Source organism: Pelmatolapia mariae, linkage group LG8 (genome assembly GCF_036321145.2).
Source record: "Pelmatolapia mariae isolate MD_Pm_ZW linkage group LG8, Pm_UMD_F_2, whole genome shotgun sequence".
Lineage (NCBI taxonomy): Eukaryota > Metazoa > Chordata > Actinopteri > Cichliformes > Cichlidae > Pelmatolapia > Pelmatolapia mariae.
In genome coordinates this window covers 4,789,863-4,907,612 of record NC_086234.1, presented here as the reverse complement: position 1 = coordinate 4,907,612, position 117,750 = coordinate 4,789,863, and the positions used below count along the sequence as shown (strand labels likewise).

Below are 117,750 nucleotides of genomic sequence, written 5' to 3'. Positions count from 1 at the left end.
AGCGGGTAAACCCCTTACAAGAATGGAGATTCACTTGAAGCTGCTGATGCTTACTTACAGGCAACGGAGACAGGATGGGTGGATATATAAGTCAGTGAGGCAGCATTGTGCTGGCTGCATGAATATCCAGCGGTTAGCATCGCAGAGGGGCAAACTGTGGGGCTGCGTCAGTAAAGCTTAAGTCTGACCTTTCTCAGGTATGTGCAGGGGGAGTGAAAATGACTCAGGAGCAGAGGCCTGGCTAAGGGTGAAGCCTTTTCAAAATTTAGAGCAGGGGTGTCAAACTCATCTTAGCCCAGCAGCCACATGCAGCCCAGTTTGATCTCAAGCGATCCAGGCCAGTAAAACCACTGACAAATTTCCCCTTTCTTTAAGTGTGAAGAAGCAGATTTTGAGCGCATTCACCTGGGCTGTGCGCAAGATTTTAAAAAGCTGAAACCATAAGAGTTAAGCAGGTCTCCACACCCCACTCTATTAAAAACAACCACAAAAGGTAATATTTAAAAAAATAATGCAAAAATAAAAATATATACAAGTTATTCCACATTCATTGAGTACAGTGTAATTACATGTGCGTTACAATTTGCAAATCACCTTGGAAAATACCTTCACATTTGGAGTTTTTGTAAGTATACAGCTTCAGTATTTTACATTTTTGTGGTTCAAACAACTTGAAAAACTTACCTTTTCATGCATTTTCATTTCTGTGTAGTCAGGCGAACATCACCGCATTTTACTGAAAAACTGCAGTTGTTAATGAATTCAGAGTGGGACCAGTGGGATCATTTGGCAGCTGGTTCTGGCCCCTGGGCCACATGTTTAACCACTGCACTGTATGAACTTTGTAAGCATCCTTTTCCCCTCTTTTTTTAATTCAAATGTCACCATTTACATGTAAAAAAAATGCATCTTTTGAGGAGGTATTTGAGGTTTTTTCGCATTGCCAAGGCTTTTCATTCTTCAGCTGCTGAATTGATATATGGCTATCTTCTACGCCTCTTGCACGGCACTGAATTTAAATATGAATTTCTATTCAAGCCAGTAAATTAATAATCTGGCTCCGAATGTGAGGCAGACCTTAGCCAACATCAGTGCTCGACCTCGCTGTTGTTGGTGAAAGAGAAATATTTGGAATATTGTGTGCTCATTGATGGTCATGTGGTCAAAACTTCAGGGACACACATGTTTCATTTATCTACACACCTATGAGATGCGTCTGTTATTCAGAAACCAAATACATCTACAGCATGAGGGTGAAAATTAACTCCCTAAAGACCAAAACTATGGGCCTGGCCCAGAAAATCCTTTAATAAAAAAGTGCACCTGTCCAAATGTAATTAAAAAAAAAGAAGCTGCAATCCTGAGCCACAGTGCAAGACCTCCTTTACCCTTCTCCCTTGAAAATTTGACATAATATCACCAGGCATTTTTTTTTTTGTTACATTTTTTTCTTGTAACAAATGAAAAGGTGCAATTTCAGCTGAGCAATCACTGAGTTTGCTGTCATCACATAGAGACATACATTAAACATTAGAATGAATACAGCAGTACTTGATGTCTTTATGACTCAAAAAACCTGTCTACATCTAGAAACACTTTGACTCTTAAGTAGTAGTGGAAAGGATGAAGAGTGGAAAGGTGGCTGGTCCAGATGACATACCTGTGTAGGTATGGGGATGTCTAGGAGGGAGGGCAGTGGACATTTTAACCAGATTGTTTAACACAATCTTGGCGTGTGAGAGGATGTTTGAGGAATGGAGGATGAGTGTACTGGTACTGATTTTTAAAAACAAGGGCGATGTGCAGAGCTGTAGGACCTGCAGAGGGATGAAGTTGATGAACCATACCATGAAGATACAGGAAAGAGTTGTTAAAGCTAAGTTAAGAAGAGAGGTGATGATGGAGAAGTATAGAGAAGGTCTGAAGGAGCTTCACTGGGTGAATGAGTGAGAGACAGGTGTAACAGTGCAGTTGCTGGAAGCAAGGGTAGTGATGGTGGATAAGTTTAAATACCTGAGGTCAACCATTTAAAGCACAAGGGAGGTGAGGAGGAGAGTGCAGGCAGGGTGGGGTAGGTGGAGATGGGTGTTAGGGGTGATTTGTGCCAGAAGGAGCAAGAGTGAAAGGGAATGTTTACAACATGGTAGCGAGACAAGCAGCGATGCATAGTTTGGAGACGGTGGCACTGACAAAAACACTGGAGGCCGAGCTGATGTTAAGATTTTCTTTGGGAGTGAGCAGGATGGACAAGATTAGTAATGAGTACATCAGAGGGACAGCTCAGGTCGAGCAGTTTGGACATGTGCAGAGGATGGAGAGTGAATATAGTGGAGAAAGGATGTTGAAGATGGAGCTGCCAGGCAGGAGGAGAAGAGAAGTTAATGGATGTTGTGAAGGAAGATATGAAGAAAGGTCACAGAAGACGATGGTAGGGATAGGGTGGGATGTAAGCAGAGGATCTGCTGTGGTGATTCCTAAAGGAAATACCTGGAAGAAGAAGAAGAGGTCCTGTTCTGAGCCCTGTGTTGGATGTTTGACAGCCTGGATATATTACAGGGCAGTCAAATTTCTTGAAATCATCCACCAAATTTTAAACAGGACCTTACGTGGACTTCACTGCACTATGAAAACACTTTATTATTCACATGACATGCTCACATTTTCCAGCTGCATTATCATTGTTTTTGTCTTTTTCACCTTTTCAGTTTTCTCAATTCTTCCTTTTCTTTGTCTTTTCTGCAACCTTTCCACCTTCATTTCAGCTCATCCTTCCACCCAGCCTCACATACGCACTTTTAGATTATGTACAGTGGCACAAGAAGTTCATGTTTTATTTATTATTATTTATCACATCCTGTATTTGTGCAGGAGATTTTTTCTAAAGATATGCCAACAAGAGGGCAGCAGAGATTCTAACAACTCTAAACTTAAACAATCAGATAAATACAGTGTTAACATCATTTCAACAGGGTTAAAACAGATAAACAAATAAAAAAAACTTCAGTGAAACTTTATGATCAGATCAATAAATAAACTCGTATGTGTGAGTGCTGTACTGATTTTAAATCAGTCTAAGGTTTACATATAGACGTAGTGACTGCATACAGAGAACAGTGGTGGTCTACCAGATTGCTATAGCCAGTAATAAAACATACAAGTGCATAAAGTCCAGTTTGATTTAAATGGGTCACATAAATAAACCTGTTTAATAAAAATATGTTCCTCAAAATAATGCATTAGTAAGTGGGCTGGTTCTTGTAGAGCAATTTTCTACTCTACTCGAGTTCTTAAAGTGATTTATACAACTGACCACATTCACCCATTAACACAAGCTTTTCTCATTTACATTCACACTCAGGGGTTCACTTGCATCAGTATTACATCCAAGGATACTTTGGTACAGGGATACAGGAATCAAACCATGAGCTCTACGTCCTGAGCTACAGTCACCCACCAAAAAAAACCAACAACATTTTCATAAAGTACAAGTTACAGTAATTCAATAAAGGAAGAACAGCTGAAGAAATGAAGTGTTTCTTCACGTGGTGATAGAAACAGGAAACCTGATAGGAGGCTGTCACAAAATGTTTTTGTTTTGACATTTAAATGGTTTGGGTCTCTGTCTATCTGCATTTAACACCAACTTAGGGAGAGTTATCTGAGAATTAACACCATTAGTCTTCAGGATACTGTCATCATAATGCTGTGATACTGAGGAGGATGTTTCAGTTAATCCTCTGGAAAGTTCATCTTCTTTACCTCATTTTAAACATCGGTGGTTCATCTGATGTGTTGGCCTCATAGGAACATGTAAATGTAGTTATATGGAAACAACACTAGATGGAGCTGAGACATCACACACATCATCTGACTGATGCTGGAACCTGTAAAACTGTCACTCAGATATTCACTATGCACAAATGTGCTACTTTTAATTTGCTTTTATAATCAGCATCCAAGCATATAATGCCTTACTGCATGCATGGCAAGTCTTAAACATGTGTAGGGGGGATGAAATTCAGTTCTGTTACATTTTTATGTCATTAAAACTGCATCTACATTTACTTACAGCAGTTTGCAGTTACAGTTAACCACAGGAAAAATTATAAGTGCGTTCAGCTACAAAACAGTGTGATATAATCCTTTGCTTAAATCTGTTTCTAAGTATTTATTGAGCTAAAATATATTAAATTCCCACATTTTTCTCCTTTAAACGCCTCTTTAGGTAGATTAAATCTGTATAATCACTTTTCTCAGACCGCTGAGCAAAATTGTTTAATATCTGCAGCATATTCTTCATTAAAAGGATATTTTCAACTATAATACTAATGAACAGAAAAATGCTGCACCAAAATCCATCTCACACCCAGAGGAGCAGTCAAAGACTCCTCACAGAAAGTCCAATTTCATCAGCAGTACTCTTTTTTCTGCTGAATTTTAATTTGTAAATTGTAATTAGATCCTTTTCAATTTAATTTTAGAACAGCTTCCACAATTTTTTCCAGCAGTTACAGAGACGTTTCCCTTTGGGGGAAGATATGAAAGTTTTTCTTGTTCTTATTCTCAATGATATTTTTAGTTTTCTCAGTGTCTGTGGATTCAGTCTGAAGGTAATACAGGTATGAGACAGCAGACCGCTCAATCTGTGCAAAGATGAACATTATGCACATGCTCATCTCAATACTGATAACACATCCATTCCTAAAAAAGTCACAAAAGAGTAGGAAAAATGCTAAAACTTTACTTGGAGATGCAACACTATATTTGATGACGATGTGTCTCTTTTACTTTATTTAATATGAATTATGAGTTCGCTGAACAACTTCAGTGTTTAGTGTCGACTGTATATAAAAGATGGAGATAGCTTGCTTGACTTAACATAACTGAAGTGTATACAACACACCACACTCCATTAATTTATCAGATAATTCCATTAAAATGTTCAGACATGGTCACCATGGTCACCAACAGCATAAGCACAGTCAAAAGTTCCAGTTTGGGGGCAACAGTTAGCGTAGGGTGGGCTTAGAAAGCACAGATCAGCTATAGCTAACTGCTAATGAATGCAACCACATTCCTAACTTTAAACCTTACCACTATCCATGTGGGTGAGTTAAAAAAAGCCATTACAGCTATAAAGTTGTTATGAGGGGGAAAACTATCCATGGAGGCCAAAACTGCTTTTTGCACAAGGCTGTAAACATGTTTATTTCTGGTGTAAATTTGGACACAGGAGTCTATGGGGACTGACTCACTTTTAGAGCAAGCCTCAAGTGGCCATTAGAGGAACTGCAGTTTTTGGCTCTTAAAGGTTGAATTTACATTACACTGGAGTTGTTTTTAAATGCACACACAGAACCAATCAAAAGCCATTCCTAATTAAATTATAATGAGCTCATACATGACCTCCTTCAGTAATGTCAGTCACTAAAACAACTTGGTCACATGAGGGTTAAAGAAATTAACTTATACATCGGTGTAAGTGTGGTCCATATTTTTGACTTATTAGCAGGCGAAGTCCAAAAGCATCAGGAGTAAGGTGATTATACACAATAGGAAGCATTTTAATATTGGTCTAAGCTGAAGTCATTCACTGGAAAATGAGCTTAACAAAGTTATATTGTTTACATCTGGACTGCGGGTGCTTTTCCTAACTGTGTTATGAACTTACCTCTCATGCATATAAATGCACCACTGAGAGCCAGCCAGCTGTCATGACAGCTGGCTCTAATGGGACAAAGCTCCCAGGGTCATCTGGGTAACGTACACTTTTGTTTTCCTTTAAGATGCAAGATGACTAAACTCTTCACATTCCAATACGGCAAACAGTGTCTGACATCATTTATCCAGCCTTTCACTGGAGCCATATGTGATATGATTTCACACAAATTCCAACATCTGTGGAGACTTTCGAGACTCCATTTCAGTTGGTATTAAACTTCTCAAAGTCTGATTGATTTCTGGCTGCACAGAATTACCTATTGACCCGCAATGAGATCGGCACGGTTTTAAATACAGAAAGTGGCAGACATGCAGAGCTATCGATTGTCCTCCAGTTCTTTTGTTGTGAAAGGTTGAGACAGATTCCCACTTGTGCTTATTTGAAATTGAATATGTGAAATTATAATAAGCAAAGGTATAAATCATAGTTTTGTTTCAGGAGAAATGAAAAAAATAACAAGAATAAAAGAATTTGGGGGTAAATTGTGGAACGATACATTTAACGAGGTTTCAAGTTTCAAGTGTAACAACTGCCGCGGCTACCTCTACAAAACGCCTCGTGTAGATGAGTTAGTGAAGCAAACTGATCAGCTGCCTCATCGTGTCTTGTGATACAACATACACCCTCTTTATTGCACGTAAAGAGGGCCCTAATACTCCTTTGTAATTATCGGTTTACCTCCTCTGCCTCTCAGAAAGACAAAGGTGAAACCAAAAGTCTCTGCTCTGATGTTCTGTCTATGTGCTTTTTGGTCCCAGCAGTTCTCTCCTCTCCTCCGTGAAGGCCTGATTCACACAGTTTTCTGATGTTGAGCTCTGGGGAGCATTGATGAGGGCTCTCATCTGAAGTGTTATTAACTGCTGATTTCTGTAACTGTGCTGAACTGTTGGTCCTCTTTTCCTGAAGCGGTCCTCGTGAGAATCATAGAGTTTGATGCCGTTTTGTACTTGAAGAAATTATCGCATTCAATTTTCTGGATGGACCTACCGTGAAGTCTTTCAGTAAAGATGCACTGGTGCTTGTCTTTATTTTGCTGAGTGGCTCTTGCCATAACACTGATTACTTTAGAAGTAGAACAGGGCTGTTTGCTGACTAATGGTCTAATTAAGAAGTCAAGAAATCCTGCCAGCGAATTTTTGACAAGGCTCACTTGTTAGATGGAAATATTCCAGGTGATGGATGATCTTGTGAGCCTTTGCCAGTTGGGGCGATCGTGGCTCAAGAGTTGGCAGTTTGTCTTGTAATTGGAAGATTGCTGGTTCAAGCCCCGGCTCGGACAGTCTCGGTCATTGTGTCCTTGGGCAAGACACTTCACCTACCACCTACTGGTGATGGCCAGAGGGGCCGATGGCGCGATATGGCAGCCTCGCTTCTGTCAGTCTGCCCCAGGGCAGCTGTGGCTACAACTGTAGCTTGCCTCCACCAGTGTGTGAATGAATAGTAGAATTGTAAAGTGCTTTGAGGGTCTCGAAAAGCGCTATATAAATGCAATCCCTTATTATAGTTAAGTACAAAACCTCATCAAGTCAAACAGGGTAAATGTTGGTTTGCTAAACACTTTTATGCTTCCAGATCCAACGAATTCTTTCAGGTATGATGGTTTAATTTTATTTAAAAACAGGAAAAGCCACACACGAGTTTGCCCAAACTCATCTTGTTTTCTTTGCAGTCAAAATTTGCAGCAGCTTTTATGTCCTTTCGAACCGGCTTAATGGATGTTTGCCTTTTTATGCTCCTCAGCTGGTTTGCCGTGCATGCTGCCTACCTGACCACAGTGCATGACCACCATTTTTTGGAATGAGGATTTGGCTTTTTGGGCTTTTTCCTGTGTCTGTTTGGAGTCTTCCTACTATGAAAGCTTTACGCTGTATTTTTAATAAAAAAAAAAAAGCAATGTAATTTTAGTACAAATATGCACACTGTTGTATAGAAATACCTAAAAACCACTTGAGGCTGTCTCCATAAGCCTGCCAATCCCCATAGACTACCATGTTAGAATGTCAAACTTTACAGCACAAATAAACTCTCAGGCACCAAGTATCCTGTAGACCTTGACTATCTTGAGTTTCTATATCAAGAGCCTGAGGGTTCTGTGTGGCCCTGGCCAGAGTCTGAGAGACTCAGACCTACTGAAGAGCAGTGGGTCAAACTATGACACAGCTCTCTCACTGGCTAATGAATCCTGACAGTTAACAAACCCCCTGATAATCCGCATTTCTAAAATATACTATGACCAAGATTTGCAAAATGGACTTAACAGACTTGAAGTCAGAAAGCTGTTTTCTCAAAGACTTCCACTTGTATTGCTTGCTTCAAAAAACCAACATGACAGGAGATAAAAATACTAAAATATGCAGACAAAAATAGTGTGAATAATAAACTGAAAACAGTGTGGTGTCCCTAATTCTACCAACTGTCCAAAAGGTCTATTACTCCAATATAAGTGAGTTAAATTATATTATTTTTGTTGTAATGGTACTAACTAGCAAGCACCGCTGTGTGTGTGATGTTCTTTCTTTAGCCTATATTGCTAACATTAGTTAATAATTTAGTACTCCACCCTCAAAAAGCAACAACCTGCTATTGAGCAAAATCGTAGTCAAGGTTTGAAAACAGGATTTCAGAAACCAATGTATGACGTCACAGTGGCCACGTCCATATTTTGTATACAGTCTATAGTGGTAATGTACTCATGTCTCATATTTCACAGAATTTAATTTGTTTTCCAGTATTTATGCCTTAAACTGTAAATTTGTGCACATGTAAGAAAAAGGCCACAACTTGTTTACTACAACACTTTGATGCTTCTCCACATAAACAAACAGTCATTATGTAATCATGACAAGAAGTAATGAGAATAGGAAATTGAATCATGCTGACTGTAGTTTTATCGGGAACTGCAAATATGAGTAACTCTCCCAAAGCTAGAAGCCCTGAGTGGAAGAGTGAATCCATGAGATGACAGAGTAATCGTCCCCCCAAAAGCCGCTCCGCAGGCGACAACTAACCTTCCTGTTCTCTTTAAGTGTTTGCATTCAATTAAGCAATAGTGCATCATGGTGAACACTGTTAAAGTCGATTTCTGTGTTCCTTTCTTTGTGTTTTAGTGCACACACAAAGACCCCTCCCTTCTCATACCCAGGAAATGGTGAATGTTCACTTGGGCAGAAGGATCTTATTTAAAAGCCAGATCTGGGCTGTGCTCCCCTTCGAGACTCACACACAAAGCTTAAGAGGATCACACGATACTCAGGATGTGTTGTCTTTCTTTGCTTTCGTCTCGGGGGACTGTGGAGACAAATGCCTGTGTGATCCGGAGTCTCCATCGCGGGTAATGGTATCTTTTTTTTTTACAGGCTTGTTTTCTGTAGAAAAAGTGGTCTATAAATAAATCTCTTCAATTTTTCATTCAGTCAAATGCAACACACAGTTTATTATCGCTTGACATTTTTTTCAAGTATGAAAATAACAATATTGAAAATAAATAACAATAAATAATAATTTGAATGACATTGTGATTTTTCATTGACCACCGTATACGTACCACAAAACGATGAAGATTTTCTTCGCATGGCTTCTGTATTTCTTATTCCTGCTGATGTAAAACTTTTATTTTGAAAATTCCTAGCACAATTGCATGACGACTACACATTTCTTTAGTTTAATTTGAAATTTCTCCACCACAAAAGGCTGGAATCAAGCTGAAAGCAGCTGCTCTGTTACAAGTGATGATCAGCATCATGTAAAACTCAATTACTTAAAATAATTTGACTTTTTTTTTTTTATCACAACCAGAGCTCACACAAAACTTACAAGGGGTAAAAAAAAAAAATCATAATATTAGGGTGACAAAAAGAAAAGGTTCATATACAATTTTCTCATAAAAATGCACAGGTGCTAGGCATACTGGTATCATAGGAATGTGGACTGTGAATTGCTGATCACATGGAAAATGTGCCCATATGATTTACAGTGTGTGGTTTGTGTTTTTGGTTTCTATTCGTGGATTTTAAAGCCCCCTCCCATCACACTCACCTCTGATATTTATATATTTACAGGTCATCAGTAAATACAGTTACTGCAAGTGTTCAAGTCAATCGAACGCCACAGAAAGTCACGAGGTGTGAATGAGAATAAACACCACCCTGAATGGAGGAACCCTTTGCTTGCTGGTCGAGAGGCGATCTATTAAGTCTCTTTGATCAGCTGAAGAGTTTTGTTCCAAAAAGTCCGTCGGGGGAGGCATGGGTCTGACTAAACTTGTAAAACTTGATCATTTCATTTGCTTTCCATAGAGATTATTCATTTTTAAAAAAACTAACTGACTGATACTTTTAACTTGGTTTGCTTTCAAATGGTCGACACTTTGAGCATAGCACTATTTAAACTGTTTTAGCACAGTGGACATCTAAAAGCTGCTTTGCAACCCTCTTTCTGTCCCAGCTTTCTTGTTATTTCCGACTCAGTTAAAATCATATCTGTGGTCATTTATGTCTGTTGCTGCCACTGCCAAGCACAACACAGCGTACTCCCTGTCCCAAGCCCAGATAAATGTGATGGGTTGCGTCAGAAAGGGCATAAAATGATGGGCAAATCAAATACGTGACTCATAAGGAGTCGGGGTTCGGGCTGGATAAATGACCACCCCTGATGCTGTTGGCTAACAGGGTGCCGGTGGAAACTGTACTTATCATTAGCAGAATCCAGCATGAAAAGGATTAGAAATAAGTACATCAGATTGAGTGGTTTGGATGGGAACTTAGTGAGGCAAGGCTGAGGCAGTCTGGACAGGGCAGCTGCCAGGCAGGAGGAACAACACAGACCGCAGCAAAGATTCACGGGTGTTGTGAGGGGGGTCATGTGACAGAGGTGGATCCTACAGAAAGAGTGAGATGGAAGCTGATGATCCACTAAAGAAGAAGAAGAAGCTTGTACATTTGATTATCTTGTATTTCTTATATGCATTTGTAGTATAGGCTTGTTTAATATTGTGTGTATTTAAAGTGCTTGTAGCTAAATCCAGTATAAGGCATCTTTTCTCATATGAGTTCAATCCTTTTGTGCCTGGTCCCTGACAAGTAAAAAATATAACAACTAACTAACTTACAAGACTTAAAAGAACTGCTGAACACGTGGTCCACTCATTCTCACTGCACAGTTTTTATACTTTGTGAAAGTCTCTGCACTAAAAGGACCACTAAGGCAGAATCTTTCCATCCGAAGAACTGATTGGTTGCAAAGTGGCTTGCAGATTCACAGCGACTACATGCAGGCTGAAGGAGTGAAACTGTGGGCTCTGAGAGGTTTAACCAACAGGATGTGTAAAAGAAAAACCATGCGGGCTGCCGCAGAGACTTTAATCACTTCGTGACCTGAACTAAAACTTAATTTGATTTAAAGCGCCACAAAATTAAATGTATTGTGTGTCCAAGTAATGTGAAACATGCTGTCACTCACACTGGTCCTGTGGTTTCTACATCTCTAAAAAACTCTTTTTACGCAACTTTCAGGTCATAGTTTTGGGTTTTAAATATTCTGATTCTTTTGTTTTTCTTTCTTTTGTTTCTTTCAGCTGTAAACAAACAGAGTTGGTGAACACAGTGAAGCATTTAGTAGCTGCTTCTCTTATGCTTAGACTTATGTTTTTCTAGTGCCAGAGAGAAAATATAAATAATTTCACAGGTATTATACTAATTCTTTCTCAATTAAATAATTAAACATTTGATCTTTTGAAAGTGGGTTAATTTAAAAAAAAAAAAAAGAAGAAGCCTAGCTTAAATGTTCAAATGTCTTTCTTATATCTAGAATTTAATGTATGTTGCCACATTAACTTTCTGTTGTTAATATTGTTTTTCTGCCCACAAAGGTTTATTCTTTCTAGGTAAATTTAGTTTGGATAAGATGATGAGAATATGTGAGAAACATGCATGGTTACTGTGTGTGTGTATAGAAAACAAAATATGCCATGTGTGCACTTTCTGAGTACACATGTATCCAAACTGGTCTGGCTTCAAGATGGTCCAGAGCCAGTGTGCCAGGAGTAAAATCACAGCCAAAGAGACACCCAAGAGTCCCAATGAGTCTGAAGCTGAACCAGATCTACATCTTAGCCAAATTCAGGTCATCACACGTGATTCAGAGATGGTCTGAATGCAGCCAACTTCTCAGGCCAAAGTAGGTCAAATCGGCACAAAAAAACCTCTACCAATTATTACTGAGGCAGATCTGCAGGCGCAGAGACAGGAACCATAAATTATCAGTAAGATAAATTAGAAGAAAGGCTACACGTCTCTGTAGCTGAATAGAAACCATTGTTACAGGTTACAATAAAAGAAAATTCCAACTAACTGTTGTGTCAGCATTTGATAACCACACACAGTCATAGCAGACAATCACCTTGAGATGTTTGAGTGATGATTCTTATTCAGTTTTTTTTTTTTTGATTTTCCTCTGTTTGGGGCCAGATTGAAATGGTCTGTAGGGACGTTATGACCATTTTTTGCCCCAATGTGAGCTAGAGCCAGGAAGTGATTAGCCTTACTTGGCACAGCAGCTGTAGTCAAAGGGGCAAAGGCTAGCTATATATAGAAATATGCACTTATGAAGCTGAATGGAATTCGCTTATCCAACAGATTTTTATCACATGCCATTTCAGTCCAGGGTTTTATTATAGGGGGAGCTGAAGACTGGACAGCTAACCCTGCAATTAATTTAGTTAGATTAAATCCTACATATATAGCGCCAGTTCACAGAAACAGTCATCTCAAGGTTCTTTTCACTGAGCGTGAAGTGCTCTATTGGGATAATGCGGTGCTCAGAGGTCTTTAAGATATGATGGGGCCTGATCATCCAGGACTTTGTATGTGAGGAGGAGGATTTTAAATTCAATTAGTGGACATACCTCCATCACCTCAACCACAGCCACCATAAACCGCCCTAATTATCATGTATCGACCCGCCTGTTTAATCTGTACATCAATAGAAGCATAAACATGATAGCTTGTGCTTTAAGCGAGAGTTATGCCATGTAATTATTCTGCAGCAAAAGGCTATTTCCTCCACTTTCACTCTTTGTGCTCGACTAAGAAGTCACCTGAGCTCAGAAAGGAGACAAATGATGTGAGACTAACCGACAGCAACCTTAAACCTCAGGTAGCTGAGCTACTATAGCCACTAAAGTGACTAAGTAGGGTCATTTATGACCCCATTAGATTTTATACCAGAATAAATTGTTTGTTTTTTTTAGATTAGATCTTTATAATATTATACTATGGTTCCTTTATCTATGACAAATATTCTTAAGTGTTAAGAGGTAAGAAATTATGGGAGTTAACCTGAATCTTCTCCATCAGTTGAGCTGTTTTCATTGCCTCGTTGGGCTTCTGCAGCACTAAATCACGCTGCTCTTAGTCTGTTACTGTCACAATGCAGCGATTAAAGGTGGAAAATGTAAATAGAAGACAAACACTGCCATCCCAATGGGCCACTTCTTGCAGAAAACAATTAAAGTTGTCACAGAAATATACACGGAGGGTCATAAATGTTCCCAGTGGGTCACTTGGAGGTTACTCAAAGCCGTAAAAGCTGTAAATGTGTCTGCTTTTTCTGGAACAAAACTCTTCAGGTAGGAATTATGGAATGTGTTTAACCTTCCTGGAAAGTCGATGGAAGCAACACGAGCGCACCGAGCTGAGAACAGAGGAAGAAAGCACAACATCAAATAAACAAACACCAGAACCAGACAGCTGCTTGAGAGAAAAATAAAAACCTGAAAATAAAATCTCAGGATAAGTAACGACTTAGTCACTGGCCCCTGCTAGCACATGACTCTGCTGAGATGGAATCCAGCTCGGTGCAGTCCAGGAGCATAAATCCTCAATCATGATGGCGATGTTAACAAAAACAAAGTGCCAGCGGGGAAACGACAGACAATTAAACAAGTGCTGTACATTCAAACTCCAGTACACACTCATCAGCTTGGTCACGTGCATCTTTTTGATCCACTAACCTCCCATTTTCACAAACACTGCAATGTCCTCTCCCGCCTGTACCCATCCATTTTCTCCTGAAAGTCTGTGTAATGTCCCTCCTGAGGTTTAGGAGACTGATGCAGCCTCTCTCTAGATCTCTAGCCGCAGAAAGTGTTTTAGTGTTACTCCAGTGATGTGGCAGAAAACGATGACAATGACAGCTGGAGGTTTCTCCCAAAGCGCGAGCATGTAGGACGAAGCTGGTTTCCTCTTTCATAGCGACGTGGACTGCTTGATGCTGTGAAAGCTGACCCGTGAAGGTGAAGTGGGGATGGACATGGCCTGGGTCATCCTGGCTCGGATCGAGTGCTGCTCCTGCCATCGGTGGAAGCGCTTCCTCACGGCTGAGCGCACCTGTCAACAACAACACCGACAACAATAAGCTCGAGGAATTAAAGAAAACAAAGAATGATTATCTGTCAGCTGACTGGTCCTTCGGCTGAGCTGATTTAATTCATTTATGCTCGCGCTGTTTACTGAGACGCTGCCTCATGGGTGGCTCCACCTGACTTCTGCAGAATCAGCTGACTTTATTTTTATTTTACCTTCATACTGTGAATATTTTCAGAGTGATAGGCCATTTTTCTACCTTTTAATTCACCCTTAATTTTTTTCAGCACTTTTGACAGACTTGAAAGAAAGTGGTTTCAGGATTCAGGGGTATGCAATGGGACTGCAGCACTTTCAACAAGGTAACCGACCTCTGTGGGAGGAGTCTAAATACATGCACACACAGTACTGTGCAAAAGTCATCAGCTACCCCCTGTTTCTTTATATTCTGTTTGCTTTTTTGATTTTCTTTTTTTACTCATTTCCAGTCTATGTACCTGACCCTTTTCACAGGAATGTCTTTTTGTTTGTTAAGCCACTTAAATTTGATACAAATTATTTAAGGATAAAAAGCACCACTGTTGTGTCTGCACATAATAGACAACTTAGCATAGAACCAATTTAAAATTGTCAAGAGAAAGAAGTGGAGGAGAAAAGAAAAAGAAAAAGTGACAAGCCTAAGAAAAAAACAAGAGACTATCCACAGCAGACGACCAGTATCTACAAGTCAGAGCCTTAAGAAATATAAAAAAGACCTGATAAGATCTGGACTGAAAATGAGTGGTGACAGGAATTATTGAGGGAGATTTTTGGCTAAAGTCATTGCCAGTATATACAGAAGAGATCAGGAGAGAGGTGCAACAACAGAGGTACAGCTGAGTGTCTACAGCCATCTGTAAAACACAATGGAGACTTTGTCATGGTTTGGGGCTGTATTTCAGCCAGTGGTGTTGGAGATCTTCTCAAAATTGATGAAATTATGAATGCAGAAAAATAAAATCAGACTTTGATACATCATACAACACAATATGGAAAGCTTCTGATAGGCAGCAGCTTCATTCTCCAAAAAACAATGATCCCAGACATGCTGTCATTCAAAAAAGAACTAATAATTTGCATATTTGAATTTTAATTTGTGTAATATTTGCTACATCAGACATTTTTTTTTTGCATTTTTTGCTCAAGAATGTATCAGTTTATTTTATTTTATTTTATTTTATTTTTTGGGAGGGAGGGGGGGGGGGGGTTAGACTATAATAACTCATTTATCAAATCATATGTAGTACACTTGGCTCTAAGGAGCTAAAGCATACCTGGATGGAAAAGCCCAGAGCCCGGACCTCAACATTATTAAAGCAGCGAACAGCAAACATCCAAAGAAGAGCTCTGTATGTCCTTCAGACGTCCTTGAGAGTCATTTCTCAAGACTACTTAAAGAAATTAGCTGACTTAGGGCGAGAGGCAGGGTACACCCTGCACAGGTCGCCAGTCTGTCACAGGGCTAGAATAACACAACTTTTTTTGCATAATATAGGCATCTATAGGCATGTGTTTCCATGTATGTTTATATATGTGTCATTGTTACACATATTTCATATTTTCCCAAAATATTAAAAAAACTGTTTGACAGTACTGTACATATACATATAGCAGTCTCTGCATTGTACAGTCACATTTATGGCCCTCAGCTCATATGTTTCATATACTATATGGTGACAACTTGCTATAAATTATTTTAATGATGATTAAAATGGGACCCTTCACCCTCATCAATCCAAAAATCAGTCGCCCCATGTGTCCCATTTCTGTCCACCTCCATAATCACAATTCTTATCTTTTGCTAATCTAAAATGTGAACCACAGAGCATTACTTTAGACTTTACAGGGCAGACTGTCAGATAACTGACCACCATTGTGTTTCACTCGTGTCACGTGGCCCAAAGTAGGATAATTTAATCCTCTACAGATGTTTTTGCTCCAAATGTTTTCCGTTTCTCCTGTATGTGACTGTGGGCATCCTTTGTTCATCTCTTTCATTTTTCCCCACTGCTTTTCCCTGCTACCCTCAGCCTGTAACAAAACACTAAATCAATACCCTCTGTAGGCTGCACATGCTGGTTAAGCTCCTCATTGCAGCTACAACACAGTTCATGATGAGACAGTCGTTCATCATTCAGTCGGCTATCACAGTGTGGGACGGTACCAAAGGGCAAGCAGTCAGCTGATATTACATCTACAAGCGAGTCGAGGAATAACTCGTTAGGTAATGATTGTTCTGTCAAATGACGCCGGGCTCTGAAGCTAAATCAGGTTATGATCCTGCAGGTTTACCTTTATGCCTAGTTTGTGGCTCAGGTGGCACGGCTATGGTCTCTTCAGCAATAAAGGTATTGATTGAGACTTTGGAGAGCATAATAGAGCAGTCCATCTAAACACTGCGACGTACCAAATTGCCCCTCTCGAGCTAAAATCATTAGCCATTTCTCAGGTGGCTTTCTGCTGTGAAGGATGAGATTCTGCATAAACACAAATTTTATGAGATTTTCTAAATGTCTTTGCTATTTTGGAAGCAGGAGTAGGCTTTTTAAACTACAAACTCCGTGCTGAAAAAATAAAGCCAAAACTGCAGTTCCTCTAGCGGCCACTTGAGACTGTCTTCAAATGAATCAGTCCCCATAGATTGCCATGTAAAAACATTTATAACAGAAAAAAACATGATTACAGTCTCATACAAAAATACACTTTGGCCTCTTTGGATAGTTTCTTCCTTAATTAAAACAACTTTAGAGCTTAAAGTGGGCAAGCATGGCACAGTGGGCGTAGCCACCTCGACATCACCCATTGGTTTTGAATGCTGACACTGGCATTATTATTTTTTCCAAGTGACCTTATTTACAAGGTGGCACGTGATGTATTTGCTGAATTTTGGGGGTTTTGGAAGTTCTCTTTCAAACTGCAGTCTCTTGGTTTTCAGAGAAAAGTAGTTACGCGAGTAACTGGCGGAAACACGCCACAGGAAACCTAAATAGCATTCATAAGCCATATGTGTGCTGGCATGCAGTATGAAAAAGACTTTAAAAATACTAAAATTTCATCAAAGGTCCATAGGCTGTCACATGTCTAATCTGCATCACTGAACTCGACCTCTCCATCGGGTTTGTGCTTTTGTTGCCTTGTGGAGCATAAAAGCAAGAAATGATCTGGCTTGATGTGTGATAAATATAGTCCAAGAAGACTGGGCTTCAGTTTTGGTGAGCGAAACTGAAATATTTAGTCTGTGTGTCACATCTGTACAGTTTCAAGATGCAAATATGGTCACTTCTGTCTCCAAAAAAACCCAAAGCGCTAACACCGAGGCTTCATAATCTGGAGTCTAAACTAAACTAATGGGTGTGGACTTCCTGTCATTTTGGGGCACCAGTCACATTGTGATGATGGTCTTTGCTGTGAAAGCTATCAGTCAAATCTGATAAAAATTACACCCACACACGCATTTCACTTTTCATATTACAGGAGCTGCAATTTTTTTTTCATTAACCTGTAATTTTTTTCTCTTGCTTTTTTAATAAATGATCATTTAGTTCACAAAATGCCAGAAAAAAAAGTCTGAAGTGTTCAACCTTTTGCTTCAATAAGCAAACACGGAAATTTACAACAAAACCAGAGAAAATCCGAGTTGCATTCTCTGACAGAAGAGACTACAGTTGGCTTTTCAATTAACCGTAGCTCCATATTGATTACAGGAGTGAACGGCCTAAAAGCCATCTATTGAGTCCAAGGCCAGGAATTAAATCACTCAACCTGCAATCAAACAACAAGTGCTCTGCCACCTGAGCCACAGCCACCAATTTATTAATGCCTCTCAGTGTGGGTAATTTAAGGTGATCTGCTCACAGTGAGGACAAAAACAGAATGAAGTGGCTTAAAATAGTTCAGCATGACACAAAAAATATTCAGTTTCAAGTTGGGCTGAGGACACAAAGGCAAAATCAAAAGCTGATAATGCAACGCTGGCTATCCTCTCTCTCATAAAGAAGAGGAAGAGGTTGTGCCACAAACTGCTTTGAGTGTACCTAAAGATTTCAATATTTTAATACTCATTTGTTGGGCAGCTCTCTTCTTATTATTTGCTTTTAAATTTTGAACTGTACACATTGGTGTTATCACCCAGTTATTATTATAGTATTGCAATAAAGAAACAAAATACCAGTTTTAATTTTTTAAAGCAACATCTGATTGAAAACTAAATTGGTTACAAAATGGTTTTCTACTCCACATGCACAGAATAGAATTACCAAAGCCTGTTTAAAAAAATAAATAAATTAAACAACACTTCTCATCAGCTGTCTTCCCCAAAGACCAGTGGGCTGAGAAAGCGATCGGGATCCTTGAAGCTCGACTGAGAATGCTTTGTCTGCTCTGTTTTATTCTAGGCAAACAAACAAACAAACAAACAAACAAACAAACAAACAAACAAACAAACAAACAAACAAACAAACAAACAAACATTTCCCTTTACCAGAACAACCAACTATAATGTCGAGCCTACAATAAGGTTACATCTTTGATTCTTTTTTCAGACAAGAGAGAAACTGCCAATGGTTGTTCAGTCTAAAAATGTTTTTCAGGTAATATCTACAGTTATCCACCCAACATCTCTCCCCCTCTGCAGAACTCAGCTCCATGTAGCTGCCAAAATAGTATTACATATTACATGCTACCAAAAACCCACTGAGGTCGTCCGGCAGTCACATTAGCTCTAAAACATGCAGTAGTTCGAACACAGAAGATCTGCCAAGTTTGGGCGTGAAGCCTCGCTGTCTGCTCCTTGAACTTTGCCTCGATGTCCATGTTGGACTTTAGATTAAGAAAGTCGAGAACAAAACCCCACACGAGCAACTTAAACTGCCAGCCTCTCCCCGAGTCTTTTACTTGCTGAGCTAACTGATCCTGACAGTAATTCAGCCACACCATGGATTTATAATGCTGACATTGGGGCACAGGGGGCGATGCTTGTGACAGTGCAGACAAGAAAGTTTGTCTGATCAAGTGCAGGTGTGCTTGAAACGTTACAGCTCTCATGATGCAATAAATAGGTAAAGTCGGAGTCGTGCAGCGCATGAGCTGCTGATGTTTTTCAGCAAAAAACATCCCAGACATATTTGTAATCTACCAAACAAGGTCCAGTAATACTGTGTGTGGAGTGAACATTGTGTAGCCATCTATTTACACCCATTTAGTAAAGACATAAAGATTTCTTCATTGCAGTGATCTGACAGATATTTGCTGCTGAACCTCTTTTGTAAATGAAAACAAGGTCAGCATCTGTCAAAACTAATATACAGCGACCAGTTTTGACCTGGGCGTTAACGTGTCTGTTTTAGGCATAGCTGCTGGGATGTTGCTGTTTGAACTACTTGCGTTTTGCTTTTTTTATTTTTTATTTTAGAAACAGTATTTAGATCTATTACAGTCAATACAGCTAATCTGTACAGATGTTCTTTATTCCCATAGGAATCATCTAGCGCCTCTTTAAGCCAGTTTCATCATAAGTTCACCTTCAAAACATCAAGCCACAGCTGGACTTTGTGTTTAACGCTCACGCACTGAAATAAACAGTGAACATCAGCAGGTTAGCATGCTGGTGTTAGCAGTAAGGCACCACTGTGCTGATCTGCAAAGCACCACATAGCTGCTAGCAGGGCTGCACACTCTAAATATAGTCTTTCTTGATTTGACAGATCTGCATCAGCCTAAAGCTCACCGGCCTCAGCTGCAGCATCTGTTTCACTTCTGCTATCTATTTTATTCTGCTTGTACCGTGTAAAAGAAACAGAGAAACAACTGCCAGCACGCTCGTAAGCCGCGAGGAAACATCTGCAGATGGTGCAAAGAGGCAATGAGGACTGTTCTCGTAGAAAGGAAGGGACAGGAAAGAAGCAACACTTTATACATTTGTTACTACTTACTGCTTAAAATGTGCAAAGACTTAAATGCCTTAAATGTGATTTTTTCTATGGCGCAGATACCAATAAAAATGCTAAAACTATGACTAATATTAATATTAAAAAATGAGCGTATCAAACATAAAGTAGCATTCCTCTGTGCTTGCATATTAATACTGGAGTTCTATTTTCAGAGGGTTTCACCCCTGATTTCGCCATGAAACCAAATTAGGGCTGACACTGTCATAAAGTGTAGCGAGTGATGTCACTTATGTCGGCACATGACAAGTCTTAATTGTGCCCTGAATATAAGTGCTTCGAGCTTTATCACTCTGTTCCCTGCAAAAAAACACACACAGCAACATGCAGCCACCGAAACGGCGAGTGGAGCCGCCTGAAGACGGGGAGATATAAATAAGTGTCTAAAGCAAAAGGGGGTGGGGGCTTTAAAATGTTAAATCAATAAGGCGGTGTGATTCTGCTTACCTCGCTGTTTAGGAAGCAGTAAAATACTGACACAAAGAAGCCCTGTGTGAGAGGAAGGGAGAGATAAAGAGAGGACAAAACATGAACAAAGAGGAAGCCATCCAAAACATCAGCGCTGTGATCCTGGATTAATCACATATACACAGCAGCTTATCACACACATTCATTTAATCATTTCCCAGTCCCATCATTACAATTACTGAGTCTTTATCCCCCCCCCCCCCCCCCCCAAAAAAAAACCACCCACACAAATGTCATTATACTCTGATTGTCTCTGAAAGGCTCCACTGTTTAAACAAATTGTACCTGGAAGGATTCCAAGAAGGAGTTGAAGTAGATGAAGACGATTTGAGAGATCTCATCTTCCCCTGGGTTGACAAAAAACAGCATATAGGTGATTCCCAGGAGGGGGAGAAGGACGAGCGTGGCCTTCACGGCTTTCCTGCAGGCGAAGAAACCACAGATCAGACAACCATGACGGACAGGCTCAGCTCACTGTGTGTTAAAGGCTCTTTTTGGATCCTTTTACCTGACTGAGGATTAAGTGTAAAACGTGACTAAGATCCAGGGCCTCTATGCTTCAGGTACAGCAGAGCACATTCAGTTCGTGGCTTTTTCACAATAGCATGGCTCATTTACACACAAGGTGTCCTTTACCGTCCAGTGGGATTACTGAGAAGAATAAGTCACTCTCAACTAGACATTCAGCGTGCAGGGTTTTATTGTGAAGGGGCATGTTTTAACCCAAACCATTCACTCAAACCTACCCTTACCCAGTTTTTGCTGTCTAAACCTCACAAAATACTATTTAGTACTTTAAACCAACCAGATTTTTAGTGGCTAAATATTTAGGCTTTTGCACCAAACCTAACCAAGTCAGTTTTAGTGGCAAAACCAAACCAAATCCTTCTTAGTGCCCAAACCAAGCCAAACATAATCACTTTATTTTTAGTTGTTTTCTTCCCAAATCTTGTCACAGTGAAAGTGAAAACAAGTGAAAAAAAAAATCAAACAAATCAGCAAATAAAAGAAAGCAAAGGAAAGAGACACAGATGATCCAAAAGGACATGAAAGAAGATTTCCTGAATGGAAAACCTGCAAATTAAGCCATCAACCTTCCAACTTCCTAATGCGTCTCTAAAACTGGCTAATATAGTTGGCAGACTTGCCAAGGAACACATTTTCTGTAACAGGTAGAAGCAAAAGCAAGTGGTATTAAAAAAAATATCACACCCTACAATGAGGAAGTGTTTTCACAGCAGGTAACGTTCAGTTCACCTGTACTGGATTGTCTCTGATGTTGTAGAGGCTCGCAGTTTGGTCATCAGGATTCGCACGATGTTGAAGAGGAAAATAAAATTGATCTGTGGAGAAATCAAACACATCACGCTCAGTTTGGTTTTGAAAGTAAGCATAGTACTGATTATGTAGGAAATTTTATCTGACGGTTGGTATCTGAACTTTTTTCTGACTGGGTATATGATGTATGGTGGGTAAATACTGGAACAACTGTCTGTATATTTTGTGATAGTTTCATCCTTGATGTTTTTCTTTTTTTAATGATATGGACTAATCTCATCTGAAATAAATAAAGGTACTGTAAATCAATGTGAACCTCTTTATGAAGGCTTTACAGTGCGTGTCAGTGTCAGAGAAAGGTTATTTTGTTTTCATCTGCTCCTCATTGATGTGCTCCTCATATTGCTTAACCCCTTTCACCTTTCGTTTTCCTTTAAATGGCTTTTAAAATGATCTTATACCTCATTTTCTGACATTATTGACTACTGCTCACTGAGGTTCAAGGTTTCTTCATTAGCACTCAGGGCATACTTGTTGTGCAGTAGATAGAGTCAGAACTACAGAAGTGTTGCATTAATATAGATTGAAAAGACCTCAAAGGTAATAAAGTAAAAAAACCAAACACATTAAAACATTACATTTAAAAATTAGTCAGGGAAGGTGAACCAAAGGAATGTGAGTTGTTCTTTGCAAAGCAAACACAGGACTCACCTATAAGATTATAAGGCATTTTTTTGGTGAATTTATGTTTTGCATAGATGGGGAAAACACAAGGATGATCCAGTAAAAGCCAGTGCAGTGACAGAGAATAGGTCCCACATGCAAATCATGTTTCCTTCAAAACATACAGTATGTGTTGTTGCAATTCACTTGTGTTTCGGCATACTGCTCAAACTGCCAACTCTGGGGCTGACAAATGGCCATTTGAGGCTGGCTCCAAGAGCAAGTCGGTCCCCATAGACTTGTGTATTAAAATGCCCAACTTTACTGCAGAAATAAACATGTTTACAGCCTGGCTTTGCCTGCTAGGCTTCACCTCAGTTAATTGGGGTCACTCAACTGGACCACATGACTGTATTTCTGTCAAGATCAGTAGAGTCAAAATATGATTGCTATTCCATCTGCGGTAATTTATATCCAGCTGTGTTGCATGGATCACGTTCCACAAACATGTGTGGAAGGCCTAAGGCAGGGACAGCGGTGGTACAGAGCAGGCAACAATGACGTCGATGAGACTGATGTAGTCAGGCATGGTGTGAAGAGGAGGGACCTGATAGAACATGGGTTGCAAAGCTTCTTGCAGAAGCAGCAACAGCCATATGCATGCTAAAGAAGCTTAAATATCTCGATTAATATGAGATTTACCAAAAGGATGTGGAGAAGGGTATTAGATGTGCCAGCTGCTTAATGAGGCCCATTCCCAGTTTGTAGTACCATAATCAGTTATCTGTCCAATAATATGGCAGTTATGATCACAAGTCTGTACCTGTGTCATTACCTGTGCAGTTTATGAATACAGCTCTGCTAATGCTAACATCTCATCCAAGCAAGGTCTGAAGTTGAAGCTTTAAAATGTGCAGACACCAGCGTGACACGACATGCTGGCTACATCAACTTTTTATATGTGGAGAGTTTGTGGACTTTAGGCCAGTTTTCAATTCCTGATTAAATATTGCAGTTTGTTACGTTTTACATTTAAAAGTTATACACAAACACTTAGTGCCATTGAAAGAATGGTAGCTGGGCAGGGCAGTGCATTAACACAGATTAATATGTCCAGTTGCAAATGTATTTGCATATACTTGTTGAGGTCATGTACTTTGGTACATTTTTTGATGCACCTTCACTAGTACTTTCTTTTTAGCTACTGAATATCAAGCACTGATGATGACAAAGTGCTTCTAGAAGAAAACCAAATATTTTGAAGTCCCCATCTAAGTGAATGGGTAAAGGGGCATATGTTTAGCTTTAAAGATCACCGGGCTGTTGTAAGGATGTGAATTGTTGGACCCAAATGCAGAATGCAGGTGACAAAAAAATTTAATAAAAGATGAGTTTTAAAAGCTGAGGAGAAGTTCATGACAATAATGTCCAAAATGGAGTTTATTATATAACCACGAGTGGCATCGAATAACCCAAGACTGCACACAAAGCTGCACAAACTAACCCTTGAACAGTAAAACAGTCAGCACTAAGCACTGAAAACTCACATAATAAAACAGGAACTAAAGTGTAAAATTACTAGAATGATAATGAAAACAGAACATGAATCAAACCTCACCCTCACAATAATCAGAAACTTAGAGGGCTAGAAAAGCAATAAAACTAAATCCTGTACAAACCCAAACACAGAAATATTAAAGAATCCAAAGCTTAACTCAAGAAAACACTCGGATTATGAGATGAAAGTAAAGAATCACCAATAAGAGCCAATAAAAAGCGTTTCAGAAGTTTGGCGTCTTTGCACCAAAACAAGGTTTAAAAAGCTTTTTCCCTCCTGAAAAACATACTATGCACGGGCACAGGTCAACGGCCGCCTTTGGCAGATGAGACTTCGCCCAGATTCCCAGATTTCCTTCTTATTTAATTTCTCCTTATCATCCATCCATCCATCCATCCATCCATCCATCCATCCATCCATCCATCCACTTCTGCTTATCCACTTCAAGATCATGTGGGAAGCTGGAGTCTTGTTGGGTGATGTAGATCTTTGTCATTAACACATGATACGGCTACATAATGTACCCACTAACTACATACTAATTAAACTCCATCCATCACAGCTGTGAAATACTAAACGTTAAAACACACTGACAGTTATTTTTTTAGATTTCAATCACTTTTAGCTGATGATAGTTTTAGTGTTTCAATATGCGGCTTCTGCTGCTTTTACACACAAGTAAAATGATTTCTTCTTCCACCCTTTATGGCAGCAAGATGGAGATGACTCAAAATAAACAGAGTGTGCGTGTTGATGGTGTTGAAGTACACGTCAGTCAGCGTTAACAGCTTCTGTACGACAAGGAGCTCTATGTCGATAAGGCACTAAGCTATTTAAGGCTTTAGTTAAACAGGAGGCTTTACTGGCACAGAGAGAAATCTAACATAATGCCTACATTTTCCTTTAATCTTGCTTAAAAAATGTTCATTGTGTATCTAAAGTGCTTCTTGAGATTATTTTTCCACCGTGTGACGAATGACAAAATCAATAGCTTGTGAAATAAGTGTGAAATATGTCACGTGGGAGTAAAAATAGACATAGGAATACTTTCCAGGGCCGGTTTGACCTGACCTTGGCTCGAACAGATGTATGGCAGCCTCTCAGGGACCCTGCACTCTATTGCTCTAACTAAGCTCATGCAATTTTTAATAACATCCCAGATTCCTTCATTAAGGCAGGACATTACTTTATAGCTGATATTAAGAGCCGCTAGTGACGATGCCTGGAGAGTTCACCGACGCAACACCCTCAGAGAACAGACCACGAATTTCCTGGTGACCACATGATGACCCTGTCGGATTAAGTGCTGGGCACAGAGATAAAAGCCTGCAAGAACATGCCATTGTAAGCAAGACCGGAGAAATTTCGGAGAAACTAGCAGAGAGATATTAGAGCAGACAGATATGTGCTCCAGGGGCGAGCAAAGCAGGAGCGAATGCAGTAAAGAGGCTCTTGAAGAGATGATGTTTCCTTTTTTTCAAAGAAGAGAGGATAAGGGTGTGCTGTTTTGGATGTTGGGTGGGGAGGTCACTCGACCAGTCGAGAGCCAGCAGGGACAAAAAAGTCAAAACTGAGCAAAGACATGATCAAATAGTGACAGTGTGTGAAGACGTGGACTGTAGAGGGGGAGGAAGTAATCTGATCCTTCAGTTAAACAAGACCTATTCTGCTTCTCCTAATATTATCTCATATATATCCTGTTCGAGTGGACTTTCATATCCAACAGGGCCAAAATGTTAAGTTTCAAATAAGGAGGTTTGAGAATGGACAACTCATCTCTGTGAGCTCATAGCTCAGGTTTCAGAATACTTGAAACCAAAAATGGGCAAAAAACGACCCAAACCATCTCAGTCCGGCTTGCAGCATCCTACAAGGAACGCTAAACAATCCCACTGCCCAAAAACAACCCAGTAAAGGCAACATGATGTTTAAAACCTGTACTTCTATTTAACTTGACTCTAGCTCATATGTGTTACGTTTTGTCTTTAAACGCTACACTCTCAAGAGTTATAGATGTTGAAAAATGATTTAACCTTTAAAACATCTGCATTTGTACATAAGGTTTGATAACTTTTACTTCATTCAGTGGTGCAAATATTTAAGTGAACTGTTGTTTTTTAATTAGTAAATGTTCAGTCTACTAAACGCTTATTGTAAAGCTCTATCATGTCTTCCAAAGACAGTGTTGGGAAGGTTACTTTTAAAATGTATTCCACTACAGATTACAGAATACATGCCTCAAAATGTATTCTGTAATGTATTCTGTTACGTTACTCAATGAGAGTAACGTATTCTGAATACTTTGTATTACTTAATATATTATCATGCTTTTTACAACTACATGAATGTGATTTATTACTATTACTGAAGGTTATTCGCCATACCAATACCAACTAGATTTTAAATCTTAATATAATATGAGTAACAGTAGGTGGACATTAGGTAAGGCTGCACTTTTTGCAGCGATCTCGTATAGAAAACTATTCGGCGCGTATATAAAACAGGTCTGTGGCTCCGAACCGTAGTAAAGGGACCTCTGGCTAATACGTCGGGTTCCGTGTTGGGCTCGTAGCCAAAGACTAGCTTTACTTTGTCAACTTTGGGTCAACTTTGCCAGCGAGAGACAGAGAGAGGCGTTGAAAGGCTGCTGCAATGGAATTATTGTTTCGGAGGAAAACACGAACACAGTGTACAGTCGAGTCTTAATAGCTTACTTACAACTGGGCTCGTCAGGCACTCTTTTTGGCTGCAGTGGTTATTATTATATTTACATGCTTGTCTGCCCGCCCCAACAAAGTTTTGCTTCAGAGGGGCAGCCAATCAGAAGAAAGCTGGCTTGATTCAGGATTGGAATGAGTGCAGATTTTGTTCGAACATTCGAGGCATACATTAAGTGCAAAGGGTACACTGATCCTCTCCTAGAAATCTGGAGCTCTGCTCAAGCCTCCAGCAACATTTACATGCCTGTCGACCTGGGACCTCCCCCGTTATTCATGTCCAGATAATCCCAAGTAAGGGAATTTCATTCCATCACTCAGAGTACTAGATACTTCAGAGATTAACTTGGCCAGTCAAAACTCCCTCTCTCTTCTTCTACAGAAGTACCGATAACCAGTTTGAGCTGGATCTGTCTTTTGAATCCGATCTCTATTCTAATACTTTGTATATTCAAATGACATCAATACATGCAGATGAAAAACAATGCATTTATATTATGACATATCTGTAAAGGTGATTGTGGTAGAGTAAAAGTGCAACATGTTCCTCTGTGTAAAGTTACAAAATAGAAAAAGCGTACTCCTCTGATTCTTACATTTAAGCACAGCACTGGATGGATTCTACTTATTTACATTGCACCAGGGGACTGAGGACAGTATTTTGGATGCTCGGGCAGGAGAGGGTTAGTCCAGACGAGAGCTGAGCAAAGCTCACACGAGTGCCGAGCTATTCTGTAAAATCTAGAGGACCTTTCACATGAGCCCCGCCGAAGGGCTCAGAATCACAAGGGACTGCTGGCAGGGCGAGGGCGAGTCACAAAAACATATATCCGAATGCTGAAGGAGAAGTCTTTCTTGGAGCTGACATACAGTTTAGAATGAAGATTAATCTCAACTGTGATTTGACGGCAAACTGGATGCAGATGAGAGATATTTTCAGTTCAAGTGACAAGACAGATTTACAATAGCTGATTCGTGATGAAAGGCACCCACCCCAGGGGGTGGAAATGGCCTAGTGTAAGAGATAATTCCTTCAAGACTGAACATATATTTGGACTTTATTCATGTTTTTATGCCCGAAGTCCAAAATGAGTCCCAGAGGTTGTCAAGTCGCAGAGATTTAAACGTTAATCTTGATAGAACTAGCATCGGGTCGGCTCATTTATCATTGAAATATGTGTTAAACTTTCCAACTTTTCATGCCTGTCAGGCATTTTAAAGACATAATGAGGACTAATTGTTCCTGCAAATTATGTCGAGCAGGTTCTGAAGCACATGCTACTACTGAAGGGCAAAAAAAGAGACTCTTACCACTAAAACCAGAATCATGGGACCTTGATAGATGTAGTCGGTGTACACGCCAGCTCGCTTCCCAAACCAGCACCTGAAATGTCAGCAAAAGCAATCAGTCATGGTTTGTTCTAACGGGCAGGTCCATTTATATTGTCACTCATCTCCTCCCCTTCGGTATGTGTTGGCATTAACTTCCCAATGTGTGCTCAAGGGGTTTAAACATGTGTTTTCCAGTCAGTGATTCACCCAAAATATGAGTTATAGCCAGATTATTTTAGCCAGAGGTGGGAAATACTCTCAGGACTTTAACCCTTCAAAACAAGTAACATTTAAGGGCTTCTGCCTTAATATAAATGAAAACATCTGCCAGCCTCGTGAGAACAGAAGAAAGGATCTTATGTAATTTTCTTGAAATGAATCGAGAAGGAATAAGGCAGCTGGTGGCAGCTGGCCCCTGCAGTTTACATCAAATCGTACTCAAACAGGATTAAACCGAGCATTTGTTGGGGACTATTTTTATCTGTGTAATAATACAAACAGCACTCTTCCACTACCTGTGCCACACCCTTGTTTGTACAGTCTCTACTCTTAATATACTGATATTCATGCGTAAACAAATATATATATAGTAAGTCTGTGTTCATTGATGAATTACAAAAAATGCTCCTTGAGCACAAACTGACTCATTAAAAATAAAAGAACCACAGAATGACTCTGTTTCGATAATTAACCCTCTGATGTCTCAGTTCTCACTGATAATGAGTTTTAAATAAAAGTTCAGCAAATTTGTTGCATTCAAGAAAGGAAAAGCACAATATTACACAAAAATAAAAAACTGTATCCCCCACCCCGCCCCTACCACGAAAAATCCTATGTCTCTATCTGAGGGGTTAGGGGTTGTGTTTCATCATCGGCAAAGATTTAGGCCTAAGAGTTAAATCAATGATAATCTTTTTCTGGAGGATTTCAATCAGTTTGTAGTGGAATGGATTAACTTAGCGTCTTGCTGTATTTCTTTTGAATTTTGTGTGTTTGCTCTCCATCATCTCTGCAGCCGCCTGTTTGTATTTGTTCCCTTTCTCCTCGTACCGTCGACATGGTTTTGTATCTGTGTATATCATTGGCCTTCATTTGATTTGTTGTTGATTTGTTGTTTTCTTTTCACGGAGCAGTTTCATTCGTTCACGTGTCATATTTTGCTTTGTGTTGTCGGGGTTTGTTTAGCTGATTGCTGCCTCGTGTATCTGTGAGGTTTGCGTTCCCTCGTTCAGCTGTCAGGTCTTTGTTTGCAGCCTGGGTTTTTTTTTTGTTGTCATTTTTTTGGTTGTTGCTTTCCTCATGCTTTGCTTATTTGGATCGTGTGTTTTGTTGCTCAGCTGAGCCCTGTACTGTATGACGCAGGTTGATATACTGAAGATATCTTCAAACTGTGCAGGTTAGTCTCAACTTAACAACTGCAAAGCAGTCTAAGCGCTCACACAATGGCATTTATCAACTATAAGACCACAAGTCAAAAACTAAAAGAAGGAAAGAAAAGCTTGCAAAATGACTTTTAAAGGCTTAGAGTTAGACTTGAATTACAATGATGACTTCCATTAAATTCATGTGTTGCTGGATCTTTTCATGGAGTATAATAGATAGTATAACTTTAGCCTTCTTCTTCTGTAATTCTTGTGGTGAAAGGGTTGGTTCTTAAATTGTATAGTACTTTTGAGTATTCAAAGTGCTTTATACAACATGTCTCATTCACGCTAGCGCTTCTTTTCTACAGCTAAGTGCTGTTTATCTAATACTCACACTCCGATGAATGCATCAAGGCCAGTCCTGGGTTCTCTGCAAGGATACTTGCAGACTAGATTGAACCACTAAACTGCTGATTGGCAGATCAGGAAGCTGGTTGCTCCTGAGGTGTTCAACAAGTGAATTAGACCTAGCTAAAAGGTCACAGATATCCAGTTCTCTGATTCAAGCGTTCTTTTATAGCCTTCTATAGTCTTCTATATATGCTTGTCAGAGAAATCCAAAAGGTTTAAAATATCTCCATGCAAAATGCTTTGTAGTATCTTCTCTGAGTAGTGAGTAGTTATGCAGCATGATGCTGTAACCTAGTAAGAAGTGAACAAGCTCTGTAACCCTGAAAACTTCTGGTTAAGGTTAGAGTGAACTGTATCTTTAGCCTTTAGTTCTCTGTTTCAGTTTGTGTTTTTTACATTAGTTTTCTGTTTAAAGCAATCTTGTAGAGTTTTTTGTAACCTTTCTAGTCTTGGATCATTCTGTGTCAAGTTTATGTGTGCTTCTGTGTGAAAACACTTCCTGCTTTATTTTGGTAGTCTCTTGACCTCTGTCTTTTCGTTACCATTGATTAGCTTCACCTGTTTCTTGGTCCCCAGCTGTTTCCACTCCTCATTAGCGCACAGCGCGTTCCTCTGTGTGTATATGTATCTCGTCTTTCATTTAGACCTTGTTGCGTTGTAATGTGCTGTGCTGCCTGGATGTTATTACTTTGTATCTTGGACTTTGTTTTGCTTCTGTTTTGGATTCACGTTGGAGTTTTTATCATCCAAATAAACAGCTTGTCTTTCGTTTCATCAAGAGTGCCTCTGAAATCTGCGTTCATTCTTCACAGTCAGTTTCAAGACATCAGCTAGACCGGAGATGTCAACAACCTTCAGCCTAACTGCATCATTTACTGGGAAGTGCTAAGTAACACTAATATGGTGCCAAGCAAGCTAACGAGGTCCTTGGAAACCAAATATCACTTCTGAGGGAAACACTGCTTTCTGTAAAACATAGAAATGGTGTGAATATTTGACTGTTCAATCACACCCACAGTCTTGCACTGGTCAGTGGGATAAAACTTTATTCAGTTTAAATGAGCTGTGTAAATGAGCTGTCTGTGCAGTCTTAATGTTTCGATAGGCAACTCACTGTCAGGAAAATCTCATTAATGCACTTGCGTATACTTTTTACTTGTCTTTGTGTATGTTTCCCTCTGCAGACACTTTCTCTGCTGCTGATGGGAGCTGGAACCAAATTTCTTGAATGTGTCATCAGACTTGGCCATTAAAGCTGATTCTGATGCATTCACTGCTCTAGCGATTTCTATTTTTCTGGCAGCAGGATGGTTTGTGTGGGGGGACTGAATCAAAATAAACTACAGCGTATGCTCGTGGTAATGAAGGAATATGTCACTCACAGTTTTTAATAGTTTCTGGACCACAGCAGAGCTCAGAAGCACAGGGGAGTCAGATTTAGGACTTTGGAGAATCTGGTTTTGGCCTTTTAATTGCATTTGATGACAATTAGAGAAATCTAGCGTATCAACCGACTTTTCCAATTATTCAGCGCCCGTTTCTAAATTGCCGAATCAATTTTCACCTCACTAATAGGTGTGAAAAGAGAGCAAGCACTCCCAATGAAATGCTGGCAGGGCTAGAGTGTAATTAAGAATATTGTACAATGCAAATGTGATTACGGCTGATTATTAATAGACATTCATCTCCCTAATGTAACGCTTTGCCCTTGTCCTTTTATTACCCGGATAGAATAAAAAGTTCCTTGTTGAATATCTTGAAAAGAGGCTTACTTCTCATTGTCGTAGTAGAGCTTCCCGATGGCCCATGCCACGATTATCGGGAATGGTATACCTGTAAGGCAAAAAAACACAAAATGACAGGTGGTTCTTTCATCTTTCTCTGCTATTCAAATCACAAAATATCACTCCAGGGATTTCATGCTGGAATATGAAATCCTTTTCTTTTTTTTTTAAAGCACAGCACCAGTGACTGCCAAGCTCTGTCAGGAGCAATTGTTGTCTGTGTGCCGTGATCCACAGATGCAAGCCAAGACTTGTCACCATCTGAATGTTTCTTTGTGAATGAATAAAAAGCTGGACTCTGGCTGACGATAATGCGGCGTGATCTCGTGATTTACTAACTTATAGAAGCTTAATAAAGCAGAAAAAAACAGCCATCACTCACTTTTAAATGATACTAACAGGAGCATCAAGACCCTACGAGCCAACGAGTCACACATTTAAGTCAAATCTCTGGAATATTTCCACGCTGCGGGAAATTTACTGTCATCAGCAGGAAATTCTCCCCTCACAGCTCCAGATTACTTGATAAATTACATTTTTCTTGCTGTTTTCTCCTCTTGTCCACCTAACTTGTGGAAAGCAATAATGTGTTCCTGAAGCCAGTGATCCAACATATAGTAAAGCACAGAAAATCTGACCTTATTTATTTTGATGAAATGTGCTGCGGTCTCTCCTTCACACCGAGCCTTCACATCATCCCCGGAGGGAAATGTAATCCAGCTAGACAATACACCTAATCTCAACAACTCAAAGTTTAGTTTGACAGTGTGAAACAGGCTGTCAGTGAACTCCACACCAAGGCATTTTCCAGCTGCCGCACAAAATCCTGGGATCTCCATCAAGTCAACTGCCTCCTGCTGTTTGATAAAATAGCATCTGATGTTCAGGTACTTCTTTTGAGATGAAACTCACAGCTCTGAAATTCATAGTTGGACTCTGAGATATCTCTTTGATAATCTTAAGGTTTTAGTCACACGGGCCTACAGGCTGGTCAGCGACTCCCCGGCAACTACAGCTTTTTTTCTAGTGACCGGCAGGTTGGCAGGGAGTTTCGATATATTTGTAGGCCTGTGTGACTGGGCCTACACACTCCCATTAGTCAAAGTGAATCTAACCCTTCAGCATTTAGTGTCCTTAGCTTGACATTTTGGGAATTCTTTCTGAGAGATTAGTAGGAAAATTAAACCTACTTTCTTGACTTTAAGTTTTAAATTAGGACCAGAAGAGGTTAGTTTAATGCTGGAAAAACAACTTTACTGTTGCCTCACAGCAACAAGGTCCTGGGTTTGAATCTACAATTTGTCCAAGGCCTTTGTGTGTAGGGTACTCTATCATCCGCCCACAGTTCAGACATGCAGTTATTGTGGATAGGTTAATTGGTGATTCTAACTGAATGGTTGTGTCTTTCTGTGTGTTAGCTCTGACAGTGGAAGAATAAGCTAGATGAACCTTTAGAGGTTATATAGGCTGATAAATCTGGGTCAAACCAAGCTAGCCACCATCTTTTATCTGTATTGTTATGATGTTGGTGTAGCCCAGTTAGAAAAAAAGAGCAGTAGAAAGTAATTTTTGGGTGTATGATGTAAACGATTTAGTCATTTCTTTTTTTTTTGGTTAAAGGAAGATGTGGACAAATCAGATGATTTGTTATTGTGTAACTTGGCCAATCAGCAATGAGCTCCCAGCGACCATTGCTGTTGACCTTTATCACATGACTTTCCATAGTTGCCTTTTCATTCCTGTTGATACAATGCCATGTGCTTGGCAAACTAATGTTACCGAAGCCGAATCGCTAGGAGTTGCAACGGAGTCTGTTGCAGTTTTTTTGGTTGTTCCGAATTTCACCCTGTTTAACGTCAGGTTTTTTGTTATCTGGTCAAAGGATGACTCGACAGACAAACGCAGTCTGAAGCAAGCCTCCATCGAGGAGCAGTGATTCCACAGTTCCAGTTAACTGGAACCCAAAAGTGAACAGGATTTGCTGAGGTTTTACTGAAGCCAGAGCTTCGTTCCCATTGAAGCTTCAGATACCTGCAGGACTGCAAACTTTCTTCCTTCACCGGCGTGTGGTAGGACAACAGTTAAACAAACTGAGCGGCCCCAACCATCCATCAGTTATCCAACATTATTCATTCATACATTTGACTCAGAGAAAGCTGTATGCGCGCACTTTTATTTAGTTTGTTATTTTGGGGGGAACTATTTTGTATTTGATTTTACTGTTTCAAGTACATTTATTTGCAGCTGCTGTGTGTCAAATATAACAATTTGTGCACTGTTTACCCTGGTGTGGTCCTTCCTTATTGATGTTTATACCTTGGGCTCCTGCCAACCCTAGATTATCTGATACTGGCCTAGTGGGAATTTGGTTATTCTTGCTAATAAACCATAAGTAGGGTTACATCAGGTTTCTTTCAGTCATTTGCTGTTTTATTTTGAACTGCTACAATTTTGTTAGTTACATTTGTATTAAGCCTTCCTATCACTTCATTAAGAAGTGTTTCATGTTCCACATAATCAGATTTATCTAAACTGCTGTTATTAAACCAATAGGTTCGCTTTTTGAAAAAAATCCCCTGCATCTTTCTCAAAGTATGCATGAGAGTGGCTTCAATCCAGTACTGATGTACTGCTAATAAAACGCCACTTGATGGTGCATGAATTTATTAGTTTTTTTAGAGTTTCATCATATTTGCATCCTGCCGTGCGTCAGCTGGTGTCAGATATTTGGTTGTTTTTCTCTTGCTTTGTCTGTTTATACATATTTTAATATGCCTGAACTCATAAAAAAGCTGTTTTCATATTTTTGTGTGCGTCAGAGGACTGGAGTATGACACTGAGCCTGCAATGCAGCCCTTTAAAACTGGATTTTACACTACTATCACCTTTTAAGCCATTTACAAGCTGCTGCACCGTCCTTATTTATTGTAACTTGTTTTTAGTCAGTGATGATTAGGCTTAGTTTGGTAAGTAGATAAGATTTGTTAAAAAGCTCTTAGATTTGTCATTAAGTGGTTATCTGAGCAAAGAAAAAAAGACTCTTAATGGTCCAAAAATCTACTGAACTGATCTGGCAACTATGAGCCAATCTCATCAGAGGCTCTGCAAGAGAATTTTGGTAAATGTTTCCCATTTTCCCCAAAATGTCCTTGTTAAATATTAACTGATAACTGTAGTGTTTTTTTAATGCAGATAATTCAAGATAAAAGCAGTAAGGCTGCTTACACCAGCCGATGCAGATGAACATCCACTTGCGGAGCTTGTCGGTGGAGTAGGTGAGGACGATGGCGGTGTGGAGGTAGCAGCCCTCTCCAAACATCCAAAAGAAGTTGGTGGAGTGGAAATAGTTGAAGGAGGCGGTCACAAGGCGACACCATATCTGCAAAATAAAAACAATTATCTGCATTTAAGCAGACTTAAATGTGTAGTTACTGAATTAAATTCAGCCAAGACAAACTGATAATACTACTGCTGCTAAAAAACTGCCATATCCACAAGCTTTTATCCATGGCTTCGTACTTGCTCTTGTTCTAGTCTTACTTCCACCTGACAAATTAAAGGGAAAAATGTAAATATTTCTACATTCTGAGAACAATTTAAACGAATCAAGCTTAAACTTATTATGGAAGACATACTTTTATACCTTAATGCATTAATTTGTTTCTTTTTTGTTATGTCAAATAAATAATTTAATTCAGTAAACAAAAATATTTCAATCTAACTATAACATATAGACTTTATATCCATTATTTACATGGTCGAGCCTGGTTCTGCCAGAGGCTTCTTCCTGTTAAAAGGGAGTTTTTCCTTCCTAGTGTCACCAAGTGCTTGTTCACAGGGTCGTTTGATTGTTGTTGGTGGGGTTTTCTCTCTAATATCGTAGGATCTTTACCCTACAATATAACAGGTGACTGTTGTAGTGCTTGTTGTTGGTGATGTATCAGTGAGATTGGACTCAACTGAATTGAATAAAAAGAGTAAAAACAACATTTTCCTACACAGGCTGACACACAGAGGTCTACTGGCATTTGTTAGGAACTAGTTTCACACCTGGATTAATACATATGTTCTTCTTCCATCAGCAGGACTGTTTATGGGATTAAGTCAAACTAAGCTACAGAGTTCTGGCGCTGAAGGAACAGTTCACCCAGTAAATATATTTGGCTCATCAGTGTGTTTTGTTTTTAAGGCATTAAAAATACTGTTAAACATCTCCTTTACTTTAAAACCAAAGTTTAGGTTTTTTTTGTATTAAAGCTCACATAAATGGGCTCATACCACGTTGCTCTCGTGCACCTCGGGGCTCATGGTCATTTGGACGATGAACCAGGTGGCGTTCCTCAGGATGAAGGCGGTTATGAGGTTCCAGTGGATGATGTTTCTCAGGCAGCGGATGCTCCTGTGAGAACAGAAGGAGGGAAAACTCAACTGCTGATGCTGCTTTTCCAACATTTCTCTTGTTGTTAGGTCACGAGCTTAATTTAATTCTGAGAGGAAAGATAAAAAAAAATATATGTAGTTTAAAAGCAAACGTGAGCAAAGCTGGCAGGAAATATCTGATTTAATTATCTCCTCCTGCTGAGTTTGAGTCTATTTTTGACAGTTACAGTGTAACTCCAACATTACAAATTATAATATCGGAAACACAGAAAATGAAGCTGATAGATAAGAATAACAAGCTGATGTAGCCTCAAAAGGAACATTTCCCATCAATCCTTACTTATATAATAAGAAGTAAGACTTAATTCCCGCTCTACTCTTTTGTTTGTGTAATGCCCTGAAAGCCTGATGTTTTTTTCTTTTTTTAAATGCGGTAAATAAATTCACCTGGGGATACAATTAAAATCTCCCCAAGTGCCTCAGAGCGAGCGCTTGAAAATAGAAACATACGACCGCACGTACTGAGCAAACCATCCTCGCTCGCTGCAGTGACGGCCGCGTTAGCTGTCACCAGCTGACGGCATTATCAGCTGGCGAAGGCCGCTTCCTCTTCTGCCGAGCACGAGTGACGTGATTTATTTTTCAGCATGCATTAATTCTTAATAGGTGTCACTTTCACTGGCTTTGTGCTGACTGAGCAGATGCATGAGCAGCATTTTCCAGCAGCATTGTATTTACTTATTTATTATATTGCACATTGTACAAATTGTATCATGTTTTTTATTTCTCTCCGAAGACACTCTACCCCATTAGTAACATAGCAGGCTTCAAAAAGCTCCAACACTGTTTGGATTAATTACAATGTCATTTTAAATAAGGTTTTAAAAGCAGCCTTGAGATGATAAAAATCAAATAACTTTGTGTTTTTTAAATCCCGTTGCTCCACAAATGAGAAGATAATTTCCCCACATCATGTTATAATGTTGCCACCACGCCAGGAGCACAGCAAGCACCTCACTGCCCTCGGCATACTGCCTGTGGGGGCAGTGTGGCCTGATGGGACCTAATTAAGAGAATGGCTACATGCTTCTGCAAACAAGTCTTTGTTAAAGGCGCAGTAAATTTGTTTTTCTTTTCTTCTAATCTCACAATGACACTTTCTTTTAAAAATGTTATTATTTTATATTACGATCATACTTGAACTGGGTTTTCATTCATGTGATACTGAACATACAGAAGGTCCAGAATCATACGACAACTGCAGACACAAATTTGTAGCTTTGCATCTGTACACCACCACAATAGATTTTAAATCAAACAACCAAGATGTGATTCAAGTTCTGTTTAGAAATTACTGCCATTTTTATACACAGTCCCATATTTTAGACAGTAATTGATCAGTCGGCTGATAAGCAGCTACATGTCTGAGTCTTGTTCCCGTTGTTATTTTGTAAGAAATTAAGCAGATGAATGAGCTCGAGTTGATTCCAAGTCTTGAACCAAGTAACTCTTAGTATGAAGGACAAAAAGGTTTGAAGTTAAGGAGCCATCATTAGCCTGAGATAACAAAATAAACCTATTAGAGACAGAGCAGAAACCTTAGGACCTGCCAAATCAACAAGCCTGGTGCATTCTTAAAAATGAGGAATGCACTGGTCAGCAACACCAAAAGGCCCGAAAGGCCACAGATGACACCGGAAGTGCATTTAGACAGAACTATCTGACTGAACATCTAATCAAGTCCAAAATATGGGGGAAGTAGATATATCATTGTTAAAGACTACAATCAAGAGACACCTTCATGAATGTAAATACAGAGGTTTCAGAACAAGGTGCAAACCACCGGTTACACTGAAGATCAGGAAGGTCAGATTAGACTTTGAGGGAAAACATCTAGAAGAGCCTGAACAGTTCTAGAAAAATAAATATAAAAAAAAATCAGTGGATAAATGAAAACAAGGTGAAGAATGATGGGAAAAAAATGAGGAGGTGTTTCTGGACTTTTAGGTTCTCCTTCATTAAGACTTCTTTGTTCTTAGCTTGATTATTACATTTATATGTATATTTTAGCTCGTTTGATCTCTCAGTGTTTCCCTCCGTTCATTCAGTTTACTCGCATTCAGCTTTACTTTGCTAATCACATTCTCCCATGTATTGTCTCTGGTTTTACCTCCTGTCTGTTGTTTACCTTGATCATATTCAGCTGTGTTTAGTTTCCCTCCTGTTTCATGTGTATTTATAGCCTGTGTTTTTAGTTGTGTCACGCTGTGTTTCAGCCCTGTGAAGTTCCTAGGGTGTTCCCCGCTGGTTTCTTCTGTGTTTTTGGACGTCGGCCACAGTAAAGATTCACTTTTTGTTTTCTTCTAGTCTGACTCTGCAGTTTGCATTTCCATGCATTTCACGACACGAGGAGAGAAACAGTTCCTAATCTGAAGCACACCACATCATGGAGGGCATCGTATGGGCGTGCACGGCTGCCAGCAGAACTGGGTCACTAGTATTTATTGATGATATGACTGCTGGTAGAAGCAGTGGGATGAATTGTGAAGTATACAGGGCTGTACTCTCTGCTTAGATCAGACAACCCTTCAGTGTGCAAATGGATAATGATCCAAAGCAAACTGCAAAAGCAACCCAAGAATTTCGCAAGGAAAAGAAATGGGACATTCTTCAACGGACACATCAGTTACCTGATCTCAGCCAATCAGAGCAGAAGACACAGAGGGACGAGAACCCACAAACAAGCAGCAACTGAAGGTAGCTGCAGGCAAAGCATCTCAAGGCAGGAAACAGCATTTTATCACAGGCTGGACTTCAGACAGTCAGACACTGCAAAGGATTCACATTCAAGAATTTAAAACACACCTTATATTTAAAATGATGTTAGTTTGTCCAATTGATTTTGAGTATCTCAATATAAAAAGCCAGTGACAGTGCTACTAATATGAAGTTATAACCAGTCAACACTACAAAGGAATTGGCTCCTGGACCAATCACAGTGTCCTCCTTTTCTGTTGACAGGAAATGGTCTCTAAAATCAGAGGGTGCCAGTTTGAGTTGCTGTCATGGTAGCTGTCCTAACATGATTTTTTAAAGCTTTGTTTAACGTTCTTTCTCCATTTATAGATAAAAGGATTAAATAAAACATTTATCGTACACATTTTTTGTCCCGGACATTATGTCATTGACGTTCTGTTGCTGATGTCGGCCCAATTTTCATTTTGGAACTACTTTTCCGCCAAGACTAGGCGTTGAGAAAAGATGGTCATCTGGCAGGTACTCAACGTCAAAATGTTTGCCGGGTAGTTTTCCCAAATCCTGCAAACAGGGGGAGAGACTGACAGACGACAAGAACGTAACCCTCTTGGCAGATGTAATAATCCATTTGACACACCAGGAAAAATAAAGATTCTCCAGAGGAAACGATGTTCAGTCTTCTGCTGAAAATAGAAATGTGGTCTCAGCTCAGATGGTGCTGGATTAATGCTCAGCATGGCCACTGTGTTCCCAGTAATTTTGCTGCAGACACTGTTTGGTATGCAGGAAGGACTTAGGTAAGATCACGATGACATTTTAGAAGATTTGCTGACTTTACCGCTGCTGTGCCCCTCTCTTAAATGAGGACAGTTTGGATTTCTGGCTTTCTCTGAGAGTTTCTTCCAGATATATTTGGAGCACAAAACTTAACTTTGCTTCTCAGTGTTCGCAGTTCACAGTTTTGACAGTGTGAACAGTAAGAAGATGGATCCCCGGTAATCCAAGTGGCCCGGGTGGCCTATTTTTTTTTTTTTAATCTGAATTATTGCACAGTAAGCTTTTCACTGTAAGTATTACGCCATGTAGCACACTCACAGTCTCCAGTGAGGAGCTCCACTGCTGGGCTAAGATTCACTGCAGTCAGATCAACTCGAGGAGTCGGTGTTATAGATTTGTCCGCGCATGTAGGGAAAACGTGCGAATCCTGAGGTGCATTTCAATAAGAAACACCCGGTTTAAGATGCTGTTACATGCACCACCAGTGACAGCTATAACTCTTAGAAACCCGATACAACATTTAGGAGGCTGAATGAGTTCCACTTTCTGATTCTGGGTCAGTTTTGGATGAATAACTGAACTGAAATGACAGTTTTTACAGCTGAGTATTTATAGGCATCAACCAAAGTGGGGCAGCAGCTGCTCAGCAGGTAGAGCTGTATGTTCACTCGTCGCAGGGATGGTTATTTACTGACTTCTCTCAAATGGTCCTTGAGCAAGACACGTGTCATGTTTGTTGAGACTCAAATGAACAGATGCATTTTTATATAAACAAGTCAGCCGGCTACAATCAGGGAACTGAATGTTTTCTGTTGAAGAGGTGCCATATGCTGTATGATAACAGGGGTTTTACTGCCAGGGATCAGTGCGTAAATGTGTCCAGGAAGGGGAGAAATGGAGGTGTTCTTTGTCACGTAAAAGGAAATGAATTATGAGGAGGTACAAACTGCTGTAACTTCAGGATTTTGGCATCCAGCTGCTGCTTTCTGATGGAGAATCTGAAAGCCAACTTCTCTTCCTCCTGACTTTTATTGCCAGCGCAGGACTTTTAATTCTCTGCGTACCTTTGCCTTTGAAGCATAAACACAAATTACATTTTCTATTTGCTGTTAGGTTAGGTGCAAAACATAATGACTGCTCTCCTGCAGGCCTTTTATTTGTTTTCCAACTTACTCCCCAGTTTTTGCTCCAGATTAAAGAACATTATGATTACAGTATAGATCTCATAAGTCTTCACTTCAAAGTTAAATTTAGGTCAGATGTTCACAATAAGCAGCAACTTCAAAGGCTGTAAAATGAACGCAACATCAAAGTATGCAAACTGCAGTTCCTCTAATGGCCACTTGAGGCCTGCTCCAACGAGCACTTTTGCTCTTTAGTTATGAATTATTAGGGAATGTGGTCGTTTCGACTGATAGGTCAATACCTCTGTACAACTTTACCACCTGATGGTACTACAGCGAATGAAATATTAAAATGACTGTATTTTTTTTTTACCATTTGCTCTTCATATATTATCACATTTTTTCCAAATTAGGTGCAAAAGTGTGTTTTGTGCCACAAAATATTCCACTGCCGCACTCGTCCGTCTGCATAGTGACCAGCTGCACAACCTGATACTTGGATGTGCTGGTCAGCACCAAAAATTTTGGAATGATTGCCAATTAAGCAGCGTTTCTTCCAATTTCCTGTCACCGCTTTGTCCCATTCACGCTGCTTGTTAAGTTTAAAGTTGGACAACCCACAGCTGCTTTTGACATTTCTACTTCAGAAACACTCCTCAGTAACACTAGCCTCTTCTTATTTTCCAGTCACTGGAGCAGATATTTGAGAAACAGTGAGGTTATCGGACCTACAGAAACAACAGGAACAAATACTCCATCCACCTTAATCACAGTAACACCAACAGTACGCTCTGCAAGTTTGTAGCACATGATAAATGATGGAAAGGAACGACTGAGTGTTTAGGAGGAAGATTACCCTAAATCTTTGCTACATGCTCTTAAGATTTATTAGACTTTGTTGTTTTTTGGCTCTTTTGTTTTGCTTGCTTTCATTTAAAATGGTTTGATTTGTGGTCTACTAAAGCTTGTGTAGCGTCACACTACTTAAACTGCTTGTGTCTTTGATAAAAACGAGACCAGGCACTATCTGTTATCTGTTAAAGACAGAGGCCTTCAGGTGGTGGTGGTTAATTGAACACATTAATTGATACTTCTTCATGCTGCTGGCGTTCTTCGGTTAGGGTTCAAAGCGACAGATGACCTCATTTAAAACTGCAGTCAACTAATTATCCCGAGGTCCATTTAAGCGTACCTGAAGGCACCTCGCTTTCAGGTACACAAAAAAAGTGCATATATTTTAATTGGATAGAAATATTCCATCGTTCAGATTACTTAGTAATGACTTCAGCCTGATCCTTGTTTGTCAGCTAAAAATAAACAAAACAAACAAACAAACTGTGTATGTTTTAAGTGATTGGTGGAACTACTCAGGTAATCATAAGGCAGTAACTCAATGCATTTAGATGAGCAGACATGGTCACGACCAGAGATGGGCAGTAGCGTTACTGTTACTTGTAACGCGTTACTGTAATCCGATTACTTTTTTCAAGTAACCAGTAAAGTAAGGGATTACTATTGCAAAAACGGTAATTAGATTACTGTTACTTTCCCGTAAGAACGCTGCGTTACTGCGTTACTAAAACCGTGATTTTTTTGCGAGAATGTCTCATGACAACGACGTAAGCGACTGCGACGTTAGTGGCAACAGCTGTGTGCAGATCAACAATGGATAATATATCGAGTGCGGGAGAGAGTATGAGCGTGCAGCGTTTAAAGCGTGGAAGTACTGACCTTACTTTAAGTTTGATTCCGTAAAAAGTGACAAAAACATTAGTGTCCGCTGCTCACTGCGTGGGAAGAAAACTTCTTTTTACAGTGAAAAAAACCGCTAAACTTCCAAGCAAGCACCGAGTGCGCTGCGACGTAATGAGAAATTCACAGAGAAACTCGTGGATTCTTCAACTGACCGCTGCTTTACAGGTGAAAATAGAGCAACAGGACCGCTAGTCTTTGATTTTATTTATTTTCTGCTGTGTTTTACTTGCATCTATTTGAAAGAGTGAGTGTAAACACAAAAAAAATATTTTATTTTATGTGCTGGAATGTGCAGAAAATAGGTTTAATTGTTAAACAAATTTCTTCCAGTCAGAGAATGTTGCATATAATTTAATTTTTGCTTGATGCATAAAGTTAAAAGATTAAAACTAATAAAACAAGTTTTAAAAAGAGACTTTTCCATTTGATTACATTTTGTATGATGGATTATGCAGAAAAAGTATAAGTGGGCTGAAAGATCTATCGCTTTATTACCTATTCAGGTTGTAAATCATGTTTTTAAAAAGTAACTAAGTAACTAAGTAATTAATTACTTTTGAAAATAAGTAATCAGTAAAGTAACGGGATTACTTTTTTGGGGAAGTAATCAGTAATTAGTTACTGATTACTTTTTTCAAGTAACTTGACCAACACTGGTCACGACGACCCGCTGAAGGCTAAATTAAGCATCAGAGCTGGGAATAACGGTTATTTAAGTGACCCTGAACGTGGCATGGGCTGGTCTGAGTGTTCCTACATGCAACACTGCAAGCTTGAATTTGAATGTTGCTGCTGACCACAGGCATCATTTTAAGACCACAGTGTAACCAGCAGGATAACACAACATGTCACAAACCTCAAATCATCTCAAACTGGTTTCTTGAACAGGACAATGGGTTTACTGTATTCAAACGGCCTCCACAATCACCAGTCTCAGTGGAATAGATCACGGCTGGGCTGTGGTGGAACATGAGATTCTCATCATGGATTTGCAGCAACTGACAAAAGGGAGTCTAACCTGGTACGAACAAGGTTTATCTAATAACAAACTGTTTCTCACTCGCTATGTGTTAATAGACCTCTCTGCATTGAATCAGACATGTTATTAATCTCTGGCTCTCTTCCACAGCATGTCTTTTATCCTGTCTTCCTTCTCTCACCCCAACCAATCACAGCAGATGGCCCCGCCCGTCCCTGAGCCTGGTTCTGCTGGAGGTTCCTTCCTGTTAAAAGGGAGTTTTTCCTTCCCACTGTCGCCAAAGTGCTTGCTCATAGGGGGTCATATGATTGTTGGGTTTTTCTCTGTATGTATGATTGTAGGGTCTACCTTACAATATAAAGAGCCTTGAGGCGTCTGTTGTAGTGACTTGGCGCTGTATAAATAACACTGAATTGTACTGAATTGAAAATTGTTCTTAATAAATTAAATATGCAAAGTTGGAATAATCAGGCTCATCAGGTGCTCAGAGACCTCCTGGTTCTTCTGAAAGCTCTGGGCTCAGTAACATCTACTGGAAATTGAAAGGTGCCATTATGTAAATCCTCATTTCGGGACACACAGTTTCCTGTTTGGTGTTTTTAAATTAGGATCAGTCATGAATAATGTGCAGCCTTGTTAAATGGGGCCTTATTATGCTGCGGCTTGCGTCCTGTGCTGTCCCGCTGATCTATATTTTTGCTGTGCTCTGAGTTTAGTGTTTGTTAATGTGTATATTTATTCCACGGATTATGTTACTTATTGACTCCTGCGTTGTAAAAGCTCAGCTAGGGATGGGCACTGCAGATGCTGTGGTGTGTAGCATAGTTCATGCCACATGCTCGACCTCATTAAGCAGAATAACTAAAATTCCTTCTTTTGTCTTACGAACAGCTCAAAATCCAAAGATAATCACTTATTAACAGACATTAGTAATCAAACAGTTTACTGTGCGGATTATTGGACTACACCCACTTATACCCACCCATGGCTTGTTTTTAAACTGAATATAATACATGATTTTTATCTTTTTAAAAAACACTGATTTTCAAATGCAGGAAGCTTAGATCTAAACAGTCTTTCACTTAGGACTGAACAAATTCCAGAAGTCTAAAATGTCAAACAAAGACAAATCAAATCACTCATGGAGGGTAATGCACGGGGAGCATAACTAAACATAACAGACACTTTTGAGAAAGCCTGAAGTGGAAGATGGGATAATCAAAGAGGGCTGATTAGGGAAGGACCAGCAGGAGGGTAATGAGACAAGTGAAGAGAATGACAGGGACTAGAAGGACAGAGCATATTTCTCCCATGCTGGCTTCTCTTCATTGGCTCCCTGTTAGATCAAGAAGCTAATTTAAAATCCTGCTACTCACATACACGGTCTTAATCAGGCCCCATCTTATCTTAATGACCTCAAAGTACCACATGACAACAATAAAGCACTTTAAAGTGCTGGTTTACGTCTGGTTCTTTGGAGCCTCCAGATTTCAGGCCCCTCTTCTCTGGAACCAGCTCCCAGTTTGGATTCAGGAGACAAACACCCTGTCTTCTTTTGACATTGGGCTTAAAACCTTCCTTTTTGATAAAGCATATAGTTAGGGCTGGACCAAGTGGCCCTGAATCCTCCCTTAGTTATGTTGCAATAGGCTGCTGGCTGTGTTTATACAGCTCTCTGCATTTAATCATCAGGCATTATTAATATCTGGCTCTTTTTCACAGCGTGTCTTTGGTCCTCTCTTTCGGTTGTGCACATGGCCGCTGTTCCCTGAGCTTGGTTCTGCCTAAGCTTCCTTCCTGTTAAAAGAGATTTTTTCCTTCCCACTGTCGCCGAGTGCCTGCTCACAGGGGGCTGTCTGATTGTTGTTGTTTTCTCTCTAATCTTGATGGGTCCTTACCTTACAATATAAAGCGCCTTGAAGTGACTGTTACTGATATTTGAGGATTTATAAATAAAACTGATGGGAGACAAACAGGAAGCAGAAATAAAAACCTTATCAAAGTAAAACAAGAAGTAACCGAAGGCAAATGAAATAGACCTGGGTACTAACACTTAACGAGTATGAGATAAGAAAACGGCCCAAAACAAAGTGAACATGGGGACAGAGATGAAGGAATCCTGGAGGACAAACAGAGACAGCGAGAAATTAAACCAACACATGAACTGAAATACATGATGCAAAACTGAGACTGATCGCTAGAATAACCATCAAAAACCCAGTGATGTCACAGGAAATGAAGCCTAAGATCAACTAAAAGAGAAAAATCCAAACAATAATCTAAATTTCAAACCGTTGCGAATAACAGTAAAAACTCAGCAGAAGCTCGAATTCATATTTTCACCAAGAATTCAAAACTGAAAGCCAGCACAAACCCGAGGAATGTGCCATTCTGATAAATAACAGGAGATTATGAATGCAGCTCTTGGAAACAGTCAGAACTTATTAAACTTCATGTCCGTGGCATAAATCTGCATTATTGTTAGATTAAGCGGGAGACTCGTGAGCTTCTGTGGAAAGAATCCCTTCAAACTGTCTTTTATAGTAAGATTATCAAGAAATACGCCAAACTTTTTACAAACTGCTCATTGCACTATTTTATAATGAACGTTGCGCCCCGCTCTTCCCTGCGCTCCTCTCCTTCCTTCCAGATCCACACCAGTGCACAGGAGCCTCGGCGTTTCCCTCCATCAGACTGCTTTCCCTTAAATGGTTCTCAATTTCATTACAAAGTCAAGAAGGTAAGTAATAAATGCCAAACTCCTTCTCCTGCCATTTTTAGCTGCCTGACACTTCTTCCTCCCCCTCTCTCTATTCATGCCACTGTGGCCCACAAACACAGGTTGTGCATAAATGCTATCCTGTAGAGCTTCTACTTATTATGTCTCTCTGTGCCCTTTCACGCTTTTCTCACTCCCCGGGGGTGTCTCGGGGATCGATAACACCGAGGGTGCTAAGACCTTTCTCTCGTTAATGCACGGCTTATTTCGGTTTGCCAGAGAAACCCTTTTCCGCCTCCACCGATTGTCCCGGCAGGCCTCCGTGAGACTGTTTTCTCCCGGTTTTGAGATGGGTCTATTATTCCCAATTGTGGGGTGAAATGTGCCCTAGTTTTTGCGGGCGTCTAAACCCTTTTTACATCTGCGGGATTGAGATAGGGGAGGTTTCATCCCATGACCAAATGGGTTTTTGAATAAGAACGAGAGACGCTTTGAACCTACTGGGATCTGGAAAATACTGACGTCTCTGTCACATCGGGGATTATCAGTGGACTGGTGGCAGCGAGACCAACACTTACCTCAAACACAAGAAGAGGAAGAAGGCTATGAGCAGCGCCACCATGGAGATGCAGTGACCCAGGAAGTTTATGATCACGGCTATTTGGTAGTGCATCTTGCTTTTTTTCTGCAGAAGAAGAAGAGAAACACAGGATGAGTCTTTTGATTCACAGAAATAGTTCTTATTTTTTTCTCTCAGGATAAGACAGGACACTTCAAAGGGCGAAAAATCCTCTTTTATTTTTTCGATTTTTGACGGATAACTCCCGCTGTGATCTTAAACAGGAGTGGGTGTTAGCATTCCCAACAGGGCTGTCAAGGCTCAATTTAAATCTGAATGCAAAGCTGTTCATAATTAATTGTTAAACTGTCTATTTCTGGCAATAAATGAACCCCAAAAACAATGGTAAATATTCAAATATGGAATAATATCTCTAAATATCCTACAGCTGTGGATGGATTTAGACAAAATTGAGTCTAAACGAACACAAACATGTAACAGGTCTCACTGTGCTACAGCAGCAAAACAGCCACAAAAAATGAACAAAACTGCAAAGTTTATTATGCCGTTTGCATTTTTTCTTTGTGGCCGTTTTGTGCAGATATTTGTGCAGCTTTTTGCAGCTTTTTCTTGTCATTTTGTGTCTATAACTTTGTGGTATGTTTGCATCTTTTTGAAGTGGTTTTGTATCGATTTTGTATCTCTTTATGGCTTTTCTTTTTCACATTTCTTAAACTAACTTTTTTATGTTTGTGAGTTTTTTTGTGCAAGTTTTGCAAATCGTTGTGAATTCTTGGACTCTCTTCAGCCTTTGTGCAATAACTCTTTTTTCCTGTCATTTTCTTTATTGTTGTTTTGTCTCTCTTTTGTCTGTTTTCTGTTCATTTGCAGTCTTTTTCGATCATTTTGTGGTACTTGTGGAGTATTTTTATGTAACTTTTGGATCTCTTTGTGGAAGGTTTACTCATCACTTTCAGCCCATATTTCACAACATTTGAGAATCCTTCTGCAGTCTTTCTATTTTTCTTTTAAACTGTGCTTTTCCTATCTTAGGCACTTTGTTTGGTGGTACTTTTGTGCCGGTTTCCAATTACTTTGTGTAGTTTCCAGGTCATTTTTGTACATTTAGTTTTTCTTCTTCTAAAATCTTATTTTTTGATCTTGTCACTTTTGGCTTTTTTTGGTGTCTTTGTGGAAGTTTGTAGTTGCCATTCAGTATGTTCTTGGGTAGTTTTACCCTTTATATTAATTTTGCTTGGCTTTTTAGAAATTTATCTATTTGTTGCTGATTTATGCATTTTTAAATTGCAACTATTTATGTTTGTGTCTCTCATGTCATTTTGAATAACCTTAAAATAATTTTACATTTCTTTGCTGACATTTTATATATTTTGGGGGTATTTCTGTCTTTTTGGGAGGCTTTTTGTGTGTTCTTGTGGATTATTTAACACATCCTTGTGATACTTTAGCATAGTTTTGTCTATATTTTCTTTTATTTTCTGGTTGTTTTTGTGTCTCTGTGTAGTTCTTTAGACCTTTATTCTTTTGGTGTCTTTTGCAGGCATTTTGTGTCATCCCTAATCTTGTGTTTCCATCTTCTGGCACTCTGGCTCATACATTTGCATTCAATTTATGTAATTTCAGGGTACTTGTGTGTCTCTTAGTGGAAGTGTTACATATCTTTGGTGCCATTTTGGGGGGAGTTTTGAATTTCTTTTGCATTTAGTAAATGTTATTTGCTGTTCAGAGTCTCTTCGTGGTATTATTTTCACCTCGCAGTCATTTTGTAGATTTCTTTGGTGCGTTTTTGACTCTCAGCAGTTCATTTTATCCACATTTGTGTTCATTTGGTGCCTCTCTGGCACTGGTGATCTCACTGTGGCTTTATTATTTTTCTTTTGCACCTCTCCTTTTGGCATTTCTGCATCTCTTTGTTGTTCTTTTGTTGCTGTTTTATGTCTCCTCATTGCAGTGATTGTGCATATACTTTCTGGAGCCAACTTTCCAACAGGAGATGTAAACAGAGGATGCGGTCCAGGGACTAGTAATCCCTGAGCCTTGCAGGAGGGCCAACCAGATTTCATGGGGGCTTGTGCCACCCCTCTGGATCCACTCCTGGTTTGGAAACAGGAATACTGGGAAGCATTTGATTTTGCACACGCTCACATATGCAGAATCCACATGAGGCCTTCTGATAAGATTTCACGTAAACACAGACCCATCTTCCTGCAAATCGGTGCCTAAGCCCACTGTCTGTGCCTCAGAAATCCATTGTGATCAGATTTCCCCCACTCTACCAACAGTAATCTGTGCTGTAAGTGGATTTATGTAACCTACTGGTGTCTACGCCGAGATTAAGCGTGGGCATGTTTAATCCCCGCCTCATCCACACTGAAAAACGTCATGCGTCCCATTCACTATATTTTAGTCCAACAGCTCTAATCTTCAACTTCTAAATCTGTACTGGACAAATGTTGTTGTGACTAAAAACTCCAGCCAGCCAGACATCTCTCTTCTTCTTTATTGGAAATTGCTCTATTGGTTTTTGTAAGATGTTTTTATGATAGATCCTTGAAGGGATATTTCTAGGACTGGGTGACAAGACTCATGATCCATGCGAAGAAGTCATATGAGTTCTTTTTCTGACCGGCCACCTCTGTGGTTAAAGGTTGGCATATTTTAAGGAACAAATAAGAATTGTTTGGAGTTTGGGAAAGCTCGAGGCTCTGGTCGCTCATGAGACAGAGACAATCATTTAAAAGACAATTGGCTCTACTGATGCCATTTATCCCGCTATCAAAAGGGTTTCCTTTATCCACACTGAAAAAACAGATTCTTTGCCCTCGTGGACATGAAGCAATAATTTTGAGTAAAACGCAGATGAACTTTATAAAAAAGAAGTTTTTTTTAATCATTAAGGAAAATAAGTTGGTATAAACTAATTGTATACAAGTCAAGTAAATTTCATTTGACCAAATTCCATTAAATTTAACATTTAACATTATATTTATGCAAAGAAAGTACATGGAAAAGTCAGCTTTTTGGGAATAAATATTTTTTGAGTGAATGACATATTTTATTTCTATTTGAAGGTTTTTTAAAATCATTTTTATGCAAAAAGGAGTTAAAAATAAATTCATCCAACAAGATTAATTTTTGAAAACATATTTTAGGTACTTGTGGCTGATGGCTGGTTGCTAGCAGACCTTCCAGGCTTCGGCTGCCTCGTTATCTCTCTAATATTATTCAGCACCTTGTCATAGGTCTAAGTCAAAAGGATCGTACGCTCTTATTGGCAGTCGCTTCAATAAACCTGTCTTGAAGTTGAGGCTTTGTGTTGCCGGCGGTTACTTCACTCATTGTCACATGGATTTAATATTTTATCTGGTCGCCACATATCAGGTCCTTTATGAAGGGAAATTTTCTTTGTGCCAATAAAACTAGAAAAACTAAAGACTAGTATCACTCAGTTTCACTGCAGTCAAAGTTACACCGTGAATGCCTTTGTTAGTCATTAGTTATCTCATTAGTACACACGACTACAGTCCACACACAGTGTCCTCACTACAGATCGAACCCTGCTACATTTTTTCAGTCAGCTTTTTACCTTCAAACAGAAGCTGTTCAGTCTCACGGATTAAACCAGGTTACAGAACTGTTGTTTCTTTGTGTGCAGCTGTTAAACAGAGTCTGAAACAATGCCATTTAGACTGAGTTACCAATTACTTCCTTTGGTAAATCTCAGTAAATATAAGGCAACAAATCCTTCGTTTTTGAAATTTTATACATTCAGCCTCATCAGATCCTAAGAAACTAAACATGTGACTGTGTGGGACACTTAGGCTGAAATGCACTCCTGAGTATTCCTTTTTTAATATTCTCAAAAATGAGATTTCAGCTGCTGTTCAGTCTGTTAAGGTTTATTAGCACACCTGTTTGACTCGCGTGTTTGTTTATATAAACTAGATCCAATCAAAATGCCGGACACTGTCTCAGTATGTGGGACAGGGGGACAAAAAGTGCAGCGATTCTGTTCCAGTTTTATTTGTATAGCTCAGTATCACATGTAAAGGCTCACAGGACTTCCAAGGGCATAAAAACATATTAAAAACAGAACAAAATAACCAAAAATTAAGTGTCGTGAAATGCAAAAGAGGACCCAGATGCAAGAAAAAGTCAAATAAAAGTGAGCCTTTCAGTGGCTAAACTACACAAAGTCCAAAGACCTGGAAACCTGGAAACCAAAGCCTCCAAACAAAAGCAGCTGAAAATGTGAAACAAAGGGAAATCAAAAAGCAAGCGAGGCTACGAGAAAACAGGAGGCTGTGAGGAGACGACTCATAGTGGTGGGGTGTACTGCAAAGCTAGATTTTTGTCTTTATTTTTGGTATGATAGATCACTACAGTAAAAATTCAAAATTTTCACATAATGTCCACATCTGTGTGATTAGCCTGTGGGACTCAGAGTAACCTTTGATATTTAAATGGATCCAGTTTACTAAAGTCTAATATGCAGCTGTCATGTTAAAAATAAACAGCAGCCCCGAGAGTGCTCCAAGAGGGAAAATAAAAAATATAAGATTTTGATGTTTTACTTTTCCTCCGATAATGCCTCTGACTAAAGTAGGCACCAGTCTATTCTGTGTGTGAAATGATGAATACGAGTGAAATAAGAGTGAAATCATGTGTAAAATTCCCCCTTTTATGCGAGCGCTCACATTAAAGTGCTCACGGTGGAAGAAAACAAATGCAGCAATAATAGAAGCAGAAAAATCCTGATACGATATTGATGATGAAAACGAGCATGTGCTCTGTGTCTACCTGATTATGAACTGTGGCTGAATCAGTTAGAGTGCCTGCACGGCGCAGCAGTGCTATGAAAAGCGTCACTGCATGCTCTAATTATAGAATGCAATGCAATTAGGTATCATTACTAATAAAAACACCAGTTAAAATCTAAGATATGTCAAAAATCCCTCCCTCACAGCAGGATGTCGGGCGCACCGGTTAAAGGACTGTAGACTTTTTGTTTCCCATCGTTTAAAGGGAACATTTTAAAGGTCATATGACAGAAGGAATGATGAGTAATTACCGACAGGAGCAGTTAGCGGCAAGAAAAGAATATGTGTGGAATTTTCTGCTTTAATTACTCATAAAATGTGATCTGATCTTTATCCAAATCACAAGTAAAGACACACACACACACAAAATTTTTGAGCATGACATTAAACATTCACAGTTCTGATGGAAAAAAGTTGTTGAATCCTTGGATTAAATATCTTAATTTAATAACTCTGGCATCAATTATCTCTGACAAGTGTTGCCAGTAGACCTGCACAATGTCCTGGACGAGTTTTGAACCACTTGTCCTCAGAGAACCGCTTCAGCTCAGCCAGATTCTCAGGATGTGAACAGCTCTTTGAGGTCAGCTCATGGTATTGCTGTTGTGTTAAAGGATGATTTTGGATTATATAAGCCTATTGTGGCTTTTTGTGTACTGCCAACTTCGCACTTTTCACCTCCTTTTCAGGGAAATGACGAGGTCACAAAAAGCAAACGTGCTAAGCACGCCGGAGCTCACTAATGCAGCTAATGCAACGTGTCAAATATCTGCATTTCGCTTTGGGTGCAGAGGATGTTTAAAACGATTCGTGTAAAGATTACTTTTAGGAAAGCTGCAAGGAGCTTTGCACTAATCAGAGTGTTATAAACAGATTTGTGTGATGGATCGTTTCCCCCTAAACAAAGTTTGAGGATGCCAAGTTAGCATGACCCACAGAGACACAGCAGACGCATCAGTGGGATGTATAGCCTTGGTTTGGTCTGGACTGCTCCAAAAGTTGGATTTTCTTTGGTAATTTTGGAGTCAGTGTAGAGTTGGGCAGTGAACTCCATACTGGTGAACTAACCATGTGATCACTAATTACCGATGGTGTCAACAGCAGGTGGAGCAGGGAATGGAGAGAATGCAAACAGTGTGACTCAAACACAACTACACTACAACAGTGCACTACATAGCCAGCTCAGCATAGCCAGGTTTTCTTTGAATTAGCTGGTTGAATAAATCCTAAATCCACAATCAGGCTCTTCAAGAGGCATTGGATACATAATTTCAATGTGCTACAAAAAATGGGTCAACAGGTATAAGAAAGCTATAAAAAGTGAAAATCTAATGTTGGTACTGCAAATAAAGCCAAAAAGTAATCTGGCAAAAAAAAAAAAAACTACTTAAATGTTCAGTATGTTCAGGTTTGACTCTGATGAAGGCGATGTGAAAATCATTTCAGTTTAAATTAATGTTACCAGTGACAGAGAGACAAATTACTGACTGTCAGTTTTCATTTTTCTAATCTGTGTTCTATTAACTACAACTACAACTGCAACAACCACAGAAACATTTATGCATTTTCTGCATCCCCACTGAATAAAAGTCATAACTAGAGTGGGGCAAATCAATTTTAATATAAATCTAATAATACTGTAATATCAATTAAAAGCATTAAAGGTAAAACAAACTAAAAATCTCCAAACTATTGGCAATAACTAACAGTCCCTGAGATCGTTGTCCACATTGACATTAAGTAGATGTAGTCCAGTGGTGTCAGTGTTGAGAACCAGGACACTGTGTTTCAAAATAATTTGTTAATAATTTGCAAATGAATTTCACCCTCCATGAATCAGCCAAAATCATGATGCCACCACCGCCGTGCTTCACCATGTACATGACGGGTTCACGATGTATGAAGGACCTTCTTACACTGCGTCAGGGCGCTGCGTTCTCCCCATAGAGCTCATCTCTAGCTGCACTAGCCCACGTAACATCTCCCCAGGCAGCAGCGTGATAGAAGTGTTCAGACTCCAGCAGGCAGTTGTGATATTTATGTCTACAGTCACCTCATGTTAACCAGGTCCTGTGAATCATTTAAGGCTTTAGTAACTTTTAAAGTCAACTTCTATGAAGAGTAACTGCTGGACTAAATCTCTAATGGTACTTTTTGGGTTTATGCAAATCTCCTCAGAGCTCTTTTTTCAGGAAGATGCGTCAAACTCAAAAGCCCTGAGTATTTTTACAAATCAGAGGAAGCTTTTAACCACACCTCCAACGTGCTTTCATTTATCTGACTGAGGTTTGTTGACTCCAGTTAGCTTTTGTTAAAGCTGTCATCCTCGGGCTCCACGCACTATTCAATGATGTGTTCAGTGTGAATGAGCAAAATACAAAGATCTCTTCCAAAGGTCTAACCGCATATAACCAAAGAGTGCATTGATTTCCACTGCATGCAGTGTATGGACATGTGTGTATAGATATAAAAAAACGTGTGTGAATCAGTTCTGCAACAGGCACTTCTGTAGAGCAGGCTAACACTTCTGGGTATAAATCAAGAAAATGGGAGGTTTTTCAAATGGATACGAGAGAACCGAGTTGAGCCTGAAAGGAGAGGAGGGGGTGGATGGCAAGAAGATAATATAAGACCCACCCACCACCACCAGTAGCCTCGGGTCTCACAAAATGTGTGGGCCATAAAACCAAACCTGACTCACTCTCCTTATGAGAAACAACAAAGACACTTATATTTGAGAAAATAACCTCGAGGAAGACCCAAAAGGAAATGAGGATTCTTCTTTTCCTCAAACAAACTTTCTAATAAGCCTTTGATCCACTCAGTTTCTTCTCCCAGTGGAACCGCTGAATATCCGGTTCAATACAGACTGAACTTTAAAGGGAAGCTACTTCACGTCCCCGCTCTCTCCTCTGATGTCAATCACAGCGCTGCTGATACCTGGTGGAAGAAAAACTGAGACACATATTTTTAAAAGGTGAGACGCTCTATATCCATCTCCTGAAGGGATCGATGGATCAGTCAGTCTGTGGAAAAAAAAGGCAGTAAATGAAGGGTCTCGCTCCAAACTGTGTTTTCTCATCCTCACAGATCTATAAAGTACAAATGACTAACTGCCAGCCTAATTACACGAAAGCATGTCTTCACAACTCTGCTTTCAAAAAAACAAAAAGCTGTGTGTCTGCTGGTTTTTATTCTGTTTTTGTGTATTTTAATAAGTAGGATATTATGTTTGAGGGTCTTCACTCATGGCAACCAAGAAAATGGGGATTTTGTGAGGCTGTGTTAATTAAGAATTAACATATATATTTTAATTCATTAAAATTATTACAATTAATACTTTTAAAAGCAAAACTTAAGGTAAAGTTGAGAAATTTCCACAGGTGAATATTAATCTGAGAGGTAGATTTTTCAAATCTCAACACTTCCCGGTGACACCGAGTCCAGTCTGGGACTTTTAGACTGAAAGCTGCCTCCCCAGACATTTTTGTCCTGCTTATTGGAATAAGTATCAGATTTGTGCCGAGGACGTGAGAGGCTGTACTGGTTCATACGTAAGCTGCCATCCACACAATGAGCCTCATTTACTAACTTACAAACAGATTTAGAGGTGCCTGCGTATGAACAAATGAAGACCTGGCTGTTTTAGTGAATTTAAACAAATCTTTAAAATGAATACTACTATTTATTATTAGAATTATTATTGTCCTTTGGTCATTAATTTGGTTTTTCAGATACTTTAATTCCCAAAATGCTCAGAATTACAAACACGGTATGGAAAGGTGTCGGCTTGAACCTTTTAATTTAAAGATATCTGTATATTTATCTCACCTTATCTTAAATGTTTTAACATCTTAAAAACATTTTCCCTCTGTTGGAAACTCTTTGGAGAGCTCCACTTTCTCTGATTTCTTCTTTGGACACAATTGTTTTGGTTTCTTCAGTCGGACTTTGTCCTGCTTTCGTGCTTTAGAGGTGCAGGCTTCTCTCTCACAACATCCTCACATCTTTCTCTACTTCACCTGGACTTCAACTATTTCCTTATATACAGAAGTAGGGATGTTATGCAGATTGCACAAGCTTACACATGGCGGTAAGAAGAAAATGTTTTATAAATCCAACAGTAATATTGCTCATGTTGTTTGTTCTGCAAGGTAAGAATATTTTGAGCAGTTTCTTTTCCAGGCATGGTCTTACTTATTTACTAAATGACATTCTGCACATATTCCAAAAATAAGACAGAGTCTATGTCAGTCACAACAGCTTAAGATTCAGTCTGCAAACGTTTCCAAATGCTAAAAAGGGTACATTAAAATAAGAGGTGATGCAGTGGCAAAGTAAGCGTGTCTCTGTTTCATGTAGCACTGACAACCTGCAGAGAGTGAGGTAATATTTTAAATTTCAACAAACTAAAACTGTTTCGTTTTCATTTGAATCGCTCACACACATCGTGTCCGGCGGACAGCCCTGCTCTCGGCAGCTTTTAATCTAACATTGACTTGAGATCGGAAAGGTTGCCTCGGGGTCAAAGCAGGCACAACTTTGATGTTGAGAAAGCGCCTTTCAATCAACACTGAATCAATATTTCCAATTATTGTACCTGCTGCTAATTTTCCCAACTGAATATTTCAGTACAGACTTTTTCACTCCCCTAAACTGTTGCCGACGTCTTTGATTCTTTCAGTGATGATAATCTTATGGCGCTCTGCTCATTAAAAGTCGTTTCCCTGGATAGAAAAACAGGCGGGTATATTTAAGAGGAAGAATGGAGATGGTACTTTTTGCTGCTCCCTTATTTCCCGAGTGGTCACCACAACAGATGGATCCACATGCTGACTTAGCACAGATTTGACACCAAACGCCCTTCCTGATGCAAACCTCCCAATTAGCTGAGCTTGTGATGCACTGAAGCTGGGTTTGTGTCTGCTCCCAGTTTCAAACTGGGGATCTTTCACATGTAAGGCGAATGTGTTAATGGAGCCCCTATTTCAGAGTAAGAATGGCATTATAGAAATCCCTCCAAGGCTAAACAAGTCCGTCTAGACGCCCTCCTCCTTGGCAACACTTTCCAGTTCCTCCTGGGTGATCCTGAGGCATTTACAGGGCCGATTGCATATATAATCTCAGCGAGATGTTCAGGGTCCACCTCTGGGTCTTCTATGAGCTAGACAGGCCTGTAAACCTCCAACTGAAGGCAGCCGGGTGGATCGTGATTAGAAGTCTGAATTACCTCGCTTTTTTAAATGCAAAGGAGCATTTCTGCTATCAGCCCCTCCAGATGTGTGAGGAACGCGAAGCCAGAAATACCTCAGAAATTAGTTCTCCACTACATCATCAAAAAACATGTAAGATTAATGCTTCAAATCTGGGCTCACTCTCACAAAAGAGATCTTACTCACTCTGAGGAGTTTCACTTCTCGGTTAAATAAAGGTTAATAAATAACTAACTGCAAATTCAGAGATATTCCAAAGATATTTTGAATTTACTTTTGTACACCGGGAGGAAAAAGTGACTCGTCGCCTGTCTCTATATTCATTCTATTCTCCTCACCCTTTCTCTTAGGGTGAGATTGAGCAAAATAAACGATCAAATAACCACCGAATCAAGCCGACTAAATTAGGCGGGCACCTCCTGGCTGCTCTGAGCGCTCACTAGAGCAGCAGATGTATATTAATCCACAGCTGACACTATTCCATAACATTTCATTGTGATGGAGTTATGATTTCTAAGCACTACGGCACTGATAAAAAAAGAAGAATCATAGATTTTAAGCCAATTTAAGGTTTAAAATCTTCTGTAGTAGCAGTGGGATTGGGATTGAGAGAGTGAGATGACAGCACTGAGAGCAGAGCCGGCATTGTTTTGGTGTTTTAAAAGAGCATTGGTCTTATCCCATAATGCAGGATTAGGATTTAGACTCCAACTTTTTGTCAGTTATCAGGTTGACTGCTCTCAGCCAGACTAGCTTCTGGTTAGTTAGGACTATCAGTGCTTTTCTCTCCTGCTGCTCCGCCCGTCCATCCTCTCAGAAAGATGTGATAATGGCAGAGAAGATAGAGGAGCACGCACATAAATGCAGTAGCCACTTTCATGGTGCGCTGAAACAGAAGAGGACTCACACAATTATGCAAATAAAGTCAATAAGACATTATAAATGCTTGTTTGCGATCCCCTCCATCACATTTAAACGGACTGGGTGTTAGATTTTCGCATGGAAAGCGGATGTGTCTTTCAGGTCTGAAAAGTGAAGCTAATGAATAAGTGCCTTCTTTTTAATGGCCACCAGGGGAACATTGGTGTGGCTGCAGAATGATTTCTGTGGGAAAACGATCCTCTGCTCCCTCGCTATATGACTTCAGTAATGCTTTCCTGATTTACTTCATGGACTTGATCGCTTAATAGGACAAAGGCTGATAAATCAAGTTAACGTCACAGTGGATACATCTATCTTTTGCGCTCTGTATGGCGGAAATAAAGTGAAGGCACAAAAAATAAGTATGTGAAGTGAATAAAAGCATGTGAAGCCAAACAGCAGCGAAACCCACAAACGAACAAACACAACCTTCTGTTGACTTTGGAACTAAAAGCTGAATCTTACCATCTACCTTTGCTCCAGGTGGTGTTTTAAAGCAACAATGCCAATGGTCACCTAGTGTGCATTTGTCTGCCTAGCGTGTATCTGTAATTTCAGGGGTCTAGTGCAGTACTTGACCCCCTGAAATGATACTTGAAATGTGTATTTGTTCCTGCTCGATTTGGGTCAGCATGTTCTGCATTTTTATCAGGACCATTCAGTCCTTAGGGGGAAAAAAGAGCACTTACAACACTCGAAACACTGCACGAGGACGCAGCGAGTACGAACAAAACAAAATGAGTAGAAAAAGTGGAAGAAAATAACGTGAATGGGTAAAAATGTAGAGCACAGCAGGACCATAACAGCAGCGTGCTGACTGGCTGTTTTCTCGGCTTTCACGAGTCGCTCACATCACCGGAGGACAATGCTGTTTAGAAAAATCACTGTTGTTTCTTTTGAGGAATTTTTCTTTTCTTTTAAATGAAACCCGTGTTTCAGAAGAGAAAAAGCTGCAGGTCGATAAGCTGATTTAAAGCTTCCACCTACATTTGAAACCAGCGACGCCTCAATAACTTGGGGCAAGGTGACATTAAAGGCACGCTGCAGTGCAAAAATCAAAACAAGTAGATTCCTTAAAGAGATGCTCTGGGGCAATCTGCCGTATTTTCAGTGATGTTTCGCTCTTTTGTCTGCAGGCAAACAAACCCCAAAGTCACATTTACTATAAATATTCCAGTAAGCCTCGAGCAAAGCGACGTCTTCCACCACTAACCTTGCCTTTGTCTGTTTCTGATTACCATGCAGTAGGCTCCACACTTTTAGGATCCTCCCTAAAGGCCACATTAATCAAGACACGTGCAGACAGCTGACTCTTACCTCCTCGTGAAGGATGGCCTTACACATGGAGTAGTTCCCCTTCAACGCCCATGTCCCATTTGCAAGACATCTCCTATAAACATTATCTGTAAAGAGAGCAAGAGAAGAAGAAAAACCAGATGAGGGGACTCTGTTTGATTTATCACTTTTTTTTTTTGCCTTTTGCTTTTTGGCCTCGTGTCCCTAGATGGGAATTTGTGCTGGATTCGTAGTGGCACTGTGACCTTTTTCTGCTTTTGAGACTAATAGGGAGAGATATCATTAGAGAAAGTCTCACAAGCTGTGATTTTTCACACGTTTGCTGTCGGAACAGTCTACCACCCTTCTGCCTAAGCACTGTTATTATTCTTTAAATTGAGACCCACGATTTAGCCGCAAATGACGTACGCTTCACGTCCATTCTGTTGTTTCAGACGCTGGAGCTGAGGACAGAACTGTACTCCTGAATTACAGTTTTAATACTATTTAAAACTTTAAAATAGGTAAAAATGGAGATGCAGCTTCTGGAAAATCACTTATTGAAATACGAATTCATGGAGAAAAAATAGACACAAAGCACTCCCGGGGGGGTAAGTTGTAACAAGCAGATTCAAACACAGTGGAAGACGGGCCAGCAGCAGCAGTTGGGCTCTAGGGAGCTTCTCAGTTTATTGAGAAGGGTCTACCACGGTTAGCCAATCAGCGAATTCCACTGCCTGTTCTACTCTGGCAGATATTCAGAAAATAAAGTACTTTCCAGTTCCTTCCCTGTTTCCTGTCTCCTATGTGGATCCGTCTTTGATAAGTGTCCTACAGAGCCCTGCAGACTTGTGTATCCCAAGCCAATTAGCCCATCCTACAGTCACGAGAAAGGCACTGAAGGGTGCAGGTGCTCGCCGTCTCCCACTGCTCTCAGAGTCAAACGAGCTGCATGTGGAGAACTCCTGATACAATGTCAGCACAGACACGTCAACAGTCTATGTGTTATGATATAAATCCAGCATTTCTAAAATATACAAAGCATCCGTGTGCCCTAAAATAAAGTGACTATTAATAATGTACAAAATAAAATAGCTTTCCTTTGGTCTAATGTTTGCAAACACAACTTTTAATTGAGGATTATGGAGTAAATAATAATGATACTATTCACACACATGTAAAATTAAATGGGTCAGAGATAATAAATAAATAAATACATAAGGAGGATCATACTTTTCACTCAAGGCATTTGAGATTAAATAGGTCAAAGGTCATAGTGGATATAGTCATAAATACTCAAGAATTGCACACACACACACGGAGGTCGAGGATATTTAAGTGGTTGTTTTTTCTTTGTGGTGGGAATAAAAATCTGCAATAATGTGACAAGCTCAGTAAATAATAATTTAGACAATTATCTCTGAAGTGATGCGTAAGAAAAACTGAAGAATTTAATGAGCGACCCATCTGCTCCCCAAGGTGTTCAGGCCAAAGGAGTGCGAAGGTGCAGGTGACAGCAGGTATGACAGAGGTGACTGTGAGATCATTATGCAAACTTTAAGCCCTGAAATGCTTTAAATAAAGTGAATAAAGTTTAATCTGTTTAAGTTTACAGGTTTAGCTGAAAGCCCAAACTGTGCAGTCCTATCGGCTACGTGTCACTTCAGAAATGTTCGGTTTGTTTTATCGCGTTGCTGAATCATCTCTGCCTCCTGCTTTAATCCAGCTGCTCCTGGACACAAACAATTACACATCCACAACGCAATGTTTGGATTTAGTCAGAAACAGAAGAGAGGCGCTGATTATGGACTAAGATGGTTGAGTCAACAGCACCCAGACTTCTGTTTGTCATGGTCCTGCACTGGTCATCTGTTGTGCTTTAACATCTCTCTAAATCTCTCGAGCTGGATTCATCTGAGCTCCATCTGCAGGTGGAGTCCCAGTCTCTCACATTTGGCTCACTCTCCCCAAATAAACATCCTGACCAAGTCTCACTATCACCTCCTGAAACATTTCATGAACAGCTCAGCGTCCGATTCTGTCAGGACTGACTCTCCTTCCTTCTCTCTCAGAGTTATCCTCCCATGTTGATGGCTCTGTTCCCTGCACCCTCCCTGTTCATCATTTACTTTGTTTTTGCTCAGTCTGTACAATAAAGCCAGTTGAAAGGAAATCACTCTCTTTTGGGTCTCACTTCAGGATCCGCTCACTGGTAACACCTTTTAAGGCCTTGAAACTTTTAGGTTCTTGAACATGTTTCACCTTTTATTCAGAAGTTCTTCAGCTCAGGCCAATAAAGGCTGATTGAGAAGCTGCCTTTGACTCAACCACTCCAGACTAACATGACTGGGACGACCGAGAGTCCACACAGAGAGCCCGACTGTAATGACTGTCAGAGGTTCGGCTCGTCTACATTTCGATGTTGAAATGACACGAGCACACTGCACAGCTGAGTCTCATAGAAAAAAATGTGAGACAGTTATGAAAAAATAATCTGTTTGTTTGTGTTCAAGGACACCAGCTGTCACGTTTCTTGCAAAAGCACGACTCTGAAAGTAAAGTAGTTAAACAAGGAGCATGTTTTGTGTCTGCAGCAGATATACGGTGTCCAAACTCATCAGCCAGGACAACATGGCATATGAACACATGAAAGCTGGTTTTAATGACAATTATTAACCCATCCGTTCAATTTCTTAACTGCTGCGGGGCCGAAGACTGTCCCAGCTGTTGTAGGGCAAAAGGTGGGGTCCACCCTGGACAGGACACCAACCAATTGCAGGGCTAACACTTCAGAAGCAGTTTTCAGTTCAGTTTTCAGTTTTATTTGTCATATGCAAGTTAGCACAGCATCAACATTGCAATGAAATGTATTTGACGAGCAGAAGACAGTCACTCAGCAGTATAGTACAGTAAAAATAGTAAAAAAACACAATATTTATAAAACACAGCAAAAAATATAGTAAAAAATGTTAACAGACTAAGTATATATATAAATATATGTGCACACTTGTATAAATAGAAAAAGAAATCTTAAATGAGATAAAGTGTTAGGAGTGAGCAGCAGTAGAAACTGAACAGTACAAAGTTTGAGTGTCAGTACAGGACTGCACGGAGTAAGGGTTTTTATTTTTATTTAGATACTAATAAAAATGAAGTGACCAGTGCAGAGTTTAGTATGTATCTGTGAAACTGTAGGACAGCGTCTGCGTGCATCCTGTGGAGTGGAGTGTGTGTGTTTAAATATTGTGGTTGAGGTGTCGTACGGCTAGGTGGTAAAAACTGTTTTTAAGTCTTGTAGTCCGAGCAGACAGACTCCTGTAACGTCTGCCAGATGGTAACAAGGAGAACAGCTGGTGTGCTGGGTGGCTGTGGTCCTTGATGATGCTGTGTGCTTTTGGGTACCCAGAGAGAACACAAAATACACAATAACATGTTAAAAAATAATAACAATGAAGTGTAAACATGTTCGATGTGCAAGACTTGAATGCGTTTCTCTGGAGTGAGCATCAAACTGATGCCAGAATCCAAATTCAGATGTTTTCACCCCTTTAAAGGGGAAACGTGTTGATTTTGCACAGACACAAGTCTGTATGAGATAAATAAAAGTGTTCAGGGACACAAACAAAGGGGAAATAAGGGCAGCGTGGTGGTGTAGTGGGTAGCACTGCTGCCTCACAGCATGATGCTGGGTTTGAATCTCTCTTGCTCTATGACTGCTGGGGTAAGGCCCCAGACCCCCACAATCCTGAAGTGGATGTAACTGGATGGATGGAAGTAAAACAGAAAAAAGCACAAAATAAGTGCATTAGATTAATTTAGAGTATCTGTCACAGATAAAGGAAACAATCTAGAAATGAGAAGCACAAAGAGTGTCACTCAGTCTTGGTCACTTGAGGGTAAAAATCAAAAGCGAGTCCCAAATAATGATTTCTTCACATTGCCGGATAATACAAAGTGAATGGTGTGTGTGTGTGTGTGTGTGTGTGTGTGTGGAGGGGGTGTTGATATGGAGGCACTGACAAATGATGAGTAAAATTACATTTTTCCACTCAGGCCCGCCGTGTCATAGCACAGGACACGGCAAATCTGGAACAAATTTCACATTTGTCATTTCACATTTATTATCTCTAAAGATGACAGAAATTAAATCCGTCAAGTGGGACATCGTGGAACTGAAAGACCTCAAACGAGGCCATTTCAAGTTGAAGGGAGACTCTTTTTAGAGTGGGTGTTTGACATGCGTGGCTACCTGCAAGTGAGCTGCAGGAGCTTGCTGCGAGTGTGTGAATCAAATGTTGAAATGTACGCTTGTGGTTCAGTTAATCTGATGATTATCGTGGTTGAAATGAAGTTAGATATGCTGCCTGCCACGTAATCATGTTAGCGCGGTGTGACGATTACGAGACAGAGACCGCAGCTCGATCTTCAGGTCAGACTTTCCGTCGGGCGATAATTGGCAGTGAAGTCACGTATGCACGTGTCACTTCTCCCATTTCAAAACATTTTCCAGACTTTTATGGACAGGTCTGACCCCGATCTCGGAGCGGGTCGCTTCCACGGGTCATTGGACACCTTTTTCAGTGACAGTCGACTTTTTGTTGTTCAGACTGAATGTCAGAAAGCTGTCAACATCCATAAACAATGGAACTTTTCTGCTTTCCTCTAAATCTTTCCACTAAGATCACACATTACATCTACACTACAGTGAAAAAGCACTCGCCTCTTTCCTGATTTCTCCGTTTTTTGCATATTTGTCACACTTTTAGATTTCAGATCATCACACAAATCTAAATATCAGACAAAGATAACCCAAGTTTAAATGATGATTTCATTCATTAAGGCCCTTTTATTACCTGGCCTTATGTGAAAAACTAATCGCCACCATGTTATCATGAAATTAACTGTGATTAATGTTTTGCAATGTTGAGTTTAATTTCAATCATTACATGCAGACTTGATAACTGCTACACCTGTTGAATCAAGAAATCGCTTAAATTGAACCTCTCTGACAAAGTGAAAAGTTCTCAAAAAGCAGCACATCACTGACATCTGTCAGTCTTGAAAGAGTTACAAAGCCATCTCTAAGGCTTTGAGACTCCATGGTGAGAGCCATTATCCACAAACAGAGAAAACCTGGAACAGCGATGAATATTCCCAGGAGTGGCCAGACTACTAAATTACTCCAGGAGTCCATTGATGACTCACCCGGGAGGTCAGAAAAGAACTCAGAACAATACCTAAGACATACCATTTGTCAGATAATTCAATTTAAAATGCTCGAAAAGGCACTGATGCCAAAAACACAGTGCAGAGATCCAGTCGGGTGATCAAAGGTGAACTAGTAGACACCGATCGGGTACAGCTGCTGCCATTTTACCGGGACGCAGCGCCCAAAGGCAGACATTAACGGAAATCATTAACGGCATAAAAGATGGACGTAGCTCCCATGGCATCATTTCTTGGTTGGTGAGCTCTCGTTACAAAGCCCAGAGGCAAACACTTTTATTGGACGCTGCATGCTCATTGGAGATGGAGGTCTCCTTTGTTTCAGACTAATAATGATGATAAGTTCCCAAATGGACTTCATGACTTATTCAATATGACCTGAAACTAGTGACTGAGCCTATGAAGGCATCAAGACAGTGTTTACAGAGGTCGGGACCCCTGTAAAGACACAGGCCCCTCGTAACATCTGCACACCAGGCGATTCTTATACAACTCGCCTTTTTGTTCAGGTTTAAGATTAGCAGGGTGATCCGTCAAGCCTTCAGCTCCATTAACACCTCTGCAGATTACGGAGCGGGTTAGTTTGAAGTGTTATGAGTGATCAGTTATGTTAGACTGGCGCAGAGAAACATGCGGCATCCATGCACACTGTTAGGTTAGTTTAAGGGATTGAATTTAAGCTGATGATGCTTTTTAGCTTCACATGCCAAATTCCACCTTTATTCTCGCTTTAGGCTGAAAAGCAGCCATGATAGCATCATCATATAACATCTGCTTATACACAGCAGGATACAGCTGGCCAAGTTTATTATCTTATTCAGATATTCTGTGCTGTCATATATTATATTTTATTGAAATATCCTATTTAATTGAAGCTACAGAGGAGCTTTTGTGATAAAGTACATCTTATTTAATCTTTCTTACTGGAACTTATGAAACAAATCACATTGTATTTATTTAATATTTAGTTATTTGAGCTAATTCATCTTCCTTTGCTCTGCTACACTAGATTTTACTACTGAAATACTAAATCCCACTTTTAGCAGAGCAGGGATGAAGAAAACTACAGGTAGGCACACCTCTCAATTTGATCCACACCCATATGACTACAAGCCACTAACCTGCTTTCCCAGCAAGCCTCAAGTGGCCATTAGAGGAACTGCAGTCTTAAGCACATAAGCATAAGCTTTATTTTTCACCCCCTCTATCAGCTCCGTCCTCCAGATAAGCTAAAAAGATGAAAGATGAAGGCAAACAGAAATAACAAACATCAAACGCGTTCCCGTCAGTGTGTATGCGGACACCTGAGATGGAGGCTGATAATCCTAAATGCATGTTTTAATAATCATAAATGTCCGGGGAGGGGAAGAGATAAAATCGGATTGGGTTGCCTGAGGGCAATAATGTGCAATGAGCTGGTTAAAAATAGGATGTTGACAGTGTAAAGGGACTGTCATCCCCAATCAAGATTACCTAGCTTGTGATATTCCCTAAACCCCAAATGCAATATCCTAGAGAGCTTTCAAATCTGTCTGTGGACGATTACGTCAATGTCAAAAGTTAAGACCGACAAAGTTGCCTAATGGACTGACCATGCACATAATTCATAGTTTTTATATTTTTAAGTAAGCCTTTATTGAGATGTGGACACATAAACAACAGGTTATCAGTGTTTTTATTCCTGTAAAAATCAGTTTTTTGCTTTTTTTGCATGTTTTCACTGCACAGCCAAACAAAATCTTCTCATTAAAGACACATTTTCTTTTATAACAAAGCTTCTTTACATGGCACTGCATGAGTGCACAACTTTCCTCCGGGGTACTTGGTCACACATAATCTGAATTTATTAAAGTCAAAGCAATAAAGTCACTTTATGAAAAAAACAATGCACATTAACAAAACAAAGATTTACAAAGCAAGTGTGTAAAAGCAGAAAGAAAAACCGACCACACTGAGACATCACCTTCATGCAGAGCCAAGAGATTAAAGGTAGAAATGGTGGAGCTTTCAAATTAAGCAGCATGACCTTGAAATGAATTCTTTCTGGCAGTGGACCACAGAGTGATTTATGACTGCTAAACCTCAGTAACACGGGAGGCATTTCTTATGTAATAAGGGAATTAAGTAGCTCGGGATAATTTCTTGGCATCGCTCGACAAGTTGCATGAGAAGAGGTGAGGGGAGCTTTATGGCGGAGGCACATTAAGGTGGATTTAATGCCCGGCACTGTTATTATCTGGTACGTTTATAGGAAAATTTGTGTTGTTTGAGCAGTGCGCAAGTGCGAGAAGCTGAAATACACAACTGGCAAATATTTCCCCATCACACAGAATGAATAAACTCTTTGATTTGTTTTTGAATGTTTCTCTGACACGTGCCACTCGAGACGAAGGAGACAGTTAATGCCTCAAAACCTGGAATAGTTTTGGTTTACGAATATTAAAAATAAGAAAAAGGACCAAATTTGGATTTTTGTGAAATAAACAGCAGCACAGCAGAATCACAAGACTGTTTACTTCACCCCTGATGACATCATGCTGACCTTTTTGTTTTTAACTTGTAGAAAGAAATTATGTTTGCAGACTTTTTTTTGGATTTTGAAGTGCATAAAGTTCAATATATGTATATAGACACCTTCTCTGCAGCTGCTCCTCCATTCACAATATTTGCATTGATTGAACTTTCCTGACAAAACCCTCTCATAGATTTGTGTCTCCTCGCAGTCTCACACTGAGGCTGCATGTTAAGCAAATGTGCACGAGCCACTGGCTCATTATGTGCGTATGTTATAGAGACGTTTTTTTTAAAATTATCCTATTATGGTAGTGTTTTTGTGTGCGTGTTGGTAATAATAATACATTAAACTTGAATTACATATACAATAGAGGGAGGTTTGTTTTCGCTCTTTGTAAGCAAGAACTGGAGTTGAGGACTGATTTAAGAATGTATGTCTGAATTTTTGTGCACATCTTGCACTTTTTTATGTTTGCTGTGTTATGTGGATGAATAAAGTAGGTTAAAAACGTTATGATGGATGTGTTTGTGAATTCTGGACAGAACTAAGTTAGTTGCTTATTCTGCTTTTTCTACATTCATTGTATCCATATCATAGCTAGCGTGTGGATTTCAGTGCTGTGATGAGTTTGTGGATTGAGTCCTTCGTGAAACTGTGATGGTATAAAACTGAGTGCATGTGGTGCAGAAGTATCACCTGCAGATAAAAGTTTTTTGAAATCATATTTTGGGGCAAAGCCACCAAAAATCTGAAGCAATAAAAAATAATCATACTACATGGTGACTATCAAAATAAAAGTCGTAGTTCTCTCCCAATTAATTTAAATGAGGGCTTGATTTTGTAAAGAGAAACAAAAATGCCCGGAGGCGGTGCCAAGATGGTTGCCAAGTCCTCCAGTGTGCTCACCGCTGTTCTTCTCCTGTTTGCAGCCAAACATTTATTAAAATGTTTTTTCCTGACTAAAGCTTCCATTGGAGGACAATAATGCAATTTGAGGGCTTCACATCCATTCTTCCTTTTCTTTCTGCTCTCCTGACTTTATTTCAGTTCCTCAGTCGCTGTCACAGGAGCAGCTGACTCAGCAGAAAATGCATCTTTTACTGCACCTGCAAACTTCTTCCAAACCTAATCAAGTAGCTGAGCTCTAGGCTCTAGGCTATCTAGGCACTGAAAAAAGAAGGAAATCAATCAAAGCAAAGTGCAAAACACACAGGACACAAATGGATATGAACTACGTCCGTGAGTGTGACTTCTACCATCCGCCGTCTCTCTGATCTCCTAACACAGGCTCTGCAGTTACTAGTGAATCACAGCACTGACACAAAAAGACACCTTGGACATAACGGGGAGGCGCAGGTGGCATTTTATTATGTGACAGGAAGACAAAGTTTTGGATCGCCACACCTCCCTCTCCTGAGACCACCTCCAGTTTCTGGGAGGACACTGTGGTGTTCCCAAGCCACCCCAGAGACATGACCTCTCCAGCAGGTCCAGATCCAGCCCCAGGGTCTCCTTCTGGTCAGACATGCCTCACCTGGGAGGCGCCCAGGAAGCGTCTTGATTAGACGTCTAAACCACCTCAGCTGGCTCCTTTCTATGTGGAGGAGCAGCGGCTCTACTCTGAGCTCTCCCTGAATGACTGAGCTCCTTATCCTAACTCTAAGGATGAGCTTTTTCGCTTTTATCTGCAGGAAATTAACCAGAATAGTAAATAAAAGAAGCCAAACATTAAGCCGGGAGGGGGGTTTGCAAGTTGTTTTCACATTGTCACTTATTGATCATTCCCACTTTAATGTTTAATTTAAAAGGCTTATTGAAACACACACAGCATGTCAGGCACTACATCACAGAGGGATTACTGGTGATGTATCTGATATACTGCTAAACTACCATAAAAATAGACCACATATATATACACACACACAGACACACACACACTACTATTTTATGACAAAGAAGAAGTATTTCTATGCATCTGTGTCATTATTTCTGACATAGTTTGCTGTCAGTGTGCATGAGCGAGTTCAAAAGCCGAAGCAAATGAAGGAGGATTTAACGCCCACGCTACACAGAGGCAGCAGTATTGTTGTTGGTTGTTTCCAGCAGACGCACTAAGCCTGTTTCCTTATGGGCTCAGATATGTGAGAGGAAAATGTTTCACTCCTCAAAGCTGCTAACCGGGCTGTGACCGCAGTGAGAAAACACACATGCCAGAACCTCTAAAGCTCACTAATTAACACATTTCAGCTCTTTTATTTGGCCTTACTTCAGCTTTAAGGCAAAAATGAGAATTTGTGTTTGGTATCAGAGACAAAAATCAAAACCTGAGCCATGTGATTTTCTTAAATGCTTGTGAAAACAGCGCAGAGAGAGAGATAAAAATGTTTGCTGGCTTCACAAAATGCTGCAGAATTTTACATTAAAAGTCAAAACTGAAACAGGAAAGGTTTCCTCGTCGCTTCAAGCGCTGAAGCCTGACTGAGCGATGCTTTGCGTCAGGTGACTCCTGTAAGTCATTAGCTATTTCCTAATTGAGGATTCACTTTAAAATGGACAAGCGTCCGGTAAACTCACAGCGGAATTCCGCAACCCAAAATCCATATTAACCCAACAGGAAGGAATTGGCTGCGTTTTTATTTATGGATTCATTGATCTCATTGACATCCCTCGCCTGCTACGGAGTGTAGTGAAAGCACAAAGGTCACAGTGTCACTGGGAGCCTAATGAGCTCGAGCTTTATTGGTGTATTTTTTCACTTTGACAGATTGAGGCTGGCTGTTTCCTCCTGTTTACAGTCTCTGTGCTAAGCCAGAGCTAATTATTCCCTGATTTCAGCCTCGCGCTCAACAAACAGAGGTGAGATTCATACCGAGCTTTCATCGAATTCTTCAGAACGTGAATGAGTGGATTTTCCAAAATGTTAAACTACTGTTACAACACAGGGATTGTTTCCACGAAGAAAATGTGCTTGTGTGGTAACGTCAAGACGGAGCCCAGTTCTTGTGGCTTCTTGGACAGATCTTTTTCTCACTTCATTAAATTTGCAGTCTGCCACACACATACTGTGCAGTCAGGGCGTTCACTTGAGATTAAGATGCAAACCCAAACTAGACTAAAAGCAGTAAAACAGTAGTTTGCTTTTAAAATGCAGTTGTTGTCAATGTGTTCAACACTGTGAGTGTGTGAGGAGACCTTGATACATGATGAGGTTGTCTTCTTTGCACCGTAAAACTTATAACTGGGGCTTAAAGAAAAAAACCCTTCCAACATTCGTGTCCATTCGCGGCCCTGATGCTGATGTATTATATGAAAAATGATGCTGGAGAGGAGGTTAAAGGTTGTTTTGTGTTAAGTACGGGTTTTGCAAAATAGCGAACTACTGCTTTGTAAACTTAAGTAAAAGTTATAACCTTTGTTATTAAGTAGAAAAGTATTAGCTTCTTGGGAAGCAAGGCAGCAGCCACCCTCTAAAGTTTGAGGGGCTCGGTGCTACAGAAGGTAGCAGGTAATTTTCAAATGCAACGTTTCTAACAGCTCAACAGAAACCACCAAACACCTGGCTCGTTGCCATTCTGGCACAGGATCTGTAAAGTTGATTTATTTTCCAGGGAGAAAAAAAATGTAAATGTGTGAACTTCACTACACTCTCAGACATTCAGAAATGTGACAGGAGAGGAAGAGAAGAGATCGTGTTCAAAGGTAAGGACGGCTCAGCAAGTGACATTTCATAAACACTGTAATAAATCCAACAGCTATATTACAAAATCAGTATTATGGTAATGTTTACAGCAATGCACTATGTTGGCAGGCTGCTTGCTGAAGGTCGGTTCAAGGGCAGCAAAGCAGATGATGCTCTTTATGTGTCACTTTTTTAGCTTTCAACTAGTTCAGCATTGGACAGCAGCCATGAGAGCTCATGTAACATCTGCTTGTATAGGCAAGACACAGATACCTTGCATTAAGTGCTTAAGCAGCAGAATTTCACTTAGCAGAGTGCAGAAATCTTGGACGATCAAATTCAGTGCTCCAAAAGACATGAGCAGTAAAAAAAAATGGTCCAGAGGTACAGCTCAATGCATGAATGTGACAAAGTGGCGCATTCATATGGCTCAAAATTACACATTAGTTGCCTCAAGGCGTTTTATATTTTAAGGTAAAGACCCTACAATAAGAAAGAAAACCCCAACAATCAAAATGAGTAAGAAATTGGCGATAGTGGGAAGTTAAATCTCCCTTTTAACAGGAAGAACGAGACAGGAGAAAATGAAATCCAATACTGCAGTTCCTCTAGTGGCCACTTGAAGCTGAGTCCCAAAGTGAGCCAGTCCTTATAGGTTGCCAGGTTAAAATATCAAACTTGTTATGGGCAGCATATGGTATCCGTGCTCACTGTTACGTTATTTCAAGGGATTGAATTTAAGCAGATGATGCTCTTTAGCTTCACTTGCCAAATTTCACCTTTATGCTAGCTTTGTACTGGCCACGGGTTGGAAAGCAGCCACTGCAGATCACGTAACATCTGCTTATACATTGTAGGATGCAGTTAGCCAAATCCAGAACGAGCAGTAAATGTCAGGTAAGCTGATCAGAGCCTGTCAAAAAGAGGAAAACAAAAATCAATCTGGTAGTTAGTCTCATTGTTCCCTCCGTACTGCTACACTGGATCATGGGATTCCTTCACCTGCCAAATCCTGCTTTAACCTTACACACTTACAACTCCTTAAATGTTGCCCCTGATAAACACCCCCACATTATAATAAAACCCAAATAAAGCAAACAGTAAATTTAATAAAAGCTAAACTGAATTGCTCCCTTCAAACTCAATTAAAAATAAAATTAAAAAACAAAAACTAGTGAAAAACACTAAAGATAATATGAGACCCTTGTTGTTCCTCTCATTTCTTTTACGGCGGTCACATTACTGAGACTGCTGCAGCACCACTCTATTAACATTCTCCTGCAGTCTTCAAAGGGTTGGGAGCCATCGACAGCATCGTAAAATGCCTTTCGCACGGGTCACGAGCTCAAGGTCCCCAAAATAACTGCTGACTTCACACAGAGGCCTCAGCCAAACTGGAGATTTGCCAGCAGTTATAATAACAGCGGACAGGTTTGTCTCTGGAGCATCTTAGAAAGCTCACAGTCGATTTGAGTGCTTGAAGAGATGTAAAGTGCATCGTACATATCAGCTCTGTCTTTTCTCAGTGACCTCCTATTGTTGTTTGCGAATGGGAGTTAAAAACAGTGATTTGGGTTGAGCCAGGTGCTAAATCCTCCCAGTGGAAACAGGAGCTTTAGGTATCCCTCCAAGCCCGGGGGCCAAATGATCCTCTTTTCATCTTATTTCCATACACCGCAGGCCAAACAAACACGCAGCTCGGTAACAAACACCCAGAGCGTGCCCTCTCTGCGGGTGAAAACGCATAACAGAGCAGAAATGTTGGTGTAATTGCACACCCCTACACAGGCAAATATGCTGACCCAAATTTAGTCACACTGGCTTAGCAGATCAATGGCTGCAGCTAAGAAGCATCTTCCTCCTCTGTGCATTTGGAGAAGGGGTCTAATTAAAGCGAGCATCAGCAGGGTAGAAAAGAACATATTATTTGCATTAATTGAGAGCAAACTACTGTGTTTTCTGTGCTGCTGTAGAGCAAAACAAACTGCAAAAATCTCAGAAGTAATACGATGCCCGTGCTGGTGTGCACGCAGCTCAGAGCCTCCGCAGCTGCAGTAAGATATTACCATGTTATTATTCATATTAAATCTTTGTTTAATCAGGTAGTCTGAGATCACATTTTCAGAGCGCAGAGAAGACGAAAGCATAATGATCAGACAAAGAAACCATCATCAAACAACATTAATGCAAGGTCGTAATAAAAAAAACAGTTAAGAGTGGCATAAAAAACATCAAATAAAAAAGGGAAAAACAAGGTGTGAAGGACTCTACTTTGCAGGGAATCTGAAGAACAGCTCTGCCAAGGTTTTTACGTACATAAGCAGCATCCAAGGTTAAGCAGACACTTGATGTGAGGCAGATTGGAAACTGAAAGCTAAAACTTTAGAAATGAATTGCTTAAGATCTTTTTTTTAAGCTGTTAGTGTTAAAGCGGAAAGTGCTGTGACGTGCAGCAGAAAGGTTTTATACTTGAAAAAGAACAAACAGCCTTTGATTATGTGCAAGACTTTAAAAACTTTTGTTTTTCAGCCTAATGTTGAATATGAATCACAAATAACAGTTTGCTTTATATGACTCAGTACTGAGGAGATACCGTGGTTTTAATGGGGGAGCTGTCGCTGGCACCGTGTACTTGGTCTTGTCTGCCTTTAAAACAAGTCTGTGATTAAGAAGAGATAATTAGAGGTCAGACTGAAGAAGAGTCAAAGCCTGTGTATAAATGTGTTGTTCACAAAAATGGACTTTAAGGAATGAACGGGGAGAATGATGGTGCTTTAGTTTTGTTTAAAAAGAGAAAGGGGCCGAGTATAGAACCCTGTGGCACCCCACTGCTGAGTGGGCTTCGCTCAGCTGTTATGTTTATATTTAGGTTTTCTTCAAAAAAACAAATTACAGAGAAGGTATTTTTTTAAATTACTGAAGAATTGTAATAAGGTGATATAGAACTATTTCCTGCTGCCATTGTTTGGATTGACAACACAACACAACACATAGGGATATAGGGAAAGATATACATGGAATCTAAATATCACTCTATTATTGTAGCACCTTGAGGTGACTGCTATTTAGTGCTATATAAATAAAATATCCTAGAATTTTTAGGTACTTTACAGTTTATAACCCTTTAAATATCTAACAATTTGAATACATGTATAATATTCCTAAAAAAGTATATATTTATTTGAAAACCAAAAAATTAAATACTTTATTCGACTGAAATTTATCATTTAACATTTAGAATAATTGTACTAAAAAATGAATGAATGCTACCCATATTCTATATTCACATGCATAAAAATAAATAAACTCAAAATTATGTCAAGTATCACTAAATGGGCATCATCAGGGTAAATATTAAAAGCCTGCACTTTGTACTCATTTTTACTGCACTGCAAACTGTTATGATTCAATGTTATGAGTTTTTGTGATTTATGCGTGACTCCTCCCACCAGAGGATGGCTGTAGGTTTTCCCTTTTCTCTCTCTCAGGGGTGGACACCTGGGTGTGCCTGCTGAGTCGTTGGGTGGAGTTTGTTCCTGTCCTGGGATTGGATAGTTGGTTGATCACCCCCAGTACTTAACCTCCAGCAGACGGCCACCTCGCCCTCTCCTTGACTCCTCCACCACCAACAAATTGTCCATGTTTTTGAGCTTTTTGTGTGTAAAACCCGAGCTGTAGTGTTTTGGAATGTGTGAGCCGTCAGTTACTGAGATACCCTGTGTGAGTTAAGAGCGCCTTTGTATATAGTTGTTTAAACATTGCTTGTAATTTTGGTATTCACTGTATATAGTGAGCACTGCAGCAGATTAAGTAGGAGTGAGAAGCCCTTTTTTTGTTGACCCTTTTTCTCGTGTTTTTGGATAGGAGCATGGGTTAGAAAATTGTCTTTTATTTGCTTTTGTTTTAATAGGGAAGCTTAGAGAACATTAGAAACCTTTTTGTTTGTTGTTCTGGGCACAGCTCACGTCCGAAGTCAAATAAATTGCTGCTTAGCCTTTCTTGGGAGTGGTTGGAGTGGGGAGTTGCACCTTCATGTTTCTCTCTCATGTGACACCCTGACAGGACAGCTGTCTGTTAAGATATCATTTTTACATTAAATAAAGGAATGATACTTTTGGGTGTGGGAATAGCTCAGCAGGCAACCCGTATGCTGAAAGGTACAGGGAGGATCCCAAAACAAAAATAGACACTTAGGTGTTAAAAGCCATCTGCAAACTATGCATCATAATTACAACCCCTCACGCACAACCATGTGTTGGAATAAAAGGTGGAGGATGTGACTGTGTTTAGTCACTAGTTATATTTACTCATATATTCCCAGTTTGCACACACAGTACAAGAGTGTGTAACAAGCTTGTTATTTATAAACTTCCTCAAAGTATTGCAGAAAATGAATCACCACAAATATTTAGATTTATTTTAAAAAATCTATTCCTGCTTTACTTAAATGTTCTTTCACTTACATCATTTTAAGGGTCGAATTGTTACAATGAAAAAAGTCACAAGACGAAGATGAATTCATTACCAAAAGTGATTTTTCTGCTTATAAAACAGCTAAAAGCTATGCCTGCTTACACATTATTGCATATGTCACACAGTAATAACACACAAACCTATTTCCATACTTATATAAGGCCAAACAATGCTTTTACTTCAGGCAGAGCATTTTTACAGTGAGGTTTTTGTGGTTTTTGTACTTTTAAATGGATCATAATACACCCTCCTCCTCTAGTAAAAGAGGAACTAATCCTGAGTCTCTCCACCAAAACAAATCTCTCCCCAAACAACTCATAAATCCAGAAGTGAGACCGTTTCTGAAACAAACACACAGCAGCTACATCGATTAAACTTTCCACAATCTCCCAACACGCCTACTCTGAAATAATCCACACAGTATTCAGGTGAGCAGCTGTACCTGAAAACACGCTGGAAAAAGTCTGCCGCCACCTCATTTTTATCATAAATAAAACACATTCGAGTTGGCCAAAATGGAAAATTACAGACTGTCTGTTATTGAAGGGAACCGATGCCAGTTTTCACGCTGGCTGTGTATTCTGGCTCAGAGGAACGAATCACCTCGAGGGTTTTCAGAGGACTGCACAGGCTGCTTTGAAACAAGCTCTGCAGAAAGAAGAATAATTTACTTTCCATGTCTAAGACCACGTGAGAGTAAAGAAAACATGTATGCACATCACGTCCCTTTTGTCTTTTCTATCTTTGATGTCACCCCCCCCTCCCCACACACACACACGTATGCATTCATAAATTAAAATTTAAATTTAATTCAGCTCAAGCCCATTCAACAAAAAGATGCTTTTCTTGTGAGTGAGCAGGAGGATGAGTCGGGGCAGAGGGCTTTGCCACCCGACTGCCACCAACTGCCAGCACTGCTCTAAATAACATCTCCTCCTCCTCCTCTTCCTCCGCCTTCCTTTTCCTCTTCATTTTTCTTAACTGACACAAGACCCGACATCTTATAGCAAGACAGCCAAATGAGCATCCACATAAAGCAACACAAGCTGCTCCTCACATACATATTAAAATCCACCGGCCTCCCTCTGGGGACCATTAGGGGAAAGTCAAGCTCGGCTACAAATGTTGAAGGGGTTTCCGGGTGGGGCAAGACGAGCTACAACAAAGATAGTTATTCCGAGCCGAGAGGAGGGCACGCAGCGCCACCGGCACCTGTCACAACTCAGCGGCTGAGCGGGCTGGACAACACCCCCGCCGGACGTCTGCCATCCCCTCCGTGCATATGTTTGACAACATGCTGTAATCGTCCGAGAGAGCATCAGAGATAGTGAAGGGCTTGTAATGATTAGAACGTGTTGATCACTCCACATAGCCGCTGAGTCTCAGCAGGAAGGTTAACCAAAGTGCATTCAGCTCTTTTTGATCTTCAGACGTGACCCCCCCATCCACTCCCACTCATTATATTTAATTTTTCATCTTTTCATCTTCTTCTTCCACGTAGAAATGAGGCTAGATTATTTCAACAGGTCACACTAAAAGAGATGGGGTTAAGTGTGTTGAAATGTTATAGTAGTCCAGACAGCAGTGAGATAGACACTAAATTATCTTTTTTTTTTCATAGAAAATGCATAAAACAATCATCAGTGTGAAACATGATTTATTGTTCGGTTTTTGTCCCACAGATAGTTTGAAAGATAAGGAAGTGTTGAAAAGCTGCATTCTGTGGTTGCAAAAGACTTCCAGGGCTGTAAAAGTGAGTGAGAAACGCGGACCTTCGATTTGACCTCGGCTCAGTAACTCACTTTGGATTATACTCAGGGAAAAAAGTCCATTTTGGAAATTTGGGTAAAAATTCAGTGATTCAGTCAGAAATGGGAATTACACAGTGCATGTGTGTGTTTCACACTCAGCTCGAGGCTTCATAATGAGACTGCATAAACCAGCTGTCTGCGGTTTGTACCTGTTTGTGAAGCTCTCAGGTTACATGAAAGAGGACATGCATATTACACAAACACAATTTTTCATAACACCGATCTCACATCTGTTGTTTTGTGTGCACATTAATGCCAGATTTGCCTTATTTTAGTGTAGTACAAGTAGAAAATGTTATTTAGATAAGCTATCATATTGAAGTGTAGTCCTTGTTTTAGTTATAATAATCTTGGTTGGAGCTGTTATAAGCTCCATTAACACGTATCTGCATGTGAACATGCAGCATCTGTAGAAACAGACAAGGTTTTTAAATACTAAGAGTTTTCTGGTTTTAATTCGTAGCCCGTGGGTTATTGCACAGTGATGTTTAAGCAGGAATTTGTTGCAGGCAGGTAAACAGTTGGGGTTGAGGACAAAAGAAGGATTGGATTTACTGAAGTTCATTCCTAAAACCCAGAGTCATCATTCCCAACGCGTAACATACCGACGATTTGTCACATAGCATTGATATGTTAGGTGCAGGGATGACAATGTGTTGTAAAACCATGGACTGTCTGAATCTGCAGTTCCTCTAATGGCCACTTGAGGCTGCCTCCAAAATTGAGTCACACCTACAGGCTCTCATGTTAAAAGTCCAGTTTTACAGCAGAATTAGACAGGTGTATGACAGGTGATGACACAGGCAGCTACACTGGTATACCTGGGCCCGTCTGTGGGGTTACACCTTTGGGGAGCATTATTTAACGGATTATCTTACAAATATTATGACCTGCTTTGTGCTTGTGCTATACACCCATTCTCTGACAGTTTCCAGTTCATTGTAGGCTTGAGCTTTGGTGGTTCTTGGTTTATTCGCACAAATCCTAAACAGTTGAAGGTGACCGTTTACAGTTATTTGATCTGATGATCTTGGAATCCAAGGTTGTCTAGAAATGGCTCCAAAAGACCTTCGTAACTTTTGCAAATCTATTCCCCTTCTTAGATCTTCACTGAGTTCCTGGGACTTTCACACTGTTTTGAGTATTGGTCAGAGGAGTGTGCGCTGTCAAACAAATCCTTTTTATCTTACAAAGAGAACTACTAGCTGTAGCCAATCATCATGACTAACGAATGGTTAAAAGGCCTTGGCCTCATCAAGTTAAAACACATTGTAGAACCTTTCAGCACTCATTAAAAATTTTAAGTGAGTATATGCATATATTTTGGCTTCTGTGGATGAGAGAAAGTGCTAAATAAATTCAGACCTGTGCAATTCTATTTTTTTAAGTCATTAAAGATGCCATTTATATTTTTTTTATTTATATAGCACATTTAATTACAACAGCAACGTTGACCAAAGTGCTGTACAGAAATACAAAATAACTAGTACCATATAACTTCTAATATTAGTACCAAACACCAAATAACTCTCATACTGTATTAAAAGCCAGTGAATACAAATGTGTTTTAAGATGAGATTTAAAAAGATTGACAGTAGGACCCTGTCTGATGTGTAGGGGTAGATTATTCCACAGTTTAGGCGTTACAACCCCAAATGCTCAATCGTTGAACCAGCCTAGGCCTTGGTTTGGCTAAAGGCAAAAGATCATTTGATCTAAGAGATCTAGAGGGCGCATAAGGCTGCATGAGGTCAGACAAATAACCAGGAGCCTGTCCATTCAGGGCATTGAAAGTCAACAATAAAATTTTAAAATCAACTCTGAAGTGAACAGGGAGCCAGTGAAGAGAGGCAAGCATGCATGCATCATGTTCACGTCTTTTAGATGTGTCAGAAGACGAGCTGCAGCTTACGGACCAACTGCAGTCTTGCAACGCAGGTCCGACTAACTCCAACATATAAGGAGTTACAATAGTCCGGCTGATATGTAATAAAAGCATGGATCGCCCGTTCACAGTTTTTAAAAGATAAAAATGATTTCACCTTAGATAAAAGCCTCAGTTTGAAATTGCTGTTAAATATAACCCCCAAATCTTTGGTGTGCAACTTAATAAAAGGCTCAAGACTGTGCAGATTAAAATGAGAAGTGCTGGGATTGCCATTTGGTCCAAATATTATCACTTCAGTTTTGTTCTCATTAAAGTTAAGGAAGTTAGAGGCCATCAAGGCTTTAACTTCACCGAGACACTGAAGTAAGGGAGCACAACAGTGTCTCTTCAGTTGAAGATAGATCTGAGTGTCATCGGTGTATGAATGGATAGAAATGTTATATTTTCTAAAAATTAGACCTAGAGGCAGCATATAAATAGAAAATCAAATTGGTCCCAGTATAGATCCCTGGGGAACACCACAAATAAGAGGAGCTAAGGAAGAGATAAAATCTCCAAAGCTCACAGAGAAAGTCCTGTCAGATAGGACCAGAACCACTCTAATGGCCTTGATCCTGCAATGCTCCAGTCGGGAGATCAAGATGTTGTGGTCAGCAGTATCAAAGGCAGCTGTCAAATCCAAACGCAAAAGCACAGCCGAGTCTCCTGAGTCAGTGACTAATAAAAGATTGTTAAAAACTTTTATCTGCGGTACAGTCATTACTGCAGACACAGTCAAAAACAACAGCTCAAAGAGATTAGCATGACATTCACGCCCAAAGTGAGCATATGTAAACTTCTGACCTCAACTGTATATGATGGAGGCAATTTCAAGCATTAGATTTCAAAACATGATAAAAACTCGTCATGTTTGGAGCGTGGCTCCACTTTTCACAATCTCACAGGCTTGAATTAATTTTGTGTCTGACAAAGATGGAGACCAAGATTTTATTAGAGCCATCTCGAACAGCGAGACGTGTAATAAAGTGACACGAGCGCCTTAAGGCAAACGGGTCTCGATATGGTGCAGATGCAGTGCATCAGTCACCTCTGCAATCAGGCCAAACACGTCAACCTGGGACAGAACATAACATGTATATGATTTACAGGTTACGCGACATCATCTGGATGTAGCTCAAATGTCATGTAGGCTGTAGGAAATGGACCATGATGCCATCTGATCAGCAGCACATGGTAAATACAGTCAGAGGAAAAAGGGTGAAAAAAAGAGTTTTATATAAGATGGACCTATAAAAATCTTTCCTGATCACAGTGCAACCTGCACAAAGATGATGAGAAAAAAACCTGTTACGAAACAGCCGTCGTTCTCATTATTTCAGTATTCATCCAAAACAGTTGGCTGTGGTAAATTTCTAAATATCCAGCCATGCCCCAGATGACAAATACATCACCAGCCACTGCTTCAGGTACAAGCACACTAGTAACTGAACCGCCTCGGTTCTTTGTGGCACACGCGTTGGAAATATTCTTCAGAGATTTTGGTCCATATTGACATGATAGCATCACACAGTTGCTGCAGATTTGTTGGCTGCACATCCGTCAGGCAAAGCTCCGTTCCACCACATCCCAAAGACGCTCTGCTGGATTGAGATCTGTGACTGCGGAGGCCATTTCAGTACAACGAACTCGCTTTGAGAATATCTCTGCTTTGTGACATCCTGCTGGAAGCAGCCATCATTAGATGGGTATACTGTGGTCATAAAGGGCATGCACATGGTCAACAACAATACTCAGGTAGGCTGCGGCGTTTAAATGATGCTCAGAGACTCAGATTGTCCCCACATCATTACACCAGCCAGCAGCCTGAATCATTAAGGATCTATGCTTTGATGTTGTTTATGACGCCAGCCTACATTTTCCAGTTATTTCTCATCTAGTTTTTTGTTAGCCTGTGTGAACTGTACCCTCAGTTTCCTGTTTTTAGCTGACATTAGTGATAACCGGTGTGGTCTTCTGCTGCTATAGGGTTTAACATGATGCTCTGTAACAAGTGGGTCTGAAACTTACTCTTGCCTTCCTATCAGCTCGAAGCCGGCTGGCCATTCTCCTCTGACCTCTGACATCAGCAAGACATTTTCACCCAGAGAACTGCTGCTCAGTGGATGTTTTCTCCTTTTCTCTGCAAACCCTGGAGATGGCTTTGTGCTGCAGATCAGCACTTTCTGAAATATTCAAATCCACAGCCACACCAAGTTACTTAAATCTCCTTTCTTCCTCATTCTGATGCTGGGTTTGAACTTTAGCAGGTCATTTTTATACAACTCAAATTTGTATAAAAATGTAGATTTAGTCTTTTTAAGCTACTGAAAAGGCAAACACAAATATCTATATATATGGATTAATAACAGGCTTAAATAAGTAATAAATTAACAGAGGCTGTGTCTATGGGCTATGCTGAATTTCCTGTATCCAGTCTTGGTCTCATATCTCATTTTTTCATGTTTACAGTTAAAATGTTCATTCCTTTAAAAGCCAACAGGAACTCATCACAGTAATTTCTGCTTAGTTGTGTGTCTGCAGACGACCTGGTACAACTCCTTTGGTACGATCTTTGGCTGAATTCCCTTTAATTTGTTAATTGTGGCTCCGTGGATGACTGCAACTAAGCGTTTGCATTGTAGGGACTCAGAAAAATGACCAGCTGGACAAAAAAAGCATACATCATGACTGCTGGCATGAGCTCCTGCAGCATTTCTTTGTGTGTGTGTGAAAAATCTAAAATTAGTCTTTAAAGTGCACACATTATGCTAATTCCTAGCTGCATGTTTTCTGTTCTCTCACAGAGTAGCTTTGCATGATCTATCCACTCTCACTGACATCACACAGAGCCACGAGCAGAAAAGCAGTTTGAAACCTGAATGTTTGGCTCACTATTTTTACATACTCTGACATTATTTCTAACTGTTTAATACAAACTTTCACAATTATAACAGTATATAAGAGAATAGGTACTCTCTACAGTGGCCACTGAGAATGAAAGGGTTAAGACTTCTGCCAGCGATTTATTCATCTGGCCTAATATAATCAGTTTGATGAATAAAAATGATGCAGTGAAAGGAACCATACATATCCGCTCCTTCTGTCTGGCTCAGCAACTTAACTCTGCGATTTGTCACCATCTAATTTTGGAAATCCAGTCGGGTACCTCAGCCCTGGATTCATAGAAGTGCTGCTATTCAGAGCAGGGACATGTTCAACCCTGCGTCACAATACATGTCACACTTACTTCTGCGTAGTGTTTTTGTCGCACACGCACACACGCACACACACACACACGCACACACACACACACACACACACACACACACACACACACACACACACACACACACACACACACACACACACACACACACACACTTTAGCTGCCTGCTCTGGGTAATCTGCTCTGAATACAGTTTTGTTCTGATCGTCTCATCCAAATGGGTCAGGACGAGGACAAGTTTGCTGCATACCAGCCTTAATATTGTGGTTTTTGAGTCCGGTTCATGACCTGCTGTGTTATCTGTAACTGGAGCAGAGAAAAGAATCCACATCACTGCTGTGACTTCCAGTTTAAGACCCTTTTTCTTGTCTGTAAATCTTTTCCTGGATTAGTCTCTGGCACTGGTGTTGATCTGCGGCTGAAATGTAGCCAAGATCTTTTTTTGTACCCGTAACTCAGACTAACGGGGAAGCTGACTTTTGCACTCGTGGACCTGAACTCTGGAATAATCTCCCTCTGGATCTGAGGACAGCAGAACATCCACTCAGGCTTTTAAGTGCCCACTCAAGACTCACCGTTGCCCTCGTCTTCACCTAAAGCCACTTATTACTGCCCCAATACCACTTACTGCTCCTTCCCATGCCAAGATATACTTCACTGTGATCGCACTCAGACCTCGTTTCTTCTTTTGGTGGTTGGAAAATATGACTTATTTTCTTACATGCATTGAATTCTTTTTATTATTATTATTATTCTTTAGAATCACACAAAGTAACACTTTGAACAAAATAAAATAAAATAAAAATCTTTTAGAAAAATGATCAAAAACCAAGAGTGCAAAGTGAAACACTGAAAGGTGATGGCATTTTGATTTAGTAGTCTTCTAAATACTACTGCTGCTAAGAATGAGAACCCAGATTTAAATAACTGAAATTCAAAGATTTTGGGGGTTGTGCATGATTTCAGTCACATTTTGACCAACTGGGTAGTTAATTATTTTAATTTATGTACTAAAACACCATGTAAATTCTAAGAACATTTTTCAAACATTTAAAAAAAAAAAATTAAAATCTGCTGCCATCTTTTAAGTAGCATTAACCCTGATTACAGATCATCTGAAACCACAAAGCGTCATGTTTCAGATGGTGGAAACCTTTTTAAGGTGCCAGTCTGTGCTTTCATACTTGGACTCTGCTAGAGCAGCTTTGCATGATTCACAGTTCAAAGTAATCCTTGTTTATATCACACTGGACCATGGTGGAGCCGCCTAACTCTTCTTCAGTGTGAAATAAACTCTTTCTATCTCTAAGCAAATGTTATTCTGATTGGCTGACCCGCAGGTGGGTGGGGCTTTTACAATTGCGCCTATGTGCCTGATATGATAATATTAGTGATATCTGCTCTCACTGACAATATACAAAACAACCGGGTATAAAAAACTCACTGAAACTGAGCTTCTAGGAGTCTGAAGAGTTATTTATATATCAGTGAATGTGAATTTAACAAACCATAGAGATCCTTATATTAAGTGTGCATAGATTGAGTTTAGGTTTGCTGCGAGTCACATGCTTAGTTTGAAAAATAAAGAAGACAGTTTGGCTCCATTCTGCTCAAACTAAGCACATTTGTACCCTTTGCTACTTTTCTTTCTTTATCCTTTTCTTTTTGTAAAGCACAGAAAACAAGACTAACAATGAAAAAACTACAAACTTGTGTCTCTTTCGTTGTAACCCAGGCAGAGCGTGGATTCAGTCTCAAGCCTGAATAAACAGCTGTAAACTCTGCAGCTTAAGCAGAGGCTCCGTAGCTGCACTGGACCTTATCGACCACAGATGGTGCAAGCTGATCTTTTTAGATCTGATATCTCTTAAACTTTGTCACAGTTACAAACCCCGAGACATTTTCCTGTCAGGCATAATCCCCAAATTTGAGTCTCTGCAGTCGTGTCCTCTGATACAACGAGAGGCTGAAGCTCGGGACAGCGTGTTAAACAGCAGCACACAGAAACAGAAGAACTGATAGAGATTGGGGTGCAGTAAATCTAACTATGAAATGTAGTGGAACAAATTTGTAACAGGCTGTTTAGCCTGCATCTCCACATTCTTCGGTTACTATTTTGATTCACGGCCACGTCGAGCGCTCGTAAATATCAGGCAACGCTTTCCGACGCCTCCACAAAACACCTCGTTCTCTCGGCTGTAAAAGCTCCTGTAAGAAATCCAAGTCCCATTCATAACATCTTACATGTGCTCGTGGTTAAAAGAAGGCGCTTCATTTACTCCCTGGAATGTGCTGAAATTATCATTAGACACTAAACCCGTGATATATGCATGAGCACGGGATTTGTAATTCTCCAAGGATCACTCTGGGATAATCCTGATCTCGCTTTTATATCTTCAGCTGGAATGATTTCATGATGGCTGGAAAAAGTGAAAAGTTTTGGGGCAACAGTGATCATTAAATGAGCGCTCGGCCACATCAAAACGCACATCTTCCCAAAATCTACTAAGACCTCCAGGAAGATGAAGCTAACTGGTGCCATTACGGCTCAGTCAGTGTTTGCTTACAGGCAAATGAAAAGATCTGACCTTTATATTTAGGAGAGGAGCAACACTCATGGCCAGAAACAGAGAGCATTTTATATCATGGCAAAATTCACTCCTCTCAGTAAAACGTACAGCAGTCACAACCTCCAGTCCACTCATTCATTATTTGGGACATGGATTTGGCTTGTGAATGCAAATTTCCCACCCTTACGTTTTTATCCTTTAACACAATTTTTCACTTGTCTCGTCTCATGTGTCCTGATTCGTGTCTGTGTATGCAATTTTTATTTTCCACTTTTAAATGGTGAAAAAAAGTCCACATCTGGTTGGGGGGAGGTTGGCGAGGGAGGAAATCAGAGATGTGGATTTGCATCTCACACGTAACAGATTTTTATACTTCATTTGTATTATTTTATACATTAATAATTAAATTAATGATATGCTACTTGCCATGAAATAAATGATTTGGTTAGAATTAGGATACATCAGGCCCATCCTGAAGATCCTGGACTACATTTGTGTCCAAACAAACAAGATCATTTCTTTTATTATTTCAAGTTTTGTTATGAGAGTTGGCCGTGTCTAGAAGCTGGAAATCCTGACAATAGATGACAAATTATAAGTTATCCATCCATTTCACACATCCTGTCTCGCTGCCTGGACACCTATAAGGAGACTTGTGTACTTGAATGGTTGGTGAGTAGTTGTGAGAAGTTGCTTGCTGTCATTGTATTGCTGCGGTTTCCTGTGGTTTCCATGGGAGATAAAAACGCTTGCTAACTAGCCAATGAGCTCCAGTGAAATTTAAAAAAAAAATAGCAATGCAAATCAGAAATGGATAAAGTTGATGTAAAAGCTGTGCCTCGCTGCTGAAACCACTGTGTTTCAAAACATGTGATTTTTACAGTGATTGCAAATGTAGCTGGTTTAACAGTTTCACTGCTGCTTAGTGAGAAGTCTGCAAGTGTTTGCAGACAAGTTGCAGTGTGCTAGCTGCCAGAGCACCTGCTAGGAGCCTTTCAGTGCAACCTCATATACCTCTTTGTATGTCTTGTTTTGTAGGCGAGTGAATGTAGAAGGTTGCTTCCTGTCGCTGGGTAAAATTGGTTTACCCAGTGACAAACGTTTACCAGGCAGTTACTGACCATTTGCTCTTCTGTGTGCCCGCCGCTTATCCAAATCACGGTAACCGTGGAGCTAGAGCCAGATGACAGACTGTGAGAGGTGGAGCACACCCTGGACAGGTACATGTCAAATACATAAAGAAACAATTCAGCACCTTTATACCTACAGCCAATTTAGAATCACAAACTAACCTAACGTGCATATTTCTGACTGGTGGTTTCAAACCATCTTCATCTTCTCTGTAATTACGGAGATTTTTTTATCATATTCAAAGCAGTGCTCTTCAACAGCATGTAAATGTGTTTGTGCTTGTTAGCGACACTGGTATTATAAATGGATTTCCACAGTTTTCACGATGAGTCCATCAAGTGCAAAAACAAAGGCTTGTCCAGTGTGTTCTCGTCCTAGGGCAACAGTTACTGTCTGTCTGCAGATAAGACCACTACTAGAGAGAGTCAAAGCAAATTTACTATTTGCTTTTGGGTACTAAAAACTACTTTTATAAGTACAGGAAAACATTGTGTTTTGGCTAATACATGGCTCCTCATAACACAACCACCTATTATGCTTTTCCTTATTTTCTGTCATATTTATACTTTTACAAGAATGGATGCAGAATTAACCCTGCGAGCTGAAAGCTCGGGCTGCTCCAAATGCTCAGTTTCAGCCAGTTTTTTCTACTTTTGGCTCTGTATGACGTAAAACTACAGAGCACCAGGCACCTGCTGTTCAAACCCTTAAGGGCCACCCAATCAGATTAAATCTGGCTTAAATCGGAGGTGCTAAAAAAAGCTTATAGTAGATAAAATGAGGAGTAAAAAGTAACTTCATGCAAAGCTACTCAAGAATAAAATAAGTAACATGTATGCTCTTTGATAACTGAGCTCCATCACATTTTAAATTTGTGTTTTCTGAATAAAGTTACAGTGAAGGAAAGTTTTTAGCCCTGGCCTCAGCGTTACAGCCTCCCATCGACCTGCCAGCGTCAGCTCAAAGTGGTGACTGTACGAGCCTGAATGAAAACTGAGAATTAGAACGTCCTTAGCTGACGCCTGACAGGAGTCTTTAAGGTCGCAGGGAGCATTTATCTCTCAAATCAACAACCCATTGTGCATAACGAAAGGACAGCAAACAGCTCGAGTATCTCTGCTGACCTCCGCTGTGAAAATCAGCAATCAATACTGATTAATAATGCATTCATGCTAAAAATACACCTCAAATTATAGCACGCCGGCTTTATCTGTCGTCTGTTTTGCTCATATTATCGCAGAGGATTTAATGAAACTTAAAATCAGCATTGTGTCATCATCCTGCATCAGCTTTCAGCTTCATCCACAAACGCTTCCTCCACTGTTGACCTTCGCTGGCGTAGTCAGCTGATGGCCGGTCTTTTTTAGGCTTTTAGGCTACACTTCAATGGAGATTATGTTAATCCTGAAGGTGAAATGAACCTCGCAGTGTCAAATTACCAGCGGGCCTTGGCTGAATAGCAGCGCGGCTCGCTTTCTCTCTCAAATGGATCGTCTGGATCCTGTGAGAGGTTTAGACTTTAAATTACCAAGAAACACACAGAAACACACAGAAACACACAAAAACACACAGAAACACACAGAAACACACAGGCTTTCATCTCATAAATTTAGCTATTTGTGTTTACTGTATGTCTCTGATGGTCTGCGTTACCTTCAGAGTGCCGCAGTGTCCCGGCACACATCACAGGCTGCTGATCCACGTTGGATGAGGATAATTGCCGGGATGCCTATTGTTGCACCCAGTAAATCATAGTTAATATTTATGAGACATGCTCTTATACAGTCTTTAAGCGCAACATTAAATAAATATAGATCCGTTTAATTATAAAACTTGTTTAATTCTTTAGGAAATTGTGTGCTTTATTTTATCATAAAAATATAGTGCTTTTGAAGGTATAAATTTTCATTATGCTGAATTCAATTCAAACTCCATATTTTATTCATGGACTCAAGTAGCCTTGCATGAGTTACGGTTCACAAAATCTTTTTTCGTTCTTAAACGGGGCCTTGGTGCTACTCCTCTGTATGAAACAAGCTGTTCTAGCTCCACCCCCTTTAAGACAAGTTTCTTCTGATTGGCTGAAACCCATAAACAGAAAGGTTTGAACAGAAGGTGGAGCTGTATGCCTGAGATGACCATATTAGGGATATCCACTCTCTTCGACGTCATACAGAGCCGAGAGTAGAAAACACCGTCTGAAACTAAGCTCATGACCTCATTACTGACCTAATGTTGTTTCACCTTTACCTTTCTTTAAACTTTATATCACCGTTTGTCCCATGAAGCACTTTGCAACTTTTCCTTTGAATGGTGCTATAAAAATACTTATTATTGTTGGAAACTATGCTCAGGTCAATGTCACGCTCAGTTAGTACATCAGGATGAGAAATGCACTTAAGAGCTAGTGATCAGGAGTGGTATATTATTTCTTGCCTTTCTTTCTCTTCTCTAGATAAAGAATGCTTTGATTCATTTTGTTCATCCAGGTTACATTCAAACTTACATCTTGGAGCTATTCCACAAAGACTAGACATTGAGAAAAGGCAGCTATTCAAGCATAGAAAAATCTGCTCTGAATTTAATCTTTCAAAAATTAAATTCATGTTAAATTTAATAAAACTCGACACTAGTGACTGACAGAGGTCACAGTGCAATGGTGCCAGGGGACGTTGTCCGTAGACGTCTATACAACCACGCTTCTTTTTTCCAACCAGAGAAGTCGCCACCTTCTAGAACTTCTTGCGTGATCTGTACCACCCAGTGAGCCACTGTATTAGCTCCAAAACACACAAACAGCACTCAGACTGTGGAGAGTGCCAGTTTAATGACTTGAAGTAGTAGATGAGACCGTGCAGAGTCCAAGGCATGAGGAAACCTTCCAATCAACTCTAGTATGCAGGTGGATACGTTTATAAAAAAGCAACTTTCTCAGAGTTGTTATGAGGACCATCACGCAATAAAGATGTTTATTTCTGCTGTAAAGTTGGACATTTTAACACAGCGGTCTTACTCGCTGTTGGAGCCTTCCTCAAGTGGTCATTAATGGAACTGTGGTTCTTTTTGGCTTCATTTTTAAGCTCCAGAGGTTTCCTATTGTCTCTTACATACAGTCTGTGCCAACAGCCACACAAACTAGAACAAGAGTGGCCCACATTACTAGCTCTTCCACATATTTTTGAGTCTGCCTCCAGGTGACATTAGATGGCTCCAGTAAGCAGACATGGATTTTTACCGACGCCCTACCAAGCCTGGTCTATTGTGCAGAAGTTTTATTGGTAGCAATGCTGTTGTTTAAGAGACCGAAGCATGAGCATTTACGTCAATTTTAGGATTTTTCACATCGCGCAGAAGCAAAACTTCCTCATTGATTCAAGAAACTGGGAAACTTCAGTGGCACCTGTGTTATTATTTGGGTGGGTATCCAACAGTGCAGGTCCTGCTGTCATACTTTGAATAGCAAAAAAAGCACAAAAAGCACAAAGCCTCATGATTCAAACTGTAAACCCCTTCGGGATGTAAGACTAATGGTCCTGGGCACACAACACAAGGGAACACACATGTCAAATCACTACGTGCTGCACACTATTTTCACTGCAAAATGCTTTTCAAGCTTTCAATATGTGTGAATGCTAAAGGGTCTTTGGTCAAGCTGAAAACACTGTGACCTTGTTTGCACTAGAAACGCCTTCACTGCGGTGATAAAATATCCAATAAAGTGTTAAAAACGAGTGATTATGGCTGAAGTTAGCGGCGAAAGGGTCTCTGAGAAAACAAGTCACAATTACAAAACAAGTACAAATGCAGCGCACGTACACATTTTTCTTTGTCATTTATGACAGAAAGCTGAATATACTTGTGGTTTGTGGTTTTTTGTAGCAGAAAATTAGCAATTTTAAACATGCAACATTGAGTTTTAAGAAGATAATAGCAAGTATTCTCACACTATCTGGGAAAAAATGATCCTGCAGGGAAAATAACTAAACAGTTTCACAATCTTAGTCTCTGATTGTTGCTGCAGCCTAGCTTCACATTTTTGAGGCTTCACTGTTTAAATAAGGGCTCTGTACCCTTAAATTGCTGAAAAAAATCTTTGAAGATACATTAGGAATGCTGCCGAGGGCTCCATTCCTCTGAGTGGCACGAGTTTGACTGACAGCTCCCAAAGGGCCACAACATAAACAACCTCCTAACTCATAAGTTAAGGGCAAACAGTGTTTTATCAGCACTTAGAGTTTGACCTTAGAAGAAACTTTTTTAAGGATGAGCTGAAGAATAGTTTGGCAGAAACATGAGCCACCTCTTCTATCTGATTTAGACACATAAAAAAAGTCACTTCTAGGAGCCAGGCTTCAGTTTTTTTGTGGAACTATATGAAGACTAAACAGCGGCAGGGGAATTTTTCTCCTGTTCCTCGATGTTTCCATTGTTTTAACCCCTCCTTTTTTTATTTAATCCCGCCTGTCTCTCTTGCTACTGTCAAAAAGCCTTTTAAATTATAACAATAGTTTATATGCAAATGGGCCACAAAGTAAATTGTAGTTTCATTTTTTAGCATTTTATTAATTTTCCAAGACGAAAAAAAACAAACAACACAATCAATTGTCGAGAGTCCCGGAGAGTTAATAGGCTTAAGCGTCTCAGACAGCGTTGATTTATCTTTAGATTTTCTCTCTGCGTTTCTTTTTTTTGGAATCATTTAAGTCCTCATACAAAAGCATCATTTTTCACAGCGGGTGCTCGCCTCGCCTCGTCATGTTTTGTTTTGAGCTTTGACACTTCATGGTGTGTTATCTGCACTTGTGTACACTTTTTTTCTCTTTTCTGCATCTTTTGCTAATTTGTATGCTCATGCTAATTTCTGTATAAACAATTACGCAAACAGGGTTTGCCCAAGGGGAAGTTGAGTGTGGGGGTAGGGCGAAGCAGGGTGCAGGGATCATATTAAATCATGTTTCGAATCAGTTGTGTCTGGGTTTGCTTTTTTCTGCAGGCAGGCGGGCAGGAGGTGACAGCTTATTGACTTACTGGTGGTGTTGTACCGGACGCCGTAAAACATCTCAGGACAGGGTCGCGCCACCAGCTGCCCCGCGCTGCTCCTGGGCCAGCAGGTGCCGATCCCATCGATGGAGGTTTCACAGTAGATTCCCGAGCCTGAAGCGCGGGGACAGAAAAGCGTCAGACACGGACATGCACGCATTCCCGTCATGTTTCATAACCGCATATAGATGTCATGAAATCCAGATAATGCTCCAAAGATCCTGGCAACAAATATGGTATCAGAATGAGCTGTTTGTGTACACAGGATTTAATGATTACTCCTGTGCTTTGCCAAGCTGAACGTCGTCTCCTGTGGCGTGACGCCACGTCTATTTCCAGCATTGTTTTCCTCTTTGATGTTAGTCCTTTATAATCTGAGTTCCGATCAAACTTGTTTTCCCCTTGCGGGGTATCCAACAACAACTCGGCTTTGCAGTAAGTGTGCGGGGAATCGGTTTCACACGCGTCTCAACTCACCGCTCCATTGGCTTGTGGCGTTACTCAGGGTTTGGTTCCAGGTGGCGGCCAGGGACTGCACTGCAATCCAGAGAGAAACAGCTTCATCAATAACCTCTATCATTGTTTGCTCAGTTTAGAAGAGGCAATGAAAATCTCATTAGATTCAGCTTAACAGCTACAAAGGGTGAGCACGAAAGGGCAACGGTAAACACTGATGACAGACCTTTCCTCCAGCAATAAGGGGACGGTAGCAGCAAATATGAATCTAGACGTGCCCCGAGGGTCAGACTATTACTCCTGTAATAACTCAAGAGGAATTAGATAAGAAGGATCCGGAGATAAGGACGTTCTGCAGGGGGAAAGGTGACACTTAATTTTAATGCTTTCATTTGAGGTTTCCAAACCACTTTTCACACCCACGTGTGACGAGAAAATGAATGAAACAAAGTAAAATATGAAAAGTGAATAAAAGCTGCCACTGGTCATTTGTTCAAATGCATAAAAGGATTTTGTTTTACATTTTTAAAAGCAGGGTAACTTTAACCGTTTAAAGGTTACAGGCTGACATACAATGAGGGAAATAATAATTATTTGATCCCCTGCTGAATGAACAATTTCTAATTTTTTGTTAGTTTCATTTTAATGATGAGAAAAAGAGAATCGGGCAAAAATACAGAAAAAACACACATATTATATAAAAGTTATAAATAGATTTGCATGACATGACTTGGCAGGTTTGAGGTGCCACTGTATGACTTTAATATCTTCTTTAGCTGCTCCTTTGTTGCCTTGGTGATATTGTCTTTCTGGAAAACCCATCTTCAGACCTTTATGATTCTGGATGAGGGAAGGTTCTCATCCAGGATTTTATGGTACACAGCCCCTTTGACGTGTTGAAGTCGTCCCGTACCCTTAACAGAATGACAGCCCCAAAGCATAATGTTTCCACCTCCATGCTTGACTGTGCGGATGGTGCTCTTTGGGTCATACTCGGCATTTCTCAAACACAGCGGGTGGACTAGAAAAGCTAAAACTCGATTTGAGTGTCATCTGATCACAGCTTCAAAATTTCTGTCCATTGCAACGTGGTGTAATTTAACTTTTTCTTTCACAAATAAAGGCAGATGGCATTGTTGGGGATTTTACGCACCTGTGGGCCTGAAAACAGGTGAATTTAAAGGTTCAGAAATATGGCCCGGTACTTTTGTTTCGATCAGGGATGTCAAACGCAGGGCCCAGAGGCTTGAGTGGCACTTTGGAAGACTTTGCAAGGCGAAGTTTAAAAACAAAATGTACCAGTTTTCCAGATGTGGAGCTGTGATATAAGTATTATTAGAGTGTAATAGAGTGTAGCTGCTTAGTAGTTGAGTGTATTCTTGCTTACTTACATAAAATCACACATTAACCTCTCAGGCTGGTTTCAGAATTTACTTCTCTTTCTTTGCATATGGAAAATAGGAAATTTGAACAGGTTAACATATGATTTACTGCTTGGGCCCATTTGATTTCATCTGTGTCTGTCACCCGTGAACTGAAAATTAGATAATCCACTGGCAAAACTCCTGTTTCTGCAACCAAATAGTAGATGCTTGCAATTAAAAAAAGATTTGCATGAACGTAATTATCATATCCAAACTAAATTTTATTGCATTTAACTAAATATGAATGTGACATGTGACATATGGATGTGACGCAAGTTTTGCATGCAACTGATTTGAATCTCGAGGCCTGGGACTAAAAATGTAACACGTCTCCATTGGCCAAGATTGGAGCGACAGCTTGCCAAAATCCATAGTTCATAAATAGCAGAAGCAGAAGACAGAAAATAACTGTGTAGTCATGTTATGTTAACACTTTTTAAAAAAAAAACAAACAAAAACAAACTGTTTCTACAGAGAACAGAGTCGACTTAACGAGAACAAAATTCACAAATTTAGATTTATAATTTATAAAAAACTTTTAAAATAAAATTCTTTCCATTACTATTTCAGTTTCTGTGGTTTGCCCCCATTAAAACAAACCCATATAATTCCAGTGAAGAATGCGATCTTTTATTGGTTTAATAATTTTATAGCTTAATAAACTGGATATTTTGGGGTTTTGGACTGTTGACATCAGATAATGAGTCATGAACATTTTTCACAATCGCATTAAAATTTATTTAAATAACGTTTTAACAGATTTACCAAAACAAATAAAGATAATTAAAAATAATAATTTAATATCCTTTGCAGATAATTTCTGATGAATTATGAAGCGAATGAAATCCGTTTAGCTGAGCAGGGTGACAGCATGATAACAGAGCGTTATCATTACTCTGTTAAGAGCTACCTGGAATGATTTTATGACTGTATCCTGGGGCAAATAACAAGAACATCATTCCTGTGCATTTGTGCGTGCTTGTGTGAGTCCTCTGGGTGTGCTGCAGAGGTCTGCGAGGAAACGGAATAGTAGGAAAATACGGTTTTCCATTATCCACAAGGGAGGAAGTTGTGACTGAGGATGAGGGTTTGACATTTAGTGGTTATGGCCATGAAATGGAAAAGACTGAAAATCAATTCAATCTCAAGTGTACTAACAGTGGAGCAGCTAGAACAAACTGGCTGGACAGTACTGGGAAATGAGCGCCTTTTAAAAGCTTGTAACAGCTGCTGTAGCCGTGCTGCTGTAATAAAAATCCAGCTGATGTTTGTCCAGAACTTACATGAGACGTTCCCCGACAGCATGAGCAGAGCTTCACATGTCAGATCTGCTAACGAGGCTGACGGCAGGAGGCTCATGATGGCACACACCTGCAAACAGAGGAAAGGCACAGAGGTCAGCTTTAAGCACTCAATCAAATATCAGAATGTCCTGCTCTTTCAGTCTGACATGCACACATTAATTAATAATTAATCATACAACTTTATTCATGATTGAGAAGATTTTATTGAGCATGCTTTGGCGAATTGTGATGTAACTTGGGAGACATGGCATGACCGCCTTGCCTCTAATAGCCTTCGGAGTGACTGCTATGTTAAGAACCTTCCATAAAAATTCAAAGGATGCGACACTTAGACGGAGGGCTTTGACTCAATGCCCTCTCCACTCCCAGCGTCAACAACGAGCAGCACGAGCTAACGGTGTCTTATCTCATCTGACAAACATCAACATCACAACACATCTGGCATTCCTGTTCTGCCACGTCCAAGTCGACTTTGTTACAATTAAGGCCACATAATACTCTGTAATATCAGCTGGTGTAGTACTTTTTTAATAAAGACGTGTGTGGATGTGGAGATCGGGCTCGAGTGAAACAAATTTCGTAGTTTCATGATATGAAGCTCTGCACCTTCCCACAAACTCAGGTCCGGAGGTCTGCCTCCCTGAGAAAGTGTAAACTAGCCTAGTTTTACTAGCTAGCAACAGGAGTGACAAGTTGTAAACCCAATTTTAAGTTTAAAATGTGAGTTAAGATTTTAACCATCTCTGTCCAGCCAAGCCGTTAGCCATTCTTTTCCCAATGTAGACAGAAACATACTGCTGGTTGCTACCCCAACCAATCACAGCAGATGGCCCCGCCCCTCCCTGAGCCTGGTTCTACCAGAGGTTTCTTCCTGTTAAAAGAGTTTTTTCTTCCCACTGTCACCAAAGTGCTTGCTCATAGGGGGTCATATGATTGTTGGGTTTTCTCTGTATGTATAATTGTAGGGTCTACCTTACAATATAAAGCGCCTTGAGGCGACTGTTGTTGTGATTTGGCGCTGTGTAAATAAAACTGAATTTAATTAAATTACTGGTAAAAAGGTTGGACCAACTATGAACCTGGACTGGAGTAAGACACAAATAGAGTCACTGTAAAGCAAATCCAAGAGAGCAGCATAATCAGTGAAAACATCCACACAAAGTTCACTCCGTGTGCAAAGACTATTTTTATCAGTCCTCCAATGACAGCAAGACACTGTGAGTATGAACTTTTGATATATTTGTTTTTGGGGTTTCTTACTCATCCTAGATTTTCTTTTCTGATAAAAAAAAAGAAGATGATTTTAACATTTCTCATGATCAAGTTTTCCGTTGCTATAAAGTCCTGGAAGGACGTCAAGCAGGCGGCCAAGTAACAACAAACGGTCGGCCAATAATGATTCAGTGTTTAAAGGCTGGCTGGAATCACATAGTTCACATAAGAAATGTGGAAATGTATTTCCCACACTTCCACTGTCTTTTTGGTCCAACAAAACAAAAGTGAAAACGTATATTTGTGTCCTTTTCCTCAGCAGGTAGCTGCGTGCTAATGTCAGTGAAAGGACAGCCTTTACGTCACAGAAGCACTCGCATCACTCTGAAAGCTTTTGTGGATGAAAAGTAAAACGACATTGCAGTGAAATGCAAATTGTGCCTGGGTGATAATAAGTGTCTGTCAGCTGCAAAGAGCTCTTCTTCACATCTGATCAAGGACAGACACTCAGCACAGCAGCTCCATGGCTCCAGTACTGAGGAGGAGGATGCAAAGAATGAAAGACCCGTAGTACCAGCAGTCGGCTAGCTTCACTCCAAGGAAATTAATAAGCTTGCTGCTGGTTATGTAGTAGAGATGCTACCAATATGAACTCAATATGCAGCGAGGTGACGTCAGTTCAGTCAGGATAACCAAAGTGTGCAAACTTTTGTGCCAAAGTTCAACAAAAGCACAAAAAAGTTTGCGGTCTCAGCAGGTGATTCTGTAATATAAAGTATTACTAACAGTTAAAAGAAGTAATCTTGAACAGAGCTGGGAAAAGGTTTTTACCTCAAATTTTAAATTTTAGACTAAATACAAATGCAGTTTTAACATAATGAGTCCGTTTTAAAGGGAAAAAAGCTACACAAACATACTGGTCCAGTGTAAAGAAAAAAAAGGTAATTCTTGATTCGTCTCTCACTGTATGATTAACTGCATGTTTTTGGAGGTTGAGTTTAATTTCACTAGTCACACGCAGGCCTGATTACTGCCAGACCTGTTGAATCAAGAAACCATTTAAACAGAAGCTGCCCGACAAAAGTGCGGCACATCATACGACGATCTAAAGAAACAGCTGAGAAACAACATCACTGATATCTGTCAGTCTGTAAAGGGTTGCAAAGCCATTTCTGAGGTACTCCAGTGAACCACAGTGAGAGCCCTTACACAGTTTTAGGAAAATACTCTGTGGACTGATGAGACAAAAGCTGAAGTTTTGGAAAAGTTTCAATCCTGTTGCATTTGGCGTAAAACTAACATGAAGATCATACCAACGGTCAAACATGGTGGTGGAAGTGTGATGGGCTGGAGCTGTTTGCTGCTTCAGGACTTCGATATGTAACAGAACAATGATCCACTCTTTGAGCACTCTGAATGACTCAAAATAGTGAAGGTTTTAGAGTAGCCTGGTCAAAAGTCTTAAAAATCAGATCAAGATGCTCTGGTATGGCTCATGCTGGAAAACCCTCCAATGTGGCTTAATTAAAACAATTCTGCAAAGAAGAGGGAGCCAAAATTCCTCCACAGTGCTGTGAAAGTCTCATTGCCAGTTATCGCACATGCTTGATTGGAGTTCTTGCCAAAACTGAGACGAGCAGTTATTAGGTTTAGGAAGCAGCTGTTCTTTCACACAGGTATGGTAGGTTTGTATTAAATTGGGTTATTTGTGTCTAATTTTAAGATTTGTGTGATGATCTGAAATATATAAGGTGACAAATATGCAACAATCTAAGAAATCAGGAAGGAGAAAAATACTTTTTTACAGGATTGTATGTAACAAGTTCCTTAAGACTTGTCATTAGATCCAATCAGAAAAAACAAACTGGACTTTAGGGATCAAACATGCTTGTGTATCATTAGCTCGTGTGAGTTCACCCTAAACGTTGGATCCTTTACCAATATTTTATTGTGTCTAACAACTGCCTGAACACGAGAGCCAGCAGCTTGGAGGAAAACAGCTGTATTCGATGCATTAGGAATGAGAGCAGGTGGTCTTTTTAAAACAAAATTATATTAGTGTGAAAGCATCTTTATGGTCTTTGTGTGTTGTTTTAAAAATCAGTAACTGCCTTCTGTCCCTCGAGTGGATGATGCATAAATTAACAGCTGCAAATGCCCCCAAAATTTGGAGCATTTCATCATCTGCACTCACAGCCCACTAATCTCATGTTTACTGATACGAAGAAATGACTTCTTAAAGACTTTTGATGCTAAATTTAAAGTCTTTCTGTTACTGGATCGCGCTACTATCAGCCTTTTTTCAGCTATGCAGGAGGTGAAAACACTGAATAATGCAGATTTTTCTTTAAAACTACAGACTCTGGGTCTCAAGAGACGACAGTTGATAACAGCATTAGATAACATCTGCTCTATTCCGGGACGGAGAACAGGAGAACCTGTATTTATGGCTTTGTTAAATGCCAGCACAGTGGAATTCAGTGGTTGGATTAATATTTCATCCAAACACAACTGAAATCCCTTCGTCCTGGACCAGTGACTCGGCTGGAAAGCATCCAAATAATGAAGGCTGGCGACACAACAAGAAAAAAAATAGTTCTGCACCGGTGACATCCAACAGCTGATTCACTGCTGAGTTCACAGCATCTGTCAGCACCCTTTTACACGAGGCGGAAGAGACACAAACTGTAAAATATCATTAGTTTTGATTTTGTTCAGCCTCTCAGAGTGACCCCAAACTCTGTTACATCTCCGCGCAGCTGTCCTTGAGCATACATGCTGATCCCTGCGGATCCAAGAGGGTGGCTACAATTACCTGCGAAGCCAATGCTTCATTTCCTCCGTAAATAAAACATCCCCATTAATAATACAGCACGTGAAACGTTAAACATTTCACCCGTCTTCAGAGAGAAAAATGGAGGAAAGGGTGCTTTAAATTCATCAAAAATCCTCACTTTTTTTCCTGTATAAAAAGCACATTCCTACCTGCTGGTCACAGCAGCGTCAAGCATTCGCACTGTATGAAGTCACATCATATAAAATGCTAGATTGGCCCAGATTTCACGGAAGGTTTTTCTGGGTCGCTTGCTGCGTCTGTTTCACGCTCAGTGAGTCCTGGGCAGGTATCAGGGCGCAGAGACCGACCGTCCACCTCCTTCCATTTAATTAAAAACCGACACACGATGTAAACAGCAGGATTTTTCAAATCAAAGTGAAAGAAATACTCAGACTTTAAACTTTATTTTCCGTAACATCACAGTTCCATGATTAATTTCTTTAACTGGAGAAGAAACTCTAATGACTCGCTAGAAATACAGGGCAGCAAAAAGTCATCTTTTGCCATAAATGCATATGAACCATTGTAGCTTCTGTTAATTTCTCTAGAAAATTATATTTGGTCTTGAAAGAGTTTAGAAACACTCTTAAATGGCCTTTACCGTACGCATTCGCCTGTGTATAAATGTCACACTGCTTCTGGCCCACACCTCGTATGTCATGTGTGCACGTTTTCCACGTTTTATGTGTGATTTAACGGCGTCAAATCATTGAGGTTCAGGTAAAGGACAGGCTTGGGTCATTAGTCACAAACACTTGGTGTGAAATGTTCATCCAAAGTTCAGGGAAAGGACACACGTTCAGGATGAAGGAATAAGTATCCCAAACAAACAAAAAAAGAGTGGCTTGGTGGATTTTTGCACACTGTAAACAAGAAGCAAAAAAAATAAGAAACAATAAGAGTGGGCAGAAAAGAAGCAGGACCGACTAATACACAGGAATAACTTGACAAAGGTGAAACTAGCAGGTGTGGAGAAAACAATCATAAAACGTGGGAAAAAGACAAAGACAGGAAGACCAACACATAAAAAACTTTCCAAAATAAAACAGGAAGCGACAATAAGTATGGCACAAGAAACATCAAAGACAAACAAGGAACTAAAAGAGGAAAAGGTGAACACTAAACACTAGTCCTTAGGCATTAATGAGAAAGACATGCAAAGTAATGCCAGCTTTGACACACAAAGGAAGACGCTACAGAAGACGGTTCAGTCACTGACTGATTTAAAGCCTTGTCATCTGGGATCACTTTGTTTTTTGCATTCAGAAGTGGCCATATTTCCACTGTGGGTTGGACGCTGTTTATGCATCCATAAACTGTACAGGTGCAACAGACGAGTAAAACCAAAACTGGAGCACAGACTTGTTGTTTACCTCACAGAAAGCTTTATTATTAGAACAATAATAAGATTTATCATTTTAAAAAGTCTCCAGAACCACAAAACTTAGTCACGAGGTTAATTTCAGTGACTGAAATTAGCAGACATGATGCCATAAAGGCCAAAGGCAGCCACCAGTCAAGTGGGAAAAATGTGTATTCCCTGACCAGCTGATGAGTTGCTGCTGGACTTTGGGGGTAATTGCTGGGAAATTGATTATTCAGCACTCATCTGCACAGGCTTGGAGATGGACAGTGACCCTCTGGTAACCGCTGGTCTGCAGGAGAAAATGTAACTGCTGGCAAGTGGAGACTGTTTCCCTTACAATAAAGTTGGACCTTTAAACTTGAACATTGTCTGTTTGTGGTTTGTGCTGCCTTTGTCTTTTTTGGGGATTTTGTTTTCTTTTTGCAGCTTGGCTACTGGTGTACAGCGTGTCTTTGCAGGCAAGTTGGCATCTTCTATGCAAACTACAGGGAACCACTACAATCCTCCAGCAATCATAAACAAGAAGCCCCCGGTTTGCAACCAAGAATATACCTTTTTCCCGCATCAGTGGTGGCTGTATCACATCTAACATGGTAGACAACTCTTGAGCAATGTCTGTATGATGTCACATGGAAAACTTCCATAGGGACTGACTCACTTTTGGACCGTGCCTCAAGTGGTCACTAGAGGAACTGCAGTTTAATTTTTTTTTTTATTATTATTTTTGTCAATAAAATGCATCTTTACAAGTAAAAAACTTAATACAGTATTAGGATGATACTATATCATGACAAAGATGACAAAGCCTCCTTGTTTTAAGTACTTTTACTATTAAATGGGTGGCTACCCTGCCTGTAGCCCAGCTGCCACAGAACAAGAGGCAGGGTTCACTGTGGACAGGTGCATGTCTCACCTTAGAAATCGTGCTTCATATTGACAAAATCCCAAAAGCAGTATTTCAGTACCATATGCATGAAAGAGTATACCGCCAGTGATGTACTGATGTTTCAGAATCATTTATTTTACTCTATCAGATACTGAACTGAAAAAAAAACCCAAAAGAAAAAAATAAAACAAACAAATCTCCACTTCTTGTTTGAATCACATGATCCACATCACATGAGGACGCTGCATAAAAACAGTGGAGGAAGAGGCTTCCCAAGTGGGCACGTTCGGGATGGATGCCTGAGGACGGGCACAAAGCTGCTGATCCCAGACTTTCCTGGGTCCCATGTGCCATTTAATGCCTCTTTTCATGCATATACTGAGCATAATAAAGTCTTTCTTTTTTACAGCTTACAGTCCTCTTGCCCTTTTTTTAAAATTTGAGATTGTATCTACATAAAAACAATCTACTGCTATGGCATACAGTCTATTCAGAATGATTCACAGTTGCTCTTGCCAACAAAGTGACGGATCAATGCCTCCAGTATTTACTCTAATTCAGTTTTTAATCCTTTTCCTTTTAATTTAGAGAATCAGTTTGGCTGCGTTTACAGCTGAATACTGTCTCCACTTTTAAAGGGTCCTCCGGCATGGATCTGCTGCAGGACAACAGAGTCGTAAACCGGCTTTCGACAGAGATTTTTTAACCAGCATGAGGAAAAATGCTGAAGCGGGAACAAACAGATGCAGGTTTGAGGTGTGGTTCACCTGCGAAATGTCACTCTGCTCGAATATTGTTGCTGCTCGCTCAAACGTGACTGAACGAGGCAGCTCTGGCATGAGAATGATAAAAATCTATTCAAAATAAAAGCAGGTGGAGACACTGTTTGTGTATATGAACGATGGCGCAGCATAATGTGGAATCTATTGTTTTTATTATGAAGAACAGGCAGTAATAAGGGTGTCGCCACATACAGGCACCCACAATAACCGTAACGTTCAAATCTCTGGATCATGTTTGTATTTCACGTGATGCAGTGTTTCGCAAACTTCTGTCTTTCTTCATTTCTCGATACTTCTACGTATCCAAAAATGAGACAGAACACAATAAACAAAGCAGTGAAATAGCTATTATCATTCTACTTATAAAGACATCATAATTGTGTCATCACTTTGAATTATTTAGTAAAAATCTGTCATTGTGAAGCTCAAAATTACACCTGTCACAACTTACACCTGCTGAAGGGCGGCTCAGTAGAGCCTTAACTGTAAGAGGATACCTGGTTTGAAGCTCCTGATTGGCTGCTGAGTTTCTGCGGAAAGCTTGTAGGTTCTACCCAACCAACAACCTCCTCTGGAGAAAAACTCAGTGGAATTGGTGCCAAATGTGCAGTTCCTCTAATCCAGCGGTCCCCAACCCCCGGGCCTCGGACCGGTACCGGTCCGTGAGTCGTTTGGTACTGGGCCGCGAGAGTTGAGGCTCAGGTGTGAAATGTATGGTTTTCAGGGTTTTTATCGGTTTTCAGCGTTATTTTGTTATCGTTTTTATCGTTAACTCAGTTTTCCTGGGTCTTTTCACATGTGTTATGAATAAATCTTCTCTTTTTTTGGTACCGGTACTAGTTTTATTTTGTTGTATTTATCCGCGACACCTTAAAGGCCGGTCCGTGAAAATATTGTCGGGCATAAACCGGTCCGTGGCGCAAAAAAGGTTGGGGACCGCTGCTCTATTCCTCACAGACTCCCATATGAAAATGTCTAACATTAACTGATTTAAAAGCATGTTTACAACCTGACCACCCTTTGGTGTCTGCCAGTCATCACCTTCACTAACTTGACTCTTTAAACTGGACCTCTCCACCATGTTTGTGCTGTTAACTAATGGATCTGCCAACAATAAAGCCTGCTTTATTTTACCAGATGAGATGTTTGTGCATCAGTGTTGAGCAAAGTTCTAGTATTGTATTAGTGTGTTACTTTGCCCTAATGAGCCACTATCTGTTTCTGTGCCATCATAGTTTATGGATGTTTATGAATGCAGCCTGCTAAGCAAGCTAGCGAGAATTAGCTGATGAATCAGCACTCCATACTTTTAGTCAAATATGGTAACTCGTGCTTCCAAAAACCTGAATACATAGCTTCAGCCAAAAACGCTAATGCGGAAGCTTTAATATGCATCCCATCTTTTATATACAGTCTTTGGTTCTTCCTACACTCCTCACAGTCCAAACACATGAGCGTTGGGTAGATTTGTGACATCGCTCTGTGATGGCATCCTGTTCAAGGTGTACTTGCCAACAGCTTCCTACTCAAACTCAGATGGGTATCTAAAAGTGATGACATATATTAAAATAGATTTTAAGAGAAGTTACAGCCACCCAGCTTTGCATCTAAATTTGATCGGCTCCATCTATAATTCAGTGCAAACAATGCAATAATGTAGACATTAATCTGATTTAGGTGAGTGTGCAAAGGCAGTGCTACGCAAATACTTCACTCCTTAATTGTATAAAATGTTGCACGCATGACTTTTACTTTCCACACCGTTAAATGGCCCCATTTCCAGCACAGAAATCCACGCACCTTAAAGCTGCACACAGTCCGGTGTTTGTTCTTTTATGACCTCAGTAGACATTCAGTACGCGAGCTGCTGTGAGTGTGGGGTCTTAAATCACAACAATGGGGACGCGAATAGAAAGCAGGGGGATTTTAAAAAAGGGCTCACGGGATTCTTGACTATTCTTAGTGCAGCAGCACTTTGCACAATGGGCAGGAGGTGGATGAAATAATTCACCTCAGGCATCTACAACATCAGCAAGTGAGTGCAACAAATCACATGTCCCTATTCTTGCCTCAGCTGGCTCTCCATTTTGCTATGAAGGGGTCACAGCATGAGTGATATCAGATCTCAGCGTTATGGGGCTGGAGAAATTTCAACGTCACCGCGCTCGCTTTTCTTGTTCGATATTAAATGAGTGCACTTGCTGCATTAAAACACCCAGTTTCATCTCAGAAATGTGTCCCAGATCCGCTTTTTTGCCCCTTTTCTACACCAGTGCTTGAGCTCCAGTTTCAGAGGGTGTGGAATCGTGCCATTGGGATCGTTTTTCTCATGCCACCTTAACCCAAAGTCCTGGTTCAAGTTTCAATGTTTACAGGTAAAAACGCACCGGCACGCTTCAGCAAAGCTTCAGCGCTTAGTTAAAGTCATAGGACGCAAAGTGCAATAACTATATATTTAAACATAAAAAAGAGAGAGATTATTGTCCTGGTTAAAACATTTTAGTTCAGACAAACTCGGATTCTCGTCCCTTTAATGAAAATTAATTTTAAACAGCAATCTGAGACAGAGACAATATCCAAACCCGACATCTGGATGGGGTGATAGTGTTAAACCCTTCACATCAAGACTGTGCTCAACTGCAATCAGCGATAACAGCACAGATTACCCCGAGCTGATATTAGGACGTTTTAATTAAATGTCCAAAGGCGAGAAGACGAAGCGGAGGCGCAAAAAGACGCAGAACTTACCTCCAGCAGATAAAAGCATTTGCGACGCATTTCCAGACCTTTTATTTTTCACATAATTTCCATGTGTGGAACTAAATGTCTTCTTGTTACTTCACTGAAGTATTTTATCCTTGTGACTGAGAGTGGAAAAAGTCCCAGCAGCGCAGTTTTCTGATGGTGTTGACTGAACTATACCCAGAAAAGAAAAATACAACCGCGTGGCCAGGCCGGGTGTAGATGTCCGGGTAATGTCAGAGGTTAGACACTGTCAGGATCATTTAATGAGGAGCTGCGGAGCTGGGGTGTAGCAGCCTGTCACCTCTCTGGTAGGGTCGGTTTCCCGTGAAATCGCTGCCTCCGTGAACAGGACCGGAATCCAGACTGGAGACGCGCGCACCTTCCGACAAACACTATCGCACCTTTAAAGCTGCCCACGAACTAAAACTCCTTTTCCACGCATGGTTTGCTCGGCAGGTTTCCCCGAGCTACAGCCTAACGTCCGCCCGGCTTCCCATCCAGCTTCTGACTCCTGCGCGGAGCCGCCGCGGTGGTGCACAGCGTCCCCACAACGCGCCGCCCACGTTGTGCCACTTTGTCGAGTGTATCCAGCGCGACTGAGGAATAACTCGATTCCTCTGCGTGGAGTTAATTATGCAATGACTGCCCGCTGTTCCAGACCCTAATCTTTAATCCCCCGCGCAATCTAGACGTCACTGCTGCGAGAAAGTTAAAAGCAGACGAGCCCGGGGTGAGCTGCTTGTGAAAGGCTCCGCGCGCATCGCTGTGCTCTTATCAAGCATCCAGGAGAAGGGAACCCTTTTAACATGTGCCCCCGTTTCCAGACGAATTAGTGCCAGAGCGCAGAGTCAACAGATTTCGCTGTGAGCCAAGATCGACAGATGGTTCCCAGTGTGTCAATAAAGTTAAGCATCCCCGGGGATCTTTTTAAATAAAACCCAGTGTAAATGAGCGTCAAAATCACTCTAAATAAAATCTCAGTGGGAAGGAATTTGCGACTCCAGCAATTAAAATAATTACAAACAATCTTAATATTAAAGTTCTCATTAGTGTGCGTGGGGGTCCCAGAGAGGTTAGAGGATAAGAAAAAAATGCTTATTATTATTATTATTATTATTATTATTTTTTTTTTTTTTTTTTTTTTTTTTTTTTTTTTAATCAGTTTTACTCTGAATAGATCTCCTCTTGGGTGGGTTTTTACTGTATTAGCCAATGACATATGAGGCCTGGACATAAACTGTATATAAAAGGTGGTAATAAACAAAGTGTCATCGCCCATTGGTCCCTTTATGAAGCCTTGACATGAGGGTTTTCTATGTAATTGAGATGGTGTTTAAAAAAAACAACTTGTCAGTCACACGGTTGTCCTGCTTTATATCTATGTCACTGTAACTTTAAACATAATTTTTAAGTTTAATATCATGTTGTATTCAGTAAGACCTGAAACAGTCAAAACCTCATCAGGACTGTGTTTACTGAGGTCACAGAGCAAGTGCTGTTTTCCTGTACATTTCTGAACACGGGACTTTAAAAGTCGCCCCCTGCTGGTCATTTAAAAACAACACGTCTGAAGAAACAAAGCTCTTCCAGAGCAATGTCCCCATGCAAGGGGCAGAATGGTCAGAAATAATTCATCGAGTATGAAAGTAATGCAAGTCATGCTGTGGTCTTATGTTTGGACTCATGTGGTAGCAGTTATTACTCTCAACCATCATCATCAACAAACAGCAAGTAAGAAAACATCTTTTTGAAGAAGGACGTTCATCCCTCACTTGAGAGTCACAGCGGGTCAGGTGGCGTGTGGGAGTCATGTGTTTAATAAAAGATGGCTACAGCAACAGTGATGGCGCTCTTGAGCCTCTACATTAGCATTAGCAATAGCGTTTTTTTCCCTCTAGATCTAGTAGTGAATATATTTGGATGAGAACTGTTGATCCCCCTTTTAACAAGTTAACATCTGATGGAAGGAAGCTCGTTTAGCAGACTGCAACCATAAACTGTAATGGTGCATCGTGCAGACACAGAGATCTGCTAATTAGTGTGATCAGTGAAATGCTAGAAATTCCCTCACTGCAGTTTTTAGCACTTCTGCATCTGTATATAAGCAGTCATCATGATTTTGTAACAGGAAACCAGGAAAACACAAAAACAAAAAGAGTGGTAACCACTGTATTTTACTCAAAACTATCATCTCTCTCTAGACTTAACTAAATAATTTTTAATAATAAAGAATAAAACATGTTAAAATGATAAAGTGTTAAACAAATAATGCAAATGAAGTTTTAAAAATCTGTGTGCTGTATGACTTCAGCTGTGGCGTCTGGTGCAAGTGGGGAAATGATTTATTCCTCTATCAAATCTTCCAACCTCCAAATGTGGAATTTCTTTCACTCTACAACAGTGGAAAATTTTTATTATCAGTACGTGGACACAAATCAGAACATATGAGACCAGACAGATGTAAATTTGTGTCCAGAAACAGATTAGAGGTCGTGAGACCGAGCTGCCCAACATAAATATAAAATTATAGCAGCTTTTACCTTCTTTGGGGCCCCAGAAACCTTTAAAACTTAACAGTCTTTGAGGGAAATCGTTCTTGGGCTGAAGCGCTTGTTCTCGTCCGCATTGCTTCACTTTAAGTGATCGTGCGCCAAAACAAGTTGGGAAACAATTTTAAGTCATTTTATGATGGAAAACTGTCAAATGTTCTCTGATCCCAGCTTGTCAGGTATAATTATATTCAGATGTTCTGGTTATTTTCCATTTTTTAATCTCTCGAGTAGACAAAAACAGCCGAATCTGAACATTTACTTAACCCCTTTATTTTTTTGTACGCCATAAAACACACAGGTTTATTATGATGTGTTAGAATAACTGTTAATTCCTGCCCTGTCCTAACTTTGAAGTTCTCCTGGCTGTATTCATTCTGATCCTAATTCATATTTTAACTATTAAATGATCAGATGTGATATTACACTCTCATGCCATGTCTGCCAAAAACCACACCGCTGAGGCTCCGAGTGCACAAAATGCTTCATGCACAGTGCGCTAAAGCTTTCTTTAGACCCAGTGACGCGCAGGGAGGCATTAATCAAAAGATGCCTTTATCCAAGGTGACAGTGCCCTCCCCTGAGTATGCTATCTCTTGAAGTGTCAGTAGTGGCAACAGGGGGACCATAACAAACTGGGTTATGTGGTTAGGATACTGTTTCCACTCTTTAGCCTGCTTCTAGCTGTATGCATGCTTGTCTGTGAGACTAGCAGTCAGGTGCTAAAAAATATCCCTGACAGGTGCCGTGCATGCTGCAGTGGAGCCGTTTGTTTTGTTCTCAGTGTAGATTTTCTGAGGGGCCACCCGGGTTTATTTCAAGAAGGTTGTGTAAGATGGTCTTTTTTAATCCCTTCTTCCTGCAGCTGGAGGAGTTCACCATCATGCACAATATAGTCCACCCCCTCCCCCTCCTCCTCCTCCTGGTTTAATCTGAAACACAATTTATCTTCAATCAAGGCATGAAACATCCCCAGTGCTGGAGACTCAACACAATCCTGTGTGTGCTTGCGTGTCGGTGTGCGAGTGTGTGTGTGTGTGCAGAGTGGTGCCAAGGGTCATTCCAGATGCATGGAGGATGACAAAGCAGGGGTAACACATTTATGTAATCAGCATGTGTCCGGTCCCCGTAAAAGGTCCCGATAAACGCCCCGTTCGCACGAGAGCACTCAGCGGTGAAAACCTGCAGACGAATCCTGCGACGAGCTCAGACAGAAGATGGTCTGGAGTGAAAAAGTTATTTCTAATTGCATTAATGAAGCTGTTCATATTCTTTCCACAGAGTGGAAAACATTTAAGGACAGCTGGAAGAAAAATAAATAGATCTTTTAGATCATTTATCTCTTTTTTTCTCGATAAACCAATAACTCCAATTCTCTGAATCCATGTCTTGGCGTCCATGGTTAAAACACTGATGTTAATTCTTCATTCAGAACTGGAAGAAGTGGAACTGCACTGTGGATTGTGCAACAGAGGTCAAGTCAGACTGTCTTTTATCAAGTAAGAAATCTTGATCACATTATTCCAGTGAAGAAAACAAATGCATGTCTTTGTTTTTTAATGCAATATTTGATTGTCCACTGCTTTGAAATAGTTCTGAACATCCAGCTGCACCGCGAGCATTAAATGAACGGTCTCACATTTTTACGGTCCTTTTATTTTAATGGAAAGAGACATAATATAAACCACAAATCCAGAAAAAAACAAATTTCCTAATAGTTATAATTTGATTTGCAACAACAAAAGTAGACATTTCTAGATTCTGGCCTACTCCTCTGTACAGAAACACTAAATCCTTCAGGTTTCTTGGTGACTCGAAACTTTAGTTCCCTCCACAGATCTTTTGTAGGACTGAAGTCTGGCGATGCCACTCCATGACCTTAACGTGAGTCTTCTTTAGCTGCTCTTTTAGTTGTCTTGATGATATGTTTTGGGTCATTACCATGCTGTTAAACCTTACTTCAGATCTTCTGTGATCTAGCTGAGGGACAGAAGTGCTCAAGACTTTACTGTACACGACCCCTTCTGCTGGTCCTTCAGTATGGTGAAGTCGTCCTGAACCCTCAGCAGGAAAACAGCCACAGAGCATAATGTTTCCACCTCTGTGCTTTACTGTGGGGATGCTGCTCTTTGGGTCGTACTCAGCATTTCTCTTCCTCTGAGTTAGAGTTTGATTTTGGTTCCATCTGACCACAGCACTTCCTCTGAATCATGTAGATGTTCACTGGCAAACTTAAGATGGGCCTGTACATGAGCAGGGGGACCTTGCTCATGTCCATTATGGCGTAGAGCTCTGACTGTGTTCCTACTGCCTTCAGGTTAACAAGCTCCTCCTGTATAGTTTTTCGCTCATCCACCACTTTTTTCATCATCATCCTCACCCCATGAGGAAAGATCTTGCATGGAGCTCCAGACTAGGAGCAACTGATGATTTTCATATTTCTTCTATTTAAAAATAATCACACGACAGTTGTCACCTTCTCTCGTAGCCGACTCCAGCATTGTGTCGATTTATAATCGTGTCCCTGACGTTCTTTGAGCCTTCGAAGCCATTTATGTTTCTCTGCATTGAAATTCTGTCTCATTAATTGCAATGTGAACCTAACGTGTCTGCACTGTCATCACCTCTGTGCCCCCCACCAGAGTGAGCATTACAAACCTGTGATGGGCTGACACCAGTGTCAGTGCGCTCGGAGGATAGGAAATAGACTCCCCGGCAAGAGGTCAGGAGTTTAAGTTGTCATCGTGGTGTATATCTTTAACACATTTTTTTATGAGTTTTAATGTCTTTGAATGGCTGGAAATGATCCTCTTATGTGTTTGATCCTGTAATTGAGCAAACTCCACTGAGATGATCCTTTGAGGTAATAATGAAGCAGGAAACGTTACAGCGATGAGCAGTTCAGGGGTCGTGATGGTGAATATTTTTCATTAACACTCTTCTCTGATGAAAAGTGTTTTGTTTAATTTGACTCTAATCGATAAAAGGATGTTATAAAGACAAACTTCGCTTTGCAGACACCCACACGACTTTCATTTCATTTCAGACAGTCAGCTGATGGTTACTCAGCAGCAAAATGCTTTCTGGGAAGCTTATTTATTGAATGAATCGCTATTGTCAAAGTTTTCACCTCATTTCACACAGTGTTCAGGTCTCATTTACCTTTCTGCAAAACATATTCGCACTCAGTCAAACACATTTTTGCACAATGATTCAAAACTACCACAGTAAAGATGCCATTTGTTAGATACAGCAATTCAAATGTGTTCACACTTATTGCTTATTATGAAATATCAACCGTATGATGCAACAGCTGAAATTGTTGCATTGAAAACAGGGGCCACGTCTGCGACCAGCTGCCATCTTTAAAGCAACTTTGATGAGGTATCATGACGTTAACACGGCGAGGAGACGCAGTCAGTCTTCAGTCCTTGGTTGGCAGTTGAATGAGGTCAAGCTGACATTTACATTTCTACATTCACAGAATTCACATGGATCGCTGATCAAGGAGACCAGCTCTGTTCTGGTTCGCCCTCTTGATCCAGTGGAGGTCGTGAGTGACAGGAGACGGGTGGATAAGCTGTCACCCCTGTTAGAGAACACCTCCCGTCCTGTGCAGGTCACTCTGACAGCACTGAGCAGCTCCTTCAGTGACAGGCTGCTGCACCCACAGTGTGTGAAGGAGGTCTTTCCTTCCAGCTGCTGTCAGACTCTCCAATGCACAACAGCAGTGAATGCACACATGTGAATACACACATGCACACAGTGGGGTTTCTTTATATCTTAATGTGCAATACTTAATACCTGCTGCTGTTAGCTTCCAAGCACAAAATGTCAACGTCATCCTTATATCAAACATATACAGATATTTATATAAATTAAATTTCTTCTGAGTGTTTTCATCCTTACCATCTGGGCTTTTTCAAACCAGATTTAAAACAAGGGAAAGATCTGGCTGAGAAACGAGGAGCACCACATGCTCATCGGCTCAGTGAGCATGCACTGGATAGTCTTCCTTTCTTACTCTAATAGTAACATTACTGATAAAATGGACCTCTTGTTTTATTCAGTATGAACTAAAACCTTTGATTGTGCCCATAAACTAATCAGGCAAGTATTTACAGAGGTCACAGATCAAAGAAACGGCTAATTTCCCAAAGACTTCTATACAACAGGAAGTCTTTTGATACCAGAGAAGTCGCCCCCTGCTGGACATAAAAAAGAATGCCAGTTAAAGGCGCCGTGAGTTTAACTCTTCAGACCCAGAAGTTATATCCAGCTTTTATATATTTTGTCTAAAGGCCACATTGTGAAAACATGACATGAAACTCTGAATTTTTCGGATGCAAACTTGTCTTGTAAAGTACATACATATCGAGTGAGCTGCATTTAGAGAATAATTTGTCCTTAAAAAAAGCACTGTGAAAAAAAACAGTCAACTTCAAGCGATGACAAGCTGGTTCTGATGTTTCTAAACAAGAAAAGGAGGAAACTGAGATTCTGGGTTCCATCGATTCTCACGAGAAGAAAGCATCAGGGAGAATTTCACGGTTTGAACCAGGAGTTGAAGCAGTATTGTGGCCGCTTTCATACATATTTCAGGACGCTAGTGGGGCAGGTTGAGCTTTTTTGGCTGAGTGTGGACCACATCTGAGAAGGCAGAGAAATAACTTCAGAGAAACCGAGTGGCCCAGAGCAGCGTGCACTTGTTGCCAAATAAGGTGATCTGATTGGTTTGAGAACAGGTGAGTCCAAGCAATGCTTTTAACACACAAAACATTTGCACAAAATTTCTTAAAATTTTCTACATTTTAAGAATAGAAAAAGGATGACATGACACCCACGTGTTTCTTTTGAGTTACTCATGTTGTGAGTGTCGTGATTCATACTTCTTATAATTCTAATTGATGAGAAAAAAGTGAGTAAATTATGAATGATGAAACATATATGGTATAAAATATAAGCACTGAACATGTGTTTTATTTCTTTTCCCATGTTAATGGGGGGAGTATGTTAAAGAGTAGATCATCTGTTGGCACGGTACTCTTAAGTCTTTACTTTAAACTCATGTTTCATGAAATATAAAGCAGGCTGGGGAGCGTGAGTGGCAGTGAGAGACCCACTTCTATTCTTATTTCAAGTTTTTGTTTCTTTTTTTGTTGAATTTAAAGACGAGCCACATACAGCTTCAAAAACTCAAGCTGCATATCCTGATCACTGAGTTTTCAATTTTTGATGTATTGTGTGATGATGTTCAGCAGCATTGTTTTGAATGGTTGGTTTGTGAGACTTTGTGTAGTTTTGGGACAGATAAGGCTGTTTAACGATGTTTTTTTGAGATGTTACCAGAAGAGTCAGAAGTCCACGTGAATGCATTATGAAATATTGGCGTCTGTGTTTGGACTTTTAAGAAAAACATGGCGAGTTCCAAGAAACGCGTCTTAGGAATTGTGAAAAACTGTAATAAAACTCAAGGATTTTTACCTTGTTCTGTCTTAGTGACGATAAAACTGAATGTCAGCAGATGTCAACATTTCTGAGTGCCAAATCAAGGCCGACTCTCCTGCCTGCTCAATCAAAGCGCTTGAACAATACTTAATTACTGAAAGCAGATATTTAAGTAGTCAGCTTTCCTGTAAGAGCCTCATCTCTTTCTGAGAGCTCAATGCTGGTTTAACGAATCAATTTAATAAACACTCACGTGAGTAAAAGTCCTGTGTGTGAACCAAAATTACAGTTAATGGCGGCACGTAAAGGAATAGTGAGAAATGTCGTGTTGGAACTCGTGCATGATTGTGAGTGTTAGTCTGATGATAGCTACAGCTGTGAAAGGATTTAAAGGCTTGAAAGAAACACCTGATGCCAATTAGCTAATACAAGCAGACTTCAGCGCTACGCTTGTGAACGAACACTTTTTGCACATTACCTTTTCACCCCAATCACACAGCCCTTATTAGCTCAGTTCAATTTTCAGCTGGGATTTACCTTCATTTTTCACATATTTTTCATGTGAACAGCTTGAAATGATCTCCTTACGTGTTCTGATCCTGTACCTCAGCGAACTTCATCGAGATGATCCTTTGAGTTTAATTACAGCAGGAAAACTTACAGCAGAATAGAACTACTGGCTGGTGCCAAACAAGCGTTGCTGAAGAGGAAAAATTTAATTGCTACAACAATCAGCCAAAGCTGAATTACCAGTTGGGGTAGAACAAGCCTCTGGCTTCCTGAAGGTTCATTGTGTGGAAGTTATTTGATAAAATGCAGATTAATATAGCCATAACACTGTGTGGTAACCTAACAGTCTATAACTGAAATCACAAGGGTCTAATAAGGTAAAGGCCTTCATTATATAATCTAGAGGCCTTGGGTTGTATGTTGGCAGAGAACAATCCACAGAGGGGACCCATAGAGGCCCACGGTTCATATTTTGCTGTGGGCCCCTCGGTCATGCAGTCAGTAACCAGAAAGTCATAAGGTTCAGCTCTGCTCACAGTGGCTGGGTGACACAGTGGAGAGACCCACAACAAGCCTGGCACATGATGTTTGGGTGGAGATCAAGTGGCAGTACAGGCTGCAATGCAAATGCCCCAACCTGCAGTTCCCTCTTATGGCCACTTGAGGCTGTGAATCAGTTCCCATAGACTCCCATCTTCAAACACACAACTTTACAGTAGAAATAGACATGTTTACAGCTACAAACATCTCTAAATCTCTAAAGTTTTTTGTGTGGATTTTGTTTATGTGTAAACATTGACCAGTACAGGGATACCAGTCAAAATCTAAACTGAAGTCACCTACAATAGAATCAAATCCAGTGCCTTATGAGCATCACACACAAAGCTCACAATGTACAGCACACACACACACACAAACAGTGTGACATGTTCTTATTATAAAAGCCTCTGATTTCCACAAGTCAGAGGCTTCAGTTTCTCTGCTAGCGCCTGCTCTGCTGGGCTCCTCCACAGCTCCTCTGCCTGTCCTGCCTGACAGCCTCTCAGCTCCGCCTCCTCACCGCTGCTGGCCACCTCCCCAGGGGTTCTGTTTACATCTGCAACTTCCTGCATGGTCTCCTGAGAGGTTTGCTCTTCTCCAAAGGCTTCCTGTCCGGACTCCCGAGGGGTTCTGCCTTTGTATGCAACTTTCTGCACAGCCAAGCGCTGCCTTCACTACTCCTGTCTGTCTCCTCATCCTCTGGGTCATCCAGGTAAGCTACCTCGACACTGAACACCGTCGGCGTTCTAGGTAGACCCAGGTTATCCTGTCTGCTTTGCCTCTATGCTGTCATCTGGATCGTCCTCTCCTGTCTACTCAGCCTACAGGTTGGGTGCCAGGAGATTTCCTGTCTGCCTACAAAACCTTCAGGCAGCAAGCTCCTGCTCCACCCATCCCACCTGTCTTCCCTACCTCAGACCTGTCCAGCTAAACGGCCTCTCCTCTCTGCTCCAGCCTTGGGTTGTTCTTTGTTGATGCCTCTGGGCCACCCACCTGTGTGGGCTCTTCTGCTGACCTGTGACGTGTCTGCCAGAACTTGAACCCTCCTACCTGGTCTGCTGTGTTGATGGCAGTGCAAACTTTACTTGCTTGTGCAAACTCTGCAATGTGGCTAAAAGACTGTCAACACCTGAGTAAAAGAACGATCCACGAAGCTCACCTTTCAACACTACATTCACAGACAACCATTATTGGAAAGGTTTGAACATCTACAGGTTCCCCGGCAGAGTGGATACAGCATTTGATGAGGACCACGCGATGTGGTCGAAAGCTACACAGAAAGCAGAAACTCAGTCAAATTTCAACACAGATGAGAAAAGCTGTCAGAAATGACAGCTCAATTCGCTAATGATGAGGGTGCGTGACTGCTGACAGCTCCAGAACAAGTGAAGATTGAGGCCTTGAGTTTAAATTACTTTTTCAAATTTAAAGTTTTAAATACATCAGTTGTCAGTAAGAAAATATCATGAATTCATTCATCAAATCACTGCAGACACTTCAAAAGCTTTCCAAGAGAGGAAAACTCGTCAAGTCAGTGAGACGGTGACCTAGAAAAAGGCATCGCCTTCATATTTAAGCAGTCGCTCTATGTGTGCATGTGTGTGTGTGCATGTGTGCGTGTGTGCGTGTGAGGCATTGTATCCTCGTGCTGACTCTTGTTTTGAGTTTTTTGCAACATCTGTGGACTGTGTCTTACCGGCACATTCAGAGCAACACTTCAAGAGCCCTCCCAACAATAACAAACACAAAGCAGTCTAAAACACACTCCAACAATCTGCAGGCGCAGTCAGGACGGGTGTGTGAGGGAGAAACAAAGGCAGCGTGCTGCAGAGAGAACAAGCAACACCGGTTCTGCTTTTGTACTGAGGGAGGACAATGTGCTGTATGATGTGCACGCTCCCAATCCTGCTCTTCTCTCACACGCCCAACGCTCTGAGATATTTCATGTGGTAAACAATCTCAAGACTCGGTCCTTGAACTGAGTTTGTCACAAAGCCAATATGAGTTACAGCCGAAGCCTTCGGAAGATGGCGTATTGATTTTCTGACAGGCTCGGATGTAGTAGCACCTTCCAAATGTGACACAGCTCTGCATGTTAATGAGGCCGCAAACAAAGATGGGTTTAAAGCACCGCTAACCTGTGATGGATACAAGTAGCTTCATTTAAAAAGCCAGGCTGGTTTTTTTTAGAGCGATGAGTAGACTTATTAGCATTTTCCATCCACATGCAAAACAGCCGTGACATTTATGGTCCGTAGCGTGAGGCCAGTGTGGAGAGGCTGCCATGACAGAGTACCGGATTATTGTTTGCAAAAAAAAAGAAGAAGTGTTCTTCACCACAGGATGAAATAAACATAGCATTTAATTTCAGATACTGTCCAGAGGATTACGTCCCGACAATCACATTTAGCAGAAATACATTTGGTTTGGGCAATTTTAGTGACATCATCATTTTACACTCCTGACATTTATGAGGAGAGATGCGGCAGTTGTGTAACGTGGTAACAAAACAGATGGAATTGCAGTCTTCGCACAGTAATAGCTGTCATTGTGTTGTAACTGTCTAGTGTTGTCCATGTAGCTGTAAAATTGTGTGGAACTGGAGGCGCTGTAACATATTAGGAGTGACATGATGTAAACATGCGAAGCCAAATGAAAATGCAGAAAATAAAAATAAAGGCACGAGAAAACGCATTTTGAAAACGTACAGTTATGAATAAATAAATAAATCTAAACAGATGGCGGTATAAAAACACAAATAAATAGGAAAACACAAAAATCAAAAAGAGATTTAAATAATTTCAAGACTTTAAAATTATAAATGTACACGAGATATTAAAGTGAATAAGATATAGAAAAATTAATTGTATAACATTTATTTAAAACTATTTTACAAATTTATGAAAAAGAAATAATAATTAGAAAGATCGTTTAAAATATCTTCAGTTTAATTATTGACAAAAATCAAACAAAAACAGTCACAATGCAAACTAAAACCATCTTCAACATGTTATGGTCTGTTATACAAATGGCAGCACCACTAACAAAGAAAACTAGTGTAGGTAATCTGTGCAAACCAAGGTCCACCGCAGCATCACCTGACTCGGCTGCCTGGAAGAGAAGGTGTCAAAGAGGTGTGAAGAGACCCAGAATCGAGGCCAGCAGATGGAGGTCTGCTGTAGGTTAAAAGCTAATACTAAATAGCTCTACTGTTTGTACTTTTGGCCAGTGTAGACTCTCTAGAAAACAAATCTGATTGCTTCAGACTCCATCTCACTACAAAGTCTCAAACACAGCCTGAAATAAAGAACTGATGCATGTTTATCGTCATATAAATATGGCTGTACAATAACATCCCTGATACAGCCATCCAGATACAGCGATAACACCATCATGGAGGGAACACAGTAACACTGAATAAGGCCTGTGGTGGTGGGCTTCGTCTTTATATCAACAGAGGCTGGAGTGTTGATGCCTCAGTAGTTATCACTCATTGCTCGCCACTGACTGATTGTTTTTTAATGTGAAATTCTGCTGGGTTCTTTCTATCAAGAGAATTCAGTGTAATTATGGTCATGCCAGCTTACATCCTTCCTGGTGCGAATGCTAATGAGACACTGCACGAGCTCCACAATGCCATCAGCGACCAAAAAAACGACCCACCCCAAGGGTTTCTTTCATTGTTCCTGGTGCTTTCAACCATACCAGACTAAAACCAGCAGAAACAAAGTTTTACCAACAACACTTTTCCCAACATTGCCAGAAGGGGCGGGAATATGTTTGACCTATTTTACTCCAACATCGGTGACTCACACAAAGCCGTCCCTGTCCCCCACCTGGGTCATTCCTACCACCTTTGTGTTTTTCTCTTCCCAGCATACAGATCACTGCTCAAACTCTTCCGGGCAATAAAAAGAACCATCAGAGTTTTGCTCTGTGGAGCCATCACAACCCTACAGCACTGCTTTGAGAGCACAGGCTGCAATATATTCATGGAAGCAATCACTTATGACTAGCACATCTGCCTGGAGGAATACATAGACTCCGTTCACAGAGAAGTAGATCAAGGCTATCACTGTAGTAAAAGACTGTAACCACACATGTCAGCCAAACTAGAAACCATGGCTAACATCTCAAGTCCACCTCTGGGTCTTTTATCAGCTAGACAGGCCTGTAAACCGCCAATGGAAGGCAACTGGGTGGATTTTGATTTTGAGTCTGAATTACCTCTACACCCACCGAAGCAGGTGCTCCATCTGGCCATGGCTGATTTGAGGAGGACATCATCAATATCTTAGCAAATCATATCTCAGTAACTATCTCCTTGTAGTACTGACTTCCACTATAATGAAGCGCTTTGAGGAAGTGGTCTAAAGCCCTGTCCTCTCTTCCGTCCCCACTGCACCAACCCCTCTACAATTTGCCTACCTCCCCAACCTCTCTACATCTCCAACACCCGTCTGCTTTACCACACTTTGACAAACGTCATGTCAAAATTCCAGCTGGTGAGAAAACTCCCTCTGCTCAACCTCAACACCTCAGGCTGTATGCTCAGCGCTCTGTTATTCACCCTGCTCACCCATTACTGCAAACCCAAGTCTGAGTTCAACCTCATTATGAAGTATGCTGAAGACATGATCAGCGGTAATGATGATGCATCAGACAGAGAGGAGGTGGAACGTCTGGTAAGCTGGTACCACCACAACAATCTTTCACTTAAGGTAGACAAAACCAAAGACGCCCACCAGCCTTCACTGCTAATTCAGTGATTTTTAAGTAGAGTCAGAAGCAAAGATTTTTTGTGCACATCTCTGACACCTCTCCCATCATCGATCCTTACCGTCCCCCCCATCACCCCTAACCAGTCACCACAGATGGACGACTCTCCCTGAGCCTGTTTTTTCCCTCCCACTGTTGCTAAGTGTTTGCTCAAAGAGGGTTGTTGGGTTTTCTCTGTATTATTGCGGGGTCTTCACCTTACAATGTAAAGCACCTTGAGGTGACTGTTGTTGTGATTTAGCACTAAATAAAAAAAAACTGAATTGAACATTTAACAGAGGAACTGCAGAAAGCTTCCTGCAGAGCACAGTGAGGCAGGTGAGAACATTCATAGGAACATCCTTCCCTTTATCAATGTTCCAGACATGCTGCAT

The 117,750-nt window shown here is 40.3% G+C and overlaps 1 protein-coding gene across 1 annotated transcript; it reads right to left on the bottom strand.

Annotated features, from left to right (window-relative positions):
* Positions 1-11,225: 11,225 nt before the first annotated feature.
* LOC134633629 (corticotropin-releasing factor receptor 1-like) lies at positions 11,226-104,271 on the bottom strand. The gene is made up of 14 exons (XM_063482512.1): positions 103,554-104,271; positions 93,703-93,790; positions 91,017-91,076; positions 90,528-90,653; positions 58,984-59,069; positions 46,711-46,817; positions 35,920-36,040; positions 34,867-35,020; positions 31,630-31,690; positions 28,062-28,134; positions 21,792-21,877; positions 20,820-20,955; positions 20,514-20,555; positions 11,226-14,106 (listed from the first exon to the last, which is right to left on the bottom strand). Exons 1-14 carry the CDS (start codon positions 103,581-103,583, stop codon positions 13,966-13,968), a joined length of 1,311 nt encoding a protein of 436 aa, XP_063338582.1. The 5' UTR covers positions 103,584-104,271; the 3' UTR covers positions 11,226-13,965.
* Between the last annotated feature and the right edge of the window lie 13,479 nt (positions 104,272-117,750).

Excerpts from the sequence above, each read along its gene's own strand:
- LOC134633629 (XM_063482512.1), bottom strand. The coding sequence starts at position 103,583 with ATGCGTCGCAAATGCTTTTATCTGCTGGAG. Across the intron at positions 91,077-93,702 it reads GCTGTCGGGGAACGTCTCAT|TGCAGTCCCTGGCCGCCACC; the intron begins GTAAGTTCTGGA and ends TCTGGATTGCAG. Across the intron at positions 90,654-91,016 it reads CGCCACAAGCCAATGGAGCG|GCTCGGGAATCTACTGTGAA; the intron begins GTGAGTTGAGAC and ends CCCGCGCTTCAG.